Raw genomic sequence first — 107,500 nt, 5'->3', positions numbered from 1 at the left:
ATGTCGCTCATTCAGCCGACAGAAACTTTCAACCGGTTTTCCCCATTAAGCAGCGGGTCGGAGTCAGAGGCCGAGTCTTCTCTGGTCTCTACTCCTCCCGTTACGGGGTCTGAGACGCCGAAGCTTCCCACCATTAGCTCTGACAAATTGAAAACTCTAGTCATTGGCGACTCCATTATCCGCAGTATTAGACTTGAGAATCATCCAGCGATCATACACTGTTTACCGGGGGGCAGGGCTACCGACGTTAAGGCTAATCTGAAGATGGTGCTGGCTAAAGCTAAAACTGGCGAGTGTAGAGAGTATAGAGATATTGTTATCCACGTCGGCACCAACGATGTTAGGATGAAACAGTCAGAGATCACCAAGCGCAACATAGCTTCTGCGTGTAAATCAGCTAGAAAGATGTGTCGGCATCGAGTAATTGTCTCTGGCCCCCTCCCAGTTAGGGGGAGTGATGAGCTCTACAGCAGAGTCTCACAACTCAATCGCTGGTTGAAAACTGTTTTCTGCCCCTCCCAAAAGATAGAATTTGTAGATAATTGGCCCTCTTTCTGGGACTCGCCCACAAACAGGACCAAGCCTGACCTGCTGAGGAGTGACGGACTCCATCCTAGCTGGAGGGGTGCTCTCATTTTATCTACCAACATAGACAGGGCTCTAACTCCTCTAGCTCCACAATGAAATAGGGTGCAGGCCAGGCAGCAGGCTGTTAGCCAGCCTGCCAGCATAGTGGAGTCTGCCACTAGCACAGTCAGTGTAGTCAGCTCAGCTATCACCATTGAGACCGTGTCTGTGCCTCGACCTAGGTTGGGCAAAACTAAACATGGCGGTGTTCGCCTTAGAAATCTCACTAGGATAAAGACCACCTCCATTCCTGTCATTATTGAAAGAGATCATGATACCTCACATCTCAAAATAGGGCTACTTAATGTTAGATCCCTTACTTCAAAGGCAATTATAGTCAATGAACTAATCACTGATCATAATCTTGATGTGATTGGCCTGACTGAAACATGGCTTAAGCCTGATGAATTTACTGTGTTAAATGAGGCCTCACCTCCTGGCTACACTAGTGACCATATCCCCCGTGCATCCCGCAAAGGCGGAGGTGTTGCTAACATTTACGATAGCAAATTTCAATTTACAAAAAAAAAAATGACGTTTTCGTCTTTTGAGCTTCTAGTCATGAAATCTATGCAGCCTACTCAATCACTTTTTATAGCTACTGTTTACAGGCCTCCTGGGCCATATACAGCGTTCCTCACTGAGTTCCCTGAATTCCTATCGGACCTTGTAGTCATAGCGGATAATATTCTAATCTTTGGTGACTTTAATATTCACATGGAAAAGTCCACAGACCCACTCCAAAAGGCTTTCGGAGCCATCATCGACTCAGTGGGTTTTGTCCAACATGTCTCTGGACCCACTCACTGTCACAGTCATACGCTGGACCTAGTTTTGTCCCATGGAATAAATGTTGTGGATCTTAATGTTTTTCCTCATAATCCTGGACTATCGGACCACCATTTTATTACGTTTGCAATTGCAACAAATAATCTGCTCAGACCCCAACCAAGGATCATCAAAAGTCGTGCTATAAATTCACAGACAACACAAAGATTCCTTGATGTCCTTCCAGACTCCTTCTGCCTACCCAAGGACGCCAGAGGACAAAAATCAGTTAACCACCTAACTGAGGAACTCAACTTAACCTTGCGCAATACCCTAGATGCAGTTGCACCCCTAAAAACTAAAAACATTTCTCATAAGAAACTAGCTCCCTGGTACACAGAAAATACCCGAGCTCTGAAGCAAGCTTCCAGAAAATTGGAACGGAAATGGCGCCACACCAAACTGGAAGTCTTCCGACTAGCTTGGAAAGACAGTACTGTGCAGTACCGAAGAGCCCTTACTGCTGCTCGATCATCCTATTTTTCTAACTTAATTGAGGAAAATAAGAACAATCCGAAATTCCTTTTTGATACTGTCGCAAAGCTAACTAAAAAGCAGCATTCCCCAAGAGAGGATGACTTTCACTTTAGCAGTGATAAATTCATGAACTTCTTTGAGGAAAAGATTATGATTATTAGAAAGCAAATTACGGACTCTTCCTTAAATCTGCGTATTCCTTCAAAGCTCAGTTGTCCTGAGTCTGCACAACTCTGCCAGGACCTAGGATCAAGAGAGACACTCAAGTGTTTTAGTACTATATCTCTTGACACAATGATGAAAATAATCATGGCCTCTAAACCTTCAAGCTGCATACTGGACCCTATTCCAACTAAACTACTGAAAGAGCTGCTTCCTGTGCTTGGCCCTACTATGTTGAACATAATAAACGGCTCTCTATCCACCGGATGTGTACCAAACTCATTAAAAGTGGCAGTAATAAAGCCTCTCTTGAAAAAGCCAAACCTTGACCCAGAAAATATAAAAAACTATCGGCCTATATCGAATCTTCCATTCCTCTCAAAAATTTTAGAAAAGGCTGTTGCGCAACAACTCACTGCCTTCCTGAAGACAAACAATGTATACGAAATGCTTCAGTCTGGTTTTAGACCCCATCATAGCACTGAGACGGCACTTGTGAAGGTGGTAAATGACATTTTAATGGCATCGGACCGAGGCTCTGCATCTGTCCTCGTGCTCCTAGACCTTAGTGCTGCTTTTGATACCATCGATCACCACATTCTTTTGGAGAGATTGGAAACCCAAATTGGTCTACACGGACAAGTTCTGGCCTGGTTTAGATCTTATCTGTCGGAAAGATATCAGTTTGTCTCTGTGAATGGTCTGTCCTCTGACAAATCAACTGTAAATTTCGGTGTTCCTCAAGGTTCCGTTTTAGGACCACTTTTGTTTTCACTATATATTTTACCTCTTGGGGATGTTATTCGAAAACATAATGTTAACTTTCACTGCTATGCAGATGACACACAGCTGTACATTTCAATTAAACATGGTGAAGCCCCAAAATTGCCCTTGCTAGAAGAATGTGTTTCAGACATAAGGAAGTGGATGGCTGCAAACTTTCTACTTTTAAACTCGGACAAAACAGAGATGCTTGTTCTAGGTCCCAAGAAACAAAGAGATCTTCTGTTGAATCTGACAATTAATCTTAATGGTTGTACAGTCGTCTCAAATAAAACTGTGAAGGACCTCGGCGTTACTCTGGACCCTGATCTCTCTTTTGAAGAACATATCAAGACCATTTCAAGGACAGCTTTTTTCCATCTACGAAACATTGCAAAAATCAGGAACTTTCTGTCCAAAAATGATGCAGAAAAATTAATCCATGCTTTTGTCACTTCCAGGTTAGACTACTGCAATGCTCTACTTTCCGGCTACCCGGATAAAGCACTAAATAAACTTCAGTTAGTGCTAAATACGGCTGCTAGAATCCTGACTAGAACCAAAAAATTTGATCATATTACTCCAGTGCTAGCCTCTCTACACTGGCTTCCTGTCAAAGCAAGGGCTGATTTCAAGGTTTTACTGCTAACCTACAAAGCATTACATGGGCTTGCTCCTATCTATCTCTCTGATTTGGTCCTGCCGTACATACCTACACGTACGCTACGGTCACAAGACGCAGGCCTCCTAATTGTCCCTAGAATTTTTAAGCAAACAGCTGGAGGCAGGGCTTTCTCCTATAGAGCTCCATTTTTATGGAACGGTCTGCCTACCCATGTCAGAGACGCAAACTCGGTCTCAACCTTTAAGTCTCTACTGAAGACTCATCTCTTCAGTGGGTCATATGATTGAGTGTAGTCTGGCCCAGGAGTGGGAGGGTGAACGGAAAGGCTCTGGAGCAACGAACCACCCTTGCTGTCTCTGCCTGGCCGGTTCCCCTCTTTCCACTGGGATTCTCTGCCTCTAACCCTATTACAGGGGCTGAGTCACTGGCTTTACTGGGGCTCTCTCATGCCGTCCCTGGAGGAGGTGCGTCACCTGAGTGGGTTGAGTCACTGATGTGGTCATCCTGTCTGGGTTGGCGCCCCCCCCCCCCCCCTTAAGTTGTGCCGTGGCGGAGGTCTTTGTGGGCTATACTCAGCCTTGTCTCAGGATGGTAAGTTGGTGGTTGAAGATATCCCTCTAGTGGTGTGGGGGCTGTGCTTTGGCAAAGTGGGTGGGGTTATATCCTTCCTGTTTGGCCCTGTCCGGGGGTGTCCTCGGAGTGGGCCACAGTGTCTCCTGACCCCTCCTGTCTCAGCCTCCAGTATTTATGCTGCAGTAGTTTATGTGTCGGGGGGCTAGGGTCAGTTTGTTATATCTGGAGTACTTCTCCTGTCCTATTCGGTGTCCTGTGTGAATCTAAGTGTGCGTTCTCTAATTCTCTCCTTCTCTCTTTCTCTCTCTCGGAGGACCTGAGCCCTAGGACCATGCCCCAGGACTACCTGACATGATGACTCCTTGCTGTCCCCAGTCCACCTGGCTGTGCTGCTGCTCCAGTTTCAACTGTTCTGCCTTATTATTATTCGACCATGCTGATCATTTATGAACATTTGAACATCTTGGCCATGTTCTGTTATAATCTCCACCCGGCACAGCCAGAAGAGGACTGGCCATCCCACATATGCTCTCTCTAATTCTCTCTTTCTTTCTCTCTCTCGGAGGACCTGAGCCCTAGGACCATGCCCCAGGAATACCTGACATGATGACTCCTTGCTGTCCCCAGTCCACCTGACTGTGCTGCTGCTCCAGTTTCAACTATTCTGCCTTATTATTATTCGACCATGCTGGTCATTTATGAACATTTGAACATCTTGATCATGTTTTGTTATAATCTCCACCCGGCACAGCCAGAAGAGGACTGGCCACCCCACATAGCCTGGTTCCTCTCTAGGTTTCTTCCTAGGTTTTGGCCTTTCTAGGGAGTTTTTCCTAGCCACCGTGCTTCTTCACCTGCATTGCTTGCTGTTTGGGGTTTTAGGCTGGGTTTCTGTACAGCACTTTGAGATATCAGCTGATGTACGAAGGGCTATATAAAATAAATTTGAATTTGAATTTGAATTTGATAGTAGAGGTACCACTGATGATAGTAGAGATACCACTGATGATAGTAGAGGTACCACTGATGTTAGTAGAGATACCACTGATGATAGTAGAGGTACCACTGATGATAGTAGAGGTACCACTGATGATAGTAGAGATACCACTGATGATAGTAGAGGTACCACTGATGATAGTAGAGATACCACTGATGATAGTAGAGATACCACTGATGATAGTAGAGGTACCACTGATGATAGTAGAGATACCACTGATGATATTAGAGTTACCACTGATGATAGTAGAGATACCTACCACTGATGATAGTAGAGATACCACTGATGATAGTAGAGATACCACTGATGATAGTAGAGATACCTACCACTTTTTTTATTTTTTTTATTTCACCTTTATTTAACCAGGTAGGCTAGTTGAGAACAAGTTCTCATTTGCAACTGCGACCTGGCCAAGATAAGGCATAGCAGTGTGAACAGACAACACAGAGTTACACATGGAGTAAACAATTAACAAGTCAATAACACAGTAGAAAAAAGGGGAGTCTATATATACATTGTGTGCAAAAGGCATGAGAAGGTAGGCAAATAATTACAATTATGCAGATTAACACTGGAGTGATAAATGATCAGATGGTTATGTACAGGTAGAGATTGGTGTGCAAAAGAGCAGAAAAATAAAAATAAATAAATAAAAACAGTATGGGGATGAGGTAGGTGAAAATGGGTGGGCTATTTACCAATAGACTATGTACAGCTGCAGCGATCGGTTAGCTGCTCGGATAGCAGATGTTTGAAGTTGGTGAGGGAGATAAAAGTCTCCAACTTCAGCGATTTTTGCAATTCGTTCCAGTCACAGGCAGCAGAGAACTGGAACGAAAGGCGGCCAAATGAGGTGTTGGCTTTAGGGATGATCAGTGAGATACACCTGCTGGAGCGCGTGCTACGGATGGGTGTTGCCATCGTAACCAGTGAACTGAGATAAGGCGGAGCTTTACCTAGCATGGACTTGTAGATGACCTGGAGCCAGTGGGTCTGGCGACGAATATGTAGCGAGGGCCAGCCGACTAGAGCATACAAGTCGCAGTGGTGGGTGGTATAAGGTGCTTTAGTGACAAAACGGATGGCACTGTGATAAACTGCATCCAGTTTGCTGAGTAGAGTGTTGGAAGCAATTTTGTAGATGACGTCGCCGAAGTCGAGGATCGGTAGGATAGTCAGTTTTACTAGGGTAAGTTTGGCGGCGTGAGTGAAGGAGGCTTTGTTGCGGAATAGAAAGCCGACTCTTGATTTGATTTTCGATTGGAGATGTTTGATATGGGTCTGGAAGGAGAGTTTAGAGTCTAGCCAGACACCTAGGTACTTATAGATGTCCACATATTCAAGGTCGGAACCATCCAGGGTGGTGATGCTGGTCAGGCGTGTGTGCAGGCAGCGAACGGTTGAAAAGCATGCATTTGGTTTTACTAGCGTTTAAGAGCAGTTGGAGGCCACGGAAGGAGTGCTGTATGGCATTGAAGCTCGTTTGAAGGTTAGATAGCACAGTGTCCAAGGACGGGCCGGAAGTATATAGAATGGTGTCGTCTGCGTAGAGGTGGATCAGGGAATCGCCCGCAGCATGAGAAACATCATTGATATATACAGAGAAAAGAGTCGGCCCGAGAATTGAACCCTGTGGCACCCCCATAGAGACTGCCAGAGGACCGGACAGCATGCCCTCCGATTTGACACACTGAACTCTGTCTGCAAAGTAATTGGTAAACCAGGCAAGGCAGTCATCCGAAAAACCGAGGCTACTGAGTCTGCCGATAAGAATACGGTGATTGACAGAGTCGAAAGCCTTGGCAAGGTCTATGAAGACGGCTGCACAGTACTGTCTTTTATCGATGGCGGTTATGATATCGTTTAGTACCTTGAGCGTGGCTGAGGTACACCCGTGACCGGCTCGGACACCAGATTGCACAGCGGAGAAGGTACGGTGGGATTCAAGATGGTCAGTGACCTGTTTGTTGACTTGGCTTTCGAAGACCTTAGATAGGCAGGGCAGGATGGATATAGGTCTGTAACAGTTTGGGTCCAGGGTGTCGCCCCCTTTGAAGAGGGGGATGACTGCGGCAGCTTTCCAATCCTTGGGGATCTCAGACGATATGAAAGAGAGGTTGAACAGGCTGGTAATAGGGGTTGCGACAATGGCGGCGGATAGTTTCAGGAATAGAGGGTCCAGATTGTCCAGCCCAGCTGATTTGTACGGGTCCAGGTTTTGCAGCTCTTTCAGGACATCTGCTATCTGGATTTGGGTAAAGGAGAACCTGGAGAGGCTTGGGCGAGTAGCTGCGGGGGGGGGGGAGCTGTTGTCCGAGGTTGGAGTAGCCAGGCGGAAGGCATGGCCAGCCGTTGAGAAATGCTTGTTGAAGTTTTCGATAATCATGGATTTATCGGTGGTGACCATGTTACCTAGTCTCAGTGCAGTGGGCAGCTGGGAGGAGGTGCTCTTGTTCTCCATGGACTTCACAGTGTCCCAGAACTTTTTGGAGTTGGAGCTACAGGATGCAAACTTCTGCCTGAAGAAGTTGGCTTTAGCTTTCCTGACTGACTGTGTGTATTGGTTCCTGACTTCCCTGAACAGTTGCATATCGCGGGGACTATTCGATGTTAGCGCAGTCCGCCACAGGATGTTTTTGTGCTGGTCGAGGGCAGTCAGGTCTGGAGTGAACCAGGGGCTATATCTGTTCTTAGTTCTGCATTTTTTGAACGGAGCATGCTTATCTAAAATGGTGAGGAAGTTACTTTTAAAGAAAGACCAGGCATCCTCAACTGACGGGATGAGGTCAATGTCCTTCCAGGATACCCGGGCCAGGTCGATTAGAAAGGCCTGCTCACAGAAGTGTTTTAGGGAGCGTTTGACAGTGATGAGGGGTGGTCGTTTGACTGCGGCTCCGTAGCGGATACAGGCAATGAGGCAGTGATCGCTGAGATCCTGGTTGTAGACAGCGGAGGTGTATTTGGAGGGCCAGTTGGTCAGGATGACGTCAATGAGGGTGCCCTTGTTTACAGAGTTAGGGTTGTACCTGGTGGGTTCCTTGATGATTTGAGTGAGATTGAGGGCATCTAGCTTAGATTGTAGGACTGCCGGGGTGTTAAGCATATCCCAGTTTAGGTCACCTAACAGAACAAACTCTGAAGCTAGATGGGGGGCGATCAATTCACAAATGGTGTCCAGGGCACAGCTGGGAGCTGAGGGGGGTCGGTAGCAGGCGGCAACAGTGAGAGACTTATTTCTGGAGAGAGTAATTTTCAAAATTAGTAGTTCGAACTGTTTGGGTATGGACCTGGAGAGTATGACATTACTTTGCAGGCTATCTCTGCAGTAGACTGCAACTCCTCCCCCTTTGGCAGTTCTATCTTGACGGAAGATGTTATAGTTGGGTATGGAAATCTCAGAATTTTTGGTGGCCTTCCTGAGCCAGGATTCAGACACGGCAAGGACATCAGGGTTAGCAGAGTGTGCTAGAGCAGTGAGTAAGACACACTTAGGGAGGAGGCTTCTGATGTTGACATGCATGAAACCAAGGCTTTTTCGATCACAGAAGTCAACAAATGAGGGTGCCTGGGGACATGCAGGGCCTGGGTTTACCTCCACATCACCCGCGGAACAGAGAAGGAGTAGTATGAGGGTGCGGCTGAAGGCTATCAAAACTGGTCGCCTAGGGCGTTGGGGACAGAGAATAAGAGGAGCAGGTTTCTGGGCATGGTAGAATATATTCAGGGCATAATGCGCAAACAGGGGTATGGTGGGGTGCGGGTACAGCGGAGGTAAGCCCAGGCACTGGGTGATGATGAGAGAGGTTGTATCTCTGGACATGCTGGTTGTAATGGGTGAGGTCACCGCATGTGTGGGGGGTGGGACAAAGGAGGTATCAGGGGTATAAAGAGTGGAACTAGGGGCTCCATTGTAAACTAAAACAATGATAACTAACCTGCACAACAGTATACAAGGCATATTGACATTTGAGAGAGACATACAGCAAGGCATACAGTAATCACAGGTGTTGAATTTGGAGAGCTAGCTAAAACAGTAGGTGAGACAACAACAGCTAATCAGCTAGCACAACAACAGCAGGTAGAATGGCGATAGATTAGGCAGAGAGGGTCGGATTAACTACACACAGAGCCTAAGTGCGGCTGGGGCCGACAGATAAAACATAAACAAGCAGAATGGATTACCGTGAATTAATGGACAGTCCAGCCTGCATCAGCTATGTAGCCAAGTGATCAGTGTCCAAGGGGCAGCGGTGGATGGGGCAGGGAGCTGGACTGGCGAGTGTTATCCAGGTTAGAAAACTAACAATGACTAAATAGCTTGTAGCCAGTTAGCTGGTTAGCTTCTGAAGGTTCTTGAGTGTGTTCTAAAAATGTAAAGATAATAGTAGAGATACCACTGATGATAGTAGAGATACCACTGATAATAGAGGTACCACTGATGATAGTAGAGGTACCACTGATGATAGTAGAGATACCACTGATGATAGTAGAGATAACACTGATGATAGTAGAGATACCACTGATGATAGTAGAGATACCTACCACTGATGATAGTAGAGATACCACTGATGATAGTAGAGATACCACTGATGTTAGTAGAGGTACCACTGATGATAGTAGAGATACCTACCACTGATGATAGTAGCGGTACCACTGATGATAGTAGAGATACCTACCACTGATGATAGTAGAGGTACCACTGATGATAGTAGAGATACCACTGATGATAGTAGAGGTACCACTGATGATAGTAGAGATACCACTGATGATAGTAGAGATACCACTGATGATAGTAGAGATACCTACCACTGATGATAGTAGAGGTACCACTGATGATAGTAGAGGTACGTACCACTGATGATAGTAGAGATACCACTGATGATAGTAGAGATACCTACCACTGATGATAGTAGAGGTACCACTGATGATAGTAGAGATACCACTGATGATAGTAGAGATACCACTGATGATAGTAGAGGTACGTACCACTGATGATAGTAGAGATACCACTGATGATAGTAGAGATACCACTGATGATAGTAGAGATACAACTGATGATAGTAGAGGTACGTACCACTGATGATAGTAGAGGTACCACTGATGATAGTAGAAGTACCACTGATGATAGTAGAGGTACCACTGATGATAGTAGAGGTACCACTGATGATAGTAGAGATACCACTGATTGATGATAGTAGAGGTACCACTGATGATAGTAGAGGTACCACTGATGATAGTAGAGATACCACTGATGATAGTAGAGATACCACTGATGATAGTAGAGATACCTACCACTGATGATAGTAGAGATACCACTGATGATAGTAGAGATACCACTGATGATAGTAGAGATACCTACCACTGATGATAGTAGAGGTACCACTGATGATAGTAGAGATACCACTGATGATAGTAGAGATACGTACCACTGATGATAGTAGCGGTACCACTGATGATAGTAGAGATACCACTGATGATAGTAGAGGTACCACTGATGATAGTAGAGATACCACTGATGATGATAGTAGAGGTACCACTGATGATAGTAGAGGTACCACTGATGATAGTAGAGATACCACTGATGATGATAGTAGAGGTACCACTGATGATAGTAGAGGTACCACTGATGATAGTAGAGATACCACTGATGATAGTAGAGATACCACTGATGATAGTAGAGATACCTACCACTGATGATAGTAGAGGTACCACTGATGATAGTAGAGATACCACTGATGATAGTAGAGGTACCACTGATGATAGTAGAGGTACCACTGATGATAGTAGAGATACCACTGATGATAGTAGAGGTACCACTGATGATAGTAGAGATACCACTGATGATAGTAGAGATACCACTGATGATAGTAGAGATACCTACCACTGATGATAGTAGAGGTACCACTGATGATAGTAGAGGTACGTACCACTGATGATAGTAGAGATACCACTGATGATAGTAGAGATACCTACCACTGATGATAGTAGAGGTACCACTGATGATAGTAGAGATACCACTGATGATAGTAGAGATACCACTGATGATAGTAGAGGTACGTACCACTGATGATAGTAGAGATACCACTGATGATAGTAGAGATACCACTGATGATAGTAGAGATACCACTGATGATAGTAGAGGTACGTACCACTGATGATAGTAGAGGTACCACTGATGATAGTAGAAGTACCACTGATGATAGTAGAGGTACCACTGATGATAGTAGAGATACCACTGATGATAGTAGAGATACCACTGATGATAGTAGAGGTACCACTGATGATAGTAGAAGTACCACTGATGATAGTAGAGATACCACTGATGATAGTAGAGATACCACTGATGATAGTAGAGATACCACTGATGATAGTAGAGATACCACTGATGATAGTAGAGATACCACTGATGATAGTAGAGGTACCACTGATGATAGTAGAGGTACCACTGATGATAGTAGAGGTACCACTGATGATAGTAGAGGTACCACTGATGATAGTAGAGGTACGTACCACTGATGATAGTAGAGATACCACTGATGATAGTAGAGATACCACTGATGATAGTAGAGATACCACTGATGATAGTAGAGATACCACTGATGATAGTAGAGATACCACTGATAATAGAGGTACCACTGATGATAGTAGAGGTACCACTGATGATAGTAGAGATACCACTGATGATAGTAGAGGTACCACTGATGATAGTAGAGGTACCACTGATGATAGTAGAGATACCACTGATGATAGTAGAAGTACCACTGATGATAGTAGAGATACCACTGATGATAGTAGAGGTACCACTGATGATAGTAGAGATACCACTGATGATAGTAGAGATACCACTGATGATAGTAGAGATACCACTGATGATAGTAGAGATACCACTGATGATAGTAGAGATAACACTGATGATAGTAGAGATACCACTGATGATAGTAGAGGTACCACTGATGATAGTAGAGATACCACTGATGATAGTAGAGATAACACTGATGATAGTAGAGATACCACTGATGATAGTAGAGATACCACTGATGATAGTAGAGATACCACTGATGATAGTAGAGATACCACTGATGATAGTAGAGATACCACTGATGATAGTTGAGGTACCACTGATGATAGTAGAGGTACCACTGATGATAGTAGAGATACCACTGATGATAGTAGAGATACCACTGATGATAGTAGAGATACCACTGATGATAGTAGAGATACCACTGATGATAGTAGAGATACCACTGATGATAGTAGAGATACCACTGATGATAGTAGAGGTACGTACCACTGATGATAGTAGAGATACCACTGATGATAGTAGAGATACCACTGATGATAGTAGAGATACCACTGATGATAGTAGAGATACCACTGATAATAGTAGAGATACCACTGATGATAGTAGAGATACCACTGATGATAGTAGAGATACCACTGATGATAGTAGAGGTACGTGCCACTGATGATAGTAGAGGTACCACTGATGATAGTAGAGGTACCACTGATGATTGTAGAGATACCACTGATGATAGTAGAGATACCACTGATGATAGTAGAGATAACACTGATGATAGTAGAGGTACCACTGATGATAGTAGAGATACCACTGATGATTGTAGAGATACCACTGATGATAGTAGAGATACCACTGATGATAGTAGAGATACCACTGATGATAGTAGAGGTACCACTGATGTTAGTAGAGATACCACTGATGATAGTAGAGGTACCACTGATGATAGTAGAGGTACCACTGATGATAGTAGAGATACCACTGATGATAGTAGAGGTACCACTGATGATAGTAGAGATACCACTGATGATAGTAGAGATACCACTGATGATAGTAGAGATACCACTGATGATAGTAGAGGTACCACTGATGATTGTAGAGATACCACTGATGATAGTAGAGATACCACTGATGATAGTAGAGATACCACTGATGATAGTAGAGATACCACTGATGATAGTAGAGATACCTACCACTGATGATAGTAGAGGTACCACTGATGATAGTAGAGATACCTACCACTGATGATAGTAGAGGTACCACTGATGATAGTAGAGGTACCACTGATGATAGTAGAGATACCTACCACTGATGATAGTAGAGGTACCACTGATGATAGTAGAGATACTTACCACTGATGATAGTAGAGGTACCACTGATGATAGTAGAGGTACCACTGATGATAGTAGAGATACCACTTATGATAGTAGAGATAACACTGATGATAGTAGAGGTACCACTGATGATAGTAGAGATACCACTGATGATAGTAGAGATACCACTGATGATAGTAGAGATACCTACCACTGATGATAGTAGAGATACCACTGATGATAGTAGAGATAACACTGATGATAGTAGAGATACCACTGATGATAGTAGAGATACCTACCACTGATGATAGTAGAGGTACCACTGATGATAGTAGAGATACCTACCACTGATGATAGTAGAGGTACCACTGATGATAGTAGAGGTACCACTGATGATAGTAGAGGTACCACTGATGATAGTAGAGATAACACTGATGATAGTAGAGATACCACTGATGATAGTAGAGATACCACTGATGATAGTAGAGGTACCACTGATGATAGTAGAGATAACACTTATGATAGTAGAGGTACCACTGATGATAGTAGAGATAACACTGATGATAGTAGAGATACCACTGATGATAGTAGAGGTACCACTGATGATAGTAGAGATAACACTGATGATAGTAGAGGTACCACTGATGATAGTAGAGATACCACTGATGATAGTAGAGATACCACTGATGATAGTAGAGATACCACTGATGATAGTAGAGATACCACTGATGATAGTAGAGATAACACTGATGATAGTAGAGGTACCACTGATGATAGTAGAGATAACACTTATGATAGTAGAGGTACCACTGATGATAGTAGAGATAACACTGATGATAGTAGAGATACCACTGATGATAGTAGAGGTACCACTGATGATAGTAGAGATAACACTGATGATAGTAGAGGTACCACTGATGATAGTAGAGATACCACTGATGATAGTAGAGATACCACTGATGATAGTAGAGATACCACTGATGATAGTAGAGATACCACTGATGATAGTAGAGATACCTACCACTGATGATATTAGAGGTACCTCTATGCACACATAAACAAACACAAAACACGTAGAAAATATAAATTGTCACTTTTGTTCCTCAGAATTATATTTAATAAGCTATTATTGTTATCATCATACATTTCATATTATTTTACAAAACAGAAAAGTACACCAACAATACACCCTAGTTACAGTACGTATGTTTAGCATCACAATACGTCGGAGGAATGCGATGTTTACCGTGAACCCCTGACACTTTTACGTTACACAATATTTACATTGTTGTGTTGAGCTAACAACGTGCCTCACTGTGGTAGGGCTGGAAGGAAACTGTAGAAAACACACAGACATGTTTACAGTATTAGCATTGAGGAAGGAATCTGCAGAAAACACACAGACATGTTTACAGTATTAGCATTGAGGAAGGAAACTGTAGAAAACACACAGACATGTTTACAGTATTAGCATTGAGGAAGGAAACTGTAGAAAACACACAGACATCTTTACAGTATTAGCATTGAGGGTGTGGGTGCGTTCCTGGAGGGAGGTTTTTTAACATCTCAGGCAGCTCATAAATATGACATATTGAAATCTTCTGAGATGTGCAGCATGACTGCAAAACAGAACACCTGGAACACACCCAGTGTGTGTGAAGCAGCAGACCCAGACCTTTCAGGAGAAGTCCTGGTGAACTACACAGTATGCAGAGGAAAGCAGAGGAGGAGGGGCTAGGGATACACAGTGACTGTAGAGGAGGAGGGGCTAGGGATACACAGTGACTGTCTATAGAGGAGGAGGGACTAGGGATACACAGTGACTGTCTATAGAGGAGGAGGGACTAGGGATACACAGTGACTGTCTATAGAGGAGGAGGGACTAGGGACACACAGTGACTGTCTGTAGAGGAATGAGAGACTAGGGATACACAGTGACTGTCTGTAGAGGAGGAGGGACTAGGGACACACAGTGACTGTCTGTAGAGGAATGAGAGACTAGGGATACACAGTGACTGTCTGTAGAGGAGGAGGGACTAGGGACACACAGTGACTGTCTGTAGAGGAACGAGGGACTAGGGACACACAGTGACTGTCTGTAGAGGAGGAGGGACTAGGGACACACAGTGACTGTCTGTAGAGGAACGAGGGACTAGGGACACACAGTGACTGTCTGTAGAGGAGGAGGGACTAGGGACACACAGTGACTGTCTGTAGAGGAGGAGGGACTAGGGACACACAGTGACTGTCTGTAGAGGAGGCGGGGACTAGGGACACACAGTGACTGTCTGTATTGAAGGAGGGACTAGGGACACACAGTGACTGTCTGTAGAGGAACGAGGGACTAGGGACACACAGTGACTGTCTGTAGAGGAGGAGGGACTAGGGACCCACAGTGACTGTCTGTAGAGGAGGAGGGACCAGGGACCCACAGTGACTGTCTGTAGAGGAACGAGGGACTAGGGACACACAGTGACTGTCTGTAGAGGAGGAGGGACTAGGGACACACAGTGACTGTCTGTAGAGGAGGAGGGACTAGGGACCCACAGTGACTGTCTGTAGAGGAGGAGGGACTAGGGACCCACAGTGACTGTCTGTGAGACCAGAAATAGACAGCATTTGTAGAACCAGACCATATATTTAGCCTGGGTCTAAGTATGGCTCTGTGTCAGACCTTTACAACACATGCATGGCCTGTCACATCTGTAACAGTATAGCTAGTTATTCCCACAGATGAGAAGTGGAGCCATTCAGACAGTACTGTCTGGGACACAGTGAATTAGATGGGGAATTGGAGCCATTCAGACAGTACTGTCTGGGACACAGTGAATTAGATGAGGAAGTGGATCCCATTCTGAAAGTACTGTAGGAGACACAGTGAATTAGATGAGAAGTGGATCCCATTCTGAAAGTACTGTCTGGGACACAGTGAATTAGATGAGAAGTGGATCCCATTCTGAAAGTACTGTCTGGAACACAGTGAATTAGATGAGGAAGTGGATCCATTCTGAAAGTACTGTCTGGAACACAGTGAATTAGATGAGAAGTGGATCCATTCTGAAAGTACTGTCTGGAACACAGTGAATTAGATGAGGAAGTGGAGCCATTCTGAAAGTACTGTCTGGAACACAGTGAATTAGATGAGGAAGTGGAGCCATTCTGAAAGTACTGTAGGAGACACAGTGAATTAGATGAGAAGTGGATCCCATTCTGAAAGTACTGTAGGAGACACAGTGAATTAGATGAGGAAGTGGATCCATTCTGAAAGTACTGTCTGGAACACAGTGAATTAGATGAGGAAGTGGATCCCATTCTGAAAGTACTGTCTGGAACACAGTGAATTAGATGAGGAAGTGGAGCCATTCTGAAAGTACTGTAGGAGACACAGTGAATTAGATGAGGAAGTGGATCCCATTCTGAAAGTACTGTCTGGGACACAGTGAATTAGATGAGGAAGTGGATCCCATTCTGAAAGTACTGTAAGAGACACAGTGAATTAGATGAGGAAGTGGATCCCATTCTGGAAGTACTGTAGGAGACACAGTGAATTAGATGGGGAAGTGGATCCCATTCTGGAAGTACTGTCTGGGACACAGTGAATTAGATGAGGAAGTGGATCCCCCATTCTGAAAGTACTGTCTGGAACACAGTGAATTAGATGAGGAAGTGGACCCCCCATTCTGAAAGTACTGTCTGGGACACAGTGAATTAACTCTGTGGACTCATCATTTCATAATGATTGGCAGTGCTGTTTATAGGCAGATGGGCAGGAAGCATCCGTTGATATTAGTGGCATAGTTACTTACCTCTCTGCATTAAAAACCCTGCAGAGAGATTCTAGTGCAAAACCTCAGTCCTCACTATCTAGGCTATAAAAAGGCAATAAACAACATGAACATTCCTAGGCTTCGTTCCTAACGGTACCCTATTCCCTATGTAGTGCACTGCTTTTGAGCTGAGCTGTATGCACCCTGGTCTAAAGTAGTGCACTACTACCCTATAGACCCTGGTCCAAAGTAGTGCACTACTACCCTATAGACCCTGGTCTAAAGTAGTGCACTACTACCCTATAGATCCTGGTCCAAAGTAGTGCACTACTACCCTATAGACCCTGGTCTAAAGTAGTGCACTACAACCCTATAGACCCTGGTCCAAAGTAGTGCACTACTACCCTATAGACCCTGGTCTAAAGTAGTGCACTACTACCCTATAGACCCTGGTCTAAAGTAGTGCACTACTACCCTATAGACCCTGGTCTAAAGTAGTGCACTACTACCCTATAGACCCTGGTCTAAAGTAGTGCACTACAACCCTATAGACCCTGGTCCAAAGTAGTGCACTACTACCCTATAGACCCTGGTCTAAAGTAGTGCACTACTACCCTATAGACCCTGGTCTAAAGTAGTGCACTACTACCCTATAGACCCTGGTCTAAAGTAGTGCACTACTACCCTATAGACCCTGGTCTAAAGTAGTGCACTACTACCCTAAAGACCCTGGTCTAAAGTAGTGCACTACGTAGGGAATAATGTGCCATTTGAAGGGCTCCTCGAGTCTGGAATCCCAAACACTGTTTGCATAGACTAAAATTAGTTCCAGAGAGTTTTCAATAGTTTTCAATCTCCTCTCTCTTTTCAGGAGATTCAATAGTTTTCAATCTCCTCTCTCTTTTCAGGAGATTCAATAGTTTTCAATCTCCTCTCTCTTTTCAGGAGATTCAATAGTTTTCAATCTCCTCTCTCTTTTCAGGAGATTCAATAGTTTTCAATCTCCTCTCTCTTTTCAGAAGATTCAATAGTTTTCAATCTCCTCTCTCTTTTCAGGAGATTCAATAGTTTTCAATCTCCTCTCTCTTTTCAGGAGATTCAATAGTTTTCAATCTCCTCTCTCTTTTCAGGAGATTCAATAGTTTTCAATCTCCTCTCTGTCTTCTCAGGAGAATCAATAGTTTTCAATCTCCTCAATAGTTTTCAATCTCCTCAATAGTTTTCAATCTCCTCAATAGTTTTCAATCTCCTCTCTCTTTTCAGGAGATTCAATAGTTTTCAATCTCCTCTCTCTTTTCAGGAGTTTTCAATAGTTTTCAATCTCCTCTCTGTCTTCTCAGGAGAATCAATAGTTTTCAATCTCCTCAATAGTTTTCAATCTCCTCTCTGTGTTTTCAGGAGTTTCACTAGTTGTGGACTTTGAACTTGTGCGTCAATGTCAAAGTACGTTTGACTCTATGTACTTGGCGTCTGGTATTTAAAAAAAGGCAGTTAACTAAACATTGTAAATTGCCTCGTTGAAGCAAGTCGATTGAAGCAAGTTGAGTAAGTGCTGCTGGGTTTAGTTTGGAACCTTTCACCTGCTGAATGCCTTAGGGCTTAACTGAAGCATCCGTCTTCTAGGAAGAGATAGAGAGAGACCATGGTGGTGTCAACGATGGCACCCTATTCCCTACGTAGTGCACACAAGTAGTGCACCATCAAGGGAATAGGGTGCCATTTGGGATGCAGGGGGTAACCGTTAACACCAAACTCTAGAGGTTACTACAGGTCAGACCGTATCTCATCACCACCAAACTCTAGAGGTTACTACAGGTCAGACCGTATCTCATCACCACCAAACTCTAGAGGTTACTACAGGTCAGACCGTATCTCATTAACACCAAACTCTAGAAGTTACTACAGGTCAGACCGTATCTCAGGTCAGACCGTATCTCATTAACACCAAACTCTAGAAGTTACTACAGGTCAGACCGTATCTCAGGTCAGACCGTATCTCATCACCACCAAACTCTAGAAGTTACTACAGGTCAGACCGTATCTCATTAACACCAAACTCTAGAAGTTACTACAGGTCAGACCGTATCTCATTAACACCAAACTCTAGAAGTCACTACAGGTCAGACCGTATCTCATTAACACCAAACTCTAGAGGTTACTACAGGTCAGACCGTATCTCATTAGCACCAAACTCTAGAAGTTACTACAGGTCAGACCGTATCTCATTAACACCAAACTCTAGAGGTTACTACAGGTCAGACCGTATCTCAGGTCAGACCGTATCTCATCACCACCAAACTCTAGAGGTTACTACAGGTCAGACCGTATCCCATCATCAACAAACTCTAGAGGTTACTACAGGTCAGACCGTATCTCAGGTCAGACCGTATCTCATTAACACCAAACTCTAGAAGTTACTACAGGTCAGACCGTATCTCAGGTCAGACCGTATCTCATCACCACCAAACTCTAGAAGTCACTACAGGTCAGACCGTATCTCAGGTCAGACCGTATCTCAGGTCAGACCGTATCTCAGGTCAGACCGTACCCCATGAACACCAAACTCTAGAAGTCACTACAGGGAAAACAGGAAGTCATAGGAAGTAGTGGGAAGTGCAGCCAAAGGAAAACCGCTGCAAATACTACTGTACCTCAGGGAGTAGTACACAGTTTAAACTTAATATCACCACAAAATCAATAGGCCGCATCAAAGAAACAAAACATTAAAAACATTACAATTCATCCCACTTGTAAGGCACAATAAAATGGACAAAGTTTAGACTCATTTCAAAAACAAATACTACTAAAAAGAAAACAAATATCTCAGAAAACAAAAGTTCCTTGAGTACGGTGTCTTGGCATTGGTTGTCTAGTGAAGAGAAGGGGCAGAGTATCGACCAATACAACCTTTACTGATCCTGATGCCCCTCCCACTAAACACAGCCTGAGGCAGCCTCTCAGAAGTACCAGGATGGAAGAGCCTGAGGCAGCCTCTCAGAAGTACCCGGATGGAAGAGCCTGAGGCAGCCTCTCAGAAGTACCAGGATGGAAGAGCCTGAGGCAGCCTCTCAGAAGTACCAGGATGGAAGAGCCTGAGGCAGCCTCTCAGAAGTACCAGGATGGAAACTCTCTTTACTGTTAAGGAGAGAGCCTAGTGTGGCCCAAATAGTACTCTATTCCCCATGTAGTTCACTACTTTACACCAGGGCCCATGGTGCTTTGGTCAAAAGTAGTGCACTATAAAGGGAATAGGGTGCCATTTGGGATGCATTCAGGGAGGAGAAGGCAACGGACAGAAAGAGGTTTAACAAGTCCCTGGTAGGCGGGCGGATCAGGGCGTTCGTTCTGGCAGCTCAGCCCCTGTTAGATGGACAGAGGGAGAGAGGTGTTCAGTTGTTGTGTTTATCCGAGGCTGTGAGGGGGGGGCTCGTTCAGTTGTTGTGTTTATCCGAGGCTGTTAGGGGGGGGCTCGTTCAGTCATTGTGTTTATCCGAGGCTGTGATGGGGGGGGTAGTTCAGTCATTGTGTTTATCCGAGGCTGTGAGGGGGGGGGGGGGTTCCTTCAGTTGTTGTGTTTATCCGAGGCTGTGAGGAGGGGGGGCTCGTTCAGTTGATGTGTTTATCCGAGACTGTGAGGGGGGGGCTCGTTCAGTCGATGTGTTTATCCGAGGCTGTGAGGAGGGGGGGCTCGTTCAGTCGATGTGTTTATCCGAGGCTGTGAGGGGGGGGCTCATTCAGTCGATGTGTTTATCCGAGGCTGTGAGGGGGGGCTCGTTCAGTCATTGTGTTTATCCGAGGCTGTGAGGGGGGGGCTCGTTCAGTCGATGTGTTTATCCGAGGCTGTGAGGAGGAGCTCGTTCAGTCGATGTGTTTATCCGAGGCTGTGAGGGGGGGCTCATTCAGTCGATGTGTTTATCCGAGGCTGTGAGGGGGGGCTCATTCAGTCGATGTGTTTATCCGAGGCTGTGAGGAGGAGCTTGTTCAGTCGATGTGTTTATCCGAGGCTGTGAGGGGGGGGGGGCTCGTTCGCTCGTTCAGTCATTTTTTTTTTTGATTTTTTTTTGTTTATCCGAGGCTGTGAGGGGGAGGGCTCGTTCGCTCGTTCAGTCATTGTGTTTATCCGAGGCTGTGAGGTGGGGGGGGGGCTCGTTCAGTTGTTGTGTTTATCCGAGGCTGTGAGGAGGAGCTCGTTCAGTCGATGTGTTTATCTGAGGCTGTGAGGGGGGTGATCTCTGACAGGTCTTCTTGGGGGAACACCACGAAACACAGCTTCTGACCCACGTAGGTCACACACTCTGGAACAGACAGGCAGCGGGGTCAGACAGGATCAGACAGGGTCAGAGTCATATACAGTAAAGTCCCTGACTTCAACACTTGACTCAACATGAGAGTGTTTGGGTGACTCTGGAAAAGCAGGCTTGTACTGCCCTCTAGTGGTAGATGACAACTTCATGACTAAAATTTAATTCTGTTGTAAGACACATAGCCTGCAGACGGCAACATGTCATTCTGCCTTATCAGTGTCGATACAGAGACGACAGCATGTCATTCTGCTGCCTTATCAGTGTCGATACGGAGACGGCAGCATGTCATTCTGCCTTATCAGTGTCGATACAGAGACGACAGCATGTCATTCTGCCTTATCAGTGTCGATGCAGAGACGGCAGCATGTCATTCTGCCTTATCAGTGTTGATACGGAGACTGCAGCATGTCATTCTGCCTTATCAGTGTTGATACGGAGACGGCAGCATGTCATTCTGCCTTATCAGTGTCGATGCAGATACGGCAGCATGTCATTCTGCTGCCTTATCAGTGTCGATGCAGAGACGACAGCATACCTAACTTAGTTGACTGTAAGTTGCTCTGACTAAGAGCGTCTGGTGAAAGACCTACATGGACTTGCAATACAAGGTGTGTAGGAGTCACTCACCCACGACCCTGTAGACACATCTGGGCTTGTTCTTCCAGTGGACTCCGACGAAGTAGACGGGTACCCCGGTGAGCATGATGACGATCCCCATGCCACACACCACGGGCTCCGAGTACAGGCTGAACCCCAGCAGCACCGCCCAGAACACCAGGTAACTGATAGGGACCAACACACTCACCTGAAGGGAGAGGGGGAGGAGGGAGAGTAGAGAAGGGGAATGAGTAGAGGATAGAGGGAGGGGGGAGAGAAGAGGGAGGATGGGAAGGATGGGGGAGGGGGAGGAGGGAGAGGAGAGGGAGGATGGGAAGGATGGGGGAGGGGGAGGAGGGAGAGGAAGGAAGGAAGTAATAGACTGACAGTTCATTTCCTGGTTTCCCATCAGTAATAGAATGACAGTTCATTTCCTGGTTTCCCATCAGTAATAGACTGACAGTTCATTTCCTGGTTTCCCATCAGTAATAGAATGACAGTTCATTTCCTGGTTTCCCATCAGTAATAGAATGACAGTTCATTTCCTGGTTTCCCATCAGTAATAGACTGACAGTTCATTTCCTGGTTTCCCATCAGTAATAGACTGACAGTTCATTTCCTGGTTTCCCATCAGTAATAGACTGACAGTTCATTTCCTGGTTTCCATTCAGTAATAGAATGACAGTTCATTTCCTGGTTTCCCATCAGTAATAGAATGACAGTTCATTTCCTGGTTTCCCATCAGTAATAGACTGACAGTTCATTTCCTGGTTTCCATTCAGTAATAGAATGACAGTTCATTTCCTGGTTTCCCATCAGTAATAGACTGACAGTTCATTTCCTGGTTTCCCATCAGTAATAGACTGACAGTTCATTTCCTGGTTTCCCATCAGTAATAGACTGACAGTTCATTTCCTGGTTTCCCATCAGTAATAGACTGACAGTTCATTTCCTGGTTTCCATTCAGTAATAGAATGACAGTTCATTTCCTGGTTTCCCATCAGTAATAGACTGACAGTTCATTTCCTGGTTTCCCATCAGTAATAGACTGACAGTTCATTTCCTGGTTTCCCATCAGTAATAGAATGACAGTTCATTTCCTGGTTTCCCATCAGTAATAGACTTACAGTTCATTTCCTGGTTAAGGTGTGCACAAGTAAATAGTTCCCAGATATAGTAGATATACTACCACCAGATATAGTAGCAGCAGATATAGTAGCATCAGATATAGTAGCACCAGATATAGTAGCATCAGATATAGTAGCAGCAGATATATTAGCAGCAGACATAGTAGCAGCAGATATAGTAGCATCAGATATAGTAGCAGCAGATATATTAGCAGCAGACATAGTAGCAGCAGATATAGTAGCATCAGATATAGTAGCAGCAGATATAGTAGCAGCAGCAGATATAGTAGCAGCAGATATAGTAGCAGCAGATATAGTAGCATCAGATATAGTAGCAGCAGATATAGTAGCAGCAGATATAGTAGCAGCAGATATAGTATCATCAGATATAGTAGCATCAGATATAGTAGCAGTAGATATAGTAGCAGCAGATATAGTAGCAGCAGATATAATAGCAGATATAGTAGCAGCAGATATAGTAGCAGCAGATATAGCAGCAGATATAGTAGCATCAGATATAGTATCATCAGATATAGTAGCAGTAGATATAGTAGCAGCAGATATAGTAGCAGTAGATATAGTAGCACCAAATACAGTAGCAGCAGATATAGTAGCAGCAGATATAATAGCAGATATAGTAGCAGCAGATATAGTAGCAGCAGATATAGCAGCAGATATAGTAGCATCAGATATAGTATCATCAGATATAGTAGCAGTAGATATAGTAGCAGCAGATATAGTAGCAGTAGATATAGTAGCAGCAGATATAGTAGCAGCAGATATAGTAGCAGTAGATATAGTAGCAGCAGATATAGTAGCACCAGATATAGTATCATCAGATATAGTATCATCAGATATAGTAGCAGCAGATATAGTAGCAGCAGATATAGTATCATCAGATATAGTAGCAGTAGATATAGTAGATATAGTAGCAGTAGATATAGTAGCAGTAGATATAGTAGCAGTAGATATAGTAGCAGCAGATATAGTAGCAGCAGATATAGTAGCAGTAGATATAGTAGCAGCAGATATAGTATCATCAGATATAGTAGCAGCAGATATAGTAGATATAGTAGCAGTAGATATAGTAGCAGTAGATATAGTAGCAGTAGATATAGTAGCAGCAGATATAGTAGCAGCAGATATAGTAGCAGTAGATATAGTAGCAGCAGATATAGTAGCAGTAGATATAGTAGCAGTAGATATAGTAGCAGTAGATATAGCAGCAGCAGATATAATAGCAGATATAGTAGCAGCAGATATAGTAGCAGTAGATATAGTAGCACCAAATACAGTAGCAGCAGATATAGTAGCAGCAGCAGATATAGTAGCATCAGATATAGTAGCACCAGATATAGTAGCACCAAATACAGTAGCAGCAGATATAGTAGCACCAGATACAGTAGCAGCAGATATAGTAGCAGCAGATATAGTAGCAGCAGATATAATAGCAGATATAGTAGCAGCAGATATAGTAGCAGTAGATATAGCAGCAGATATAGTAGCAGATATAGTAGCAGCAGATATAGTAGCACCAGATATAGTAGCACCAAATACAGTAGCAGCAGATATAGTAGCAGCAGATATAGCAGCAGCAGATATAATAGCAGATATAGTAGCAGCAGATATAGTAGCAGCAGATATAGTAGCAGTAGATATAGCAGCAGATATAGTAGCAGATATAGTAGCAGCAGATATAGTAGCAATAGATATAGTACCAGCAGATATAGTAGCAGCAGATATAGTAGCATCAGATATAGTAGCAGTAGATATAGTAGCATCAGATATAGTAGCAGCAGATATAGTATCATCAGATATAGTAGCAGTAGATATAGTAGCAGCAGATATAGTAGCAGTAGATATAGTAGCAGTAGATATAGTAGCAGCAGATATAGTAGCAGTAGATATAGTAGCAGTAGATATAGTAGCAGCAGATATAGTAGCAGTAGATATAGTAGATATAGTAGCAGCAGATATAGTAGCAGCAGATATAGTAGCATCAGATATAGTAGCAGTAGATATAGTAGCATCAGATATAGTAGCAGCAGATATAGTATCATCAGATATAGTAGCAGTAGATATAGTAGCAGCAGATATAGTAGCAGTAGATATAGTAGCAGTAGATATAGTAGCAGCAGATATAGTAGCAGCAGATATAGTAGCAGTAGATATAGTACCAGCAGATATAGTAGCAGCAGATATAGTAGCATCAGATATAGTAGCAGTAGATATAGTAGCATCAGATATAGTAGCAGCAGATATAGTATCATCAGATATAGTAGCAGTAGATATAGTAGCAGCAGATATAGTAGCAGTAGATATAGTAGCAGTAGATATAGTAGCAGCAGATATAGTAGCAGCAGATATAGTAGCAGTAGATATAGTAGCAGTAGATATAGTAGCAGCAGATATAGTAGCAGTAGATATAGTAGCAGTAGATATAGTAGCAGCAGATATAGTAGCAGTAGATATAGTAGCAGTAGATATAGTAGCAGTAGATATAGTAGCAGTAGATATAGTAGCAGCAGATATAGTAGCAGTAGATATAGTAGATATAGTAGCAGCAGATATAGTAGCAGTAGATATAGTAGCAGATATAGTAGCAGTAGATATAGTAGCAGTAGATATAGTAGCAGATATAGTAGCAGTAGATATAGTAGCAGATATAGTAGCAGTAGATATAGTAGCAGCAGATATAGTAGCAGTAGATATAGTAGCAGTAGATATAGTAGCAGTAGATATAGCAGCAGATATAGTAGCAGTAGATATAGTAGCAGTAGATATAGTAGCAGTAGATATAGTAGCAGTAGATATAGTAGCAGTAGATATAGTAGCAGATATAGTAGCAGTAGATATAGTAGCAGCAGATATAGTAGCAGTAGATATAGTAGCAGTAGATATAGTAGCAGTAGATATAGCAGCAGTAGATACAGTAGCAGTAGATATAGTAGCAGTAGATATAGTAGCAGTAGATATAGTAGCAGTAGATATAGCAGCAGTAGATATAGTAGCAGTAGATATAGTAGCAGTAGATATAGTAGCAGTAGATATAGCAGCAGATATAGTAGCAGTAGATATAGTAGCAGATATAGTAGCAGTAGATATAGTAGCAGTAGATACAGTAGCAGCAGATATAGTAGCACCAGATATAGTAGCAGTAGATACAGTAGCAGTAGATATAGTAGCAGATATAGTAGCAGTAGATACAGTAGCAGTAGATATAGCAGCAGATATAGTAGCAGATATAGTAGCAGTAGATATAGCAGCAGATATAGTAGCAGTAGATATAGTAGCAGTAGATATAGTAGCAGATATAGTAGCAGATATAGTAGCAGTAGATATAGTAGCAGATATAGTAGCAGATATAGTAGCAGTAGATATAGCAGCAGATATAGTAGCAGATATAGTAGCAGCAGATATAGGCCTGCTGTACCTTGATGGGTCGTAGCAGGTTGGGTCTCTTCCAGCGATAGTACAGCAGGCCAGCGATGGTCACTCCATAGGACAGGAAGTTAATAAACGACACATAGTTGATCAGGTTGTGAGTCTCTCCGATACACAGGATCACAATGGTGGCTCCGCACTGTGGAGGAGGAGGAGGGAAGCAGAGGTCAATGAACATAGACATTATACACAAAGCTATATAACACAGCCCTGGGGTTTGGGGCTATAGGAACTAGAACAGCCCTGGGGTTTGGGGCTATAGGAACTAGTGTATCCCTGGGGTTTGGGGCTATAGGAACTAGCACAGCCCTGGGGGTTGGGGCTATAGGAACTAACACAGCCCTGGGGTTTGGGGCTATAGGAACTAGTGTATCCCTGGGGTTTGGGGCTATAGGAACTAGTACAGCCCTGGGGTTTGGGGCTATAGGAACTAGTACAACCCTGGGGTTTGGGGCTATAGGAACTAACACAGCCCTGGGGTTTGGGGCTATAGGAACTAGTGTATCCCTGGGGTTTGGGGCTATAGGAACTAACACAACCCTGGGGTTTGGGGCTATAGGAACTAACACAGCCCTGGGGTTTGGGGCTATAGGAACTAACACAGCCCTGGGGTTTGGGGCTATAGGAACTAACACAGCCCTGGGGTTTGGGGCTATAGGAACTAACACAGCCCTGGGGTTTGGGGCTATAGGAACTAACACAGCCCTGGGGTTTGGGGCTATAGGAACTAACACAGCCCTGGGGTTTGGGGCTATAGGAACTAGTGTATCCCTGGGGTTTGGGGCTATAGGAACTAACACAACCCTGGGGTTTGGGGCTATAGGAACTAGTACAGCCCTGGGGTTTGGGACTATAGGAACTAACACAGCCCTGGGGTTTGGGGCTATAGGAACTAACACAGCCCTGGGGTTTGGGGCTATAGGAACTAACACAGCCCTGGGGTTTGGGGCTATAGGAACTAACACAGCCCTGGGGTTTGGGGCTATAGGAACTAGTGTATCCCTGGGGTTTGGGGCTATAGGAACTAACACAACCCTGGGGTTTGGGGCCATAGGAACTAACACAGCCCTGGGGTTTGGGGCCATAGGAACTAACACAGCCCTGGGGTTTGGGGCTATAGGAACTAACACAGCCCTGGGGTTTGGGGCTATAGGAACTAGAACAGCCCTGGGGTTTGGGGCTATAGGAACTAGTACAACCCTGGGGTTTGGGGCTATAGGAACTAACACAGCCCTGGGGTTTGGGGCTATAGGAACTGTGGGAAAATGCAGGCAAGAATGGGGCTAATTTACAAAGACTAGCAGAGCGGGAAAAGGGTCACAATAACTTACATAGACTAGCAGAGTGGGAATAGGGGCACAATAATTTACACAAACTAGCAGAGTGGGAATAGGAGCACAATAACTTACACAGACTAGCAGAGTGGGAATAGGGGCACAATAACTTACACAGACTAGCAGAGTGGGAATAGGGGTGCAGTAATTTACACAGACTAGCAGAGTGGGAATAGGGGTGTAGTAATTTACACAGACCAGCAGAGCAGGAATAGGGGTGTAGTAATTTACACAGACTAGCAGAGTGGGAATAGGGGTGTAGTAATTTACACAGACTAGCAGAGTGGGAATAGGGGCACAATAACTTACACAGACTAGCAGAGTGGGAATAGGGGTGTAGTAACTTACACAGACTAGCAGAGTGGGAATAGGGGTGCAGTAACTTACACAGACTAGCAGAGCGGGAATAGGGGTGCAGTTTTTCAGGTGGATCATGGCCAACAGGTAAGGCAGGTGACCCTCTCTGGCTCCAGAGAAACACAACCTGGGGAGAAAAAGGACCACAGCGTTTGGTGTGTATGGAGTTGGTTGGAGAGTGATGCCAGCAACACCAGGGTTGTGGGTTGGAGAGTGATGCCAGCAACACCAGGGTTGTGGGTTGGAGAGTGATGCCAGCAACAACAGGGTTGGAGAGTGATGCCAGCAACACCAGGGTTGTGGGTTGGAAAGTGATGCCAGCAACACCGGGGTTGTGGGTTGGAGAGTGATGCCAGCAACACCAGGGTTGTGGGTTGGAGAGTGATGCCAGCAACAACACTGGGGTTGTGGGTTGGCGAGTGATGCCAGCAACAACAGGGTTGGAGAGTGATGCCAGCAACAACAGGGTTGTGGGTTGGAGAGTGATGCCAGCAACAACAGGGTTGGAGAGTGATGCCAGCAACAACAGGGTTGGAGAGTGATGCCAGCAACACCAGGGTTGTGGGTTGGAAAGTGATGCCAGCAACACCGGGGTTGTGGGTTAGGAGAGTGATGCCAGCAACACCAGGGTTGTGGGTTGGAGAGTGATGCCAGCAACACCGGGGTTGTGGGTTGGAGTGTGATGCCAGCAACACCGGGGTTGTGGGTTGGAGAGTGATGCCAGCAAAACCAGGGTTGTGGGTTGGAGAGTGATGCCAGCTACACCAGGGTTGTGGGTTGGAGAGTGATGCCAGCGACACCAGGGTTGTGGGTTGGAGAGTGATGCCATCAACACCAGGGTTGTGGGTTGGAGAGTGATGCCATCAACACCAGGGTTGTTGGTTGGAGAGTGATGCCATCAACAGCACCAGGGTTGTGGGTTGGAGAGTGATGCCGGCAACACCAGGGTTGTGGGTTGGAGAGTGATGCCAACAACAACGGGGTTGTGGGTTGGAGAGTGATGCCAGCAACAACACCAGGGTTGTGGATTGGAGAGTGATGCCAACAACAACACCGGGGTTGTAGATGGACTGGATATTGCATTGGGTTACAGTGTCTGCGTTGTTCCATGTGTTTTAATCTATTCCAGAACTAGAGCATCAGCAAGTCCTTGATAAATTGAATCAGCTCTATTGGTTACAGGACAATAACAACCTCTCCTGGGGCGGTCCCCCGAGGAGAGGTTGAGAACCACTGACTATATTGAGGTGGTCCCCAGAGGAGAGGTTGAGAACCACTGACTATATTGGGGCGGTCCCCCGAGGAGAGGTTGAAAACCTCTGACTATATTGGGGCGGTACCCCGAGGAGAGGTTTAGAACCGCTGACTATATTGAGGTGGTCCCCTGAGGAGAGGGTTGAGAACAACTGACTATATTGGGGTGGTCCCCCAAGGAAGAGGTTGAGAACCACTGACTATATTGGGGCGGTCCCCCGAGGAGAGATTGAGAACCACTGACTATATTGGGGCGAGGAGAGTGTTGAGAACCGCTGACTATATTGGGGCTGTCCCCTGAGGAGAGGTTGAGAACCGCTGACTATATTGGGGCGGTCCCCCGAGGAGAGGTTGAGAACCACTGACTATATTGGGGCGAGGAGAGTGTTGAGAACCGCTGACTATATTGGGGCTGTCCCCTGAGGAGAGGTTGAGAACCGCTGACTATATTGGGGCGGTCCCCCGAGGAGAGGTTGAGAACCGCTGACTATATTGGGGCGAGGAGAGGTTGAGAACCGCTGACTATATTGGGGCGAGGAGAGGTTGAGAACCACTGACTATATTGAGGTGGTCCCCTGAGGAGAGGTTGAGAACCGCTGACTATATTGGGGTGGTCCCCTGAGGAGAGGTTGAGAACCGCTGACTATATTGGGGCGGTCCCCTGAGGACAGGGTTGAGAACCGCTGACTATATTGGGGCGGTCCCCTGAGGAGAGGGTTGAGAACCGCTGACTATATTGGGTAGTCCCCTGAGGAGAGGTTGAGAACCGCTGACTATATTGAGGTGGTCCCCTGAGGAGAGGTTGAGAACCACTGACTATATTGGGGTGGTCCCCTGAGGAGAGGTTGAGAACCGCTGACTATATTGAGGTGGTCCCCCGAGGAAGAGGTTGAGAACCGCTGACTATATTGAGGTGGTCCCCTGAGGAGAGGTTGAGAACCACTGACTATATTGGGTGGTCCCCTGAGGAGAGGTTGAGAACCGCTGACTATATTGAGGTGGTCCCCCGAGGAGAGGTTGAGGACCGCTGACTATATTGGGGCGGTACCCCGAGGAGAGGTTTAGAACCGCTGACTATACTGGGGCTTTCCCTCGAGGAGAGGTTGAGAACCGCTGACTATATTGGGGCGGTACCCCGAGGAGAGGTTGAGGAACGCTGACTATATTGGGCCAAGGAGAGGTTGAGAACCGCTGACTATATTGGGGCGAGGAGAGGGTTGAGAACCACTGACTATATTGGGGCGGTCTCTCGAGGAGAGGTTGAGAACCGCTGACTATATTGGGGCTGTCCCCCGAGGAGAGGTTGAGAACCGCTGACTATATTGGGGTGGTCCCCCGAGGAGAGGTTGAGAACCACTGACTATATTGGGGAGAGGAGAGGTTGAGAACCGCTGACCATATTAGGGTAGGTCCCCTGAGGAGAGGTTGAGAACCGCTGACTATATTAGGGTAGGTCCCCTGAGGAGAGGTTGAGAACCGCTGAATATATTGGGGCGAGGAGGGGGTTGAGAACCGCTGACTATATTGGGGCGTTCCCCTGAGGAGAGGTTGAGAACCACTGACTATATTGGGGCGAGGAGGGGGTTGAGAACCGCTGACTATATTGGGGCGTTCCCCTGAGGAGAGGTTGAGAACCACTGACTATATTGGGGCGAGGAGGGGGTTGAGAACCGCTGACTATATTAGGGCGAGGAGGGGGATGAGAACCGCTGACTATATTGGGGCGTTCCCCTGAGGAGAGGTTGAGAACCACTGACTATATTGAGGTGGTCCCCCGAGGAGAGGTTGAGAACCACTGACTATATTGGGGAGAGGAGAGGTTGAGAACCGCTGACTATATTAGGGCGAGGAGGGGGTTGAGAACCGCTGACTATATTGGGGCGTTCCCCTGAGGAGAGGTTGAGAACCACTGACTATATTGGGGCGAGGAGGGGGTTGAGAACCGCTGACTATATTGGGGCGTTCCCCTGAGGAGAGGTTGAGAACCACTGACTATATTGGGGCGAGGAGGGGGTTGAGAACCGCTGACTATATTGGGGCGTTCCCCTGAGGAGAGGTTGAGAACCACTGACTATATTGGGGCGTTCCCCTGAGGAGAGGTTGAGAACCACTGACTATATTGGGGCGTTCCCCTGAGGAGAGGTTGAGAACCACTGACTATATTGGGGCGGTCCCCTGAGGAGAGGTTGAGAACCGCTGACTATATGAGAACCACTGACTATATTGAGGTGGTCCCCTGAGGAGAGGTTGAGAACCGCTGACTATATTGGGGTGGTCCCCCGAGGAGAGTGTTGAGAACCGCTGACTATATTGGGGCGCGGAGAGGTTGAGAACCGCTGACTATATTGGGGCGGTACCCCGAGGAGAGGTTGAGAACCGCTGACTATATTGAGGTGGTCCCCTGAGGAGAGGTTGAGAACCACTGACTATATTGGGGTGGTCCCCCGAGGAGAGGTTGAGAACCGCTGACTATATTGGGGTTGTCCCCCGAGGACAGGGTTGAGAACCGCTGACTATATTGGGGCTGTCCCCCGAGGAGAGGTTGAGAACCGCTGACTATATTGGGGTGGTCCCCCGAGGAGAGGTTGAGAACCGCTGACTATATTGAGGTGGTCCCCTGAGGAGAGGTTGAGAACCACTGACTATATTGGGGTGGTCCCCTGAGGAGAGGTTGAGAACCGCTGACTATATTGGGGTGGTCCCCCGAGGAGAGGTTGAGAACCACTGAATATATTGGGGTGGTCCCCCGAGGAGAGGTTGAGAACCGCTGACTATATTGGGGTGAGGAGAGGTTGAGAACCGCTGACTATATTGGGGCGAGGAGAGGTTGAGAACCGCTGACTATATTGAGGTGGTCCCCCGAGGAGAGGTTGAGAACCGCTGACTATATTGGGGCGGTCCCCCGAGGAGAGATTGAGTACCTCTGACTATATTGGGGCGAGGAGAGGTTGAGAACCACTGACTATATTGAGGTGGTCCCCCGAGGAGAGGTTGAGAACCGCTGACTATATTGGGGCGAGGAGAGGTTGAGAACCGCTGACTATATTGGGGTGGTCCCCCGAGGAGAGGTTGAGAACCACTGACTATATTGGGGTGGTCCCCCGAGGAGAGGTTGAGAACCGCTGACTATATTGGGGCGGTCCCCTGAGGAGAGGTTGAGAACCACTGACTATATTGGGGTGGTACCCCGAGGAGAGGTTGAGAACCGCTGACTATATTGGGGCGAGGAGAGTTTGAGAACCGCTGACTATATTGGGGTGGTCCCCTGAGGAGAGGGTTGAGAACCGCTGACTATATTGGGGTGGTACCCCGAGGAGAGGTTGAGAACCGCTGACTATATTGGGGCGAGGAGAGTTTGAGAACCGCTGACTATATTGGGGTGGTCCCCTGAGGAGAGGGTTGAGAACCGCTGACTATATTGGGGCGGTCCCCTGAGGAGAGGTTGAGAACCGCTGACTATATTGGGGTGGTCCCCTGAGGAGAGGTTGAGAACCACTGACTATATTGGGGCTGTCCCCTGAGGAGAGGTTGAGAACCGCTGACTATATTGGGGCGGTCCCCTGAGGAGAGGTTGAGAACCGCTGACTATATTGGGGTTGTCCCCCGAGGACAGGGTTGAGAACCGCTGACTATATTGGGGCTGTCCCAGGAGGACAGGGTTGAGAACCGCTGACTATATTGGGGCGGTCCCCTGAGGAGAGGTTGAGAACCACTGACTATATTGGGGTGGTCCCCTGAGGAGAGGTTGAGAACCACTGACTATACTGGGGCTGTCCCCTGAGGAGAGGTTGAGAACCACTGACTATATTGGGGCGAGGAGAGGTTGAGAACCGCTGACTATATTGAGGTGGTCCCCCGAGGAGAGGTTGAGAACCGCTGACTATATTGGGGCGGTCCCCCGAGGAGAGGTTGAGAACCTCTGACTATATTGGGGCGAGGAGAGGTTGAGAACCACTGACTATATTGAGGTGGTCCCCCGAGGAGAGGTTGAGAACCGCTGACTATATTGGGGGGGGGTCCCCCGAGGAGAGGTTGAGAACCACTGACTATATTGGGGTGGTCCCCCGAGGAGAGGGTTGAGAACCACTGACTATATTGGGGCGAGGAGAGGTTGAGAACCACTGACTATATTGGGGTGGTCCCCCGAGGAGAGGTTGAGAACCACTGACTATATTGGGGTTGTCCCCCGAGGAGAGGTTGAGAACCGCTGACTATATTGGGGCGGTCCCCTGAGGAGAGGTTGAGAACCACTGACTATATTGGGGCGGTCCCCCGAGGAGAGGTTGAGAACCGCTGACTATATTGGGGTGGTACCCCGAGGAGAGGTTGAGAACCGCTGACTATATTGGGGCGAGGAGAGTTTGAGAACCGCTGACTATATTGGGGTGGTCCCCTGAGGAGAGGGTTGAGAACCGCTGACTATATTGGGGTGGTACCCCGAGGAGAGGTTGAGAACCGCTGACTATATTGGGGCGAGGAGAGTTTGAGAACCGCTGACTATATTGGGGTGGTCCCCTGAGGAGAGGGTTGAGAACCGCTGACTATATTGGGGCGGTCCCCTGAGGAGAGGTTGAGAACCGCTGACTATATTGGGGTGGTCCCCTGAGGAGAGGTTGAGAACCACTGACTATATTGGGGCTGTCCCCTGAGGAGAGGTTGAGAACCGCTGACTATATTGGGGCGGTCCCCTGAGGAGAGGTTGAGAACCGCTGACTATATTGGGGTTGTCCCCCGAGGACAGGGTTGAAAACCACTGACTATATTGGGGCTGTCCCCCGAGGACAGGGTTGAGAACCGCTGACTATATTGGGGCGGTCCCCCGAGGAGAGGTTGAGAACCTCTGACTATATTGGGGCGAGGAGAGGTTGAGAACCACTGACTATATTGAGGTGGTCCCCCGAGGAGAGGTTGAGAACCGCTGACTATATTGGGGCGAGGAGAGGTTGAGAACCGCTGACTATATTGGGGTGAGGAGAGGTTGAGAACCGCTGACTATATTGGGGCGAGAAGAGGTTGAGAACCGCTGACTATATTGAGGTGGTCCCCCGAGGAGAGGTTGAGAACCGCTGACTATATTGGGGCGGTCCCCCGAGGAGAGGTTGAGAACCTCTGACTATATTGGGGCGAGGAGAGGTTGAGAACCACTGACTATATTGAGGTGGTCCCCCGAGGAGAGGTTGAGAACCGCTGACTATATTGGGGCGAGGAGAGGTTGAGAACCGCTGACTATATTGGGGGGGGGGTCCCCCTAGGAGAGGTTGAGAACCACTGACTATATTGGGGCGAGGAGAGGTTGAGAACCACTGACTATATTGGGGTTGTCCCCCGAGGAGAGGTTGAGAACCGCTGACTATATTGGGGCGGTCCCCTGAGGAGAGGTTGAGAACCACTGACTATATTGGGGCGGTCCCCCGAGGAGAGGTTGAGAACCGCTGACTATATTGGGGTGGTACCCCGAGGAGAGGTTGAGAACCGCTGACTATATTGGGGCGAGGAGAGTTTGAGAACCGCTGACTATATTGGGGTGGTCCCCTGAGGAGAGGGTTGAGAACCGCTGACTATATTGGGGTGGTACCCCGAGGAGAGGTTGAGAACCGCTGACTATATTGGGGCGAGGAGAGTTTGAGAACCGCTGACTATATTGGGTGGTCCCCTGAGGAGAGGGTTGAGAACCGCTGACTATATTGGGTGGTCCCCTGAGGAGAGGTTGAGAACCGCTGACTATATTGGGGTGGTCCCCTGAGGAGAGGTTGAGAACCACTGACTATATTGAGGTGGTCCCCCGAGGAGAGGTTGAGAACCGCTGACTATATTGGGGCGAGGAGAGTTTGAGAACCGCTGACTATATTGGGTGGTCCCCTGAGGAGAGGGTTGAGAACCGCTGACTATATTGGGTGGTCCCCTGAGGAGAGGTTGAGAACCGCTGACTATATTGGGGTGGTCCCCTGAGGAGAGGTTGAGAACCACTGACTATATTGAGGTGGTCCCCTGAGGAGAGGTTGAGAACCACTGACTATATTATGAGACTATTAGTACCTGGATGAAGTGAAGAGATAGCCGTTGATTCCTCCGAATGTAGACAGAGCTACAGAGATGGGCATCACCCAGGAGAAAACGCCCAGCAACTTCTCACCAAATGTCTGTAGAAAACCATTCAACAATCATTAATTAACCTTTAAAAAACAAACACACACAAAAACAACAACCACAGAAAGTTAACTGTTAAATAACCATATTTATTTGTTTATTATGGATCCTCATTAGCTTTTACAGAAGCTGCAGCTACTCTTCCTGGGGTTTATTATGGATCTTCATTAGCTTTTACAGAAGCAGCAGCTACTATTCCTGGGGTTTATTATGGATCCTCATTAGCTTTTACAGAAGCAGCAGCTACTCTTCCTGGGGTTTATTATGGATCCTCATTAGCTTTTACAGAAGCAGCAGCTACTATTCCTGGGGTTTATAATGGATCCTCATTAGCTTGTACAGAAGCAGCAGCTACTCTTCCTGGGGTTTATTATGGATCCTCATTAGCTTTTACAGAAGCTGCAGCTACTCTTCCTGGGGTTTATTATGGATCCTAGTTAGCTTTTACAGAAGCTGCAGCTACTCTTCCTGGGGTTTATTATGGATTCCCATTAGTTCCTGTCAAGGCAGCAGCTACTCTTCCTGGGGTTTATTATGGATCCCCATTTGTTCCTGTTGCCAAGGCAGCAGCTCCTCTTCCTGGGGTTTATTATGGATCCCCATTAGTTCCTGTTGCCAAGGCAGCAGCTACTCTTCCTGGGGTTTATTATGGATCCCCATTAGTTCCTGTCAAGGCAGCAGCTACTCTTCCTGGGGTTTATTATGGATCCCCATTTGTTCCTGTTGCCATTGCAGCAGCTCCTCTTCCTGGGGTTTATTATGGATCCCCATTAGTTCCTGTTGCCAAGGCAGCAGCTACTCTTCCTGGGGTTTATTATGGATCCCCATTAGTTCCTGTTGCCAAGGCAGCACCTACTCTTCCTGGGTTTACTATGGATCCCCATTAGTTCCTGCAAAGGCAGCAGCTACTCTTCCTGGGGTTTATTATGGATCCCCATTAGTTCCTGTTGCCAAGGCAGCAGCTACTCTTCCTGGGGTTTATTATGGATCCCCATTAGTTCCTGTTGCCAAGGCAGCAGCTACTCTTCCTGGGGTTTATTATGGATCCCCATTAGTTCCTGTCAAGGCAGCAGCTACTCTTCCTGGGGTTTATTATGGATCCTCATTAGCTTTTACAGAAGCTGCAGCTACTCTTCCTGGGGTTTATTATGGATCCTCATTAGCTTTTACAGAAGCTGCAGCTACTCTTCCTGGGGTTTATTATGGATTCCCATTAGTTCCTGTCAAGGCAGCAGCTACTCTTCCTGGGGTTTATTATGGATCCCCATTAGTTCCTGTCAAGGCAGTAGCTACTCTTCCTGGGGTTTATTATGGATCCCCATTTGTTCCTGTTGCCAAGGCAGCAGCTCCTCTTCCTGGGGTTTATTATGGATCCCCATTAGTTCCTGTTGCCAAGGCAGCAGCTACTCTTCCTGGGGTTTATTATGGATCCCCATTAGTTCCTGTCAAGGCAGCAGCTACTCTTCCTGGGGTTTATTATGGATCCCCATTTGTTCCTGTTGCCAAGGCAGCAGCTCCTCTTCCTGGGGTTTATTATGGATCCCCATTAGTTCCTGTTGCCAAGGCAGCAGCTACTCTTCCTGGGGTTTATTATGGATCCCCATTAGTTCCTGTTGCCAAGGCAGCAGCTCCTCTTCCTGGGGTTTATTATGGATCCCCATTAGTTCCTGTCAAGGCAGCAGCTACTCTTCCTGGGGTTTATTATGGATCCCCATTTGTTCCTGTTGCCAAGGCAGCACCTACTCTTCCTGGGTTTACTATGGATCCCCAATAGTTCCTGCAAAGGCAGCAGCTACTCTTCCTGGGGTTTATTATGGATCCCCATTAGTTCCTGTTGCCAAGGCAGCAGCTACTCTTCCTGGGGTTTATTATGGATCCCCATTAGTTCCTGTTGCCAAGGCAGCAGCTACTCTTCCTGGGGTTTATTATGGATCCCCATTAGTTCCTGTCTAGGCAGCAGCTACTCTTCCTGGGGTTTATTATGGATCCCCATTAGTTCCTGTCAAGGCACGACAAAGCCTATTCCCCCTCAGGAGACTGAAAAGACTTGGCATGTGTCCTCAGATCCTCAAAAAGTTCTACAACTCCACCATCGAGAGCATGGTTGCATCACCGCCTGGTATGGCAACTGCTCGGCCTCCGACCGCAGGGCGCTACAGAGGGTAGTGCGAACGGCCCAGTACATCACCGGGGCCAAGCTTCCTGCCATCCAGGACCTCTATATCAGGCGGTGTCAGAGGAAGGCCCTATAAATTGCCAAAGACTCCAGCCACCCTATAGTCATAGACTGTTCTCTCTGCTACAGCACGGAAAGCGGTACTGGAGCGCCAAGTCTGGAGCCAACAGGACCCTGAACAGCTTCTCCCGCCAAGCCATCAGACTGATCAATAGTTAGTTAGATAGTTGACCAATAGTTACCCAGACTATCTGCACTGATGCTTTTCTATTATCTATCCCTACCTACAGTATACTGCTGTTACTGTCTATTATCTATCCTTTACCCCTACCTACAGTATACTGCTGTTACTGTCTATTACCTATCCTTTACCCCTACCTACATTATACTGCTGTTACTGTCTATTACCTATCCTTTACCCCTACCTACAGTATACTGCTGTTACTGTCTATTATCTATCCTTTACCCCTACCTACAGTATACTGCTGTTACTGTCTATTATCTATCCTTTACCCCTACCTACAGTATACTGCTGTTACTGTCTATTATCTATCCTTTACCCCTACCTACAGCATACTGCTGTTACTGTCTATTATCTATCCTTTACCCCTACCTACAGTATACTGCTGTTACTGTCTATTATCTATCCTTTACCCCTACCTACAGTATACTGCTGTTACTGTCTATTATCTATCCTTTACCCCTACCTACAGTATACTGCTGTTACTGTCTATTATCTATCCTTTACCCCTACCTACAGTCTACTGCTGTTACTGTCTATTATCTATCCTTTACCCCTACCTACAGTCTACTGCTGTTACTGTCTATTATCTATCCTTTACCTCTACCTACAGTATACTACTGTTACTGTCTATTATCTATCCTTTACCCCTACCTACAGTATACTGCTGTTACTGTCTATTATCTATCCTTTACCCCTACCTACAGTATACTGCTGTTACTGTCTATTATCTATCCTTTACCCCTACCTACAGTATACTGCTGTTACTGTCTATTATCTACCCTTTACCCCTACCTACAGTATACTGCTGTTACTGTCTATTACCTATCCTGTTGCTTAGTCACTTTATTCCTAGTTATATGTACATACCTACCTCAATTACCTCGTACCTCTGCACATTGACTCAGTACTGGTACTTCCTGTATATAGCCATGTTATTACCTCAGTACTGGTACTTCCTGTATATAGCCATGTTATTACCTGGTACTCCCTGTATATAGCCATGTTATTACCTGGTACTCCCTGTATATAGCCATGTTATTACCTGGTACTTCCTGTATATAGCCATGTTATTACCTCAGTACTGGTACTTCCTGTATATAGCCATGTTATTACCTGGTACTTCCTGTATATAGCCATGTTATTACCTGGTACTTCCTGTATATAGCCATGTTATTATCTGGTACTTCCTGTATATAGCCATGTTATTATCTGGTACTTCCTGTATATAGCCATGTTATTACCTGGTACTCCCTGTATATAGCCATGTTATTACCTGGTACTTCTTGTATATAGCCATGTTATTACCTGGTACTTCCTGTATATAGCCATGTTATTATCTGGTACTTCCTGTATATAGCCATGTTATTACCTCAGTACTGGTGCTTCCTGTATATAGCCATGTTATTACCTGGTACTTCCTGTATATAGGCGTATTATTGTTACTCATTGTGTATTTATTATGACTTCATTATTAAGTGTTATAACGTTTCTATTAATTTATTTACAGATTAATTAATTAATGAATTCTCACCACGGCCACGGCGTTGGATGCCAACAGCTCTTCGGGGGTCATGGAGGAGAAGTATGCAATGTTGGTCAGAGTGTAGACTAACGTCACCAGGGGAATGGATATGTAGATAGCCCGGGGCAGGTTCCTGAGATAAGAGACATATTTTACAGTAATATACCAGGTTCCTGTAAAACAGTACATTATATTACAGTAATATGTAGATGGCTGGGGGCAGGTTCCTGAGATAAGAGACATATTTTACAGTAATATACCAGGTTCCTGTAAAACAGTACATTATATTACAGTAATATGTAGATAGCCCGGGGCAGGTTCCTGAGATAAGATACATATTTTACAGTAATATACCAGGTTCCTGTAAAACAGTACATTATATTACAGTAATATAGTACTGTAATAAGATATTACAGTAATATGTAGATGGCTGGGGGCAGGTTCCTAGAGTAACAGGTAACATATTACAATAAAATGTCATGACACTGACAGTCAGCAATAACAGGAACATGTTACATATTGAAAAGCATTTGTAAATAGCAATGACTTGTGACAGTCAACTCAGTAGACAGTCAACTCATTAGACAGCAGTGAGACAGTCAACTCATTAGACAGCAGTGAGACAGTCAACTCATTAGACAGCAGTGAGACAGTCAACTCATTAGACAGCAGTGAGACAGTCAACTCATTAGACAGCAGTGAGACAGTCAACTCATTAGACAGCAGTGAGACAGTCAACTCATTAGACAGCAGTGAGACAGTCAACTCATTAGACAACAGTGAGACAGTCAACTCATTAGACAGCAGTGAGACAGTCAACTCATTAGACAGCAGTGAGACATTCAACTCATTAGACAGCAGTGAGACAGTCAACTCATTAGACAGCAGTGAGACAGTCAACCCATTAGACAGCAGTGAGACATTCAACTCATTAGACAGCAGTGAGACAGTCAACCCATTAGACAGCAGTGAGACAGTCAACCCATTAGACAGTCAACCCATTAGACAGCAGTGAGACAGTCAACTCATTAGACAGTCAACTCATTAGACAACAGTGAGACAGTCAACCCATTAGACAGCAGTGAGACACTAAACTCATTAGGCAGCAGTGAGACAGTCAACCCATTAGACAGCAGTGAGACAGTCAACTCATTAGACAGCAGTCAGACAGTCAACTCATTAGACAGCAGTGAGACAGTCAACCCATTAGACAGCAGTGAGACAGTCAACCCATAAGACAGTCAACCCATTAGACAGTAGTGAGACAGTCAACTCATTAGACAGTCAACTCATTAGACAACAGTGAGACAGTCAACCCATTAGACAGCAGTGAGACACTAAACTTATTAGGCAGCAGTGAGACAGTCAACTCATTAGACAGCAGTCAGACAGTCAACTCATTAGACAGCAGTGAGACAGTCAACCCATTAGACAGCAGTGAGACAGTCAACCCATTAGACAGTCAACCCATTAGACAGCAGTGAGACAGTCAACTCATTAGACAGTCAACTCATTAGACAACAGTGAGACAGTCAACCCATTAGACAGCAGTGAGACACTAAACTCATTAGGCAGCAGTGAGACAGTCAACCCATTAGACAGCAGTGAGACAGTCAACTCATTAGACAGCAGTGAGACAGTCAACTCATTAGACAGCAGTGAGACAGTCAACCCATTAGACAGTCAACCCATTAGACAGCAGTGAGACAGTCAACCCATTAGACAGCAGTGAGACAGTCAACCCATTAGACAGCAGTGAGACAGTCAACCCATTAGACAGCAGTGAGACAGTAAAGTTAATTAATATAATCTGAGCATTGGAAGCAATAAGGAAACTGCCACAACATGACCACACGTAAAGTCCATATATTAATGTATGACAACAGGTGCTCTTCCACTTTCCACCACTAGATGGCGATATGACGACACAGTTCGTTGCGCTCCGATTCTCCACCCTTCTCTTGAAGTGTGCACTTGGAAAATTCGCTTCAGCTAATGTTTAGAACAGACCAATGCTTTGAAATTCATAACAGGGAGTGTGCAAGCGCACACCTTGTTAGAAGGGTAAATAATTGGGACGTAGCCTACATCTAGAGATCTAGAGGTCTATCCTGATTAAATTGGGACGCAACCTACATCTAGAGGTCTATCCTGATTAAATTGGGACGTAACCTACATCTAGAGGTCTAGAGGTCTATCCTGATTAAATTGGGACGTAACCTACATCTAGAGGTCTAGAGGTCTATCCTGATTAAATTGGGACGCAGCCTTCATCTAGAGGTCTAGAGGTCTATCCTGATTAAATTGGGACGCATCCTAAATCTAGAGATCTATCCTGATTAAATTGGGACGCAACCTAAATCTAGAGATCTATCCTGATTAAATTTGGACGTAGCCTACATTTAGAGGTCTATCCTGATTAAATTGGGACGCATCCTAAATCTAGAGATCTATCCTGATTAAATTGGGATGCATCCTAAATCTAGAGATCTATCCTGATTAAATTGGGACGCATCCTAAATCTAGAGATCTATCCTGATTAAATTGGGACGCATCCTAAATCTAGAGATCTATCCTGATTAAATTGGGACGCACCCTAAATCTAGAGATCTATCCTTACTTGCGTGGCTCGACCACCTCCTCAGTGACGTAGTTCAGGAAGTTCCAGCCGCTGAAGGCGAAGGAGGCCTGGAGGAAAGCCAGAGCTATCTGACCGACAGACGGGTCCCGTGTGAACTCAAACGCCTGACTGGGTCTCAGAGCATCATAGTGACCTGGTGGGAGGGAGACAGAGAGAGAGAGAGAGAGACACAGAGAGAGAGAGAGAGAGAGAGAGAGAGGTGGGAGGGAGAGAGAGAGAGAGAGAGAGAGAGAGAGAGAGAGAGAGAGAGAGAGAGACTAGATTAAGATTTTACTAATGAGGATTGCTTCTGTAATAACACACACCATCATCATCATCAACGCTGGTCGAGACCCTGGGTCTCGACCCCGCCCTGTGCAACTGGGTACTGGACTTCCTGACGGGCCGCCCCCAGGTGGTGAGGGTAGGCAACAACATCTCCACCCCGCTGATCCTCAACACTGGGGCCCCACAAGGGTGCGTTCTGAGCCCTCTCCTGATCATCATCACAGTCGAAAGAGACAGCAACTACAGTAGTGATTCAACATGTGTCCAGACGGAGAGATGGCCAGTATCCGATGGGGCTTGTTACAATCTGGGACATGATTCCAGACAGACTACTTCCTGATACACAGTGTTTAATGGCAGACAGACTACTTCCTGATACACAGTGTTTAATGGCAGACAGACTACTTCCTGATACACAGTGTTTAATGGCAGACAGACTACTTCCTGATACACAGTGTTTAATGGCAGACAGACTACTTCCTGATACACAGTGTTTAATGGCAGACAGACTACTTCCTGATACACAGTGTTTAATGGCAGACAGACTACTTCCTGATACACAGTGTTTAATGGCAGACAGACTACTTCCTGATACACAGTGTTTAATGGCAGACAGACTACTTCCTGATACACAGTGTTTAATGGCAGACAGACTACTTCCTGATACACAGTGTTTAATGGCAGACAGACTACTTCCTGATACACAGTGTTTAATGGCAGACAGACTACTTCCTGATACACAGTGTTTAATGGCAGACAGACTACTTCCTGATACACAGTGTTTAATGGCAGACAGACTACTTCCTGATACACAGTGTTTAATGGCAGACAGACTACTTCCTGATACACAGTGTTTAATGGCAGACAGACTACTTCCTGATACACAGTGTTTAATGGCAGACAGACTACTTCCTGATACACAGTGTTTAATGGCAGACAGACTACTTCCTGATACACAGTGTTTAATGGCAGACAGACTACTTCCTGATACACAGTGTTTAATGGCAGACAGACTACTTCCTGATACACAGTGTTTAATGGCAGACAGACTACTTCCTGATACACAGTGTTTAATGGCAGACAGACTACTTCCTGATACACAGTGTTTAATGGCAGACAGACTACTTCCTGATACACAGTGTTTAATGGCAGACAGCCTACTTCCTGATACACAGTGTTTAATGGCAGACAGACTACTTCCTGATACACAGTGTTTAATGGCAGACAGACTACTTCCTGATACACAGTGTTTAATGGCAGACAGACTACTTCCTGATACACAGTGTTTAATGGCAGACAGATCACAGTGTTTAATGGCAGACAGATCACAGTGTTTAATGGCAGACAGATCACACAGTGTTTAATGGTAGACAGATCACACAGTGTTTAATGGCAGACAGATCACACAGTGTTTAATGGCAGACAGATCACACAGTGTTTAATGGCAGACAGATCACACAGTGTTTAATTGGAAGACAGATCACACAGTGTTTAATGGCAGACAGATCACACAGTGTTTAATGGCAGACAGATCACAGTGTTTAATGGCAGACAGATCACACAGTGTTTAATGGCAGACAGATCACACAGTGTTTAATGGCAGACAGATCACACAGTGTTTAATTGGAAGACAGATCACACCGTGTTTAATGGCAGACAGATCACACAGTGTTTAATGGCAGACAGATCACAGTGTTTAATGGCAGACAGATCACACAGTGTTTAATGGGAAGACAGATCACACAGTGTTTAATTGGAAGACAGATCACACAGTGTTTAATTGGCAGACAGATCACACAGTGTTTAATGGTAGACAGAGCACACAGTGTTTAATGGCAGACAGATCACACAGTGTTTAATTGGCAGACAGATCACACAGTGTTTAATGGCAGACAGATCACAGTGTTTAATGGCAGACAGATCACACAGTGTTTAATGGCAGACAGATCACACAGTGTTTAATGGCAGACAGATCACACAGTGTTTAATTGGAAGACAGATCACACCGTGTTTAATGGCAGACAGATCACACAGTGTTTAATGGCAGACAGATCACAGTGTTTAATGGCAGACAGATCACACAGTGTTTAATGGGAAGACAGATCACACAGTGTTTAATTGGAAGACAGATCACACAGTGTTTAATGGCAGACAGAGCACACAGTGTTTAATGGCAGACAGATCACACAGTGTTTAATTGGCAGACAGATCACACAGTGTTTAATGTCAGACAGATCACACAGTGTTTAATGGCAGACAGATCACACAGTGTTTAATTGGCAGACAGATCACACAGTGTTTAATGGCAGACAGATCACACAGTGTTTAATGGCAGACAGATCACACAGTGTTTAATGGGAAGACAGATCACACAGTGTTTAATGGCAGACAGATCACACAGTGTTTAATGGCAGACACATCACAGTGTTTAATGGCAGACAGATCAGTGTTTAATGGCAGACAGATCACACAGTTGGACTGATGTGATATATAAAAGGGAGCACGCTCGGCTCACACTTTGTCTCTCTCTGGTTTCTACGATTCTTTCCCATGTCAGTCTGGAAGATTAGCTGAGACAACAGAACTTCTATTGGGTCACGAACGCTGCCTCTCTGGCTGCCTAAAATCCAGCCCAAACCGCATGAGGTCCAATGTCTGTATGTTTGATTCAGATCCCGAACGCTGCCTCTCTAAAGCCTTGTTCTACACTGCATGTTTTAGTGTTTTGGTGCTCAAATCAGTTTGGTTTTTCAAAATCCGTTTTGGAACACCGACTACTGTCCAAACAGAAAGTTACAAAGAGACCAAAATCAGAGTTCCTGTGTGTTCAGACTGTAGTAATTTGCTGTAACATGCTTACGCTAGTTGTCACGGTAACGGCGGGTGTGTGTGTGTGTGTGTGTGTGTGTGTGTGCAGTGGTGTTGGCCAATTGGTGGTTGTGCTTCCTCTCAGGTCAGACGTTGGTATGTGACAAGCTAAGGTGACAACAATGTCCGCCACGGACGTTTCCCAGGATTCTTTGCACATTCACAATCACGGTGTAAGAACTTTTAAAAAAAACGGTCCTATTTTTTTGTTTGTTGGCAAACCGCAACAGTCAACTAGCTCTCTAGCTAGTTGTTTAGTTTGCTAGCACACATTCACTCCTTTGTTTGTAAACAATGAACAAGCTAGTTAGCTACCATGTGTTCTTGTTAAACTGTAAACAGAGTAACTAGCGACTGACAAGATATGCCAAAAACTATCTAAATATCACTTGAGGGATAATAAATCAGATTTGATCGTTCAGATAGAAGTCGCACGGCCAGGAATCAGATCTGTATCTGATTTCAAACCATTATAAATGTGATGATGATTCCATGTGCTTTTTGGCTGTTCAGACTGCAAATCATGTATGCAAAACAAATATGATTGAGTCACTTCAAACTGCTAGTGTACAAGGCTAAACTACCTCCACCTGCATCTCTCCGCCTACCTCTCTCCGCCTGCCTCTCTCCGTCTGCCTCCCTCCGCCTGCCTCTCTCTCTCCGCCTGCCTCTCTCTCTCCGCCTGCCTCTCTCCGCCTGCCTCTCTCCGTCTGCATCTCTCCGCCTGCCTCTCTCTCTCCGCCTGCCTCTCTCCGCCTGCCTCTCTCCGTCTGCATCTCTCCGCCTGCCTCTCTCTCTCCGCCTGCCTCTCTCTCTCCGCCTGCCTCTCTCTCTCCGCCTGCCTCTCTCTCTCCGCCTGCCTCTCTCTCTCCGCCTGCCTCTCTCTCTCCGCCTGCCTCTCTCCGTCTGCATCTCTCCGCCTGCCTCTCTCCGCCTGCCTCTCTCCGCCTGCCTCTCTCCGCCTGCCTCTCTCCGCCTGCCTCTCTCCGCCTGCCTCTCTCCGCCTGCCTCTCTCCGCCTGCCTCTCTCCGCCTGCCTCTCTCTCTCCGTCTGCATCTCTCCGCCTGCCTCTCTCCGCCTGCCTCTCTCCGCCTGCCTCTCTCCGTCTGCATCTCTCCGCCTGCCTCTCTCCGCCTGCCTCTCTCCGCCTGCCTCTCTCCGCCTGCCTCTCTCTGCCTGCCTCTCTCCGCCTGCCTCTCTCCGCCTGCCTCTAACCCTCCCCAAACTGGACAGGGCCCAGTGACTGTATGATAGTGATAGGGATAGGGCTAACTAGACAGTTAGATAGTCAATTTCCCCTTTTCATCTCCCACCTCTACGGGGCAGCAGCCACCAGGCCAGGAGTTTAATCTCCCAGATGCCACCAGGCCAGGAGTTTAATCTCCCAGCAGCCACCAGGCCAGGAGTTTCATCTCCCAGCAGCCACCAGGTCAGGAGCAGGAGGGAGCAGAGGAAGGGTTGTTAAGGGTGTGATCACTCCCAGGTGATTATTGATCTGAGAAGCTGATTGATGGAAGCCTCCTGACGTGGCAGGATTCATATTGGATGTTAGTTTTCTTTTGGACAGGATCAGATCTGCCTGTTGTATAATATCGTTTTGTCAACCATTTGAACATTGATAAGCTGCTTGGTTTCAGCTGAACTCCCCTGGACTCCTGGTAAGTCATCTCCTTCATCTACACCAGGGGTTAGTAAGACTCTCTGTGATTCAGGCGTCTGTAACAGTAGCGTCAAAGATCTTTATAACTAACCCAAGATAGAGCACAGCCTGTCGTTTCCAATGGGAGTAAATTAATCATAGTGGGCAGAACAAGTAAGGAGGTGGGCAGAGCCAAGCATGAGGAGTTAGCGAGATTCTATTGGTGCATTCTAGCATGTATTTGCATATTTCTGTTAGGGAACGCCTACTTTGTGAAGTGAGCGTGTGTGAAATAACTCAATTCGCCCTTTTTCGCTCTTTCTGAAGAACTCAATTTTTTAAAACTTTGACAAAGAGTAAAGTCTACAAAACGTAGTCCACTCTGTTCATAACAGACTAGAGTTTTGGAAACAAAAAAAAAATGTATTGAGATCAAATGTTTAATCAATGAGAAAATGTACAGAATGTCAGCCAAAATAACATCTCACGCCATCTTTTCCCCACTGCCAGCCACTGGGCTTCCTCTCATCACCATCTTTCCCCCACTGCCAGCCACTGGGCTTCCTCTCATCACCATCTTTCCCCCACTGCCAGCCACTGGACTTCCTCTCATCACCATCTTTCCCCCACTGCCAGCCACTGGGCTTCCTCTCATCACCATATTTCCCCCACTGCCAGCCACTGGGCTTCCTCTCATCACCATCTTTCCCCCACTACCAGCCACTGGGCTTCCTCTCATCACCATCTTTCCCCCACTGCCAGCCACTGGACTTCCTCTCATCACCATCTTTTCCCAGCTACCAGCCACTGGGCTTCCTCTCATCACCATCTTTCCCCCACTGCCAGCCACTGGGCTTCCTCTCATCACCATATTTCCCCCACTACCAGCCACTGGGCTTCCTCTCATCACCATCTTTTCCCAGCTACCAGCCACTGGACTTCCTCTCATCACCATCTTTCCCCCACTACCAGCCACTGGGCTTCCTCTCATCACCATCTTTCCCCCACTGCCAGCCACTGGGCTTCCTCTCATCACCATATTTCCCCCACTACCAGCCACTGGGCTTCCTCTCATCACCATCTTTCCCCCACTGCCAGCCACTGGACTTCCTCTCATCACCATCTTTCCCCCACTGCCAGCCACTGGGCTTCCTCTCATCACCATCTTTTCCCAGCTACCAGCCACTGGGCTTCCTCTCATCACCATCTTTCCCCCACTACCAGCCACTGGGCTTCCTCTCATCACCATCTTTTCCCAGCTACCAGCCACTGGACTTCCTCTCATCACCATCTTTCCCCCACTGCCAGCCACTGGGCTTCCTCTCATCACCATATTTCCCCCACTGCCAGCCACTGGACTTCCTCTCATCACCATCTTTCCCCCACTGCCAGCCACTGGGCTTCCTCTCATCACCATATTTCCCCCACTGCCAGCCACTGGGCTTCCTCTCATCACCATATTTCCCCCACTGCCAGCCACTAGGCTTCCTCTCATCACCATCTTTCCCCCACTGCCAGCCACTGGGCTTCCTCTCATCACCATCTTTGGTAGTGAATGGAAACGCCAACAAAAAGCTTCACATGTATAATATCTGGCTCGTTTTTCTATCTGTGGTAGTGTCTATACACGTCCACCAGGTGGAAGCAGAGGCTATTCATTTCCTCACTCCTGTCATTTGACCTGAAGTTAATGACTGTAATCAGTATGGTGAGGAGCATCCTAAAGAAGCAGTTGAAACTCACATTTATCCTGTGATTCAGAGACAATTATAAGGTTCAACCTCTGTGTGTGTGTCCGTGTGTCTCAGACCTCTGTGTGTTGGTCCGTGTGTCTCAGACCTCTGTGTGTGTTTGTCCGTGTGTCTCAGACCTCTGTGTGTTGGTCCGTGTGTCTCAGACCTCTGTGTGTTTGTCCGTGTGTCTCAGACCTCTGTGTGTTTTTGTAGTTTTTCAAGTGATTGCCTATCCAATATACAGTGTCTAAGGGGTCATATTGCACTTCCTAAGGCTTCCACTAGATGTCAACAGTCTTTAGAACCTTTTTTCAGGCTTCTACTGTGAAGGGGGGCTGAATGAGATGGGATTGAGTCAGGTGTCTGGCAGAGAGCCACGGGCTCGTGACACGCGGTCATGAGAGAGTTAGCTCGCGTTCCTTTGCTTTTCTACAGACAAAGGAATTCTCTGGTTGGGACATTATTGAAGATTTATGATAAAAACATCCTAAAGATTGATTCTATACTACGCTTGACATGTTTCTACGACCAGTAATATAACTTTTTGGACTTTTCATCCGACCTTTCCGCTGGACCTGCACGCGCGTATGGATTTGTTTACCAAACACCCTAACAAAAGGATGGACATAAATGATCAACTTTATCGAACAAATCAAACATTTATGGTGGAACGGGGATTCCTGGGAGTGCATTCTGATGAAGATCATCAAAGATAAGTGAATATTTATAATGCTATTTCTGACTAATGTTGACTCCACAACATGGTGGAAATCTGTTTGGGCTGTTTTGGGCTCTGAGCGCCGTACTCAGATTATTGCATGGTTTGCTTTTTCCGTAAAGTTATTTTTAAATCTGACACAGCGGTTGCATTAAGGAGAAGAGTATCTAAAATTCCATGCATAACAGTTGTATCTTTTATCAATGTTTATTTTGAGTATTTCTGTAAATTGATGTGGCTCTCTGCAAAATCACTGCATGTTTTGGAACTACTGAACATAACACGTCAATGTAAAATGCAATTTTTGTATATAAATATGAACTTTATCGAACTAAACATACATGTATTGTGTAACATGAAGTCCTATGAGTGTCCTCTGATGAAGATCATCAAAGGTTAGCGATTCATTTTATCTCTATTTGTGCTTTTTGTGACTCCTCTCTTTGGCTGGAAAAATGGCTGTGTTTTTCCGGTGACTTGGTGGTGACCTAACATAATCATTTGTGGAGCATTCGCTGTAAAGCATTTTTGAAATCAGACACTGTGACTGGATTAACGAGAATTGTATCTTTAAAATGGTGCCTAATACTTGTTTGTTTGAGAAATTAGATTTATTAGATTTCTGTTGTTCGAATTTGGAGCCCCGCTAGCGGAACCCCGTTCCCAGACAGGTTAAACATAACTGATAACTACAGATATGTAGAATGATTTGGCAACAGAACTGTGTGTGCCTGCCTGCATACGAGTGTGTGTGTGTGTGTGTGTGTGTGTGTGTGTGTGTGTGTGTGTGTGTGTGTGTGTGTGTGTGTGTGTCCTCACCTCTGCAGATCTGCACCAGTCCCACAGCTATGATGAGTCCCAGAGCCAGCAACTTGGCCACCGTGAACACGTCCTGGATCCTGGTGGCCCAGCGCACGCTGGAACAGTTTACCCACGTCAGGAACACTGGGGCAGAGAGAAAGAGAGAGATGACTAACCATATACTCTAACCAGGAACACTGGAGCTGTTTACCCACGCCATGTACTCTAAACTAGGAACACTGGGACAGAGAGGTGACTAACCATGTACTCTAACCCAGGAACACTGGGACAGAGAGATGACTAACCCAGGACCACTGGGACAGAGAGGTGACTAACCATGTACTCTAACCCAGGAACACTGGGACAGAGAGGTGACTAACCATGTACTCTAACCCAGGAACACTGGGACAGAGAGATGACTAACCATGTACTCTAACCCAGGAACACTGGGACAGAGAGGTGACTAACCATGTACTCTAACCCAGGAACACTGGGACAGAGAGACAGAGAGGTGACTAACCATGTACTCTAACCCAGGAACACTGGGACAGAGAGGTGACTAACCATGTACACTAACCCAGGAACACTGGGACAGAGAGACAGAGAGGTGACTAACCATGTACTCTAACCCAGGAACACTGGGACAGAGAGACAGAGATGTGACTAACCATGTACTCTAACCCAGGAACACTGGGACAGAGACAGAGAGGTGACTAACCCAGGAACCCTGGGAGAGAGAGGTGACTAACCCAGGAACACTGGGACAGAGAGAGGTGACTAACCATGTACTCTAACCCAGGACCACTGAGACAGAGAGGTGACTAACCATGTACACTAACCCAGGAACACTAGGACAGAGAGACAGAGAGGTGACTAACCATGTACTCTAACCCAGGAACACTGGGACAGAGAGATGACTAACCATGTACTCTAACCCAGGAACAGAGAGACAGAGAGAGGTGACTAACCATGTACTCTAACCCAGGAACACTGGGACAGAGAGACAGAGAGGTGACTAACCATGTACTCTAACCCAGGAACACTGGGACAGAGAGATGACTAACCATGTACTCTAACCCAGGAACAGAGAGACAGAGAGAGGTGACTAACCATGTACTCTAACCCAGGAACACTGGGACAGAGAGGTGACTAACCATGTACTCTAACCCAGGAAAACTGGGACAGAGAGACAGAGAGGTGACTAACCATGTACTCTAACCCAGGAACACTGGGACAGAGAGGTGACTAACCATGCACTCTAACCCAGGAACACTGGGACAGAGAGACAGAGAGGTGACTAACCATGTACACTCTAACCCAGGAACACTGGGACAGAGAGACAGAGAGGTGACTAACCATGTACACTAACCCAGGAACACTGGGACAGAGAGGTGACTAACCATGTACTCTAACCCAGGAACACTGGGACAGAGAGGTGACTAACCATGTACACTAACCCAGGAACACTGGGACAGAGAGGTGACTAACCATGTACTCTAACCCAGGAACACTGGGACAGAGAGACAGAGAGGTGACTAACCATGTACACTAACCCAGGAACACTGGGACAGAGCGACAGAGAGGTGACTAACCATGTACACTAACCCAGGAACACTGGGACAGAGAGGTGACTAACCATGTACTCTAACCCAGGAACACTGGGACAGAGCGACAGAGAGGTGACTAACCATGTACACTCTAACCCAGGAACACTGGGACAGAGAGACAGAGAGGTGACTAACCATGTACACTAACCCAGGAACACTGGGACAGAGAGGTGACTAACCATGTACTCTAACCCAGGAACACTGGGACAGAGCGACAGAGAGGTGACTAACCATGTACACTCTAACCCAGGAACACTGGGACAGAGAGACAGAGAGGTGACTAACCATGTACTCTAACCCAGGAACACTGGAACAGAGAGGTGACTAACCATGTACTCTAACACAGGAACACTGGGACAGAGAGGTGACTAACCATGTACTCTAACCCAGGAACACTGGGACAGAGAGACAGAGAGGTGACTAACCATTTACACTAACCCAGGAACACTGGGACAGAGAGACAGAGAGGTGACTAACCATGTACTCTAACCCAGGAACACTGGAACAGAGAGGTGACTAACCATGTACACTAACCCAGGAACACTGGGACAGAGAGGTGACTAACCATGTACTCTAACCCAGGAACACTGGGACAGAGAGACAGAGAGGTGACTAACCATGTACTCTAACCCAGGAACACTGGGACAGAGAGGTGACTAACCATGTACTCTAACCCAGGAACACTGGAACAGAGAGGTGACTAACCATGTACACTAACCCAGGAACACTGGGACAGAGAGGTGACTAACCATGTACTCTAACCCAGGAACACTGGGACAGAGAGACAGAGAGGTGACTAACCATGTACACTCTGACTCTAAATCACTTTTTAATATGAAGAAGGACTTGCTAAAACATTCAGCAATTGTGACCCTCTGTGATTTCTAGGAGGACTTTAACCAACTTATCCCCCAAAATGTCTCTAGGTTTCACCATCATTGAAATGCCACAGTTATTTTGTTGCTTCCAAAAAGGGATTTCTGAATATTATTAATTATTTCATAGTGATTAATTTACGTCTGTCCCTCGTGTTAATGTAAACCCTGTTATTCTGTCCCTCATGTTAATGTCAACCCTGTTATTCTGTCCCTCATGTTAATGTCAACCCTGTTATTCTGTCCCTCATGGTCAACCCTGTTACTCTGTCCCTCATGTTAAGGTCAACCCTGTTATTCTGTCCTTCATGTTAATGTCAACCCTGTTACTCTGTCCCTCGTGTTAAGGTCAACCCTGTTACTCTGTCCCTCATGTTAAGGTCAACCCTGTTATTCTGTCCCTCATGTTAATGTCAACCCTGTTACTCTGTCCCTCATGTTAAGGTCAACCCTGTTATTCTGTCCTTCATGTTAATGTCAACCCTGTTACTCTGTCCCTCGTGTTAAGGTCAACCCTGTTACTCTGTCCCTCATGTTAAGGTCAACCCTGTTACTCTGTCCCTCATGGTCAACCCTGTTACTCTGTCCCTCATGGTCAACCCTGTTACTCTGTCCCTCATGTTAACGTCAACCCTGTTATTATGTCCCTCATGTTAAGGTCAACCCTGTTATTCTGTCCCTCATGTTAATGTCAACCCTGTTATTCTGTCCCTCATGTTAATGTCAACCCTGTTATTCTGTCCCTCATGTTAATGTCAACCCTGTTACTCTGTCCCTCATGTTAATGTCAACCCTGTTATTCTGTCCCTCATGGTCAACCCTGTTACTCTGTCCCTCATGTTAAGGTCAACCCTGTTATTCTGTCCTTCATGTTAAGGTCAACCATGTTACTCTGTCCCTCATGTTAAGGTCAACCCTGTTAATCTGTCCCTCATGTTAAGGTCAACCCTGTTATTCTGTCCCTCATGTTAAGGTCAACCCTGTTATTCTGTCCCTCATGTTAATGTCAACCCTGTTACTCTGTCCCTCATGTTAATGTTTTTCCCTGTTATTCTGTCCCTCATGTTAATGTCAACCCTGTTACTCTGTCCCTCATGTTAATGTCAACCCTGTTACTCTGTCCCTCATGTTAATGTTAATGGGGAGTGATGAGCTCTACAGCAGAGTCTCACAACTCAATCGCTGGTTGAAAACTGTTTTCTGCCCCTCCCAAAATATAGAATTTGTAGATAATTGTCCCTCTTTCTGGGACTCACCCACAAACAGGACCAAGCCTGACCTGCTGAGGAGTGACGGACTCCATCCTAGCTGGAGGGGTGCTCTCATTTTATCTACCAACATAGACAGGGCTCTAACTCCTCTAGCTCCACAATGAAATAGGGTGCAGGCCAGGCAGCAGGCTGTTAGCCAGCCTGCCAGCATAGTGGAGTCTGCCACTAGCACAGTCAGTGTAGTCAGCTCAGCTATCACCATTGAGACCGTGTCTTTGCCTCGACCTAGGTTGGGCAAAACTAAACATGGCGGTGTTCGCCTTAGCAATCTCACTAGGATAAAGACCACCTCCATTCCTGTCATTATTGAAAGAGATCATGATACCTCACATCTCAAAATAGGGCTACTTAATGTTAGATCCCTGATCACTGATCATAATCTTGATGTGATTGGCCTGACTGAAACATGGCTTAAGCCTGATGAATTTACTGTGTTAAATGAGGCCTCACCTCCTGGCTACACTAGTGACCATATCCCCCGTGCATCCCGCAAAGGCGGAGGTGTTGCTAACATTTACGATAGCAAATTTAAATTTACAAAAAAAAAATGATGACGTTTTCGTCTTTTGAGCTTCTAGTCATGAAATCTATGCAGCCTACTCAATCACTTTTTATAGCTACTGTTTACAGGCCTCCTGGGCCATATACAGCGTTCCTCACTGAGTTCCCTGAATTCCTATCGGACCTTGTAGTCATAGCAGATAATATTCTAATCTTTGGTGACTTTAATATTCACATGGAAAAGTCCACAGACCCACTCCAAAAGGCTTTCGGAGCCATCATCGACTCAGTGGGTTTTGTCCAACATGTCTCTGGACCCACTCACTGTCACAGTCATACGCTGGACCTAGTTTTGTCCCATGGAATAAATGTTGTGGATCTTAATGTTTTTCCTCATAATCCTGGACTATCGGACCACCATTTTATTACGTTTGCAATTGCAACAAATAATCTGCTCAGACCCCAACCAAGGATCATCAAAAGTCGTGCTATAAATTCACAGACAACACAAAGATTCCTTGATGTCCTTCCAGATTCCCTCTGTCTACCCAAGGACGCCAGAGGACAAAAATCAGTTAACCACCTAACTGAGGAACTCAATTTAACCTTGCGCAATACCCTAGATGCAGTTGCACCCCTAAAAACTAAAAACATTTCTCATAAGAAACTAGCTCCCTGGTACACAGAAAATACCCGAGCTCTGAAGCAAGCTTCCAGAAAATTGGAACGGAAATGGCGCCACACCAAAATGGAAGTCTTCCGACTAGCTTGGAAAGACAGTACTGTGCAGTACCGAAGAGCCCTTACTGCTGCTCGATCATCCTATTTTTCTAACTTAATTGAGGAAAATAAGAACAATCCGAAATTCCTTTTTGATACTGTCGCAAAGCTAACTAAAAAGCAGCATTCCCCAAGAGAGGATGACTTTCACTTTAGCAGTGATAAATTCATGAACTTCTTTGAGGAAAAGATTATGATTATTAGAAAGCAAATTACGGACTCCTCCTTAAATCTGCGTATTCCTTCAAAGCTCAGTTGTCCTGAGTCTGCACAACTCTGCCAGGACCTAGGATCAAGAGAGACGCTCAAGTGTTTTACTACTATATCTCTTGACACAATGATGAAAATAATCATGGCCTCTAAACCTTCAAGCTGCATACTGGACCCTATTCCAACTAAACTACTGAAAGAGCTGCTTCCTGTGCTTGGCCCTCCTATGTTGAACATAATAAACGGCTCTCTATCCACCGGATGTGTACCAAACTCACTAAAAGTGGCAGTAATAAAGCCTCTCTTGAAAAAGCCAAACCTTGACCCAGAAAATATAAAAAACTATCGGCCTATATCGAATCTTCCATTCCTCTCAAAAATTTTAGAAAAGGCTGTTGCGCAACAACTCACTGCCTTCCTGAAGACAAACAATGTATACGAAATGCTTCAGTCTGGTTTTAGACCCCATCATAGCACTGAGACGGCACTTGTGAAGGTGGTAAATTACATTTTAATGGCATCGGACCGAGGCTCTGCACCTGTCCTCGTGCTCATAGACCTTAGTGCTGCTTTTGATACCATCGATCACCACATTCTTTTGGAGAGATTGGAAACCCAAATTGGTCTACACGGACAAGTTCTGGCCTGGTTTAGATCTTATCTGTCGGAAAGATATCAGTTTGTCTCTGTGAATGGTTTGTCCTCTGACAAATCAACTGTAAATTTCGGTGTTCCTCAAGGTTCCGTTTTAGGACCACTATTGTTTTCACTATATATTTTACCTCTTGGGGATGTTATTCGAAAACATAATGTTAACTTTCACTGCTATGCGGATGACACACAGCTGTACATTTCAATGAAACATGGTGAAGCCCCAAAATTGCCCTCGCTAGAAGCATGTGTTTCAGACATAAGTAAGTGGATGGCTGCAAACTTTCTACTTTTAAACTCGGACAAAACAGAGATGCTTGTTCTAGGTCCCAAGAAACAAAGAGATCTTCTGTTGAATCTGACAATTCATCTTAATGGTTGTACAGTCGTCTCAAATAAAACTGTGAAGGACCTCGGCGTTACTCTGGACCCTGAACTCTCATTTGAAGAACATATCAAGACCATTTCAAGGACAGCTTTTTTCCATCTACGTAACATTGCAAAAATCAGAAACTTTCTGTCCTAAAATGATGCAGAAAAATTAATGCATGCTTTTGTCACTTCTAGGTTAGACTACTGCAATGCTCTACTTTCCGGCTACCCGGATAAAGCACTAAATAAACTTCAGTTAGTGCTAAATACGGCTGCTAGAATCCTGACTAGAACCCAAACATTTTATCATATTACTCCAGTGCTAGCCTCTCTACACTGGCTTCCTGTCAAAGCAAGGGCTGATTTCAAGGTTTTACTGCTAACCTACAAAGCATTACATGGGCTTGCTCCTACCTATCTCTCTGATTTGGTCCTGCCGTACATACCTACACGTACGCTACAGTCACAAGACGCAGGCCTCCTAATTGTCCCTAGAATTTCTAAGCAAACAGCTGGAGGCAGGGCTTTCTCCTATAGAGCTCCATTTTTATGGAACGGTCTGCCTACCCATGTCAGAGATGCAAACTCGGTCTCAACCTTCAAGTCTCTACTGAAGACTCATCTCTTCAGTGGGTCAAAGGATTGAGTGTAGTCTGACCCAGGAGTGGGAAGGTGAACGGAAAGGCTCTGGAGCAACGAACCGCCCTTGCTGTCTCTGCCTGGCCGGTTCCCCTCTTTCCACTGGGATTCTCTGCCTCTAACCCTATTACAGGGGCTGAGTCACTGGCTTACTGGGGCTCTCTCATGCCGTCCCTGGAGGGGGTGCGTCACCTGAGTGGGTTGATTCACTGATGTGGTCATCCTGTCAGGGTTGGCACCCCCGAACACAACATGTCAACCCCCCCGTTACCCGTAGATAGACAGGCTAGGCATGTTCTACCAACAACAACAAATCATGTGTGTCTCTCCCTGTTGCACAATTCAAGCTTCAATTCCACCTGTCTGAAGGGTATCTATGGCTGATTTAAGATAAAATCATCAACCCTGGTACAGTCAACCCTGTTTACGGTCAATCCTGTTACGGTCAACCCTGTTTACGGTCAACCCTGTTACGGTCAACCCTGTTTATAGTCAACCCTGGTACAGTCAACCCTGGTACAGCCAACCCTGGTACAGTCAACCCTGATACAGTCAACCCTGTTTAGAGTCAACCCTGATACAGTCAACCCTGTTTACGGTCAACCCTGTTACAGTCAACCCTGATACAGTCAACCCTGATACAGTCAACCCTGATACAGTCAACCCTGATACAGTCAACTCTGATACGGTCAACCCTGTTTACGGTCAACCCTGTTTACGGTCAACCCTGTTTATGATCATGGTACAGGCTGTCTGGTCTGGTACAGGCTGTCTGGTACAGGCTGTCTGGTCTGGTACAGGCTGTCTGGTCTGGTACAGGCTGTCTGGTACAGGCTGTATGGTCTGGTACAGGCTGTATGATCATGGTACAGGCTGTCTGGTCTGGTACAGGCTGTATGATCATGGTACAGGCTGTCTGGTACAGGCTGTCTGGTCTGGTACAGGCTGTATGGTCTGGTACAGGCTGTATGGTCTGGTACAGGCTGTATGATCATGGTACAGGCTGTCTGGTCTGGTACAGGCTGTCTGTTCTGGTACAAGCTGTCTGGTCTGGTACAGGCTGTCTGGTCTGGTACAGGCTGTCTGTTCTGGTACAAGCTGTATGGTCTGTTACAGGCTGTATGGTCTGGTACAGGCTGTATGGTAAGGCTGTGTGGTCTGGTACAGGCTGTATGGTCTGGTACAGGCTGTATGGTAAGGCTGTATGATCTGGTACCGGCTGTATGGTCTGGTACAGGCTGTATGGTCTGTTACAGGCTGTCTGGTATGTTACAAGCTGTATGGTCTGGTACAGGCTGTATGGTCTGGTACATGCTGTATGGTCTGGTACAGGCTGTATGGTCTGGTACAGGCTGTATGGTCTGGTACAGGCTGTATGGTAAGGCTGTATGATCTGGTACCGGCTGTATGGTCTGTTACAAGCTGTATGGTCTGGTACAGGCTGTATGGTAAGGCTGTATGGTAAGGCTGTATGGTGAGGCTGTATGGTAAGGCTGTATGGTAAGGCTGTATGGTGAGGCTGTATGGTAAGGCTGTATGGTCTGGTACAGGCTGTATGGTAAGGCTGTGTGGTCTGGTACAGGCTGTATGGTCTGGTACAGGCTGTATGGTAAGACTGTATGGTAAGACTGTATGGTAAGGCTGTATGGTGAGGCTGTATGATCCTGGTACAGAGAAACATGAGCTCATCACAATAATTAAACAAAATGTCAAACTGTTAGGCCATTACACCACTTTATCATTACCACATGACAGACGCATGACAAATTAGAAAATAGACGGGAACATGGGTGGTACAGCTCTCTCTCTCTCTCTCTCTCTCTCTCTCTCTCTCTTCTCTACCCTTCTCTACCCTTCTCTACCCTTCTCTCTCTCTCTCTCTCTCTGTCTCTCTCTCTCTGTCTCTCTCTCTCTCTCTTCTCTTCCCTCTCCCCTCTCTCCTCTCTCTCCTCTCTTCCCTCTCCTCTCCTCCCTCTCTCCTCTCTTCCCTCTCTCCTCTCTTCCCTCTTCCCTCTCTCCTCTCTCCTCTCTTCCCTCTTCCCTCTCTCCTCTCTCCTCTTTTCCCTCTCTCCTCTCTTCCCTCTCTCCTCTCTTCCCTCTCTCCTCTCCTCTCTCTCCTCTCTTCCCTCTCTCCTCTCTTCCCTCTCTCCTCTCCTTTTTCTGTCGATCTGGAACGACACAAGTGGAGTCACAAGTTCCATTGCAGGAAGTGAGTGAGTTTAGAGGGAGGGGCACGACGTGGCTAATCAGAACAGCATGGCTGGGCTGGCAGAGGGCCTGTCTGGGTGTCTCGTATCCCTCCAGTCAGAGGGCTCTATGTCATCTGCTGCATGGTGGTGATACACCCGGTAATCACCAGTGGGAGACACACATTAAACTGAACTGAAACAGAGGAAACTTGGCCTAGTATTGAATCAGCTGTGTTTCTGTAGGTGTAGGCTGACCCACGTATTATTATCCACGCAGACCAACAGAGACGCTGGTCTCGGGTCAGTTTCCTTCTTCATTTTCCCCCGTCTAATGGTTAAGGTTACGGTTGGAGGAATCTGATCCTAGATCTGTAGCTATCTATATCAGTGTAGTGTAGTCCCGTGTAGTATGTTACCACTTCCTGTGTCAATGTGTTTAGTAACAGCAGCAGCAAGCTGGGACACAGCAGGTTGTCTGTCCCCAGGGAGAGGAGGGTGGTAGAGGGGGGCAGGAGGAGGCAGGAGAGGGGTAGAGGGGGGCAGGAGGAGGCCCTGTCCCCAGGGAGAGGAGGGTGCACAGGGGTTAAGGGGGAGAGGAGGGGGTCCTGTCCTCAGGGAGAGGAGGGTGCACAGGGGTTACGGGGGGCAGGAGAAGGCAGGAGAGGGTATGAGGGGGGCAGGAGGAGGCAGGAGAGGGTATGAGGGACAGGAGAGGGTTAGAGGGGGGCAGGAGTGAGGTAGAGGGGGGAAGGAGGAGGCAGGAGAGGGTATGAGGAGGCAGGAGAGGGTATGAGGAGGCAGGAGAGGGTATGAGAAGGCAGGAGAGGGGTAGAGGGGGCAAGAGGAGGCAGGAGAGGTTATGAGGGGACAGGAGAGGGGTAGAAGGGGCAGGAGGAGGCAGGAGAGGGTATGAGGGGACAGGAGAGGGGTAGAGGGGGGCAGGAGAGGGTAGGGGGGGGGGGGCAGGAGAGGAGTAGAGGGGTGCAGGGGGTTTGAGACAGGCACCACTCCCTCTACTTCATCCATCACAGATGTGCCGGCTCCCCAAAGAGAGTCAGTCAGTCCTCCTAACCCCCCAAAATATACTGCTTCCTCCCCAAAGAGAGTCTGTCAGACCCCCTAACCCCCCAAAATATACTGCTTCCTCCCCAAAGAGAGTCTGTCAGTCCTCCTAACCCCCCAAAATAAACTGCTTCCTCCCCAAAGAGAGTCAGTCAGTCCTCCTAACCCCCCAAAATAAACTGCTTCCTCCCCAAAGAGAGTCAGTCAGTCCTCCTAACCCCCCAAAATAAACTGCTTCCTCCCCAAAGAGAGTCTGTCAGACCCCCTAACCCCCCAAAATATACTGCTTCCTCCCCAAAGAGAGTCTGTCAGTCCTCCTAACCCCCCAAAATAAACTGCTTCCTCCCCAAAGAGAGTCTGTCAGTCCTCCTAACCCCCCAAAATATACTGCTTCCTCCCCAAAGAGAGTCTGTCAGTCCTCCTAACCCCCCAAAGAGAGTCTTTCAGTCCTCCTAACCCCCCAAAGAGAGTCTGTCAGACCTCCTAACCCCCCAAAATATACTGCTTCCTCCCCAAAGAGAGTCTGTCAGTCCTCCTAACCCCCCAAAATATACTGCTTCCTCCCCAAAGAGAGTCTGTCAGTCCTCCTAACCCCCCAAAGAGAGTCTTTCAGTCCTCCTAACCCCCCAAAGAGAGTCTGTCAGTCCTCCTAACCCCCCAAAGAGAGTCTGTCAGACCTCCTAACCCCCCAAAATAAACTGCTTCCGATGCAGACAAATAAAACCCAGGGGACAAGAAATGGCACCCGATTCCCTATATAGTGTACTACGATCCAAAGTAGTGCACTATATAGGGAATAGGGTGCCATAGGGCACTGGTCTAAAGTAGTGCACTATGTAGGGAATAGGGTGCCATAGGGCTCTGATCTAAAGTAGTGCACTATATAGGGAATAGGTATCTGGTCTAAAGTAGTGCACTATATAGGGAATAGGGTGCCATAGGGCTCTGGTATAAAGTAGTGCACTATATAGGGAATAGGGTGCCATAGGGTTCTGGTCTAAAGTAGTGCACTATATAGGGGATAGGGTTCCATTTGGGAAAACCCTGGCCTTTAAGAAGGCACCAGATTGTTGGCCCGTTGGCCCGTTGGCCCGTTGAACGCCCATTGGCCCGTTGGCCCGGTGTCACAGCGGTGTGGTCCCATTAACCTCGTGGCAATGGGAAAGGGCATCAGACCGGGTCAGTGTACTGAAGGGTTACATTCCCTGTGACTTTGTGACCCTGTGATGACCTGGCCGAGCCACGAAACCTATCCAGATATAGTATATTATCTCAGTGACTGTAGCTACTAAGACAGAGGCAGGGTAGTTAGAACCAGTGAGGACTGAGGAGTTGTAGCTACTAAGACAGAGACAGGGTAGTTAGAACCAGTGAGGACTGAGGAGTTGTAGCTACTAAGACAGAGACAGGGTAGTTAGAACCAGTGAGGACTGAGGAGTTGTAGCTACTAAGACAGAGACAGGGTAGTTAGAACCAGTGAGGACTGAGGAGTTGTAGCTACTAAGACAGAGGCAGGGTAGTTAGAACCAGTGAGGACTGAGGAGTTGTAGCTACTAAGACAGAGACAGGGTAGTTAGAACCAGTGAGGACTGAGGAGTTGTAGCTACTAAGACAGAGACAGGGTAGTTAGAACCACTGAGGAGTTGTAGCTACTAAGACAGAGGCAGGGTAGTTAGACCCTATGTCTTAGTAGCTACAACTCCTCAGTCCTCACTGGTTCTAACTACCCTAAATGACTCTCTACTGTAAGTCTCTCTGGATCAGAGAGTCTGTTAAATGACTCTCTACTGTAAGTCTCTCTGGATCAGAGAGTCTGTTAAATGACTCTCTACTGTAAGTCTCTCTGGATCAGAGAGTCTGTTAAATGACTCCCTACTGTAAGTCTCTCTGGATCAGAGAGTCTGTTAAATGACTCTCTACTGTAAGTCTCTCTGGATCAGAGAGTCTGTTAAATGACTCTCTACTGTAAGTCTCTCTGGATCAGAGAGTCTGTTAAATGACTCTCTACTGTAAGTCTCTCTGGATCAGAGAGTCTGTTAAATGACTCTCTACTGTAAGTCTCTCTGGATCAGAGAGTCTGTTAAATGACTCTCTACTGTAAGTCTCTCTGGATCAGAGAGTCTGTTAAATGACTCCCTACTGTAAGTCTCTCTGGATCAGAGAGTCTGTTAAATGACTCTCTACTGTAAGTCTCTCTGGATCAGAGAGTCTGTTAAATGACTCTCTACTGTAAGTCTCTCTGGATCAGAGAGTCTGTTAAATGACTCTCTACTGTAAGTCTCTGGATCAGAGAGTCTGTTAAATGACTCTCTACTGTAAGTCTCTCTGGATCAGAGAGTCTGTTAAATGACTCTCTACTGTAAGTCTCTCTGGATCAGAGAGTCTGTTAAATGACTCCCTACTGTAAGTCTCTCTGGATCAGAGAGTCTGTTAAATGACTCTCTACTGTAAGTCTCTCTGGATCAGAGAGTCTGTTAAATGACTCTCTACTGTAAGTCTCTCTGGATCAGAGAGTCTGTTAAATGTGGAAATGATTGGGCGGCAGGTAGCCTAGTGGTTAGAGTGTTGGACTAGTAACCGAAAGGTTGCAAGTTCAAACCCCCGAGCTGACAAGGTACAAATCTGTCGTTCTGCCCCTGAACAGGCAGTTAACCCACTGTTCCTAAACCAGTTAATCCACTCTTCCTAGGCTGTCATTGAAAATAATAATTTGTTCTTAACTGACTTGTTAAATAAAGGTACAAAATTATAATAAGAGGAACTGATGAAGCACCACCCAGTTTAGACATCACACCTTGGGTATTCTACTACCACACCTTGGGTATTCTACTACCACACCTTGGGTATTCTACTACCACACCTTGGGTATTCTACTACCACACCTTGGGTATTCTACTACCACACCTTGGGTATTCTACTACCACACCTTGGGTATTCTACTACCACACCTTGGGTATTCTACTGCCATACCTTGGGTATTCTACTACCACACCTTGGGTATTCTACTACCACACCTTGGGTATTCTACTACCACACCTTGGGTATTCTACTGCCACACCTTGAGTATTCTACTACCACACCTTGGGTATTCTACTGCCACACCTTGGGTATTCTACTACCACACCTTGGGTATTCTACTACCACACCTTGGGTATTCTACTGCCACACCTTGGGTATTCTACTACCACACCTTGGGTTTTCTACTACCACACCTTGGGTATTCTACTACCACACCTTGGGTATTCTACTACCACACCTTGGGTATTCTACTGCCACACCTTGGGTATTCTACTGCCACACCTTGGGTATTCTACTACCACACCTTGGGTATTCTACTGCCACACCTTGAGTATTCTACTACCACACCTTGGGTATTCTACTGCCACACCTTGAGTATTCTACTACCACACCTTGGGTATTCTACCTCCACACCTTGGGTATTCTACTACCACACCTTGGGTATTCTACTACCACACCTTGGGTATTCTACTACCACACCTTGGGTATTCTACTACCACACCTTGGGTATTCTACCTTGGGTATTCTACTACCACACCTTGGGTATTCTACTACCACACCTTGGGTATTCTACTACCACACCTTGGGTATTCTACTACCACACCTTGGGTATTCTACTACCACACCTTGGGTATTCTACTACCACACCTTGGGTATTCTACTACCACAACGTTCAAGAGGAAGTTTAATAAAGCCGGATTTGACTTCCTTAATTATTTTACATACCTATTTGTAAAACAGATTGTATGACTTTGTGGCTGTGCCAGCTAGGGAACACTCTGCAGAACTGCCAACATTCATGGCAAAACAAACGCTAACCTGCGTTGACATGAGCATGCTGTATACCCAATGGCCCCTGGTCTAAAGTAGTGCACTATATATAGGGAACAGGGTGCCATAGGGCTCTGGTCTGAAGTAGTGCACTATATATAGGGAATAGGGTGCCATAGGGCTCTGGTCTGAAGTAGTGCACTATATATAGGGAACAGGGTGCCGTAGGGCTCTGGTCTAAAGTAGTGCACTATATAGGGAATAGGGTGCCATAGGGCTTTGGTCTGAAGTAGTGCACTATATAGGGAATAGGGTGTCATTTGGGATTCAGACTTTTCCTTCCTTCTCCACTGTAGGAGGGACTGTAAAGGAGGCACTGTAAAGGAGGCACTGTAAAGGAGGCACTGTAAAGGAGGCACTGTAAAGGAGGTACTGTGAAGGAGATACTGTGAAGGAGATACTGTGGAGGGGGTATTGTAAAGGAGGTACTGTGAAGGGGGTACTGTGAAGGAGGTATTGTAAAGGAGGCACTGTAAAGGAGGTACTGTGAAGGAGATACTGTGAAGGAGATACTGTGAAGGAGGTACTGTAAAGGAGGTACTGTGAAGGAGGTACTGTGAAGGAGGTATTGTAAAGGAGATACTGTGAAGGGGGTATTGTAAAGGAGGTACTGTGAAGGGGGTACTGTGAAGGAGGTACTGTGAAGGAGGTACTGTGAAGGAGGTACTGTAAAGGAGGTACTGTGAAGGGGGTATTGTAAAGGAGGTACTGTAAAGGGGGTATTGTAAAGGAGGTACTGTGAAGGGGGTATTGTAAAGGAGGTACTGTGAAGGAGGTACTGTGAAGGAGGTACTGTAAAGGGGTATTGTAAAGGGGTACTGTGAAGGGGGTGCTGTGAAAGAGGTACTGTGAAATAATTACTGTGTGTCTAGAAGAGATATATCAGTTGTAAACCGTCGGAATGTCAAATAGCCAATAGGGTCTTGACCGTCCCCGCGCGCCCCTCCAGGGTTGGTTAGTAGGGTCGTCCCGCCCACTTTCTCCCGCCTGTCACCCAGTGACAGGGGTGTCATAGCAACTGTCACGGCAACCGTGGAAACAATACACAATGGCTTTGAGGACATGACCTTCTATTATCGGTGGAGTCAAACGCTGGTACCATTACGTAGTCTGACACACACACACACACCGCCTGGTACACACACACACACTGACGGGTCAGGTCAGGTCCCAACACAGGGGCTCGTCCCCCTTCCACCCCCCCACATACACACACTGGTCCGTAGAAAGTCATTCAGTGAACACACACACACACCATTACGTAGTCTGACACACACACACACAAACACACACACACACACACACACACACTGATCAGGTGATTGAGGGCCAGCAACACAGGGGCTCGTCTCCACCCCCCCACACACAACCCATTTATTGAAAGTTATCAAGGGCACACACACACACACACACGCCTGCCCTGGGACGCCCAAGCAAAAGGGGGCTGGTATGCTAACTAACACACACACACACACACACACAAACACATCGCCACCCGCCACAGAGAGTCCTGCGCTGACATCCAGGGAACACACACACACACACACACACATCGCCACCCGCCACGGAGAGTCCTGCGCTGACATCCAGGGAACACACGCTAGCACCACGGCTGGCAGGTTAATGAAAGTCAAAGGCTTCACATTCTGTCTCCAGAAATAGTGCTGCATGGCCAGCACACCGTCAATGTGCCAAGGCCGTGGGTTATGGTGAACCGTACACACACACACACACACACACACACACACACATTCCTCCAACCCTGCTCCATCCGGTTTAGACAAGTTCAAACCAGCAGCTGACACAGAAAGACAGACAGACAGGTATGGTTTTCTCTACGGATACGGACCTCAGTCCTCATTAGATATGATGACACTACACCTTGATACGGACCTCAGTCTTCATTAGATATGATGACACTACACCCTGACTACCGATACGGACCTCAGTCCTCATTAGATATGATGACACTACACCCTGACTACCGATACGGACCTCAGTCCTCATTAGATATGATGACACTACACCCTGACTACAGATAGGGACCTCAGTCCTCATTAGATATGATGACACTACACCTTGATACGGACCTCAGTCTTCATTAGATATGATGACACTACACCCTGACTACCGATACGGACCTCAGTCCTCATTAGATATGATGACACTACACCCTGACTACCGATACGGACCTCAGTCCTCATTAGATATGATGACACTACACCCTGACTACAGATAGGGACCTCAGTCCTCATTAGATATGATGACACTACACCCTGACTACCGATACGGACCTCAGTCCTCATTAGATATGATGACACTACAGCCTGACTACTGACACGGTCCTCAGACCTCATTAGATATGATGACACTACACCCTGACTACCGATACGGACCTCAGTCCTCATTAGATATGATGACACTACACCCTGACTACCGATACAGACCTCAGTCCTCATTAGATATGATGACACTACACCCTGACTACCGATACGGACCTCAGTCCTCATTAGATATGATGACACTACACCCTGACTACCGATACGGACCTCAGTCCTCATTAGATATGATGACACTACCCCCTGACTACCGATACGGACCTCAGTCCTCATTAGATATGATGACACTACACCCTGACTACGGATACGGACCTCAGTCCTCATTAGATATGATGACACTACACCCTGACTACCGATACGGACCTCAGTCCTCATTAGATATGATGACACTACACCCTGACTACCGATACGGACCTCAGTCCTCATTAGATATGATGACACTACACCCTGACTACCGATACGGACCTCAGTCCTCATTAGATATGATGACACTACCCCCTGACTACCGATACGGACCTCTGTCCTCATTAGATATGAAGACACTACACCCTAACTACCGATACGGACCTCAGTCCTCATTAGATATGATGACACTACACCCTGACTACCGATACGGACCTCAGTCCTCATTAGATATGATGACACTACAGCCTGACTACCGATACGGACCTCAGTCCTCATTAGATATGATGACACTACACCCTGACTACCGATACGGACCTCAGTCCTCATTAGATATGATGACACTACAGCCTGACTACCGATACGGACCTCAGTCCTCATTAGATATGATGACACTACACCCTGACTACCGATACGGACCTCAGTCCTCATTAGATATGATGACACTACAGCCTGACTACCGATACGGACCTCAGTCCTCATTAGATATGATGACACTACACCCTGACTACCGATACGGACCTCAGTCCTCATTAGATATGATGACACTACAGCCTGACTACACTAGTCATTATTGTACTATACTACTACTACTACTACTAACTAGTAATTATTTTAATATACTACTAACTAGTCATTATTGTACTATACTACTACTAACTAGTCATTATTGTACTATACTACTACTAACTAGTCAGTATTGTACTGTACTACTACTACTAACTAGTCATTATTGTACTATACTACTACTAAATAGTAATGATTGTACTATACTACCTCTACTACTACTAAATAGTCATTATTGTACTATACTACTACTAAATAGTAATTACTGTACTATACTATTACTACTACTAAATAGTCATTATTGTACTATAGTACTACTACTAAATAGTCATTATTGTACTATACTACTACTAAATAGTAATTACTGTACTATACTATTACTACTACTAAATAGTCATTATTGTACTATAGTACTACTACTAAATAGTCAGTATTGTACTATACTACTACTACTAAATAGTTATTGTACTGTAGTACTACTACTAAATAGTCATTATTGTACTATAGTACTACTACTAAATAGTAATTATTTTACTATAGTACTACTACTAAATAGTCATTATTGTACTATAGTACTACTACTAAATAGTCATTATTGTACTGTAGTACTACTACTAAATAGTCATTATTGTACTATAGTACTACTACTAAATAGTCATTATTGTACTATAGTACTACTACTAAATAGTCATTATTATACTATAGTACTACTACTAAATAGTCATTATTGTACTGTAGTACCACTACTAAATAGTCATTATTGTACTATAGTACTACTACTAAATAGTCATTATTGTACTATAGTACTACTACTAAATAGTCATTATTGTACTATAGTACTACTACTAAATAGTCATTATTGTACTATAGTTCTACTACTAAATAGTCATTATTGTACTATAGTACTACTACTAAATAGTCATTATTGTACTATAGTACTACTACTAAATAGTCATTATTGTACTATAGTACTACTACTAAATAGTCATTATTGTAGTATAGTACTACTACTAAATAGTCATTATTGTACTATAGTACTACTACTAAATAGTCATTATTGTACTATAGTACTACTACTAAATAGTCATTATTGTACTATAGTACTACTACTAAATAGTAATTATTTTACTATAGTACTACTTCTAAATAGTCATTATTGTACTATAGTACTACTACTAAATAGTCATTATTGTACTGTAGTACTACTACTAAATAGTCATTATTGTACTATAGTACTACTACTAAATAGTCATTATTGTACTATAGTACTACTACTAAATAGTCATTATTGTACTATAGTACTACTACTAAATAGTCATTATTGTACTGTAGTACTACTACTAAATAGTCATTATTGTACTGTAGTACTACTACTAAATAGTCATTATTGTACTATAGTACTACTACTAAATAGTCATTATTGTACTATAGTACTACTACTAAATAGTCATTATTGTACTATAGTACTACTACTAAATAGTCATTATTGTACTATAGTTCTACTACTAAATAGTCATTATTGTACTATAGTACTACTACTAAATAGTCATTATTGTACTATAGTACTACTACTAAATAGTCATTATTGTACTATAGTACTACTACTAAATAGTCATTATTATACTATAGTACTACTACTAAATAGTCATTATTGTACTGTAGTACTACTACTAAATAGTCATTATTGTACTATAGTACTACTACTAAATAGTCATTATTGTACTATAGTACTACTACTAAATAGTCATTATTGTACTATAGTACTACTACTAAATAGTCATTATTGTACTATAGTTCTACTACTAAATAGTCATTATTGTACTATAGTACTACTACTAAATAGTCATTATTGTACTATAGTACTACTACTAAATAGTCATTATTGTACTATAGTACTACTACTAAATAGTCATTATTGTAGTATAGTACTACTACTAAATAGTCATTATTGTACTATAGTACTACTACTAAATAGTCATTATTGTACTATAGTACTACTACTAAATAGTCATTATTGTACTATAGTACTACTACTAAATAGTAATTATTTTACTATAGTACTACTTCTAAATAGTAATTATTGTACTATAGTACTACTACTAAATAGTCATTATTGTACTGTAGTACTACTACTAAATAGTCATTATTGTACTATAGTACTACTACTAAATAATCATTATTGTACTATAGTACTACTACTAAATAGTCATTATTGTACTATAGTACTACTACTAAATAGTCATTATTGTACTATAGTAATACTACTAAATAGTCATTATTGTACTGTAGTACTACTACTAAATAGTCATTATTGTACTATAGTACTACTACTAAATAGTCATTATTGTACTATAGTACTACTACTAAATAGTCATTATTGTAATATAGTACTACTACTAAATAGTCATTATTGTACAATAGTTCTACTACTAAATAGTCATTATTGTACTATAGTACTACTACTAAATAGTCATTATTGTACTATAGTACTACTACTAAATAGTCATTATTGTACTATAGTACTACTACTAAATAGTCATTATTGTAGTATAGTACTACTACTAAATAGTCATTATTGTACTATAGTACTACTACTAAATAGTCATTATTGTACTATAGTACTACTACTAAATAGTCATTATTGTACTATAGTACTACTACTAAATAGTAATTATTTTACTATAGTACTACTTCTAAATAGTCATTATTGTACTATAGTACTACTACTAAATAGTCATTATTGTACTGTAGTACTACTACTAAATAGTCATTATTGTACTATAGTACTACTACTAAATAGTCATTATTGTACTATAGTACTACTACTAAATAGTCATTATTGTACTATAGTACTACTACTAAATAGTCATTATTGTACTATAGTACTACTACTAAATAGTCATTATTGTACTGTAGTACTACTACTAAATAGTCATTATAGTACAATAATGACTACTTCTAAATAGTCATTATTGTACTATAGTACTACTACTAAATAGTCATTATTGTACTGTAGTACTACTACTAAATAGTCATTATTGTACTATAGTACTACTACTAAATAGTCATTATTGTACTATAGTACTACTACTAAATAGTCATTATTGTACTATAGTACTACTACTAAATAGTCATTATTGTACTATAGTACTACTACTAAATAGTCATTATTGTACTGTAGTACTACTACTAAATAGTCATTATAGTACAATAATGACTACTACTACTAAATAGTCATTATTGTACTATAGTACTACTACTAAATAGTCATTATTGTACTATAGTACTACTACTAAATAGTCATTATTGTACTATAGTTCTACTACTAAATAGTCATTATTGTACTATAGTACTACTACTAAATAGTCATTATTGTACTATAGTACTACTACTAAATAGTCATTATTGTACTATAGTACTACTACTAAATAGTCATTATTGTAGTATACCACAACTAAATAGTGTTTATTATACTGGACTTACATATGCAGATGGTGGAGAGAAGCCTGGTGGCCAAGTATGGAGGGACACAGTTCTGGAAGGCCGGCTGCAGGACATAGTTGGAGAAGGTGAGAGCTATGACAGCCAGGGTGGTGGGGTACATGATGAGAACCGCGCTCCATAGAAGCAGGAACCTATAGGAAGACAGCACATATACTGTTAAAACTATATATATTTATACTTGTATGTAGACAGTCAGGGTGACGCAGTCAAAATACGCATATAGACTGTAGACTTGTACATTGTTTATATTGTACGGCAGCTGTGGAGAGTGCTGGGCAAACTCAATGACTTATTTGACCTTTTCATGAACTCCGAGAGTTTCCTGCCTCGGAGACCTAAGTGACATCTTTGTGGACTCTCACTTGTAACGAGTATCATGGGGACGACCAGTACGATTTATATCTAATCCACTTTACACATTAAAACACAGCCTTCTTTGTACATGATTACAGGTCAACATGTAGAGGAGGAACGAAGGAAGGACCAGGATCTGTGGCCGATCTACTGATCTAAGACCAGTTGTTTAGATCAGATGGTCTCTCTCCCCCTGAGTACTGATCTAAGACCAGTTGTTTAGATCAGACGGTCTCTCTCCCCCCTGAGTACTGATCTAAGACCAGTTATTTAGATCAGACGGTCTCTCTCTCCCCCTGAGTACTGATCTAAGACCAGTTGTTTAGATCAGATGCCCCCCCCCCCCTGAGTACTGATATAAGACCAGTTATATAGATCAGACAGTCTCTATCGCCCCCCTGAGTACTGATCTAAGACCAGTTATATAGATCAGACGGTCTCTCTCCCCCCTGAGTACTGATCTAAGATCAGTTATTTAGATCAGACGGTCTCTCTCCCCCTGAGTACTGATCTAAGACCAGTTATTTAGATCAGACGGTCTCTCTCTCCCCCTGAGTACTGATCTAAGACCAGTTGTTTAGATCAGATGGCCCCCCCCTGAGTACTGATCTAAGACCAGTTATTTAGATTAGACGGTCTCTCTCCCCCCTGAGTACTGATCTAAGACCAGTTATTTAGATCAGACGGTCTCTCTCCCCCCTGAGTACTGATCTAAGACCAGTTATTTAGATCAGATGGTCTCCCTCTCCCTCTGAGTACTGATCTAAGACCAGTTATTTAGATCAGAAGGAGTAACATTATATACACACAGGGGACTAGATCCTAACTACAAAATACAATAAAACACTCAAACGTTTAACATGAGCATTATTTAATGTGAAATAAACGTGTTAACCCTCGCAAGGCTGCCGGCCCAGACCAGCAGGCTGGTGTGTTTACGAACATATTCAATCTCTCCCTATCCGAGTCTGCTGTCCCCACATGCTTCAAGATGGCCACCATTGTTCCTGAAGAAGGCAAAGGTAACTGAACTAAATGACTATCGCCCCATTGCGCTCACTTCTGTCATCACGATGTGGTTTGAGAGACGAGTCAAGGACGTGGCTGATTTTCTTTCTGTAGTTTGTGGTTGCCTGTAGACCCTGCCACATATGTCTCGTGTCTGAGCCGTTGATTTGCGACTCTTTGTCCATATATAGACGTTTCGCTTGTCTGATTGCCTTGCGGAGGGAATAACTGCACTGTTTTGTATTCGGCCAAATTCCCGGTCATCTTCCTGTGGTTAAATGCGGTGGTTCGCGCTTTCAGTTTTTTTGCGAATTCCACCATCTATCCACAGTTTCTGGGTAGGGTAGGTTATAATAGTCACGGTGGGAACAACATCTCCTATGCACTTCCTTATAAAACTCACTCACTGAATCAACGTATAAATCTATACTATTATCTGAGGCTGCCCGGGACACGTCCCAGTCCACGTGATCAAAACAATCTTGAAGGGTTGATTCTGATTGGGTCAGATCAGCGTTGCATGTTCCTAGTCACAGGTACATCCTTGTTTCAGTTTCTGCCTATAGGAGGGGAGAAGCAAAATGGAGTCATGGTCAGATTTGCCGAACGGAGGACGGGGGAGGGCCTTGTATGCATCGCGTAAGTTAGAGGAGCAGTGATCCAGAGTTTTGCCAGCCAGTCATAATAACTGATGAGAATTCTCTTGGGAGATAATACGGACAGCATTTGATTGTGAGGAATTCCAGGTCTGGTGAACAGAAAGACTTGAGTTCCTGTATGTTGTTACAATTACACATGAGTCGTTAATCATGAAACATACACCCCCGCCCTTCTTCTTCCATGAGAGATGTCCTGTCAGCGCGGATGCACAAAGAATCCCGGTGGCTGTATCAACTTGGACAGCATGTCCCCAAAGAGCCATGTTTCCATGAAACAGAGTATGTTACAATCTTAAGGGTCTCTCTGGAAAGCAACTAGCCCTAATTCCATCTGCCTTGTTTTCTAGAGACTGGACATTAGCGAGTAAAATACTCAGAAGAGGTGCGTGGTGTTCGCGCTTCCGAAGCCTGACCAGAAGGCCGCTCTGTCTACCTCTCCTGCGGCAACTTTGTTTTGGCTTAGCCTCTTGGGTCGTTCGAACGAAGGATCCACTTCGGGAAAGCCGTATTCCTGGTTGTAGTGCTGGTTAGTTGACATCTCTCTGATATCCAATAGTCCTTCCCGGCTGTATGTAATAAGACTTAAGATTTTCTGGGCTAACAATGTAAGAAATAATACACAAAAAAATCTAAATACTGCATAGTTTCCTAAGGACTAGAAGCGAGGCGACCGTTTCTGTTAATAACATTCTATGGCAGCCATGTTGGCTTCTGTTAACAAAATGAGCATCCGGATGATGTCTGGTCCTGTTGGAGCATGTGATGTCTGGTCCTGTTGGAGCCTGTGATATCTGGTCCTGTTGGAGCCTGTGATGTCTGGTCCTGTTGGAGCCTGTGATGTCTGGTCCTGTTGGAGACTGTGATATCTGGTCCTGTTGGAGCCTGTGATATCTGGTCCTGTTGGAGCTTGTGATGTCTGGTCCTGTTGGAGCCTGTGATACCTGGTCCTGTTGGAGCCTGTGATGTCTGGTCCTGTTGGAGCCTGTGATATCTGGTCCTGTTGGAGCCTGTGATATCTGGTCCTGTTGGAGCTTGTGATGTCTGGTCCTGTTGGAGCCTGTGATCTCTGGTCCTGTTGGAGCCTGTGATACCTAGTCCTGTTGGAGCCTGTGATACCTAGTCCTGTTGGAGCCTGTGATACCTAGTCCTGTTGGAGCCTGTGATACCTAGTCCTGTTGGAGCCTGTGATACCTAGTCCTGTTGGAGCCTGTGATACCTAGTCCTGTTGGAGCCTGTGATACCTAGTCCTGTTGGAGCCTGTGATACCTGGTCCTGTTGGAGCCTGTGATACCTAGTCCTGTTGGAGCCTGTGATACCTGGTCCTGTTGGAGCCTGTGATACCTAGTCCTGTTGGAGCCTGTGATACCTAGTCCTGTTGGAGCCTGTGATACCTAGTCCTGTTGGAGCCTGTGATACCTGGTCCTGTTGGAGCCTGTGATACCTAGTCCTGTTGGAGCCTGTGATACCTAGTCCTGTTGGAGCCTGTGATACCTAGTCCTGTTGGAGCCTGTGATACCTAGTCCTGTTGTAGCCTGTGATACCTGGTCCTGTTGGAGCCTGTGATATGTGGTCCTGTTGGAGCCTGTGATACCTAGTCCTGTTGGAGCCTGTGATACCTAGTCCTGTTGGAGCCTGTGATACCTAGTCCTGTTGGAGCCTGTGATACCTGGTCCTGTTGAAGCCTGTGATACCTAGTCCTGTTGGAGCCTGTGATACCTAGTCCTGTTGGAGCCTGTGATATGTGGTCCTGTTGACCGAAAGAGCAAACGTTCTAAACCAGCTGATGAAAAGGAGAGAGCCAAGATCCAGCTGATGGAAAGGAGAGAGCCAAGATCCAGCTGATGAAAAGGAGAGAGCCAAGATCCAGCTGATGGAATGGAGAGAGCCAAGGTCCAGCTGATGGAAAGAAGAGAGCCAAGAACCAGCTGATGGAAAGGAGAGAGCCAAGATCCATCTGATGGAAAGGAGAAAGCCAAGATCCAGCTGATGGAAAGGAGAGAGCCAAGATCCAGCTGATGGAAAGGAGAGAGCCAAGATCCAGCTGATGGAAAGGAGAGAGCCAAGATCCAGCTGATGGAAAGGGGAGAGCCAAGAGCCAGCTGATGAAAAGGGGAGAGCCAAGATCCAGCTGATGGAAAGGGGAGAGCCAAGATCCAGCTGATGAAAAGGAGAGAGCCAAGATCCAGCTGATGAAAAGGGGAGAGCCAAGATCCAGCTGATGAAAAGGAGAGAGCCAAGATCCAGCTGATGAAAAGGAGAGAGCCAAGCTCCAGCGTCAGGAAACAGCAAACATACTGAGGTGGCAAATAGGGGGCAAATAGGGGGGAAATAGGGGGCAAATAGGGGGCAATGTCGCTCCAACTATACGAATCAATTCATCATTAACCGGCAAATTCATTAACAAAAAAAAAAGTGAAACTCCTAGAAAATTGTTCCAAAAGTTGCTTAAATGTCTGAAAAGAAAACACATTTTGTAGCCAGGGCCTTCGGAAGGTGTTCAGACCCCTGGACTTTTTCCATAGTTTGTTACGTTACAGCCTCATTCTAAAATTGATTTAAAAACATCTACACACAATACCTCATAATGACAAAGCAAAAACAGGTTTTTAGAAATTTGAGCAAATTAATTTAAAAAATCAAAAATGGAAATATCACATTTACATCAGTATTCAGACCCTTTACTCAGTATTTTGTTGAAGCACCTTAGGCAACGATTACAGCCTCCATGGGTATGACGCTACAAGCTTGGCACACCTGTATTTGGGGAGTTTCTCCCATTTCTCTCTGCAGATCCTCTCACTAGTCCATGTTGTGGTCAGATTAATCCTGCCAGTCTTTTCACTAGTCCATGTTGTGGTCAGATTAATCCTGCCAGTCCTCTCACTAGTCCATGTTGTGGTCAGATTAATCCTGCCAGTCTTTTCACTAGTCCATGTTGTGGTCAGATGAAACAATAGTAGCTCTATATCTTTCACTAGATGTGTTTTAATGGTCAATTAACCAACATTTCTGAAAATGTATATATTGTGTTTTGGAAAGAATTTCTTCCCTTCTACTCTGAGACGGGCCCTGGACATTTCTGAAAAAACCTGGGAATTCTGGGAAAGTTTCTGGGTTGTTCCCTAATCAGGATTGTGGACATAAAATAGACACGTACCCCACCAGTCCTCCGAATATCTCTGTGACGTAGGAGTAGTCTCCCCCTGACTTGGGAATGGTGACGCCCAGCTCAGCGTAACACATGGACCCCAGGGCGCAGATACCCCCTCCGCACACCCATACGATGAGGGACAGACCCACCGAACCAGCGTGCTCCAAAACACCCTTAGGAGAGATGAATATCCCCGAACCAATGATGTTACCTGGAGAACAAGAGAGACAGACAGATACATTAGTATCGAGTGTAGTAGTTTCCTGTGGTCTTCAACAACCTCCCAGTCCTGTCCCCTTGATGTGAGGGAGGAGAAATACATTCATATCAACTCTAATAGTTGGTCTTCAACAACCTCCCAGTCTTGTGCACTTGTTTTTTTATATATAGTTGTGGGGTTGTTTATCATAACAAACATCTGTTTTCTGTTCTAAACAACCCCCCCCTAGTCATCACACAGCTGTTTCAGATCGGGGTTACAACCACAGTGACCTGAAATGACCATGGAGCTCTGGTGCTGTTTCCCAGGTCCTAGTCTCTGGTGCTGTTTCTCATGTCCTAGTCTCTGGTGCTGTTTCCCGTGTCCTAGTCTCTGGTGCTGTTTCTCATGTCCTAGTCTCTGGTGCTGTTTCCCGTGTCCTAGTCTCTAGTGCTGTTTCCCATGTCCTAGTCTATGGTGCTGTTTCCCATGTCCAAGTCTCTGGTGCTGTTTCCCATGTCCTAGTCTCTGGTGCTGTTTCCCATGTCCTAGTCTCTGGTGCTGTTTCCCATGTCCTAGTCTCTGGTGCTGTTTCCCATGTCCTAGTCTCTGTTCTACAGGGTCAGTGAACTGGACTGTTACTACTGGCTAACACTAAGGTCTGTTACTACACTGTGTAACCCTGGCTAACACTGGGGTCTGTTACTACACTACGTAACCCTGACTAACACTGAGGTCTGTTACTACACTGTGTAACCCTGGACTAACACTGAGGTATGTTACTACACTACGTAACCCTGACTAACACTGAGGTCTGCTATTACACTACGTAACCCTGACTAACACTGAGGTCTGTTACTACACTGTGTAACCCTGGCTAACACTGAGGTCTGTTACTACACTACGTAACCCTGGACTAACACTGAGGTCTGTTACTACACTACGTAACCCTGACTAACACTGAGGTCTGTTACTACACTATGTAACCCTGACTAACACTGAGGTCTGTTACTACACTACGTAACCCTGACTAACACTGAGGTCTGTTACTACACTGTGTCACCCTGGCTAACACTGAGGTCTGTTACTACACTACGTAACCCTGGACTAACACTGAGGTCTGCTACTACACTGTGTAACCCTGGCTAACACTGAGGTCTGTTACTACACTGTGTAACCCTGGCTAACACTGAGGTCTGTTACTACACTGTGTAACCCTGGACTAACACTGAGGTCTGCTACTACACTGTGTAACCCTGGACTAACACTGAGGTCTGCTACTACACTGTGTAACCCTGGCTAACACTGAGGTCTGTTACTACACTGTGTAACCCTGACTAACACTGAGGTCTGCTACTACACTGTGTAACCCTGGACTAACACTGAGGTCTGCTACTACACTGTGTAACCCTGGCTAACACTGAGGTCTGCTACTACACTGTGTAACCCTGGCTAACACTGAGGTCTGCTACTACACTGTGTAACCCTGACTAACACTGAGGTCTGTTACCACACTGTGTAACCCTGGACTAACACTGAGGTCTGTTACTACACTGTGTAACCCTGGCTCTGTGTCTGAGGTCTGCTACTACACTGTGTAACCCTGGCTCTGTGTCTGAGGTCTGTTACTACACTGTGTAACCCTGGACTAACACTGAGGTCTGTTACTACACTGTGTAACCCTGGACTAACACTGAGGTCTGCTACTACACTGTGTAACCCTGGACTAACACTGAGGTCTGCTACTACACTGTGCAACCCTGGACTAACACTGAGGTCTGCTACTACACTGTGTAACCCTGGACTAACACTGAGGTCTGCTACTACACTGTGTAACCCTGGACTAACACTGAGGTCTGTTACTACACTACGTAACCCTGACTAACACTGAGGTCTGCTACTACACTGTGTAACCCTGGCTAACACTGAGGTCTGCTACTACACTGTGTAACCCTTGACTAACACTGAGGTCTGTTACTACACTCTGTAACCCTGGACTAACACTGAGGTCTGCTACTACACTGTGTAACCCTGGACTAACACTGAGGTCTGCTACTACACTGTGTAACCCTGGACTAACACTGAGGTCTGCTACTACACTGTGTAACCCTGGCTAACACTGAGGTCTGCTACTACACTGTGTAACCCTGGACTAACACTGAGGTCTGCTACTACACTGTGTAACCCTGGCTAACACTGAGGTCTGTTACTACACTGTGTAACCCTGGACTAACACTGAGGTCTGCTTCTACACTGTGTAACCCTGGACTAACACTGAGGTCTGCTACTACACTGTGTAACCCTGGACTAACACTGAGGTCTGCTACTACACTGTGTAACCCTGGACTAACACTGAGGTCTGTTACTACACTACGTAACCCTGACTAACACTGTGGTCTGCTACTACACTGTGTAACCCTGGCTAACACAGGGGTCTGCTACTACACTGTGTAACCCTGGACTAACACTGAGGTCTGTTACTACACTACGTAACCCTGACTAACACTGAGGTCTGCTACTACACTGTGTAACCCTGGCTAACACTGAGGTCTGCTACTACACTGTGTAACCCTTGACTAACACTGAGGTCTGTTACTACACTCTGTAACCCTGGACTAACACTGAGGTCTGCTACTACACTGTGTAACCCTGGACTAACACTGAGGTCTGCTACTACACTGTGTAACCCTGGACTAACACTGAGGTCTGCTACTACACTGTGTAACCCTGGAGTAACACTGAGGTCTGCTACTACACTGTGTAACCCTGGACTAACACTGAGGTCTGCTACTACACTGTGTAACCCTGACTAACACTGAGGTCTGCTACTACACTACGTAACCCTGGACTAACACTGAGGTCTGCTACTACACTGTGTAACCCTGACTAACACTGAGGTCTGCTACTACACTGTGTAACCCTGACTAACACTGAGGTATGTTACTACACTATGTAACCCTGGACTCACACTGAGGTCTGTTACTACACTATGTAACCCTGACTAACACTGAGGTCTGCTACTACACTGTGTAACCCTGGCTCTGTGTCTGAGGTCTGCTACTACACTGTGTAACCCTGGCTAACACTGAGGTCTGTTACTACACTGTGTAACCCTGACTAACACTGAGGTCTGTTACTACACTGTGTAACCCTGGACTAACACTGAGGTCTGCTACTACACTGTGTAACCCTGGCTAACACTGAGGTCTGTTACTACACTGTGTAACCCTGACTAACACTGAGGTCTGTTACTACACTGTGTAACCCTGGACTAACACTGAGGTCTGCTACTACACTGTGTAACCCTGGACTAACACTGAGGTCTGCTACTACACTGTGTAACCCTGGACTAACACTGAGGTCTGCTACTACACTGTGTAACCCTGGACTAACACTGAGGTCTGCTACAACACTGTGTAACCCTGACTAACACTGAGGTCTGCTACTACACTACGTAACCCTGGACTAACACTGAGGTCTGCTACTACACTGTGTAACCCTGACTAACACTGAGGTCTGCTACTACACTGTGTAACCCTGACTAACACTGAGGTCTGCTACTACACTGTGTAACCCTGGCTCTGTGTCTGAGGCTGGCTGAGGTACCCATCCCTTAAACGTCCACAACATCATCATCTGATCCAACAACAGCTGTCAAAGCAAAGACCCTGGCAAGACATCCAACGTGTCCCAAATGGCACCCTATTCACTATATAGGGCCCATAGTGTTCAGGTCTAATGTAGTGCACTACATAGGGAACAGGGTACCATTTGTGACACAGCCATCACCGGCCATTTCAGAGGGAAGTTTTAAAGAACAGAACAAGAGAAGAAGTAAGTGGATAATAGGGGGGGGGGGGGGGGTCTAATTGGTAGTCATCCCACTGTAAACAGTTTGTCTGATGTGAGACAGCGAGGGCTCTGAGCTCCAACGAGGCCCAGCGAAGCACGCCATCCATCACAGCGCCTCTCTGGAAACAAACAGCTCTGTAAATTTAATGATGCTCCAGTGAAATAACTCTGAACAGTAGATTTCCTCCTGTCACTTCTGATCTGGAGAGAGTACGGTGAGGAGAGGGAGGAGAGGGAGGAGAGGGGAGGAATGGGGAGGGGAGGAGAGGGGAGGAGAGGGGAGGAATGGGGAGGAGAGGAGAGGGGAGGAGAGGGGAGGAGAGGGGAGGAATGGGGAGGAGAGAAGAGGGGAGGAGAGGGGAGGAGAGCGGAGGAGAGGGAGGAGAGGAGAGGGGAGGAGAGGGGAGAATTGGGAGGGGAGGAGAGGGGAGGAATGGGGAGGAGAGGAGAGGAGAGGGGAGGAGAGGGAGGAGAGCGAATGGGGAGGAGAGGAGAGGGGAGGAGAGGGGAGGAATGGGGAGGGGAGGAGAGGGGAGGAGAGGGGAGGAGAGGGAGGAGAGGGGAGGAGAGGGAGGAGAGGGGAGGAGAGGGGAGGAATGGGGAGGAGAGGAGAGGGGAGGAACGGGGAGGAGAGGAGAGGGGAGGAGAGGGGAGGAACGGGGAGGAGAGGGGAGGAGAGGGAGAGGAGGAGAGGGGAGGAACGGGGAGGAGTGGGGAGGAGAGGGAGGAACGGGGAGGAGAGGAGAGGGGAGGAGAGGGGAGGAATGGGGAGGAGAGGGGAGGAATGGGGAGGAGAGGAGAGGGGAGGAGAGGGGATGAGAGGGGAGGAATGGGGAGGAGAGGAGAGGGGAGGAACGAGGAGGAGAGGAGGGGAGAGGAGAGGAGAGGAGAGGAGAGGAGAGGGGAGGAATGGGGAGGAGAGTAGAGGGAAGGAGAGGGGAGGAGAGGGGAGGAACGGGGAGGAGAGAGGAGGAGAGGGGAGGAACGGGGAGGAGCGGGAGGAGAGGGGAGGATGTTACATAACGCTCTTGTGTTTTGTTTTTGTGTGTCATCACAAATTGTTGCATCGGAAAGGAGATTTAATGGGTGACCCACAAACTCTTGGCTCAGATCTGAGGTCTATAGTACTGATGGCTGGGGAGCCTGGCTCAGATCTGATGGCTGGGGAGCCTGGCTCATATCTGATGTCTATAGTACTGACGGCTGGGGAGCCTGGCTCATATCTGATGGCTGGGGAGCCTGGCTCAGATCTGATGTCTATAGTACTGATGGCTGGGGAGCCTGGCTCAGATCTGATGTCTATAGTACTGATGGCTGGGGGGCCTGGCTCAGATCTGATGTCTATAGTACTGATGGCTCGGGAGCCTGGCTCAGATCTGATGGCTGGGGAGCCTGGCTCAGATCTGATGGCTGGGGAGCCTGGCTCAGATCTGATGTCTATAGTACTGATGGCTGGGGAGCCTGGCTCAGATCTGATGTCTATAGTACTGATGGCTGGGGAGCCTGGCTCAGATCTGATGTCTATAGTACTGATGGCTGGGGAGCCTGGCTCAGATCTGATGTCTATAGTACTGATGGCTGGGGAGCCTGGCTCAGATCTGATGTCTATAGTACTGATTGCTGGGGAGCCTGGCTCAGATTTGATGGCTGGGGAGCCTGGCTCAGATCTGATGTCTATAGTACTGATGGCTGGGGAGCCTGGCTCAGATCTGATGGCTGGGGAGCCTGGCTCAGATCTGATGTCTATAGTACTGATGGCTGGGGAGCCTGGCTCAGATCTGATGTCTATAGTACTGATGGCTGGGGAGCCTGGCTCAGATCTGATGGCTGGGGAGCCTGGCTCAGATCTGATGTCTATAGTACTGATGGCTGGGGAGCCTGGCTCAGATCTGATGGCTGGGGAGCCTGGCTCAGATCTGATGGCTGGGGAGCCTGGCTCAGATCTGATGTCTATAGTACGGATGGCTGGGGAGCCTGGCTCAGATCTGATGGCTGGGGAGCCTGGCTCAGATATGATGTCTATAGTACTGATGGCTGGGGAGCCTGGCTCAGATCTGATGGCTGGGGAGCCTGGCTCAGATATGATGTCTATAGTACTGATGGCTGGGGATCCTGGCTGAGAAGAAGTAGTTAGTGGGACAGTTGAGGAAGGAGATAGAAAACCAGGAAGAGGAGAATGGTTGTTGTGGTCCAATCATCATCCTCCTTTGTGTCTGAAGCTGTGTTGAGGACTTCAGATGAGAAGGAGGTGAATGAGTGGATGCTAGCTGAGCCTGGGTAGAGGCGGGCGAAGCCTATAGATTCACATCACAGCCTATAGGGTTAAACTACATTCTGTAATCATAGCTTCCTGTTCAAGCACAAGCATGCTACACCACTTCCTGCCACTGACTTCGAAGATGAGGCCCTTCAATCAGAGAAGGGAAAGGTTGACCTGTATATCTGCTACGGAGATGGAGAGAGAGAGAGAGAGAGAGAGAGGAGAGTGACATGACACTGCTCTCCTGCATTCTGCCTTCTGCAGTTGCATTAGAAGAGGTTTTCAGTAGAGAAGAGGTTCTTAGGTCCAATCTGTTTACAGAACGGACAGAGAGAGTAGTAACCTTTACAGTCTGCCTTCTGAAACCAGCATCACAGAGAGAACTTAATTTTGTTTGCGAGTTGCGCAGCAGTCTAAGGCGTCACTACAGACCCCTGGTTCGATCCCGGGCTGTATGGTGCTACTGTATTAGGAGCACTGAGACACTGTCCTTAATGCATGGTGCTACTGTATTAGGAGCACTAGGAGCACTGAGACACTGTCATTAATGTATGGTGCTACTGTATTAGGAGCACTGAGACACTGACCTTAATGCATGGTGCTACTGTATTAGGAGCACTGAGACACTGTCCTTAATGCATGGTGCTACTGTATTAGGAGCACTAGGAGCACTGAGACACTGTCCTTAATGCATGGTGCTACTGTATTAGGAGCACTGGGACACTGTCCTTAATGCATGGTGCTACTGTATTAGGAGCACTGGGACACTGTCCTTAATGCATGGTGCTACTGTATTAGGAGCACTGAGACACTGTCCTTAATGCATGGTGCTACTGTATTAGGAGCACTAGGAGCACTGAGACACTGTCCTTAATGCATGGTGCTACTGTATTAGGAGCACTGGGACACTGTCCTTAATGCATGGTTCTACTGTATTAGGAGCACTAGGAGCACTGAGACACTGTCCTTAATGCATGGTGCTACTGTATTAGGAGAACTGGGACACTGTCCTTAATGCATGGTGCTACTGTATTAGGAGCACTGGGACACTGTCCTTAATGCATGGTTCTACTGTATTAGGAGCACTAGGAGCACTGAGACACTGTCCTTAATGCATGGTGCTACCGTATTAGGAGCACTAGGAGCACTGAGACACTGTCCTTCATGAATGGTGCTACTGTATTAGGAGCACTGAGACACTACCCATAATGCACTTGCCCTTGTCCAAAAGATATCCTTCCCAGATAATGTAAAGATAAAAAAATATAAAACCGCTCCCAATGTTGGGTTAGTAAATCCCCTCCAGCCAGTAAACACCAGCCATGTGATTAGCTGAGGTAAAGGGGAATAAGTAGCGTGGGTGGAACAGGGGATTATATAGTGGACCAGAACGTGGCATAAATCCACTACTCAGAAATAGGGGTCAACATACCACTTTCACAATACTCAGAAGTATCTTGGCAAGCAGACAAAACATGAACTGTGACAAGCTCTACTCTGAATTAAAAGGAGTCTGGCCAGTCTGTCACACAATGGGGTGGAGAGGGTGTTCTGTAGAGGGGAGAGGTGTTCTGTAGTGGCGGAGGGGGGGAGGATGGTGTTCTGTAGTGGGGGAGGGGGGGAGGATGGTGTTCTGTAGAGGGGAGAGGTGTTCTGTAGTGGGGGAGGGGGGGAGGATGGTGTTCTGTAGAGGGGAGAGGTGTTCTGTAGTGGGGGAGGGGGGGAGGATGGTGTTCTGTAGTGGAGAGGGTGTTCTGTAGTGGCGGAGGGGGGGAGGAGGGTGTTCTGTAGTGGCGGAGGGGGGGAGGATGGTGTTCTGTAGTGGAGAGGGTGTTCTGTAGTGGCGGAGGGGGGGAGGAGGGTGTTCTGTAGTGGCGGAGGGGGGGAGGAGGGTGTTCTGTAGTGGAGAGAGGGTGTTCTGTAGAGGGGGAGGGGGGGAGGATGGTGTTCTGTAGAGGGGAGAGGTGTTCTGTAGTGGGGGAGGGGGGGAGGATGGTGTTCTGTAGTGGAGAGGGTGTTCTGTAGTGGCGGAGGGGGGGAGGAGGGTGTTCTGTAGTGGCGGAGGGGGGGAGGATGGTGTTCTGTAGTGGAGAGGGTGTTCTGTAGTGGCGGAGGGGGGGAGGATGGTGTTCTGTAGTGGAGAGAGGGTGTTCTGTAGTGGGGGAGGGGGGGAGGATGGTGTTCTGTAGTGGAGAGAGGGTGTTCTGTAGTGGGGGAGGGGGGGAGGATGGTGTTCTGTAGAGGGGAGAGGTGTTCTGTAGAGGGGAGAGGTGTTCTGTAGTGGAGAGGGTGTTCTGTAGTGGCGGAGGGGGGGGGAGGATGGTGTTCTGTAGAGGGGAGAGGTGTTCTGTAGTGGCTGAGGGGGGGAGGATGGTGTTCTGTAGAGGGGAGAGGTGTTCTGTAGAGGGGAGAGGTGTTCTGTAGTGGAGAGGGTGTTCTGTAGTGGCAGAGGGGGGGGAGGATGGTGTTCTGTAGAGGGGAGAGGTGTTCTGTAGTGGCGGAGGGGGGGGAGGATGGTGTTCTGTAGAGGGGAGAGGTGTTCTGTAGAGGGGAGAGATGTTCTGTAGTGGAGAGGGTGTTCTGTAGTGGCGGAGGGGGGGGAGGATGGTGTTCTGTAGAGGGGAGAGGTGTTCTGTAGAGGGGAGAGGTGTTCTGTAGTGGAGAGGGTGTTCTGTAGTGGGGGAGGGGGGGGAGGATGGTGTTCTGTAGAGGGGAGAGGTGTTCTGTAGTGGGGGAGGGGGGAGGATGGTGTTCTGTAGTGGAGAGAGGGTGTTCTGTAGTGGAGAGAGGGTGTTCTGTAGTGGAGAGAGGGTGTTCTGTAGTGGAGAGAGGGTGTTCTGTAGTGGGGGAGGGGGGGAGGATGGTGTTCTGTAGTGGAGAGAGGGTGTTCTGTAGTGGGGGAGGGGGGGAGGATGGTGTTCTGTAGAGGGGAGAGGTGTTCTGTAGAGGGGAGAGGTGTTCTGTAGTGGAGAGGGTGTTCTGTAGTGGCAGAGGGGGGGGAGGATGGTGTTCTGTAGAGGGGAGAGGTGTTCTGTAGTGGCGGAGGGGGGGGGAGGATGGTGTTCTGTAGAGGGGAGAGGTGTTCTGTAGTGGCGGAGGGGGGGGAGGATGGTGTTCTGTAGAGGGGAGAGGTGTTCTGTAGAGGGGAGAGATGTTCTGTAGTGGAGAGGGTGTTCTGTAGTGGGGGAGGGGGGGAGGATGGTGTTCTGTAGAGGGGAGAGGTGTTCTGTAGTGGGGGAGGGGGGAGGATGGTGTTCTGTAGTGGAGAGAGGGTGTTCTGTAGTGGAGAGAGGGTGTTCTGTAGTGGAGAGAGGGTGTTCTGTAGTGGAGAGAGGGTGTTCTGTAGTGGATAGAGGGTGTTCTGTAGTGGAGAGAGGGTGTTCTGTAGTGAGTGAACGTGAGTGGCCTTGCCAAAGCCCAGACTTGAATCGCATTGAAAATCCATGGAAAGACTTAAAGATTGCTGTTCACCACCACTCCCCATCTAACTTAATAACAGAGCTTGAGAAAATCTGCTAAGAAAAATGAGAGAAAATCCCCAAATCTAGATGTGCAAAGCTGATACAGACAACCAAGATGACTCACAACTGATAGAAATACCCTAGATGACTCAAAGCTGTAATTGCCGCCAAAGGTGCTTCTACAAAGTATTAGGGGTGTGAATACTTACATAAAATGTAAATATTTCTGTATTTCATTTTCAATAAATTTGAGAAAATGTCATTATGGTGGTATTGTGTGTAGATGGGTGAGAAAAAAAATAATATTTAATCAATTTTAAATTCAGGCTGTAACAACAAAATGTAGATAAGTGGGAAAATGTGTTCAATGATAAATACAATGTCTAAAGTGTGGAATAATACGTGTTTCAATAACATTAGGATACTTTTAAAATAATACACCTAAATATGACATTTGATCAACAAAGACCTTTAACGTTTATCAGAGACCGTATGGGTTTAAAGCGCCAACAGCTAAATTGAACACGGTCCCTAAGTAGATGTATCCCTCCAGATCAGGGGACCATTCATAAAGTCCGCCGGCGTGTTATACAGTACGCTTGCCTGGTCGACTTGGTCGACTTGGTCGACTTGGCCAAGCACCACGTTGAGATCAGCGGAGAGATATCCAGCCACGTAAGCATTGTCTGTAACAGTAGAGTAGCCCTGAAGTCCCGTACTTACACCTCTCATATGATGCAACATCGTCAGGAGGTTTCCCTTACGTCGACCAGAACTTGTAGCCCATTCAGAGATACTCTGATATTCAGAAGCAGGTAACGTTACCATTCAAACTATAGCCTCGGTGGTAACGATTAGACTTCATCAACCACTAAACGTGTCTGTGCGTAATGTTACGGCACATAGTTAGTTGATTTCTCCGTGGACAATTATATATCTGTAATAGCGTAGACTAAACAACGGGATATCAACGACATAACTAGAACCAAATCCGCATGTCTGAATGTAGCGGAAGAACATAAACCAGATACGAGTCTATACTACTAGAACCAAATCCGCGTGTCTGAATGAAGCGGAAGAACAGAAACCAGATAAGAGTCTATACTACTAGAACCAAATCCGCATGTCTGAATGAAGCGGAAGAACAGAAACCAGATAAGAGTCCATACTACTCTCCTTTAATCCTCAATAGACCGTGAGACAGTCAACCACATTTCCACAGCCTTGCTACTCTTTCAAAAGCCACTGTGTTCACATCATAAGAAGTAGGCTATAATAAACGCTGTTTATTTTTCTCACCAATAATAATGGCACACGCGCTGAGGAGTCCGATTTCTTTTTTAAGCGTGACTCTATCTGACGGCGAGTCACTCTTATCCTTTCCATTGAGTTCCATCATGGGCTGTCGCGCCTGATCCGTCTCAGCGCAGCTCTTCCGACTCCTCTCTGTCCCGTCCATGTCTGAGGCGCGCAACTATAAAACTGCCTCACTCAGTTCCTTCGCCTGAGCTCATATACAGCATCGAAGCACGCCAAGTTTCGGTGGACACCACACGCATGCGCGGCGGTAGGACAGTGTGCTTGATTCAAATAGCATGCAAATAGTCAGTGGTGTAAAATACTGCAAAGTACTGAAGCCTTTTTGGGAGGGGGGTATATGTACTATTTCATTATCTTGGGAGGGGGGTATATGTACTATGTCATTATCTTGGGAGGGGGTATATGTACTATGTCATTATCTTGGGAGGGGGGTATATGTACTTTACTATGTCATTATCTTGGGAGGCGGGTATATGTACTATTTCATTATCTTGGGAGGGGGGTATATGTACTTTGCTATTTAATTATCTTGGGAGGGGGGTATATGTACTATGTCATTATCTTGGGAGGGGGGTATATGTACTATGTCATTATCTTGGGAGGCGGGTATATGTACTATGTCATTATCTTGGGAGGGGGGTAGATGTACTATTTCATTATCTTGGGAGGGGGGTATATGTACTATGTCATTATCTTGGGAGGGGGTATATGTACTATGTCATTATCTTGGGAGGGGGGTATATGTACTTTACTATGTCATTATCTTGGGAGGCGGGTATATGTACTATTTCATTATCTTGGGAGGGGGGTATATGTACTTTACTATTTAATTATCTTGGGAGGGGGGTATATGTACTTTACTATGTCATTATCTTGGGAGGGGGGTATATGTACTATGTCATTATCTTGGGAGGGGGGTATATGTACTTTACTATTTCATTATCTTGGGAGGGGGGTATATGTACTATTTCATTATCTTGTGGAGGGGGGTATATGTACTATGTCATTATCTTGGGAGGGGGGTATATGTACTTTACTATGTCATTATCTTGGGAGGGGGGTATATGTACTTTACTATGTCATTATCTTGGGAGGGGGGTATATGTACTTTACTATGTCATTATCTTGGGAGGGGGGTATATGTACTTTACTATGTCATTATCTTGGGAGGGGGGTATATGTACTATTTCATTATCTTGGGAGGGGGGTATATGTACTTTACTATTTCATTATCTTGGGAGGGGGGTATATGTACTATGTCATTATCTTGGGAGGGGGGTATATGTACTTTACTATGTCATTATCTTGGGAGGGGGGTATATGTACTTTACTATGTCATTATCTTGGGAGGGGGGTATATGTACTTTACTATGTCATTATCTTGGGAGGGGGGTATATGTACTTTACTATGTCATTATCTTGGGAGGGGGGTATATGTACTATTTCATTATCTTGGGAGGGGGGTATATGTACTATTTCATTATCTTGGGAGGGGGGTATATGTACTTTACTATGTCATTATCTTGGGAGGGGGGTATATGTACTATTTCATTATCTTGGGAGGGGGGTATATGTACTATGTCATTATCTTGGGAGGGGGGTATATGTACTATTTCATTATCTTGGGAGGGGGGTATATGTACTTTACTATGTCATTATCTTGGGAGGGGGGTATATGTACTTTACTATGTCATTATCTTGGGAGGGGGGTATATGTACTATTTCATTATCTTGGGAGGGGGGTATATGTACTATTTCATTATCTTGGGAGGGGGGTATATGTACTATGTCATTATCTTGGGAGGGGGGTATATGTACTATGTCATTATCTTGGGAGGGGGGTATATGTACTATGTCATTATCTTGGGAGGGGGGTATATGTACTATTTCATTATCTTGGGAGGGGGGTATATGTACTATGTCATTATCTTGGGAGGGGGGTATATGTACTATGTCATTATCTTGGGAGGGGGGTATATGTACTATTTCATTATCTTGGGAGGGGGGTATATGTACTATGTCATTATCTTGGGAGGGGGGTATATGTACTATTTCATTATCTTGGGAGGGGGGTATATGTACTTTACTATGTCATTATCTTGGGAGGGGGGTAGATGTACTTTACTATGTCATTATCTTGGGAGGGGGGTATATGTACTATTTCATTATCTTGGGAGGGGGGTATATGTACTTTACTATGTCATTATCTTGGGAGGGGGGTATATGTACTATTTCATTATCTTGGGAGGGGGGTATATGTACTTTACTATTTCATTATCTTGGGAGGGGGGTATATGTACTATGTCATTATCTTGGGGGGGGGTATATGTACTATGTCATTATCTTGGGAGGGGGGTATATGTACTTTACTATTTAATTATCTTGGGAGGGGGGTATATGTACTTTACTATGTCATTATCTTGGGAGGGGGTATATGTACTTTACTATGTCATTATCTTGGGAGGGGGTATATGTACTATGTCATTATCTTGGGAGGGGGTATATGTACTTTACTATGTCATTATCTTGGCAGGGGGTATATGTACTATGTCATTATCTTGGGAGGGGGGTATATGTACTTTACTATGTCATTATCTTGGGAGGGGGGTATATGTACTTTACTATGTCATTATCTTGGGAGGCGGGTATATGTACTTTACTATTTCATTATCTTGGGAGGGGGTATATGTACTTTACTATTTCATTATCTTGGGAGGGGGTATATGTACTTTACTATGTCATTATCTTGGGAGGGGGTATATGTACTATGTCATTATCTTGGGAGGGGGGTATATGTACTTTACTATTTCATTATCTTGGGAGGGGGTATATGTACTTTACTATGTCATTATCTTGGGAGGGGGTATATGTACTTTACTATGTCATTATCTTGGGAGGGGGGTATATGTACTTTACTATGTCATTATCTTGGGAGGGGGTATATGTACTATGTCATTATCTTGGGAGGGGGTATATGTACTTTACTATGTCATTATCTTGGGAGGGGGTATATGTACTTTACTATGTCATTATCTTGGGAGGCGGGTATATGTACTTTACTATTTCATTATCTTGGGAGGGGGTATATGTACTTTACTATGTCATTATCTTGGGAGGGGGTATATGTACTATGTCATTATCTTGGGAGGGGGTATATGTACTTTACTATGTCATGATCTTGGGAGGGGGTATATGTACTATGTCATTATCTTGGGAGGGGGTATATGTACTTTACTATTTCATTATCTTGGGAGGGGGGTATATGTACTATGTCATTATCTTGGGAGGGGGTATATGTACTTTACTATGTCATTATCTTGGGAGGGGGTATATGTACTATGTCATTATCTTGGGAGGGGGTATATGTACTTTACTATGTCATTATCTTGGGAGGGGGTATATGTACTTTACTATTTCATTATCTTGTGGAGGGGGGTATATGTACTTTACTATGTCATTATCTTGGGAGGGGGGTATATGTACTTTACTATGTCATTATCTTGGGAGGGGGTATATGTACTTTACTATTTCATTATCTTGGGAGGGGGGTATATGTACTTTACTATGTCATTATCTTGGGAGGCGGGTATATGTACTTTACTATTTCATTATCTTGGGAGGGGGTATATGTACTTTACTATTTCATTATCTTGGGAGGGGGTATATGTACTTTACTATGTCATTATCTTGGGAGGGGGTATATGTACTATGTCATTATCTTGGGAGGGGGGTATATGTACTTTACTATGTCATTATCTTGGGAGGGGGGTATATGTACTTTACTATGTCATTATCTTGGGAGGGGGGTATATGTACTTTACTATGTCATTATCTTGGGAGGGGGGTATATGTACTTTACTATGTCATTATCTTGGGAGGGGGGTATATGTACTTTACTATGTCATTATCTTGGGAGGGGGGTATATGTACTTTACTATGTCATTATCTTGGGAGGGGGGTATATGTACTTTACTATGTCATTATCTTGGGAGGGGGGTATATGTACTTTACTATGTCATTATCTTGGGAGGGGGGTATATGTACTATTTCATTATCTTGGGAGGGGGGTATATGTACTTTACTATGTCATTATCTTGGGAGGGGGGTATATGTACTTTACTATTGTGGAGTGGTGGAGTGATGAAGTGTTGGAGTGATGGAGTGGTGGAGTGGTGGAGTGATGGAGTGTTGGAGTGTTGGAGTGATGGAGTGGTGGAGTGGTGGAGTGATGGAGTGTCGGAGTGGTGGAGTGAATACATAATTTTTTTTAAATGGTGCCGTCTGGTTTGATTAATATAAGGAATTTTAAATTATTTATACTTTTACTTTTGATACTTAAGTATATTTTATAATTTACATGTACTTCTGATATTTATATACATACTTTTACACTTTTACTCAAGTAGTATTTTACCAGGTGACTTTCACTCAAGTAGTATTTTACTGGGTGACTTTCACTTTTACTCAAGTAGTATTTTACTGGGTGACTTTTACTCAAGTAGTATTTTACCGGGTGACTTTCACTCAAGTAGTATTTTACTGGGTGACTTTTACTCAAGTAGTATTTTACTGGGTGACTTTCCCTCAAGTAGTATTTTACTTGGTGACTTTTACTCAAGTAGTATTTTACTGGGTGACTTTCACTCAAGTAGTATTTTACTGGGTGACTTTCCCTCAAGTAGTATTTACTGGGTGACTTTCACTCAAGTAGTATTTTACTGGGTGACTTTTACTCAAGTAGTATTTTACTGGGTGACTTTTACTCAAGTAGTATTTTACTGGGTGACTTTCCCTCAAGTAGTATTTTACTGGGTGACTTTCACTCAAGTAGTATTTTACTGGGTGACTTTTACTCAAGTAGTATTTTACTGGGTGACTTTCACTCAAGTAGTATTTTACTGGGTGACTTTTACTCAAGTAGTATTTTACTGGGTGACTTTCACTCAAGTAATATTTTACTGGGTGACTTTAACTCAAGTCGTATTTTACCAGCTGACTTTCACTCAAGTCGTATTTTACTGGGTGACTTTTACTCAAGTAGTATTTTACTGGGTGACTTTTACTCAAGTAGTATTTTACTGGGTGACTTTTACTCAAGTAGTATTTTACTGGGTGACTTTCACTCAAGTAGTATTTCACTGGGTGACTTTTACTCAAGTAGTATTTTACTCTGTGACTTTTACTCAAGTAGTATTTTACTGGATGACTTTTACTCAAGTAGTATTTTACTGGGTGACTTTCCCTCAAGTAGTATTTACTGGGTGACTTTCACTCAAGTAGTATTTTACTGGGTGACTTTTACTCAAGTAGTATTTTACTGGGTGACTTTTACTCAAGTAGTATTTTACTGGGTGACTTTCCCTCAAGTAGTATTTTACTGGGTGACTTTCACTCAAGTAGTATTTTACTGGGTGACTTTTACTCAAGTAGTATTTTACTGGGTGACTTTCACTCAAGTAGTATTTTACTGGGTGACTTTTACTCAAGTAGTATTTTACTGGGTGACTTTCACTCAAGTAATATTTTACTGGGTGACTTTAACTCAAGTCGTATTTTACCAGCTGACTTTCACTCAAGTCGTATTTTACTGGGTGACTTTTACTCAAGTAGTATTTTACTGGGTGACTTTTACTCAAGTAGTATTTTACTGGGTGACTTTTACTCAAGTAGTATTTTACTGGGTGACTTTCACTCAAGTAGTATTTTACTGGGTGACTTTTACTCAAGTAGTATTTTACTCTGTGACTTTTACTCAAGTAGTATTTTACTGGATGACTTTTACTCAAGTTGTATTTTACTGGGTGACTTTTACTCAAGTAGTATTTTACTGGATGACTTTTACTCAAGTTGTATTTTACTGGGTGACTTTTACTCAAGTAGTATTTTACTCTGTGACTTTTACTCAAGTAGTATTTTACTGGATGACTTTTACTCAAGTAGTATTTTACTCTGTGACTTTTACTCAAGTAGTATTTACTGGGTGACTTTCACTTTTACTTTGTGTCATTTTCTAATAAGGTATTTTTTTTAAAACTTTGACTCAAGTACGACATTTGGGTACTTTTTCCACCGCTGCAAATAGTCCCTTTGTCTGGTGGAGAGCTGTGGTTCTGACCCGTGAGCAGGTATCTGCCCACCTGTTCACAGTGTGACTAGAGTACAGGTGTTTTAGTCCCTTTGCCTGGTGGAGAGCTGTGGTTCTGACCCGTGAGCAGGTCACTGCCCACCTGCTCACAGTGTGACTAGAGTACAGGTGTTTTAGTCCCTTTGTCTGGTGGAGAGCTGTGGTTCTGACCCGTGAGCAGGTCACTGCCCACCTGCTCACAGTGTGACTAGAGTACAGGTGTTTTAGTCCCTTTGTCTGGTGGAGAGCTGTGGTTCTGACCCGTGAGCAGGTCACTGCCCACCTGCTCACAGTGTGACTAGAGAACAGGTGTTTTAGTCCCTTTGTCTGGTGGAGAGCTGTGGTTCTGACCCGTGAGCAGGTCACTGCCCACCTGCTCACAGTGTGACTAGAGTACAGGTGTTTTAGTCCCTTTGTCTGGTGGAGAGCTGTGGTTCTGACCCGTGAGCAGGTCACTGCCCACCTGCTCACAGTGTGACTAGAGTACAGGTGTTTTAGTCCCTTTGTCTGGTGGAGAGCTGTGGTTCTGACCCGTGAGCAGGTCACTGCCCACCAGCTCACAGTGTGACTAGAGTACAGGTGTTTTAGTCCCTTTGTCTGGTGGAGAGCTGTGGTTCTGACCCGTGAGCAGGTCACTGCCCACCTGCTCACAGTGTGACTAGAGTACAGGTGTTTTAGTCCCTTTGTTTGGTGGAGAGCTGTGGTTCTGACCCGTGAGCAGGTCACTGCCCACCTGCTCACAGTGTGACTAGAGTACAGGTGTTTTAGTCCCTTTGTCTGGTGGAGAGCTGTGGTTCTGACCCGTGAGCAGGTCACTGCCCACCTGCTCACAGTGTGACTAGAGTACAGGTGTTTTAGTCCCTTTGTCTGGTGGAGAGCTGTGGTTCTGACCCGTGATCAGGTCACTGCCCACCTGCTCACAGCGTGACTAGAGTACAGGTGTTTTTGTCAGAATTTCCAATGAATTTATAGAAAATGAATCAAAAGCCATGATATAATGTTGTATAATGTGGCTTCTAAGTAGGACATTATTTTGCAGATATCAAATGGTGATAAGATACGGTAGAACTATTGTTTGTTGTCATGTTGCATTATATTTGCCCAACCGCTACTGAAATGAAAAGGTAATGTCCCACGACAGGAAATGTTGTTTGTGAGGAACATCTACTCGGGCGTGTAACCTGATGAGTTGACTGATGACGTCACATCAATACTGACTCAAACCAGGGGGGTGTCCCAAATGGCACCCTTTTGCCCCATAGGGCATGTGAGAGTGTTGTAACTGTATGACAGCAGGTAGCCTAGCGGTGAGAGTGTTGTAACCTGTATGACAGCAGGTAGCCTAGCGGTGAGAGTGTTGTAACCTGTATGACAGCAGGTAGCCTAGCGGTGAGAGTGTTGTAACCTGTATGACAGCAGGTAGCCTAGCGGTGAGAGTGTTGTAACCTGTATGACAGCAGGTAGCCTAGCGGTGAGAGTGTTGTAACCTGTATGACAGCAGGTAGCCTAGCGGTGAGAGTGTTGTAACCTGTATGACAGCAGGTAGCCTAGCTATCCTACTGTACCTCTGAAACCTACATCAGTGTGTTAGCTAGCTAGCTGTGAAGTGAGCTGATGGTATGTTTCTTACCTGTATGCCCCCCCACCCCACCCCCTCTGTTCCTCCTCCCCCACAGCCCCCACCCCCTCTGCCCCCCCCCCCCCCCCCACAGCCCCCACCCCCTCTGTTCCTCCTCCCACCCACGGCCCCCACCCCCTCTGTTCCTCCTCCCACCCGCCCCCACCCCCTCTGTTCCTCCTCCCACCCCGCCCCCACCCCCTCTGTTCCTCCTCCCACCCACGGCCCCCACCCCCTCTGTTCCTCCTCCCACCCACGGCCCCCACCCCCTCTGTTCCTCCTCCCACCCACGGCCCCCACCCCCTCTGTTCCTCCTCCCACCCACGGCCCCCACCCCCTCTGTTCCTCCTCCCACCCACGGTCCCCACCCCCTCTGTTCCTCCTCCCACCCATGGCCCCCCTTCCCCTCTGCCCCCCCCCCCCCCCCCCCCCCCCCACAGCCCCCCATCCCCTCTGTTCCTCTCCCCCCCCCGCCCAAACCAACTGTCAACTGTGAGTCCAGTGTTTCCATAAACATCCCTATCTCATAAGGACAAACAAAAAGGCAGGTATGAGGTTTTTTTTGGGCTTTGGAAATCCTCCAGGCACTGTATGTCTGACAACAGATGACAACAGCAGTCAGCCAGACAGATATACACTCATAAGGCTCATAACGTTATGTTCTTCAACAATCAATAGTGTATTAGGTTAATTGAAATGAAATTGAACATCACAAAATTTATGATTTAGCATACACCTATTATCCAGAGTGATTTACAGTTAGTGAAATCATCTTAAGATAGCTAGGTGGAACAACCACGTATCTCAGTCAGAGTAAATAAATAACATAACATCTCAATAAAGTAGCATATCAGCAGAGTAGGCTAGTAGGGAAGTAAGGTCAAGTGAGAGTGGTGGAGGATTATATAAGATACTCTTTGAAGTGGTACGGGTTTAGGACAGAGTGCTCGGGTTGGGGTGTGTTGAAGGTAGGGGTTTAGAACAGAGTGCTCGGGTTGGGGTGTGTTGAAGGTGGGGGTTTAGGACAGAGTGCTCGGGTTGGGATGTGACCATAGTCTGAAGGTAGGGGTTTAGAACAGAGTGCTCGGGTTGGGGTGTGTTGAAGATAGGGGTTTAGAACAGAGTGCTCGGGTTGGGGTGTGTTGAAGGTAGGGGTTTAGGACAGAGTGCTCGGGTTGGGATGTGACCATAGTCTGAAGGTAGGGGTTTAGAACAGAGTGCTCGGGTTGGGATGTGACCATAGTCTGAAGGTAGGGGTTTAGGACAGAGTGCTCGGGTTGGGATGTGACCATAGTCTGAAGGTAGGGGTTTAGAACAGAGTGCTCAGGTTGGGGTGTGACCATAGCCTGAAGGTAGGGGTTTAGAACAGAGTGCTCAGGTTGGGATGTGACCATAGTCTGAAGGTAGGGGTTTAGGACAGAGTGCTTGGGTTGGGATGTGACCATAGTCTGAAGGTAGGGGTTTAGAACAGAGTGCTCAGGTTGGGATGTGACCATAGCCTGAAGGTAGGGGTTTAGAACAGAGTGCTCAGGTTGGGATGTGACCATAGCCTGAAGGTAGGGGTTTAGAACAGAGTGCTCAGGTTGGGATGTGACCATAGCCTGAAGGTAGAGGTTTAGGACAGAGTGCTCGGGTTGGGATGTGACCATAGCCTGAAGGTACGGGTTTAGAACAGAGTGCTCGGGTTGGGATGTGACCATAGTCTGAAGGTAGGGGTTTAGAACAGAGTGCTCAGGTTGGGATGTGACCATAGCCTGAAGGTAGGGGTTTAGAACAGAGTGCTCAGGTTGGGGTGTGACCATAGCCTGAAGGTAGGGGTGTAGAACAGAGTGCTCAGGTTGGGGTGTGACCATAGCCTGAAGGTAGAGGTTTAGAACAGAGTGCTCAGGTTGGGATGTGACCATAGCCTGAAGGTAGGGGTTTAGAACAGAGTGCTCAGGTTGGGATGTGACCATAGCCTGAAGGTACGGGTTTAGAACAGAGTGCTCAGGTTGGGGTGTGACCATAGTCTGAAGGTAGAGGTTTAGGACAGAGTGCTTGGGTTGGGATGTGACCATAGTCTGAAGGTAGGGGTTTAGAACAGAGTGCTCAGGTTGGGGTGTGACCATAGTCTGAAGGTAGAGGTTTAGAACAGAGTGCTCAGGTTGGGGTGTGACCATAGTCTGAAGTTAGAGGTTTAGGACAGAGTGCTCAGGTTGGGATGTGACCATAGTCTGAAGGTAGGGGTTTAGAACAGAGTGCTCAGGTTGGGGTGTGACCATAGTCTGAAGGTAGGGGTTTAGAACAGAGTGCTCAGGTTGGGGTGTGACCACAGTCTGAAGGTAGAGGTTTAGGACAGAGTGCTCAGGTTGGGGTGTGACCATAGTCTGAAGGTAGGGGTTTAGAACAGAGTGCTCGGGTTGGATGTGACCATAGTCTGAAGGTAGGGGTTTAGAACAGAGTGCTCAGGTTGGGGTGTGAACATAGTCTGAAGGTAGGGGTGTAGAACAGAGTGCTCAGGTTGGGATGTGACCATAGCCTGAAGGTAGGGATTTAGAACAGAGTGCTCAGGTTGGGGTGTGACCATAGCCTGAAGGTAGGGGTTTAGAACAGAGTGCTCGGGTTGGGATGTGACCATAGCCTGAAGGTAGGGGTTTAGAACAGAGTGCTCGGGTTGGGGTGTGTTGAAGGTAGGGGTTTAGAATAGAGTGCTCGGGTTGGGGTGTGACCATAGTCTGAAGGTAGGGGTTTAGAACAGAGTGCTCGGGTTGGGGTGTGACCATAGTCTGAAGGTAGAGGTTTAGAATAGAGTGCTCGGGTTGGGATGTGACCATAGCCTGAAGGTAGGGGTTTAGAGTGCCCCTCTGTTCCTCCTCCCACAAAGCCCTGAGAGGGTGGAGATGAGGATCTGATAGAGCCTGAGACTCCCAGCCCTGAGAGGGTGGAGAGGAGGATCTGATAGAGTCTGAGACTCCCAGCCCTCAGAGGGTGGAGAGGAGGATCTAATAGAGCCTGAGACGCCCAGCCCTGAGAGGGTGGAGAGGAGGATCTGATAGAGCCTGAGACTCCCAGCCCTGAGAGGGTGGAGAGGAGGATCTGATAGAGTCTGAGACGCCCAGCCCTGAGAGGGTGGAGAGGAGGATCTGATAGAGCCTGAGACGCCCAGGCCTCAGAGGGTGGAGAGGAGGATCTGATGGTTCATGGTGTCCAAGGCAGCGGATAGATGTAGGAGGACGAGAACAGAGGAGAGAGAGAGTCAGCTCTGGCAGAGCGGAGAGCCTCCGTGACAAAGAGAAGCGCAGTCTGGGTTGAACAACCGGTCTTGAAGCCTGACTGGTTAGAGTCAGTTCCAAAACGCTGCAGGAGGAGGTGGTGCTGTTTCCTCTACTGTCTGAGGTGGTGCTGTTTCCTCTACTGTCTGAGGTGATGCTGTTTCCTCTTCTGTCTGAGGTGGTGCTGTTTCCTCTACTGTCTGAGGTGGTGCTGTTTCCTCTACTGTCTGAGGTGGGGCTGTTTCCTCTTCTGTCTGAGGTGGGGCTGTTTCCTCTTCTGTCTGAGGTGGTGCTGTTTCCTCTACTGTCTGAGGTGGGGCTGTTTCCTCTACTGTCTGAGGTGGTGCTGTTTCCTCTACTGTCTGAGGTGGTGCTGTTTCCTCTACTGTCTGAGGTGGTGCTGTTTCCTCTACTGTCTGAGGTGGTGCTGTTTCCTCTACTGTCTGAGGTGGGGCTGTTTCCTCTACTGTCTGAGGTGGTGCTGTTTCCTCTACTGTCTGAGGTGGTGCTGTTTCCTCAAACTGTCTGAGGTGGTGCTGTTTCCTCTACTGTCTGAGGTGGTGCTGTTTCCTCTACTGTCTGAGGTGGTGCTGTTTCCTCTTCTGTCTGAGGTGGTGCTGTTTCCTCTACTGTCTGAGGTGGTGCTGTTTCCTCTACTGTCTGAGGTGGTGCTGTTTCCTCTACTGTCTGAGGTGGGGCTGTTTCCTCTTCTGTCTGAGGTGGGGCTGTTTCCTCTTCTGTCTGAGGTGGTGCTGTTTCCTCTACTGTCTGAGGTGGGGCTGTTTCCTCTACTGTCTGAGGTGGTGCTGTTTCCTCTACTGTCTGAGGTGGTGCTGTTTCCTCTACTGTCTGAGGTGGTGCTGTTTCCTCTACTGTCTGAGGTGGTGCTGTTTCCTCTACTGTCTGAGGTGGTGCTGTTTCCTCTACTGTCTGAGGTGGTGCTGTTTCCTCTACTGTCTGAGGTGGTGCTGTTTCCTCTACTGTCTGAGGTGGTGCTGTTTCCTCTACTGTCTGAGGTGGGGCTGTTTCCTCCACTGTCTGAGGTGGGGCTGTTTCCTCTACTGTCTGAGGTGGTGCTGTTTCCCCTACTGTATGAGGTGGTGCTGTTTCCTCTACTGTCTGAGGTGGTGCTGTTTCCTCTACTGTCTGAGGTGGGGCTGTTTCCCCTACTGTCTGAGGTGGGGCTGTTTCCTCTACTGTCTGAGGTGGGGCTGTTTCCTCTACTGTCTGAGGTGGGGCTGTTTCCTCTACTGTCTGAGGTGGGGCTGTTTCCCCTACTGTCTGAGGTGTGGTAGACAGTGGTGCTGTTTCCTCTACTGTCTGAGGTGGTGCTGTTTCCTCTACTGTCTGAGGTGGTGCTGTTTCCCCTACTGTCTGAGGTGGTGCTGTTTCCTCTACTGTCTGAGGTGGGGATGTTTCCCCTACTGTCTGAGGTGGTGCTGTTTCCTCTACTGTCTGAGGTGGTGCTGTTTCCATTACTGTCTGAGGTGGTGCTGTTTCCTCTACTGTCTGAGGTGGGGATGTTTCCCCTACTGTCTGAGGTGGGGCTGTTACCTCTACTGTCTGAGGTGGTGCTGTTTCCCCTACTGTCTGAGGTGGTGCTGTTTCCTCCACTGTCTGAGGTGGTGCTGTTTCCTCTACTGTCTGAGGTGGTACTGTTTCCTCTACTGTCTGAGATGGTTTTGTTTCCTCTACTGTCTGAGGTGTGGTAGACAGTGGTGCTGTTTCCTCTACTGTCTGAGCTGGTGCTGTTTCCCCTACTGTCTGAGGTGGTTTTGTTTCCTCTACTGTCTGAGGTGTGGTAGACAGTGGTGCTGTTTCCTCTACTGTCTGAGGTGGTGCTGTTTCCTCTACTGTCTGAGGTGGTGCTGTTTCCCCTACTGTCTGAGGTGGGGCAGACAGTGGGGCTGTTTCCTCTACTGTCTGAGGTGGGGCAGACAGTGGGGCTGTTTCCTCTACTGTCTGAGGTGGTGCTGTTTCCCCTACTGTCTGAGGTGGTGCTGTTTCCTCTACTGTCTGAGGTGGGGCAGACAGTGGGGCTGTTTCCTCTACTGTCTGAGGTGGGGCAGACAGTGGGGCTGTTTCCTCTACTGTCTGAGGTGGGGCAGACAGTGGGGCTGTTTCCTCTACTGTCTGAGGTGGGGCTGTTTCCTCTACTGTCTGAGGTGGTGCTTTTTCCTCTACTGACTGAGGTGGGGCTGTTTCCTCTACTGTCTGAGGTGGTGCTTTTTCCTCTACTGTCTGAGGTGGTGCTGTTTCCTCTACTGTCTGAGGTGGGGCTGTTTCCCCTACTGTCTGAGGTGGGGCAGACAGTGGTGCTGTTTCCTCTACTGTCTGAGGTGGTGCTGTTTCCCCTACTGTCTGAGCTGTAGCTGTTTCCTCTACTGTCTGAGGTGGTGCTGTTTCCCCTAATGTCTGAGGTGTGGTAGACAGTGGTGCTGTTTCCTCTACTGTCTGAGGTGGAGCTGTTTCCTCTACTGTCTGAGGTGGTGCTTTTTCCTCTACTGTCTGAGTTGGTGCTGTTTCCTCTACTGTCTGAGGTGGGGCTGTTTCCTCTACTGTCTGAGGTGGGGTAGACAGTGGTGCTGTTTCCTCTACTGTCTGAGGTGGGGCTGTTTCCTCTACTGTCTGAGTTGGTGCTGTTTCCTCTACTGTCTGAGGTGGGGTAGACAGTGGTGCTGTTTCCTCTACTGTCTGAAGTGGGGCTGTTTCCTCTACTGTCTGAGGTGGGGCAGACAGTGGTGTTGTTTCCTCTACTGTCTGAGGTGGTGCTTTTTCCTCTACTGACTGAGGTGGGGCTGTTTCCTCTACTGTCTGAGGTGGTGCTGTTTCCTCTACTGTCTGAGGTGGGGCTGTTTCCTCTACTGTCTGAGGTGGTGCTGTTTCCTCTACTGTCTGAGGTGGGGCTGTTTCCCCTACTGTCTGAGGTGGGGCAGACAGTGGTGCTGTTTCCTCTACTGTCTGAGGTGGGGCTTTTTCCCCTACTGTCTGAGGTGGTGCTGTTTCCCCTACTGTCTGAGCTGGGGCTGTTTCCTCTTCTGTCTGAGGTGGTGCTGTTTCCCCTAATGTCTGAGCTGGGGCTGTTTCCTCTACTGTCTGAGGTGGTGCTGTTTCCTCTACTGTCTGAGGTGGGGCTGTTTCCTCTACTGTCTGAGGTGGTGCTGTTTCCCCTACTGTCTGAGGTGGGGTAGACAGTGGTGCTATTTCCTCTACTGTCTGAGGTGGGGCTGTTTCCTCTACTGTCTGAGGTGGTGCTTTTTCCTCTACTGACTGAGGTGGGGCTGTTTCCTCTACTGTCTGAGGTGGTGCTGTTTCCTCTACTGTCTGAGGTGGGGCTGTTTCCTCTACTGTCTGAGGTGGTGCTTTTTCCCCTACTGTCTGAGGTGGGGCTGTTTCCTCTACTGTCTGAGGTGGTGCTGTTTCCCCTAATGTCTGAGCTGGGGCTGTTTCCTCTACTGTCTGAGGTGGTGCTGTTTCCTCTACTGTCTGAGGTGGTGCTGTTTCCTCTACTGTCTGAGGTGGTGCTGTTTCCTCTACTGTCTGAGGTGGTGCTGTTTCCTCTACTGTCTGAGGTGGGGCTGTTTCCTCCACTGTCTGAGGTGGGGCTGTTTCCTCTACTGTCTGAGGTGGTGCTGTTTCCCCTACTGTATGAGGTGGTGCTGTTTCCTCTACTGTCTGAGGTGGTGCTGTTTCCTCTACTGTCTGAGGTGGGGCTGTTTCCCCTACTGTCTGAGGTGGGGCTGTTTCCTCTACTGTCTGAGGTGGGGCTGTTTCCTCTACTGTCTGAGGTGGGGCTGTTTCCTCTACTGTCTGAGGTGGGGCTGTTTCCCCTACTGTCTGAGGTGTGGTAGACAGTGGTGCTGTTTCCTCTACTGTCTGAGGTGGTGCTGTTTCCTCTACTGTCTGAGGTGGTGCTGTTTCCCCTACTGTCTGAGGTGGCGCTGTTTCCTCTACTGTCTGAGGTGGGGATGTTTCCCCTACTGTCTGAGGTGGTGCTGTTTCCTCTACTGTCTGAGGTGGTGCTGTTTCCATTACTGTCTGAGGTGGTGCTGTTTCCTCTACTGTCTGAGGTGGGGATGTTTCCCCTACTGTCTGAGGTGGGGCTGTTACCTCTACTGTCTGAGGTGGTGCTGTTTCCCCTACTGTCTGAGGTGGTGCTGTTTCCTCCACTGTCTGAGGTGGTGCTGTTTCCTCTACTGTCTGAGGTGGTACTGTTTCCTCTACTGTCTGAGATGGTTTTGTTTCCTCTACTGTCTGAGGTGTGGTAGACAGTGGTGCTGTTTCCTCTACTGTCTGAGCTGGTGCTGTTTCCCCTACTGTCTGAGGTGGTTTTGTTTCCTCTACTGTCTGAGGTGTGGTAGACAGTGGTGCTGTTTCCTCTACTGTCTGAGGTGGTGCTGTTTCCTCTACTGTCTGAGGTGGTGCTGTTTCCCCTACTGTCTGAGGTGGGGCAGACAGTGGGGCTGTTTCCTCTACTGTCTGAGGTGGGGCAGACAGTGGGGCTGTTTCCTCTACTGTCTGAGGTGGTGCTGTTTCCCCTACTGTCTGAGGTGGTGCTGTTTCCTCTACTGTCTGAGGTGGGGCAGACAGTGGGGCTGTTTCCTCTACTGTCTGAGGTGGGGCAGACAGTGGGGCTGTTTCCTCTACTGTCTGAGGTGGGGCAGACAGTGGGGCTGTTTCCTCTACTGTCTGAGGTGGGGCAGACAGTGGGGCTGTTTCCTCTACTGTCTGAGGTGGGGCTGTTTCCTCTACTGTCTGAGGTGGGGCAGACAGTGGGGCTGTTTCCTCTACTGTCTGAGGTGGTGCTGTTTCCCCTACTGTCTGAGGTGGTGCTGTTTCCTCTACTGTCTGAGGTGGGGCAGACAGTGGGGCTGTTTCCTCTACTGTCTGAGGTGGGGCAGACAGTGGGGCTGTTTCCTCTACTGTCTGAGGTGGGGCAGACAGTGGGGCTGTTTCCTCTACTGTCTGAGGTGGGGCTGTTTCCTCTACTGTCTGAGGTGGTGCTGTTTCCTCTACTGTCTGAGGTGGTGCTGTTTCCCCTACTGTCTGAGGTGGGGCAGACAGTGGGGCTGTTTCCTCTACTGTCTGAGGTGGGGCAGACAGTGGGGCTGTTTCCTCTACTGTCTGAGGTGGTGCTGTTTCCCCTACTGTCTGAGGTGGTGCTGTTTCCTCTACTGTCTGAGGTGGGGCAGACAGTGGGGCTGTTTCCTCTACTGTCTGAGGTGGGGCAGACAGTGGGGCTGTTTCCTCTACTGTCTGAGGTGGGGCAGACAGTGGGGCTGTTTCCTCTACTGTCTGAGGTGTGGCTGTTTCCTCTACTGTCTGAGGTGGTGCTTTTTCCTCTACTGACTGAGGTGGGGCTGTTTCCTCTATTGTCTGAGGTGGTGCTTTTTCCTCTACTGTCTGAGGTGGTGCTGTTTCCTCTACTGTCTGAGGTGGGGCTGTTTCCCCTACTGTCTGAGGTGGGGCAGACAGTGGTGCTGTTTCCTCTACTGTCTGAGGTGGTGCTGTTTCCCCTACTGTCTGAGCTGTGGCTGTTTCCTCTACTGTCTGAGGTGGTGCTGTTTCCCCTAATGTCTGAGGTGTGGTAGACAGTGGTGCTGTTTCCTCTACTGTCTGAGGTGGAGCTGTTTCCTCTACTGTCTGAGGTGGTGCTTTTTCCTCTACTGTCTGAGTTGGTGCTGTTTCCTCTACTGTCTGAGGTGGGGCTGTTTCCTCTACTGTCTGAGGTGGGGTAGACAGTGGTGCTGTTTCCTCTACTGTCTGAGGTGGGGCTGTTTCCTCTACTGTCTGAGTTGGTGCTGTTTCCTCTACTGTCTGAGGTGGGGTAGACAGTGGTGCTGTTTCCTCTACTGTCTGAAGTGGGGCTGTTTCCTCTACTGTCTGAGGTGGGGCAGACAGTGGTGTTGTTTCCTCTACTGTCTGAGGTGGTGCTTTTTCCTCTACTGACTGAGGTGGGGCTGTTTCCTCTACTGTCTGAGGTGGTGCTGTTTCCTCTACTGTCTGAGGTGGGGCTGTTTCCTCTACTGTCTGAGGTGGTGCTGTTTCCTCTACTGTCTGAGGTGGGGCTGTTTCCCCTACTGTCTGAGGTGGGGCAGACAGTGGTGCTGTTTCCTCTACTGTCTGAGGTGGGGCTTTTTCCCCTACTGTCTGAGGTGGTGCTGTTTCCCCTACTGTCTGAGCTGGGGCTGTTTCCTCTTCTGTCTGAGGTGGTGCTGTTTCCCCTAATGTCTGAGCTGGGGCTGTTTCCTCTACTGTCTGAGGTGGTGCTGTTTCCTCTACTGTCTGAGGTGGGGCTGTTTCCTCTACTGTCTGAGGTGGTGCTGTTTCCCCTACTGTCTGAGGTGGGGTAGACAGTGGTGCTATTTCCTCTACTGTCTGAGGTGGGGCTGTTTCCTCTACTGTCTGAGGTGGTGCTTTTTCCTCTACTGACTGAGGTGGGGCTGTTTCCTCTACTGTCTGAGGTGGTGCTGTTTCCTCTACTGTCTGAGGTGGGGCTGTTTCCTCTACTGTCTGAGGTGGTGCTGTTTCCCCTACTGTCTGAGGTGGGGCAGACAGTGGGGCTGTTTCCTCTACTGTCTGAGGTGGGGCAGACAGTGGGGCTGTTTCCTCTACTGTCTGAGGTGGTGCTGTTTCCCCTACTGTCTGAGGTGGTGCTGTTTCCTCTACTGTCTGAGGTGGGGCAGACAGTGGGGCTGTTTCCTCTACTGTCTGAGGTGGGGCAGACAGTGGGGCTGTTTCCTCTACTGTCTGAGGTGGGGCAGACAGTGGGGCTGTTTCCTCTACTGTCTGAGGTGGGGCTGTTTCCTCTACTGTCTGAGGTGGTGCTGTTTCCTCTACTGTCTGAGGTGGGGCTGTTTCCCCTACTGTCTGAGGTGGGGCAGACAGTGGTGCTGTTTCCTCTACTGTCTGAGGTGGGGCTTTTTCCCCTACTGTCTGAGGTGGTGCTGTTTCCCCTACTGTCTGAGCTGGGGCTGTTTCCTCTTCTGTCTGAGGTGGTGCTGTTTCCCCTAATGTCTGAGCTGGGGCTGTTTCCTCTACTGTCTGAGGTGGTGCTGTTTCCTCTACTGTCTGAGGTGGGGCTGTTTCCTCTACTGTCTGAGGTGGTGCTGTTTCCCCTACTGTCTGAGGTGGGGTAGACAGTGGTGCTATTTCCTCTACTGTCTGAGGTGGGGCTGTTTCCTCTACTGTCTGAGGTGGTGCTTTTTCCTCTACTGACTGAGGTGGGGCTGTTTCCTCTACTGTCTGAGGTGGTGCTGTTTCCTCTACTGTCTGAGGTGGGGCTGTTTCCTCTACTGTCTGAGGTGGGGCAGACAGTGGTGCTGTTTCCTCTACTGTCTGAGGTGGTGCTGTTTCCCCTACTGTCTGAGCTGTGGCTGTTTCCTCTACTGTCTGAGGTGGTGCTGTTTCCCCTAATGTCTGAGGTGTGGTAGACAGTGGTGCTGTTTCCTCTACTGTCTGAGGTGGAGCTGTTTCCTCTACTGTCTGAGGTGGTGCTTTTTCCTCTACTGTCTGAGTTGGTGCTGTTTCCTCTACTGTCTGAGGTGGGGCTGTTTCCTCTACTGTCTGAGGTGGGGTAGACAGTGGTGCTGTTTCCTCTACTGTCTGAGGTGGGGCTGTTTCCTCTACTGTCTGAGTTGGTGCTGTTTCCTCTACTGTCTGAGGTGGGGTAGACAGTGGTGCTGTTTCCTCTACTGTCTGAAGTGGGGCTGTTTCCTCTACTGTCTGAGGTGGGGCAGACAGTGGTGTTGTTTCCTCTACTGTCTGAGGTGGTGCTTTTTCCTCTACTGACTGAGGTGGGGCTGTTTCCTCTACTGTCTGAGGTGGTGCTGTTTCCTCTACTGTCTGAGGTGGGGCTGTTTCCTCTACTGTCTGAGGTGGTGCTGTTTCCTCTACTGTCTGAGGTGGGGCTGTTTCCCCTACTGTCTGAGGTGGGGCAGACAGTGGTGCTGTTTCCTCTACTGTCTGAGGTGGGGCTTTTTCCCCTACTGTCTGAGGTGGTGCTGTTTCCCCTACTGTCTGAGCTGGGGCTGTTTCCTCTTCTGTCTGAGGTGGTGCTGTTTCCCCTAATGTCTGAGCTGGGGCTGTTTCCTCTACTGTCTGAGGTGGTGCTGTTTCCTCTACTGTCTGAGGTGGGGCTGTTTCCTCTACTGTCTGAGGTGGTGCTGTTTCCCCTACTGTCTGAGGTGGGGTAGACAGTGGTGCTATTTCCTCTACTGTCTGAGGTGGGGCTGTTTCCTCTACTGTCTGAGGTGGTGCTTTTTCCTCTACTGACTGAGGTGGGGCTGTTTCCTCTACTGTCTGAGGTGGTGCTGTTTCCTCTACTGTCTGAGGTGGGGCTGTTTCCTCTACTGTCTGAGGTGGTGCTTTTTCCCCTACTGTCTGAGGTGGGGCTGTTTCCTCTACTGTCTGAGGTGGTGCTGTTTCCCCTAATGTCTGAGCTGGGGCTGTTTCCTCTACTGTCTGAGGTGGTGCTGTTTCCTCTACTGTCTGAGGTGGGGCTGTTTCCTCTACTGTCTGAGGTGGTGCTGTTTCCCCTACTGTCTGAGGTGGGGCAGACAGTGGTGATGTTTCCTCTACTGTCTGAGGTGGGGTAGACAGTGGTGCAGTTTCCTCTACTGTCTGAGGTGGTGCTGTTTCCCCTACTGTCTGAGGTGTGGTAGACAGTGGTGCTGTTTCCTCTACTGTCTGAGGTGGGGCTGTTTCCCCTACTGTCTGAGGTGGTGCTGTTTCCTCTACTGTCTGAGGTGGGGCTGTTTCCTCTACTGTCTGAGGTGGGGCTGTTTCCCCTACTGTCTGAGGTGGTGCTGTTTCCTCTACTGTCTGAGGTGGGGCTGTTTCCCCTACTGTCTGAGGTGGGGCTGTTTCCTCTACTGTCTGAGGTGGGGCTGTTTCCCCTTCTTTCTGAGGTGGTGCTGTTTCCTCTACTGTCTGAGGTGGGGCAGACAGTGGGGCTGTTTCCTCTACTGTCTGAGGTGGGGCAGACAGTGGTGCTGTTTCCTCTACTGTCTGAGGTGGTGCTGTTTCCCCTACTGTCTGAGGTGTGGTAGACAGTGGTGCTGTTTCCCCTACTGTCTGAGGTGGTGCTGTTTCCTCTACTGTCTGAGGTGGGGCTGTTTCCCCTACTGTCTGAGGTGGTGCTGTTTCCCCTACTGTCTGAGGTGGGGCTGTTTCCTCTACTCTCTGAGGTGGGGTAGGTGGTCTGGTGGATCCAGCTTCCTTTCCTTAACGTTGTTAGTCTGGTAGATTCAGCTTCCTGTCCTTAACGTTGTTAGCCTGGTAGATCCAGCTTCCTGTCCTTAATGTTGTTAGCCTGGTAGATCCA

The 107,500-nt window shown here is 46.6% G+C and overlaps 1 protein-coding gene across 1 annotated transcript; it reads right to left on the bottom strand.

The window, feature by feature from the left end:
- Positions 1-18,683: 18,683 nt before the first annotated feature.
- Positions 18,684-87,353, bottom strand: LOC110514610 (asc-type amino acid transporter 1). Its single transcript, XM_036981671.1, has 12 exons — positions 87,162-87,353; positions 76,097-76,301; positions 70,898-71,049; positions 50,119-50,244; positions 42,054-42,207; positions 39,443-39,566; positions 35,381-35,484; positions 28,121-28,217; positions 26,389-26,538; positions 21,859-22,036; positions 19,476-21,222; positions 18,684-19,379 (listed from the first exon to the last, which is right to left on the bottom strand). Exons 1-11 carry the CDS (start codon positions 87,319-87,321, stop codon positions 21,119-21,121), a joined length of 1,554 nt encoding a protein of 517 aa, XP_036837566.1. The 5' UTR covers positions 87,322-87,353; the 3' UTR covers positions 18,684-19,379; positions 19,476-21,118.
- Between the last annotated feature and the right edge of the window lie 20,147 nt (positions 87,354-107,500).

The sequence above is a fragment of the Oncorhynchus mykiss genome, chromosome 6 (genome assembly GCF_013265735.2).
Source record: "Oncorhynchus mykiss isolate Arlee chromosome 6, USDA_OmykA_1.1, whole genome shotgun sequence".
NCBI lineage: Eukaryota > Metazoa > Chordata > Actinopteri > Salmoniformes > Salmonidae > Oncorhynchus > Oncorhynchus mykiss.
The sequence above is the reverse complement of the archived record's forward strand: the minus strand, read 5'-3'. Positions and strand labels throughout refer to the sequence as shown.

What these genes read in the sequence shown, in the direction of transcription:
- LOC110514610 (XM_036981671.1), bottom strand. Translation starts at nt 87,321, where the DNA reads ATGGACGGGACAGAGAGGAGTCGGAAGAGCTGCGCTGAGACGGATCAG. An exon ending in TATCTCTTCACTTCATCCAG is followed by an intron (nt 28,218 to 35,380) that starts GTACTAATAGTC and finishes TTTTCTCCCCAG; the next exon opens with GTTGTGTTTCTCTGGAGCCA. An exon ending in ACCTGCTACGACCCATCAAG is followed by an intron (nt 22,037 to 26,388) that starts GTACAGCAGGCC and finishes CTCTCCCTTCAG; the next exon opens with GTGAGTGTGTTGGTCCCTAT.